We start from the raw sequence: 144179 nt of genomic DNA, 5'->3' as shown, positions 1-144179 counted from the left end.
AGAATCTTGTGTGGCCAACAGCTGCATTAAGTACTGCAGTGCATCTCCTCCTCATGGAATGCACCAGATTTGCCAGTTCTTACTGTGAGATGTTACCCCACTCTTCCACCAAAGCACATTTCTGGGGGGAATGGCCCTAACCCTCACCCTCCGATCCAAAAGGTCCCAGACAAGCTCAATGGGATTGATATTGGGGCTCTTCGCTGGCCATGGCAGGACACTGACATTCCTGTCTTGCTGGAAATCCCGCACAGAATAAGCAGCATGGCTGGTGGCATTGTCATGCTGGAGGGTCATGTCAGGATGAGCCTGCAGGAAGGGTACCACATGAGGGCAGAGGATGTCTTCCCTGTAACGCACAGCATTGAGCCTGCCTGCAATGACAACAAGCTCAGTCCAATGATGCTATGACACACCGCCCCAGACCATGATGGACCCTCCACCTCCAAATCGATCCCGCTCCAGAGTACAGGCCTCGGCGTAACGCTCATTCCTTCGACGATAAACGCGAATCCGACCATCACCCCTGGTGAGACAAAACCGCGACTCGTCAGTGAAGAGCACTTTTTGTCAGTCCTATCTGGTCCAGCTATGGTGGGTTTGTGCCCATAGGCGACGTTGTTGCCGGTGATGTCTGGTGAGGACCTACAAGCCCTCAGTCCAGCCTCTCTCAGCCTATTGCGGACAGTCTGAGCACTGATGGAGGGATTGTGCGTTCCTGGTATAACTCGGGCAGTTGTTGTTGCCATCACAGCACCGATCCTGTGCAGGTGTCTGCCACTGCGAGGACGATCAGCTGTCCGTCCTGTCTCCCTGTAGCGCTGTCTTAGGCGTCTCACAGTACGGACATTGCATTTTATTGCCCTGGACATCTTTCTTTTGGTGTTTTTCAGAGTCAGTAGAAAGGCCTCTTTAGTGTCCTAAGTTTTCATAACTGTGACCTTAATTGCCTACCCTCTGTAAGCTGTTATTTTACTAGGCAAGTCAGTTAAGAACAAATTCCGGAACCTTCCGGTTACTTGTCCAACACTCTAACCACTAGGCTACCCTGCCACATGAGTGGAAGAAATAAGACATTATTTAGTAGGCCTACATTCTGATATGTTTTTTTCTGGAAATGACCACAAAAGCATATACAGTACATGAATTGTATTGTTTCATCATTTCCTGAATTGGTTTCTCGCCTGGCATAAATGTTGAAGCCTATGACAATGAAGGATCTACCACACTGCATTATGTTTTTATTGCAGTCTCAAGCCATATGTACTGTAAAAAATATGCACAGACAAGTACAACATTTTCCCTTAGAAATCATACTATGCTTACAGTAGCCTACATAGTGTTGATCCACTCATTTATGCAAGCCCTTACAATTACTGTAATAAGTGCAATAAATGCAACACAGCTCTATTAACTACTTCCTGACAGTTAAACTGTTTCAGACAGGTGAGGTAACTAATGTAGTTCTCACTCCATTCAAAGCCACTCTCCCATTTATTAACTGTCTCTGAACACCCTCAGTATCCATGACCATTAAAACGTTGTGGAAGTTTAGTTTTCCTCAACAACATAACCCAGTCTCTCCTTGGCGAAGTCATGGCGTCGACTCGAGACGTTCTCATCCAGATAGACCTACGCAGGCTGCCTCTGTCACCAAGTCATAATGACGCACCTAGAGTCGTATAGTAGACATTGCTCCTTGTGTGGGTGTAATGTGCTGTGTGTGTGTGTGTTTGTCTGCACGTGCGTACGTGCATGTGTGTGTTGCGTGCGGGTGTGCATGTGCATGTGCATGAAAGAAAGTGGGAAAGAGGGAGCAAAAGACAGAGAAAGAAATAATCTCCATCCTAGAAACACTCTGTGATGAACCACAGTATGCCATGACAGCAGGAAGGATAGCCACAGGAAACCCAGATGATCAGAGGAAACCCAGTATGAAAAAAGTATGAAAATGTATGCACTCGCTCTGGATAATCATCTGCTAAATTAATAAAATGTAAATGTAAAATGTAATGACCGACGTTTCACTTATATATGTGCTCCTGTCGTGGATGTGGATTAAGGCAGCCCCCCGCACCTCTCCAATTCGGAGGGGTTGGGTTAAATGCGGAAGACACATTTCAGTTAAAGGCATTCAGTTGTACAACTGACTAGGTATCCCCCTTTCCCGTTCCCTTCACCCACACAGAGCAGAGCAGAGGGGACTTGTAGACACCACATGGGCCAATATTAATATTTACAGGGATGCTTTGTTAACTAGCCAAACCCAAATACCCTGAAACAAAAGGTGAAGGGAGAGTGGAAGAAGGAAAAGCAGATCTGTTGAATCTGAAAATTAATCTTGATGGTTGTACAGTCATCTTAAATAAAACTGTGAGGTACCTCGGCGTTACTCCGGACCCTGATCTCTCTTTTGACAAACAATCAAGACTGTTTCAAGGACAGCTTTTTCCATCTACGTAACATTACAAAAATCAGAAGCTTTCTGTCCAAAAATGATGCAGAAAATGTATCCATGCTTTTGTTACTTCTAGGTTAGACTACTGCAATGCTCTACTTTCCGGCTACCCGGATAAAGCACTAAATAAACTTCAGTTGCTAAATACGGCTGCTAGAATCCCGACTAGAACCAAAAAATCTGATCATATTACTCCCTACACTGGCTTCCTGTTAAAGCAAGGGCTGATTTCAAGGTTTTACTGCTAACCTACAAAGCATTACATGGCCTTACTCCTACCTATCTTTCCGATTTGGTCCTGCCATACATACCTACACGTACGCTACGGTCACAAGACGCAGGCCTCCTAATTGTCCCTAGAATTTCTAAGCAAACAGCTGGAGGCAGGGCTTTCTCCGATAGAACTCCATTTTTATGGAATGGTCTACCTACCAATGTGAGAGACGCAGACTCGCTCTCAACCTTTAAGTCTTTACTGAAGACTCATCTCTTCAGTGGGTCATATGATTGAGTGTAGTCTGGCCCAGGAGTGTGAAGGTGAACGGAAAGGCTCTGGAGCAACGAACCGCCCTTGCTGTCTCTGCCTGGCCGGTTCCCCTCTTTCCACTGGGATTCTCTGCCTCTAACCCTATTACAAGGGCTGAGTCACTGGCTTACTGGTGCTCTTCCATGCCGTCCCTGGGAGGGGTGCGGCACTTGAGTGGGTTGAGTCACTGACGTGATCTTCCTGTCTGGGTTGGCGCCACCCCTTGGGTTGTGCCGTGGCGGAGATCTTTGTGGGCTATATTCGGCCTTGTCTCAGGATGGTAAGTTGGTGGTTGAAGATATCCCTCAAGTGATGTGGGGGCTGTGCTTTGGCAAAGTGGGTGGGGTTATATCCTTCCTGTTTGGCACTGTCCAGGGGTATCATCGGATGGGGCCACAGTGTCTCCTGACCCCTCCTGTCTCAGCCTCCAGTATTTATGCTGCAGCAGTTTATGTGTCGGGGGGCTAGGGTAAGTGTATTATATCTGGAGTACTTCTCCTGTCTTGTCCGGTGTCCTGTGTGAATTTAAGTTTGCTCTCTCTAATTCTCTCTTTCTCTCTTTCTTTCTCTCTCTCGGAGGACCTGAGGCCTAGGACCATGCCTCAGGACTACCTGGCATGATGACTCCTTGCTGTCCCCAGTCCACCTGGCCGTGCTGCTGCTCCAGTTTCAACTGTTCTGCCTGCGACTATGGAACCCTGACCTGTTCACCGGGCGTGCTACCTGTCCCAGACCTGCTGTTTTCAACTCTCTAGAGACAGCAGGAGCGGTAGAGATACTCTTAATGATCGGCTATGAAAAGCCAACTGACATTTACTCCTGAGGTGCTGACTCGACAACTACTGTGATGATTATTATTTGACCATGCTGGTCATTTATGAACATTTGAACATCTTGGCCATGTTCTGTTATAACCTCCACCCGGCACAGCCAGAAGAGGACTGGCCACCCCTCATAGCCTGATTCCGCTCAAGGTTTTTTCCTAGGTATTGGCCTTTCTAGGGAGTTTTTCCTAGCCACCGTGCTTCTACACCTGCATTGCTTGCTGTTTGGGGTTTTAGGCTGGGTTTCTGTACAGCACTTTGAGATATCAGCTGATGTAAGAAGGTCTATATAAATACATTTGATTTGATTTGATCAGTGGCTGTAATGAAAAGAGAAAAAAACAAATTGTCAGAATGCCTCAACACATTTTTTTGTAGAGTTCACAGGTGTGAAGTAGTCTATAAATACAGACTGTAGAGATGTTGGGTTGTCACTAAGGTATTACAGTAACTGCAAGTGGATGTGCTCCCAAGTTCTCTTCATATGCACCATCCCATCTGTCTAAGGTGAAGAGTTAGTTGAAGACTTTTCGAAACAAAACATTTTAATAATTGAACATCCAGTTTTTATCAGTGGATGTTTATGTTGCGTCTAGGGAGTGTGGTCACCCCATCATGGTCATGCTCATTGCTGTGGACCGCGTGCCTGTCTCTCATCCTCCTATGGAGCTGTGGTCTGTCCCAGGCCTCCATGTAATTACTCCAGAGGTATAACCTGCTCTCACACTCTCCCGACAGCTGCTGCTAATTCTGATAACCACAGTAATACCGAATGTTTAATGGAATGGGATCTGATAAAAACGTGGTATTTTGAAAGTGGATTTTTTTGGTGTGTTTTCTTTTGTAGCTTAGTGCTGTTCTGCTTACAGTGTACCACTGCCACCCGTAAGTTAAAAAAATCATGGAATCAGACAAATAAAAAGGTAACACAGCCTACCACTGTTGTCCCAGTGGGTTGGCAGAGGAGCCCTGCCTGCCCGGGGCTAATGTATGTCTAACACTTTCACAGTGACTGGTGCTGCAGGCGATGATGGGACGACTTGCCCATCTTCTCTACTTCTGAGGGTGTTTGTGTTTATCTGACCTAAAGGGCTCTTCATGCTAGATCTGCTTCTCTCAAGGTGAAACATGTGTTCCATGAGGCTTTTTGGTCCCAGCCTATACCCTGTAGGGACAAGAGGAACTCAACCATGAAGTAAGTGTGATCTCAACACTGGAGGGTAAATACAGGATCAAGCCGAAATGTTTTAAACACATCTGTCCTGTCTGGCATATGAGAACAGTCACTTACCCTTTTTATCTGCAGGTTGACATGTATTGTCATGAATCTTTACCTGGAGGCAGAATTGAGCTTGCAGGGCCAGCTGCAAAGTCAACATGGTCTATATTGTAAAAATGAAAACAAAAATGAGGTTTTTGGTCTTCATTTAAGGTTCAGGTTAGGAATTAGGGTTAGCGCTGTGGTTAAGGTAAGGGTTAAGGTTAGGGTTACGTTTACGTTTAAAATCGGATTTTATGGCTTTGTGGATGTGCCAGTTATAGGGACAGCTCTGCGGAGCTGCCTCCAGAACAAGATTCATGACAATAAATGCCAACCTGCTTTTTATCTCCATTTCATGTCAACAGGTACAGTGGGGCAAAAAAGTATTTAGTCAGCCACCAATTGTGCAAGTTCTCCCACTTAAAAAGATGAGAGAGGCCTGTAATTTTCATCATAGGTACACTTCAACTATGACAGACAAAATGAGAAAAAACAATTCAGAAAATCACATTGTAATTTATTTGCAAATTATGGTGGAAAATAAGTATTTGGAAAAAAACAAAAGTTTATCTCAATACTTTGTTGTATACCCGTTGTTGGCAATGACAGAGGTCAAACGTTTTCTGTAAGTCTTCACAAGGTTTTCACACACTGTTGCTGGTATTTTGGCCCATTCCTCCATGCAGATCTCCTCTAGAGCAGTGATGTTTTGGGGCTGTTGCTGGGCAACATGGACTTTCAACTCCCTCCAAAGATTTTCTATGGGGTTGAGATCTGTAGACTGGCTAGGCCACTCCAGGACCTTGAAATGCTTCTTACGAAGCCACTCCTTCGTTGCCCGTGTGTTTGGGATCATTGTCATGCTGAAAGACCCAGCCACGTTTCATCTTCAATGCCCTTGCTGATGGAAGGAGGTTTTCACTCAAAATCTCACAATACACGGCCCCATTCATTCTTTCCTTTACAAGGATCAGTCGTCCTGGTCCCCAAAGCATGATGTTTCCACCCCCATGCTTCACAGTAGGTATGGTGTTCTTTGGATGCAACTCAGCATTCTTTGTCCTCCAAACATGACGAGTTGAGTTTTTACCAAAAAGTTATATTTTGGTTTCATCTGACCATATGACATTCTCCCAATCTTCTTCTGGATCATCCAAATGCTCTCTAGCAGACTTCAGACGGGCCTGGACATGTACTGGCTTAAGCAGAGGGACACGTCTGGCACTGCAGGATTTGAGTCCCTGGCGGCGTAGTGTGTTACTGATGGTAGGCTTTGTTACTTTGGTCCCAGCTTTCTGCAGGTCATTCACTAGGTGTGGTTCTGGGATTGCTGCTCACCGTTCTTGTGATCATTTTGACCCCACGGGGTGAGATCTTGCGTGGAGCCCCAGATCGAGGGAGATTATCAGTGGTCTTGTATGTCTTCCATTTCCTAATAATTGCTCCCACACAGTTGATTTCTTCAAACCAAGCTGCTTACCTATTGCAGATTCAGTTTTCCCAGCCTGGTGCAGGTCTACAATTTTGGTTCTGGTGTCCTTTGACAGCTCTTTGGTCTTGGCCATAGTGGAGTTTGTAGTGTGACTGTTTGAGGTTGTGGACAGGTGTCTTTTATACTGATAACAAGTTCAAACAGGTGCCATTAATACAGGTAATGAGTGGAGGACAGAGGAGCCTCTTAAAGAAGAAGTTACAGGTCTGTGAGAGCCAGAAATCTTGCTTGTTTGTAGGTGACCAAATACTTATTTTCCACCATAATTTGCAAATAAATTCATAAAAAATCCTACAATGTGATTTTCTGGATTTTTTTTCTCATTTTGTCTGTCATAGTTGAAGTGTACCGATGATGAAAATGACAGGCCTCTCTCATCTTTTTAAGTGGGAGAACTTGCACAATTGGTGGCTGACTAAATACTTTTTTTGCCCCACTGTAAATGCACGTACAAAGACATGCTCTTCAAGGTGGGAGCGTCATTCCAAAGGAGGCGGTGACAAGTGCGTTGGTCACGAGTTTGGCTTCTTCTGCTTTTCGTGAGTTAAACTGTGCCAAATCATGAAAATGTTGTGACAATTGTACATTTCAAGAAATCAATCATCCTGAACAATGGTTTATCACATCCGGCACATGTTAATGTTGCATAAAAACCCATGGCTTGTGTATGTTCTGTAGGCCAAATAATCAAACTTTGTGGCCTAGTAATGTCAGCGGCTGTTGACAGAGTGTGGCTACAGGGTCGTCTACAAGCTCAGCCCAGAGCTGGAGTGTTGGGCCTATAGCTGGAGTGGTTGATTATCCAGCCTTCTATGCCTCTGTCTGCAGAATATATAGAGAGCAAGAACTGTCAATATTACCTTCATAGATGGTAAGTCTACTGTACAGCTTCACATTGATACAAAATCTTTCCCTAATGAAATAAGTCTAATATAGTTTTTCTTCCGGGACCTAATTGCTGTACTTGCATACAGTTCCAGTGTATTGGGTTCAATCTAAGTTCATTCAGAGAGTGATCTTATCTGTTCTGATGTTCAATTGTTAATGCTCGCTCAAGAATGAGATTGCTCATAAATGGTTGGTTGTTGCATCTTTTTGTCTTAAAGACATTTTTATATTTCATATGTATATGCTTGTAAAATAAATGTTATTATTATTTTTCCATTAAAGAGCTCCCTCTTACATAGCCCTGATGTTCTTCTTCCATACACAACATTGTCTTCCAACATAACCGCTAGAATGACATGACCTACTTCTATTGAAAATCAGACAAAAACAAACCTTTGTCTTAACAGATGGAAAACCATACCTTATAAATAATAATATCAATTTAAATGTACATTTAGTTGAAAGGTACATTACATTTAGTTTGGATCAAATTGTATTTAATGTGCTCTACCATCACTGATTTTTCTGATAAGTTCTTTATTGAGGAAAATGTACTACAACTGTGATATGTGATTGTCTCACCTAGCTATCTTAAGACAACTGTAAGTCGCTCTGGATAAGAGTGTCTGCTAAATGACTACAATGTAATGTAAATGTGATTCAGTATGAGCCAGTGAAGCTTGATCATTATTCTGTTAGCATAGAACAGATCTAGTGAAACAAATTCGACATCTGGCAAACAAGCACATTACATTTACTCTAGCCCTGATCAGAATAATCAACTAACCTAAATCAAATCAAATCAAATCTTATTAGTCACACACACATGGTTAGCAGTAGTTAATGTGAGTGTAGTGAAATGCTTGTGCTTCTAGTTCCGACAGCGCAGTAATATCTAACAAGTAATCTAACAATTTCCAACAACTACCTAATACAAACAAATCTAAATGGGTGAATGAGAATATAAATATATGGATGAGCGATGGCCGAGCGGCATAGGCAAGGTGCAATAGATGGTATAAAATACAGTATATACTGTACATATGATATGAGTAATGTAAGATATGTAAACATTATTAAAGTGGAATTATTTAAAGTGGCAATGTTTAAAGTGACTAGTGATCCATTTATTAAAGTGGCCAGTGATTGGGTCTCAATGTAGGCAGCAGCCTCTCTGAGTTAGTGATTGCTGTTTAGCAGTCTGATGGCCTTGAGATAGAAGCTGTTTTTCAGTCTCTCGGTCCCAGCTTTGATGCACCTGTACTGACCTCGCCTTCTGGATGATAGTGGTGTGAACAGGCAGTGGCTTGGGTGGTTGTTGTCCTTGATGATCTTTTTGGCCTTTCTGTGACATCCGGTGCTATAGGTGTCATGGAGGGCAAGTAGTTTGGCCCCGGGGAAGCGTTGTGCAGACCGCACCACCCTCTGGAGAGCCTTGCAGTTGAGGGCAGTGCAGTTGCCATACCAGGCTGTGATACAGCCCGACAGGATGCTCTCAATTGTGCATCTGTAAAAGTTTGTCAAGGTTTTGGGTGACAAGCCATATTCCTTCAGCCTCCTGAGGTTGAAGAGGTGCTGCTGTGCCTTCTTCACCACACTGTCTGTGTGGGTGGACCATTTCAGTTTGTCTCTGATGTGTACGCCGAAGAACTTAAAACTTTCCACCTTCTCCACTGCTGTCCCTTCGATGTAGATAGGGAGGTGCTCCCTCTGCTGTTTCCTGAAGTCCATAATCATCTGCTTTGTTTTGTTGGTGTTGAGTGAGAGGTTGTTTTCCTGACACTACACTCTGAATGCCCTCACCACCCCCCTGTAGGATGTCTTGTCGTTGTTGGTAATCAAGTGCACTACTGTTGGGTCGTCTGCAAACTTGATGACTGAGTTGGAGGTGTGCATGGCCATGCAGTCCTGAGTGAACAGGACGTACAGGAGGGGGCTGAGCAAGCACCCTTGTGGGGCCCAAGTGTTGAGGGTCAGTGAACTTGAGATGTTGTTTCCTACCTTCACCATCTGGGCGCGGCCCGTCAGAAAGTCCAAGACCCAATTTCCCAGGGCCTCCAGCTTGATGATGAGCTAGGAGGGAACTATAATGTTGAATGCTGAGCTGTAGTCAATGAACAGCATTCTTACATAGGTATCCCTCTTGTCCAGATGGGATAGGGCAGAGTGCAGTGTGATGGCGATTGCATCATCGGTAGACCTGTTGGGGTGGAATGCAAACTGAAGTGGTTTCGGTAAGGTGGCCGGTAAGGTGGGGGTGATATGAATCTTGACTAGTCTCTCAAAGCACTTCATGATGAAAGAAGGAAGTGCTATGGAGCGGTAGTCATTTAGTTCAGTTATCTTTACCTTCTTGGGTACAGAAACAATGGTGGCCATCTTGTAGCATGTGGGGACAGCAGACTGGGATAGGGAGTGATTGAATATGTCCGTAAACACACCAGCCAGCTGGTCTGCACATGCTCCGAGGACTAGGGATGTCGTCTGGGCCCGCAGCCTTGCGAGGGTTAACACGTTTAAATGTTTTACTCATGTTGGACACAGAGAAGGAGAGGGGGGGGGGGGGTGCAGTCCTTGTTAGCGAGCCGCGACTGTGTCTTATCCTCAAAGCGGGCAAAGAAGGTTTTTCGTTTGTCTAGAAGCGTGACGTCTGTGTCTGTGACGTAGTGGGTTTTCTTTTTGTAGTCCGTGATTTCCTGTAGACCCTGCCACATACGTCTTGTGTCTGAGCCGTTGAATTGGGACTTCACTTTATCCCTGTACTGACATTTCGCTTGTTTGATTGCATTTTGGAGGGAATTAACTACACTGTTTATATTCAGCCATATTCCCAGACCTCTTTCCATGGTTAAATGTGGTGGTTTACGCTTTCAGTTTTGCGTGAATGCCGCCATCCATCCATGGTTTCTGGTTAGGGTAGGCTTTAATAGTCACAGTGGGTACAACATTTCTTCTTTATAAACTCACTCACCGAGTCAGTGTATAAATCGAAGTTGTTATCAATCTCTTGGGAGATAATATGGCCGACATTTGATTGTAAGGAATTCTAGGTCGAGTGAGCAGAAGGACTTGAGTTCCTGTATGTTGTTATGATTACACCATGAGTCGTTAATCATGAAGCATACACCCCTAGAGTTTATCTCTGTCAGCGCGATGCATGGAGAAGCCCGGTGGCTGAACAGATTCTGACAACATATCCCAAGAGAGCCATGTTTCCGTGAAACAGAGAATGTTTCAATCTCTGATGTCTCTCTTGAAGGCAACCCTTGCTCGAATTTCATCTACCTTGTTGTCAAGAGACTGGATATTGGCGAGTAGTATACTCGGGAGTGGTGGGCGATGTGCACGTCTATGGAGCTTGACCACGAGGCCGCTCGGTCTGCCCCTTCTGCAGTGCCGTTGTTTTGGGTCGGCTTCTGGGATTAGGTCCATTGTCCTGGGTGGTGGTCCAAACAGAGGATCCGCTTTGGGATCGTAATGTTGGTAAATTGAAGTCACTATTATATCCAATAGTTCTTCCCGGCTGTATGTAATAAGACTTAAGATTTCCTGTGGTACCAATGTAATACATAAAAAAACAAATACTGCATAGTTTCCTAAGGACTCGAAGCGAGGCGACCATCTTTGCCGACGCCATCTTGCACTAAGTACCTACCACCATCTTGGGGAAACTACAAGTAGACGAAAAAGAGAAGGCATGCAGATGTGAGCCCAAAAGAGACAATGGAAACAATATATTTCTAGCAAAACATGATTTATTGTATGCTGTAAAAAAGAACTACAAATATACAGTAGTACAATTGGTGCAGTGCACTGTGCAGCACAGCTGTGGAAAGTCTTGAGCACAAGTACTACATTTCAGTAAATCACACAACACTTATATAAGTTTGTACTTCATACATTCATTACACTACAGATAATCAAATGCCCCATACATTTATCAGAAGAGACAAATCTAGTCTTACTTAATGAATGAACATAAAATAGTACATTTCACCCGGAACATTGGCATCGAGCCAATTGGCAAAATGTATACTGTATATCTTTCCCGTAGTCTTAGTGACTCAGCACCACTGTGTTTGTCTCTGCATAACACTTTTATATAACACATTTATCTACTAGCTTGGTATCAAGTTGGCTCCAGGGCCAGGGTTCAGGAGCTAAGCCACGGGTGCAGGAGACACTGGGCAGCACTGGCCCTCCTCTCCGGCTGGAAGTCCAACATATGCAACAGGAAGTCAGAGAACAGAGAGGCCTCCTTCAGCATGAAGTGGTACTTCTCCACCAACACCTCATATAGACCCCAGGGTCGCATCACTCCGATATGACGCATGTCACCTGGGAGAACACATAATAGAAAGGGGGAAAGACAGTGGAGGTAAGTACAAGAGAGCTTTGTGACTTGGAAAGAAAATGTATTCTTTGTAGGTTTGACTTCACAAAAAAAGTACACTATGATTTGTCAAAATGAGATTCTGCAAGGGGGCCTCCCGAGTGGCGCAGCGGTCTAAGGCACTGCATCGCAGTGCTTGAGGCGTCACTACAGATCCTGGTTCGATCCTAGGCTGTGTCACAGGAGACCCATGAGGCGGCACACAATTGGCCCAGCGTCGTCCGGGTTAGGGGAGGGTTTGGCCAGCCAGGTTTTCCTTGACCCATTGCACTCTCAAGGTGACCCATAGCGACTCAAGGTGTCAGGCCGGGCACCTGCAAGCTGACTTTGGTTGCCAGCTGGACGGTGTTTCCTCCGACACATTGGTGCGGCTGTGCTCTTTGACTTGGCATCTTTCCCAGGGTATGGACAGCAGTGTGGCTTGGCAGGGTTGTGTTTCCTCTGAAACGCATATCTCTCGACCTTCATCTCTCCCGAGTCCTTAGGGGAGTTGCGGTGATGGGACAAGACTGTAGTTACCAATTGGTTATCACGAAATTGGGGAGAAAATTGGGTAAAAGTACCACAACAAAATAAAAAAATATAAAATAATGAGAATCTGCAACATTTACATCAAAAAGTCCTTTCTCTACGTTGAAACAATTGATGATTTTCAAAGCAAATCCTTCACTCACCTTTGCTATTGAAGTACTCCATGGAATTCTTGCCAGACAAGGCTACTGCTGCAGGGACTTTACCAAGGAGCTCTATTATGTGAGCGATGTGGTCTGGAGGGAACAGAACCAAAACCTCACTGGATAAACAATTATGCAAAAGTCACAAAGTGGACTCCAATGTTATCTCCATTGAATCCTATGTCAATATTTGTCATGCCTAATATCGACATACCTTCCTCTAAAGAAAAGGTCTTCCCAGCTTTGGGCTCAAATAATGAATCCCCAGTGACCAACTCAAAAGCCTAGAATAAAAAGAAGAAGAATTGAATTGCCTGGAACTATTCTGTAGTGGCATCTATCTTATAAGCTTAGTGCTAAAGGAGTGGGTGAATTTGTCTTGCTGGTAGACTGGAAGGGTAACTGAACGGCACAAGAGTAAAGTGATGCAAGTGAATCAGAGGAGGACGGAGATAACATGGTTTTACTTCAGTGAAGCTGTAAACTGATGCAGACTATAAGTGTTGTTGCGGGTGTGTTGGTGGTATGGTGGTTGTCTCTCTTACCATGCAGGCTACACTCCAGATGTCTGCTGGTGGGCCATAGTCAGAGCCCAATAGAACCTCTAGTGAGCGGTACTGACGGGTCTGAATCTCCTCACAGAAATGTTTGTACTGGAATGTCACACAGAGCAAAGGCAGCGTGTGAAATAAAGTCCTGACCCCAGGGCAGTATCCCACATTAGTTACTCTTATTTTGTAACCAACTACTGAATACGAATGGCAACGGTTCATAAAGATGTCGGAATTCCGATATGATGTCAATGTTTTAGCGCTTTCCACTGAGTTTTTATAAACTATGGCGTGCAACATGGTTCCACGCACCAATAAATCAGCACAATCTACTTTTGCGGGTTTTGAAATTGGCTGCTTCTTGGAGCTAAAATTGGGTCATGTTTACTGTGCTAATGACTACACAAAAAAAGAGTAACAGAGAGCAATGTACAACATGAAATTAGTAAATGAGGCATTTGTAGTAATTGCATGGGCGACGCTATTTCACAATCGCTGACTGACTGATCATACCCACCACCCAACAGGAGCTTCCCAGGTCAGCAATCTTTACTGTGATTTTCTTCAGACTGATGGGAGTGACCAGGTCCTTCTCTGAATAGACAGTAAGAGATAAACAACATACAGTACAGGGAGGGTTATGATCTGATTTAAACACTTCAACAGCATACTGGACACAGACAATCTGAAGTGACATAGAAACAGAATACTAGCCTTGATGTACAGTAAACAGATTCATTTTCTGGTCCATTCAGTCATGTGACTTTACAGAGTTCTATAACACCTGTAGCTGGACAGTGAACACTACCTGCTGTGCTCCTTGACTTGGCATCTTTCCCAGGGTATGGACAGGCACTGCCCCCTGCTGTCTGTTTTGGGTTCTGTTCCTCCAAACATAACAGTATATTCTCAGGCTTGATGTCTGTGTGGATGATTTTACATTGAGTGTGCAGGTAGTCCAATGCCTGAAGAACCTACAGGGAAAGAGTGATGGCACTGTGAACTCCAACTACTCCTGCATCAAACTAAAGATGCATCCATTAGTGTAGTGATTCGATAATGACAGCCCAAATGTTTCTACTCATCTCGTACTATGAACTCTGTCACTCTTTTACCTGAGCAATGACCTGTTTGACCCAAGACAGCGATAGCCCTGGGTTTCCAAAACAGACTTGCCAACAGCGGAGGTCTGGTCCCAGCAGCTCCAGCACTAGGCATACATCTTCACACAGGAGGTCAAGGAACCAAACACGCTCCCTACGGTGTCAAATGTTGCTGCAGGTTTGTGTGTGTGTGTGTGTGTATGTCATGACTATGCAGTCTGAGAAAGGATACGAACCCCGTTGACCCCAGCTATCTTAAACTCATCCAGCAATTGGACAATCCTCCGGCTTTGGAGGTGACGAACAGTGGGACCACTGGCCTGAGGGGGAGAGGGGCAGAGGCGGGTGAGAGAGGTTAAAGTCAGGGTCCGGACTATACTGGTCGAGTACTTGTTTAAATAGAGAGAGCTGGGTCTGTATGAGACAAGGGAGACAAATAATGAACCATGAAAGCCTGGGTGGATGTGAATAAGTGGTAGTGACAGATAAATAACAAAAAGTGTAATTCATGTACAGTGCCTTGCGAAAGTATTCGGCCCTCTTGAACTTTGCGACCTTTTGCCACATTTCAGGCTTCAAACATAAAGATATAAAACTGTATTTTTTTGTGAAGAATCAACAACAAGTGGGACACAATCATGAAGTGGAACGACATTTATTGGATATTTCAAACTTTTTTAACAAATCAAAAACTGAAAAATTGGGCGTGCAAAATTATTCAGCCCCTTTACTTTCAGTGCAGCAAACTCTCTCCAGAAGTTCAGTGATGATCTCTGAATGATCCAATGTTGACCTAAATGACTAATGATGATAAATACAATCCACCTGTGTGTAATCAAGTCTCCGTATAAATGCACCTGCACTGTGATAGTCTCAGAGGTCCGTTAAAAGCGCAGAGAGCATCATGAAGAACAAGGAACACACCAGGCAGGTCCGAGATACTGTTGTGAAGAAGTTTAAAGCCGGATTTGGATACAAAAAGATTTCCCAAGCTTTAAACATCCCAAGGAGCACTGTGCAAGCGATAATATTGAAATGGAAGGAGTATCAGACCACTGCAAATCTACCAAGACCTGGCCGTCCCTCTAAACTTTCAGCTCATACAAGGAGAAGACTGATCAGAGATGCAGCCAAGAGGCCCATGATCACTCTGGATGAACTGCAGAGATCTACAGCTGAGGTGGGAAACTCTGTCCATAGGACAACAATCAGTCGTATATTGCACAAATCTGGCCTTTATGGAAGAGTGGCAAGAAGAAAGCCATTTCTTAAAGATATCCATAAAAAGTGTCGTTTAAAGTTTGCTACAAGCCACCTGGGAGACACACCAAACATGTGGAAGAAGGTGCTCTGGTCAGATGAAACCAAAATTGAACTTTTTGGCAACAATGCAAAACGATATGTTTGGCGTAAAAGCAACACAGCTGAACACACCATCCCCACTGTCAAATATGGTGGTGGCAGCATCATGGTTTGGGCCTGCTTTTCTTCAGCAGGGACAGGGAAGATGGTTAAAATTGATGGGAAGATGGATGGAGCCAAATACAGGACCATTCTGGAAGAAAACCTGATGGAGTCTGCAAAAGACCTGAGACTGGGACGGAGATTTGTCTTCCAACAAGACAATGATCCAAAACATAAAGCAAAATCTACAATGGAATGGTTCAAAAATAAACATATCCAGGTGTTAGAATGGCCAAGTCAAAGTCCAGACCTGAATCCAATCGAGAATCTGTGGAAAGAACTGAAAACTTCTGTTCACAAATGCTGTCCATCCAACCTCACTGAGCTCGAGCTGTTTTGCAAGGAGGAATGGGAAAAAATGTCAGTCTTTCGATGTGCAAAACTGATAGAGACATACCCCAAACGACTTACAGCTGTAATCGCAGCAAAAGGTGGCGCTACAAAGTATTAACTTAAGGGGGCTGAATAATTTTGCACGCCCAATTTTTCAGTTTTTGATTTGTTAAAAAAGTTTTAAATATCCAATAAATGTCGTTCCACTTCATGGTTGTGTCCCACTTGTTGTTGATTCTTCACAAAAAAATACAGTTTTATATCTTTATGTTTGAAGCCTGAAATGTGGCAAAAGGTCGCAAAGTTCAAGGGGGCCGAATACTTTCGCAAGGCACTGTATGCCCTATTGCCCTTAGAGAAGAGTTAGTGGTGAGGATGAGAAAGTGATAGAGGAAGCAGAGAAAGAGAAATGAAGAGAGACAAGAAGGGAGACTCACACAGCGTAGCAGAGTCAATTCGTCTTGCCCAGCCTGTGTGAATCCTTCTCCACTCTTCAAAACCTTCACGGCCACTCGCCTGCCCAATCTGCACATACAGAGACTGTTTTAATCACACTAGAGCTTTTCCTATATGACAAGAAGAAGATATTTGAGTAAATCCTCACACAGCAACATAGTGAATGAACCTGAGGTCCAAGCAGAGCCATACAGTGGAGAAGTATCCCCAGCCCAACTTAGACAGAACCTGGTATCTCCTGTTGAAGGTGTCTCCAATGTGAACAGGGTGGTACCCCCCTATTGAAACATACAGGATGATAGCAAATAGTTATTACTCCAACTTTTTATTTTTTTTACATTTTATTTAACCGTTACTTAACCAGGTAGGCCAGTTGAGAACAAGTTCTCATTTCCAACTGCGACCTGGCCAAGATAAAGCAAAGCAGTGCGACAAAAACAACAACACAGAGTTACACATAAACAAACGTACAGTCAATAACACAATAGAAAAATCTATGAAAGGTGTGTGCAAATGTAGAAGAATAGGGAGGTAAGGCAGTAAAAAGTAGAGATACTGGGGTGCAAAAGAGCAAGAGAATAAATAACAATATGGGGATGAGGTAGATGGGTGTGGTATTTACAGATTGGCTGTGTACAGGTACAGTGATTGGAAAGCTGCTCTGACAGCTGATGCTTAAAGTTAGAGAGGGAGATATTTGATTTTTGCAATTCGTTCCAGTCATTGGCAGCAGAGAACTGGAAGGAAAAAAGTAAGCGGCCAAAGTCGCCAAAGGCGGCCAAAGTAAGTGTTGGCTTTGGGGATGACCAGTGAAATATACCTGCTGGAGCGTGTGCTACAGGTGGGTGTTGCTGGTGACCAGTGTGCTGAGATAAGACGGGGCTTTACCTAGCAAAGACTTATAGATGACCTGGAGCCAGTGGGCTTGGCGACGAATATGTAGTGAGGGCCAGCCAACGAGAGCATACAGGTCGCAGTGGTGCTTTATTTTGTAAATGACATCGCCGAAGTCAAGGATCGGTAGGATAGTCAGTTTTACAAGGGTATGTTTGGCAGCATGAGTGAAGGAGGCTTTGTTGCAAAAAAGGAAGCCAAATCTAGATTTAATTTTGGATTGGCGATGCTTAATGTGAGTCTGGAAGGAGAGTTTACAGTCTAACCAGACACCTAGGTATTTGTAGTTGTCCACATATTCTAAGTCAGAACTGTCCAGAGTAGTGATGCTAGTCGGGCGGGCGGGTGCGGGCAGCAATCGGTTGAAGAGCATGCATTTCGTTTTACTAGCATTTAAAACCAGGCCACGGAAGGCCTCCAACTACTGTATTTACTGTGTAAACACAGTACTCAACACAAACAGACTATGTGTATGCTGGAAAGGAGTGAATAGGACAACAAGATATGTAAGGAGAAAGACAGATTGAGTAGACCCATATCAGACCATGGCAGTATTCTCGGGGGTCCTCTCTGTCCAGTGACTCCTCTGGCTCTAGCTGTTCCAAACGATTCAGCTTATCAAGTCCATTGGATGTCCCAGGTTTACTGCGCAAACAAACACACACATGCTAATACACTTACACAAAGACACACACTGTCTACATACTGTGCACACACTGTCAACCTATCTGATCCCACACAGGGCAGAGATGTGACCCCTCTGTGGCTAAGTCAGTGTTGGGTTGCTGGGAGCAGACAGGGTGAGACTACTTTTAGACACTTCCTTGGGTGTTCACATGGATACCCAGCTGACAGGACTCAGAATGGGTCTCAGACATTTAATAGACATGCCACTATAGTCTACAGCCAGATGGACTACATGCGGTGGCAACCCGTCATTCAAGGCAGGTGGGGTAGAGCCCCACCTGTTTTGAGCGGCACATTTAAAAAAAAAAATCTAAATAAAGTTGACAATCTACTGGCAAATCCTTTTTAATCCATGTCGTATGAAGAGAAATAACGAAGAGAAATTATAGAAAAAATGTTTCGGTGCTCATCGGCCATTGGACATAAACATTACACAACAGGGTAGAAATCGCAAATTGAACAATGAGTGGTTTGGAAAGAATCAGTGACAATGGCTAACTGCAAGCATAGCAAATAAATCACTAGCCTGCTATTCAGTGCAGTGGCCCTGTGTCCCAACTCTGGGATTAAGTGTCTATTTTCCAAGTTTAAAATGATAAACATTCAACATTGGCCATGCTGTCAATGGAGCATGATTTGGGCCGCACTCAAAACAACTGTTAACTCAGAACTGCAAAAACTTGACTTCAGTGAGTTCAAGACAACTGGGAATTCCGGAAAAAAAACTAGCTCCGACTGGGAAATACATTTTCAGCATTTACATTTTGAACCGTCATTGTAAGTCAGGAACTTGGGCATCTTTCTAGAGCTACGACCTAAAGATCAATGATGTCATCATGATTCAACCCAGTTGTCTTGAAAGCACCATAAATCCAGAGAAAGCCAGACTTTGATGACAAAATTTGCCCATGAAGGACTGCCATGCCACCTTCCTGTTCAAGTGAGCACAGCACAACAAGGTGAGTCCAAAAACGTCTTGTATGCTGCTGCAAAAATTACATAATATGCCAGGGAGATATGTATACTGTAGCTAAGAAAGTAATACTAAGTGTATGTTGTGTAGTAAGCTGTTAGTAGCCCATGTGCCTCACCCTGGCAATAAATGAGGCTGAATGAACTGTTTCGCTGCCAGACAAGGCTCCACTGATAGCCAGGTGTAGCAGTGGTAAGATGTTGGGACAGCTTTTTGTAGGATCTAACAGTTTGTGGGCACCGTTTGTCACCGTTATAGTGCCATTAATGTATTGTTTAGTATTGTGTTGTGTAGTGGCTTTGCTGGCAAGCATCCCACGTATTATTATTTTTTTGCCCCACCAAGATTTACATGCTAAAATCAGCAATGACTACATGTACCTCACTGTGACCCTCTGTAAAAGAGGCAAAGGTCAAATTCATTAGGATATGCTGTATCAGGTTAGTGTACTATAAATATTGTCTTGTCTGTCAATTATTGCTCCTTTTCTGAATAATTTATTTATAGTCAAATATCCTCTCCAGGACAGTCTCTCAGAATGTTGTGGCTCCAGTTCAGAGCGTGGATATTGGCCCAGGTCCTTGACACTATGACAGACCCAGTGAAACTCTAAACTGACATTCACCTCCAGAGGCACTAAAATAATGCACACATTCTCATTGTGTGCCAGGCGAGCTATACATGGAGCCGCTGTCTCTTTGGCCGTGGAAAAAAAGGTTAGGGTCAAGCTATAAATTGGTTTCCATTTACTGAGGCAAACATCTAGTCTGGGTACAAGTCTTTTTTAGCTAACATTCCACTTCTTGCCTCTCCATGTCATTGCCACAGAGACTGGCATTGAGGCAATGTCAATGTTCAATATGCAGCTGGGTTTATGGCAGAATTGCTCATTGGTCGATGGAAATAATAACATTCCTATTTTCCATGAAAACATGTGGAACCTCGAAAATAGAATTAGAATTATAACAAAGTCAAAAACAAACATTTAGCTGTTAACTAGGCAAGTTATTGTATTTTGAGGCTTACAATCAAACCAGCCAGGTTTTGTGATTGGAATTGCAGTATGTATTTAGTTTGAGAAGTTAGACTTCACAGCTAGCAATTTTTGACACAAAAAAAATGTTTGCTTAGCAACCAGGTACCAACATGTTCTGTGGTGAAAAATAGTTATCCAGTACCAATTAAGTGATGATGCCCTCGAAGCCAGTGTTTGGAGGATATATTGTTGCCAATATATCCTCCAAACACTGGCTTCGAGGGCATTATCACTTTTATACAACGGGTTACCAACATATTAAAATAATGATTGACATATTTTAATTAAAAACATTTTATGAATTTATTCATACTATTTCATCCTTCCACAAGATATAGTCCTGAAGATATAGTCCCGTCACAAATCTAGGGCTGGTCGTTCATTCTATCGGTTCAGTTGCTAGATACGCAACCAAGTCGTTCAGTCTTTTTGTTCTGTATCTATGGACGCGACCCAGTCGTTCGTTCGAGATGTTCCATTGCCATACAGGCTGGCAACGTTCTTATCTCTTGATTGCTAGATAGCCAACTACGGCTAATTTACAGTCGCGTCAAAAAGCCAGAATAACAGCAAAGTAGCTTAATTTGCTTTGTTTAAGCTGTTTTCTATAGACATTTGGATACATCCCTAACAATGAGTTGATGAGGTGTGATTTTGTCTGGCATAAAACATGTGCTCACTCGTCCCGATTCCAGACTCGTTCATTACTATGGTACAAGTGGAGATCGAATTTGAATATTGAAATAATGTTGCAAATGTTGGAGAGACAGACAGCAAAGTTTATACAAATATGTTGAAAACTAAATGTTCGTCTAAAATAAACGTGAGATAATGTTTAGATGATTTTTATAGTGGAGATCATGTTTATAAATAGCTGATTAGACAGTGGATTGCACAGTCAGATGGAACAGAGTAAATAGACATTTTAGCGTCATAGATTTAGCCGGTGGTAACTTGTGGAATAGACACCGGCTGGAATGCGGTTTTAATCAATCAGCATTCAGGATTAGGCCCACCCATTGTAAAACATTTGGATAATCGTTGTGATTGGAGGATAGCTGTGAGGGTTATCGAATCAGGATCAGCTCCTCTGTTCTCCTCAATCTCAGTAATGATAGAATGTTCATATTTGAAGATGACAGAAAGGCTGGTCTCCTTGTCAATGACAAGGAGTGGAATGTTAGCTAAAGAGACTGGCACCAGGCTAGCTAACAACCACACACAGGGTTAAAGTCCTCTGGTTAAGACCTGCTCCTCAAAAATATTTCTTAATTAAAAAGATACCAAACTTCCACTCATTGACTTTGTGACTTGCTATGGGTAACAGGTGAGTCTCACTGACAATTTAGTGGGCAGCCAGGTTACTGGTTGAGAGGTGCACCTTTCAATTAGTAATAATCAAGTCAGTGTACTGTTCTAGATCTGGCATACTTAAAGTGAGAACAGATGATACTTACGTTTTTTGAGCCAACTGTACAGAAGTCTGAGCTGAGCACATATTCCTCTCCATGACTGAGTATACAGAGCCTGTATACAGTAGGACTCTGACTGCCTGTGACCAGTCAGCAGTGTTTATGTATGAGGAGCCGGACAGGTCTAAACATGGAAATCCCCAACCCCCCAACTCTCTCTCTGTCCTCTTCTTTTGCTCTTTCTTCCCTTCACCCCCACTCTGTATATCTCTCCACAGCTGTGAAAGGGTAGAGGGAAGAGGAAATGACAGCTGTGTGGGGTTACTAGGGAGTTTAACGACCCCAGTCCAACAGTTCATGATCTCACAGGAACGCCAGGGCACCCCTTTTCCCACCATGTGCAAATACCTGTACAGTATGATATATCAAAACAAGGAATAATAATAATACCTTTTCAATGCAAGTAACAAAATGCTTCACCTCATAAAAAATATAATTAGATAAAAGTACTAACAAAGAAACAAAGACAGTAGGAAGGAGAATGAAAAACATAAATTGAAATCATAAATTGAAAATCATGAATTGAAATCATACATGAAAAGCATCTTTATAAAAGTGTGTTTTCAGCAGAGATTTAAAAATAGGCACAAGCCTGATCTCCTCTGGTAGACAATTGCAAAGTCTAGGGGCCCTAATGCAAATGCCCAGTCTCCTGTCATTTTCAACCTAGACTTTGGAATGGTCAACAGTGCCCTGTCAGAGGATCTCAGGTTGTGTACTGGCTCACAGGGAGATAAAATATCTGAGATATAGGATGGGGCTAAACCAAGCCTTGAACATGATTACTAAAATGTTAACATCTATTCTAAAAGTGACGGGTGGCCAGTGTATGGAAATTTAAATAGTTGTGTTTAAATACACACACACACACACATCATATGCTGCTGCTACTCTGTTCTTTATTTCACTCTTATTATTAATCTCCTGATGCCTAGTCACTTTTCCCTGCCTTCATGTACATATCTACCTCAAATACCTCATACCCTGCACATTTACCTGGTACTGGTACTCCCTGTATATAGCTCCATTCTTGTGTATTTTGTTTTTTAATTATTATTAATTTTAAACTATACATAGTTGGGAAGGGCTCGTCAGCAAGCATTTCACAGTTAAGTATACACCCGTTCTATTCGGCGCGCATGTGACAAATACAATTTAATTTGTTTTCATATAGTTACATTTTCTGGTGCCTGTTAAAAACCAAGCTGCAGAATTTTGAACTAAGAGTTACAGTAATCTCGGCATGAGGAAGTAAAACCACGTAGCACAAGAGTATTGCACTGGACACGTGCTGTACACTGCATTAGATTTTTCCTTCTATGGTGCAGTCATAATGAGCTTTATCTAATTATATAATAAGCTATATCTGATTTGATCTAATTAGGAACAGTAAAAGTAGATATATGGGCTATAACAAACGAGTCTTGTGTCATTGAGTTCACTTCTGTCAGTTGCTTGATGGCTACCGTGGGAAGTGAAATTCGTACACTTTCATCAGTATGTTTCCACCCCACTCATGGAATTGGAGAGAGGGTAAAAATATCCACGGCCACGATACAGGGGAGAGCAGGGTGAGGTCTCAGGCATGGCTCTGCTCTTTGTGATTAATACTGGGCTGTTAACACTCTGCTCCAACACGCCACCCGAAGACACTTCAGAAACCGCAAGGCGCACAGCGATAAACTGAATGAAAGTTGATGGATCGGAGAGAAAGAGGCCCCCTGCTCGGTTTCAATAGCCTACACGACTGGGTTGACTGTTTAATTGGTCCAAGGTGACTTATGACCTTACTTATTGGTACATTTCAAATCAAGTTGTATTTGTCAAATGCGCCGAAAGCAACGGGTAGACCTTACCGTGAAATGCGTATTTACAAGCCCTTAATCCTTCATTTATGTGTCTTTAGGCTGTAGACCTAAATCAGGTCGAGAGAAATTTAAAAAATAATACAGTGCCTAGATATTATAGGCACGGGAAGTGAGATGATTCATAGGTGCAGGATTTATTGATGAAGCTGCAGAGAGTAATCCATGTGCGTAAACACTTTTATTTATTTTTTTACATGAAAAGGCACAGTGTCATAACAATATAAATATAATATATGTGATCAAAGGCAGGAACATTTTCAACAACAACGTGAGCTACAGTGGATATGGCTGGTTTCTGCCGGAGCGTTATGAAACGCTTTTGTAAAGTCAATGCGACAATATCGGCAAGAAACGTTTCAAAACACTTAACATGTTTCAGTAAGGGGCATGAGGACCCGGGAGTAACTCCTGTGAATAACACCCCACTAACCGTCCAGATCCACGATCGAGCGATGAAACAACGGAATACCCATTTGTTTTCAATAGAGATAAGTGAAGTGGGCGGGGGCATTGAGCGACGCATGTATGGGCGAGGAAGTATGAACAAGGCGGGACCTAAATTGCAGAAAGCAAATACTCTGCTATATCGCAGAGCGATGGACCAATCAAAGTTCAACATAGCAGTTGATCCCTAACCTGCTTGCTTGCAAGCGCCCACATGAGGGCAAAGCTAGTGTGGCTGTCCAAATTATCAAGGTTAGTGGATCATGGTCGTAAGGGCTGTTCTTAGGCCCGACATAAAGCAGAATCCGGGCAAAAGCCAGTCATTAGTTATGAGATTCTGAAGTTGCTAGCCAAACAGGCTGGTCGTCCGTTCTATTGGCATGGTTGCCAGCCAAGCGGACTGGTCGTCCATTCCAAGCAAATAATGTTGCTATGCTGGTTAGCTCCTACTTTGCTATCTAGCCAACTAAATATAGCACACAAGCAGCTGAAATGACAGCAAACTATGTGCAGTTTTGTTAGTTTCACATTTCTTTAGATAGATCCATTATAATTATCCTGAAAAATGAATTTGCCTGGCTCAGAGAAGCTGTCAGTCTCACCCAGACAAGTTCATTCTCGATGGCACAGTGGGGATTGCAAAAAAAAAATGCAACATTGTTGGAGAGGCAGGCAGCAAGGTTTGGACAAACACCAACTGTTGCAATCCAATATATAGGCTAAATTTATGGGGAATACTGTATTTTGTCAAGGTGAGGTGAAGTTTATGAATTGCCTGGCATGGCTGTGGGAGAGTGGAACGATAATTCAAATGGCCTGTTAATATTACCTGGGGATTGTGGTGAGTAACCCCCTGATATCAATCAATCAGCATCCAGGATCCAAACAATCTGTTTTATATAAAACAACCACTCCTGTCTTTTGTTTAAATGAATAATTTAATAGCAGAGTATTTTAATGTTATTTGGGGAGTAGCTGGTTTAATGTAGCCCCATATAAGGTTATGTGGCAGCCTACATCTGGCCCACTTCTGGACCGGGGTCCTATAGACAGGAACTCAGCCATACCTTTGTGCCAGACTGGTACCACACCTTTTTATTTTACAATCGTTTTGCACAATATGGCCCAGATGTGGGCCACATTGTTTAGAATGAATAATTTTACACTGTGGGCCAGAGCTGGGCCACGCATTTGTAGTTTATCAGTGTGTGGGCCAGATCTGTGCCTCTCCTTTTTAATCTAACGGTGTTAATCTAACGGTGATACAGTATGTGCACCAGACTTGGGCTGGGGACCCAGGCTTATACTGGGCCAGAAAAACACAAAGTATGTGGCCTACAGTTGCCCAGGAATAATTTTGCTAACTGGGCAAACATCTTTCTAGCACTAGACAGATTTGTTTGAGAGGTCATCATAACCTCTTTGTTTCATTCTGTTACACTGGGTGCATTTTCTTTAGGCTGAATATTCTTGTTCTACTGCAAACATAAGTCACCTCCTATTTATGGCCTGATTGAATTACGGCCTAATCTTGGCACAGCATAAACTGTAAAGCCTCAGTTAGCCATTAGGGCTGCTGTTCCAATGTGTGGTAACAAGTAGCAGACCCACAAGGGCTCAGCTGTAGCTTTTCTTTGACTGAGACGCAAACATGATGAGGAGAGTTTGAAAACTGGGTCAGAAGGGGGTGCATATAAAACACAAGTTGGATATCATAGGTATCGCATAAACCTTTTAACCATGTTAAAGGATGAACTGAAACGGAGATAAATGTTAAGCTCCCATAAAGACAGGGGATTGATCCTCAGTACTTGGTAGGAATTCAAATGTTCCCTGTAAACCTTGGGAGGCTACACTATAGCTACGGTCTAAAACTTAATAAGTGCAATAAACATATGGTTAATGTTTAATATATCTCACCTTTCTGTACGCCTATTGCAAAAGCACGTTTTTTTTTAATGATCACTTATCTTTAGATGTGCTGCCACAGCTACTGTAACTGTACTACAAATGCTACTGGACTAAAACCAAACATGGTACGGCAACTAGAGAGAAACTTGGTTACTTCTCGTAGACACGAGCAGGGAGTACAACAGGCCAGGCCCCACTGACTTATTTCACCCACCAACCTTCCCCTCTAAACCCCAAGGTCTTCATTAGCACAACCTCACTGACTTGCATTCATTTGACGTGACACTGTTTCCACTTTTGAACACTCACAACCTCCTGGTCCTTGTTAGAGGGGAGTGAAGCACATGGCACTGAGGACATTCTGCCAAGGCTATCTGGTTTTCATGAGCTCCTCTTAAACCTCTTCATCACACCAGTCACCAGACAGGCATACTGTAAATATCTCACAGCAGAATGATTGGCTGGAAGTACAGCATAACAAATAGGGCAATCTGAAAATTATTGGAAAAACACCATTTACTGTAAACCATCTGCCTACATGAAGCAACACAATTCACATTTTGAGTAGTGTGCTGCAGTACCCTGTGGTTCCCTTCATTAAAAAGTCACTTTCCCAGATTTAGATTATGCCAGCTCCTGGACTAATATGCATGTTCAATGGTAAATCTGTTTCAGACAAATTGGACCTTAATGATGTGAAGATGCTTTTAATGATACAGTTTACTCTTCATACGTCAGCACTTCTACAGGGCCGGATCCAGGCATAAGCGACATAAGTGGTCTCTTCGGGCCCCCGACCAAATAATAATAGAAAAGGTAGGATCTTTTTGTGTCTGTAAAATGAATTATGCGAGAAATGGCGGTGGAAACTTGTTTATGTGCAAAAATGTATATAATAACCATCATATCGAAGTAAGCTTGGAGTCATATGTTGCGTGGTCCTCCCACTACAACTCGGGAAAGCATGCAGTTAATTTTGTTTGTCATTCTTACTCAGGATATCATAACATGGCATAAGTCAATACAAAATGTGTAGAATTGCAGGAATTTGGCTATCAAACAGCAACAAAAATGATTTCCAACCCATGGCAAAATGTGTAGAATTGAAGAAAATTGTACAATTTTAAAGCAAGTTCTCTATGCGCCATGGCAAAAAAAAATGTAAGTGCAGGAAGTGAACTTTAATTTCTCTCCACCGTCAAGAAGGGGGCCTCTAAAATGTTTTGTTGCGAGGTGGGGGGCCCCCAAAAGTACATGCAGTCCTGTTTCACTGCATGTACAAGTGGGTAACCTGTATGATTGTAAGCTGTGAAATGGAAATATATTTTCTGCATATCCTGAGACACCCTCGGAGAGTGGGGTCACGGCCAGGGATCAGCCATTATTGACGGCAACCCTGGGAGCAATTAGGGTTACGTGTCTTGCTCAACTGCAGATCGACAGATTTTTCGGCTTGGGGATTTTAACAAGCAAACTTTCGGTTACTGGCCCAACGCTCTAACCACTAGGCACATATAGGGCCACTAGCTCCATATAGGGTAGGCTTAACTCCAGCTTGAAGGGTCTTGCTGTAGTGCAGTTGATGGCCGGCATAACAGAGGTACTCTCAAAGCCCTAAACTGGCAGCAAATTTCTATAATGATCACTTTAAATACAAAACCACAAATTACATCGACATTTTGACTATTTTATTGCATGACATTAAGTTACATTTCACCTATCAAACAGTTAGAGAAAGCTAATGGTAGGCTTACTTACAAATCGTTAAAGTATTTACAAGGAAATCCAAATTGTGTTTGAATTTAGCAAGGAAAACAAACAAGGATTGCTTTTGCTATGTCCATGGCAAGAGATGACAAAAATGTACTTTACAAATCGGCAACATAACTTGCTCTACATTACTAACAAACAGATATTCCCTTATTATAGCTTGACAATCTAAAAATGTATGTAAAAACTGACATGTCAAAAAGCAGTAGTCCCAGAATGTAATGCGAGTCGTAATTTTGATACTTAGATTTTTTTGTAAAGTATACCCTTACCCAACCCACAAACACACAGTAATGAAAATCAAAAAAGGGTCAAAAGTCAAAACATGACCAGTATATGCCTACATAAAGCTTCTACTGCATTTATTTAAAAAATATAAAAAAAAAGAACAGTGTAATTCATTCATTGTGGACTATGTCATCAGTACCAAAGAAGAATATGACAGGCGTTTGCATGAAATCGGATCTCACTTTCAAACAATGGATTTCATTGTAATTCCATTGATTATTTGGTCTTCGTAAATAGATAACGAACCAGCAGCCAACCAGACAGGAAAATAAATAAATAAATACAATTTTAAAACCTAAAAATATATTTTAACCCTCAAGCTACCAAAATATTTTCATACATCGATTACCATCTGGGTTCATTGTTACCCCAAGAATAAACTATATTTGAAAAAGCAACAGTCATAGCAAAATAGCAACATATTTATTTTTAAAAACATTAGACATGTAATTAATGTAATCTGAAAAAAAAAGAGACCAAAACACTTATTTTAGCTAAATTAGAGTTAATTTGCATATTCTGTAAAAACTCAAATATGTTTCCTTCATTCAATTTGCAGCCTTTTCTCCCAAATTCTATCCACATTACTACAGAAAAATCTTATTTACCATTATTTTACTATAGCATCATTTCGTTTTCAGAATGTTGAAAATATAAATGGTCATATTTTGTGGTAGAAAGTACTGCCGTTTAAAGGAACGGTACACCATTTTAAATATTCTACATTTTATTGAAAAGTAATGATTAAATTCACTTCAAAAAGTGATCCTGAAAGAAATGTACCAAATTTATGGCTTAGTTTACTTTATTTACTAAGCCCACAGACAGCATTACCATCACTGTTAGTAAAACAATGGGAGTGTTAGAGGCTATGGCAGGATGCTTCAAAAGCATGCCCAAAGTCACCTCAAAACAAATGGTAAAGCATCCAAAATATCACAAGTTGCTTGCACCTATAGAATATAGGAATTTATGTAACATTTACCGTAGAGAATACACAATGTGTTCATTTTAGAGGGTAGTGGGTTTCCGTATTACAGTTTTACCAAGTATTAATATGACCGACAGACTGTTCTGAGCGGTTTTGACTGCAAATTGGCATATATCGAAGGTAAATTTAGATTTTGTACATGGTCGTACCTAGTTATAGCCATCCAGGACCTCTATACCAGGCGGTGTCACAGGAAGGCCCAAACAATTGTCAAAGACTCCAGCAACCCAAGCCACAGACGGTTGGTTCTCTTTGCTACAGCACGGCAAGCAGTAACAATGCACCAAGTCTGGAACCAAAAGTACCCTGAACATCTTATACCCCCAAGTCATAAGACTTTTAAACAAGACTGCTACATACCTAATTAAAATGGCTACCTGGACTTCCCTTTATTTTTACCCCCCCCCACCCCCACACACACACACACACACTGCAGCTACCAGCTACCACTACTCTTTATTTTTACTGAGTTATTCACTGTGTATTTATTCCTCATGTCTATTTAAAAACAATCTTTAATTGCATTGTTGGAAAATGACCCGTAAGTGAGCATTTCACTGTTAGTCTACGCCTGTTGCCTATAAAGCATGTGACAAATAAAATGTGATTGATTTGATTTATAACCATAGGCGAGTACATAAGCTGCTCCATCTCTGCAGGTGATCGGTCTATTTGGTCAAAATCACTCATACAGGTCCCCCTCCACCCTCTGATGATTACGTATAACTTAATATTTTGTCTCCAGAGAAACCTGGATTCAAATAAATACTTTTTGGGAGATTTGCCCTAGAATAACAACTTTCCAGAGAATACAGACCAATACAGCTCTCTATGTAGCTGGAGTCTATTGCAGCTCTATCAAGTATTTATACCACTGGCAAACATTGTACACGTTTTACATGCACAAAAATAAGGTCATTTTGGTTTTGTAGTACAGTCATACGATACATGGCAAAGAAATTTACAATGTTAGGCAAGTAAGTTACATGGGGAGCTGTATCTCTGCAGAGGATCTGTATTGGATCAAAATCACTGATACAGGTCCCCCTCCACCTAATGGATAACTTGTATTTGTCTAGAGAAACCTAGATTCAAATAAAAAGTCATTTTTTAAATCAAATTACTATAGACAAAATTAAGTGTTTTTGACTAGTGTCAAAACTATCCCAAAAGGAATTGAATTTCTGAATAGTCCATGGGTTGTTCCACAAAATTTGTATCTTTTGCGTCCTTTTGACATTTTAAGGCAAATTTTTGCGCCAATATTGAATTTTAAAAGCCTGTTATGTTCAATGAAGTGCCCTTATAATATAGATCACATGCACAATTCAATAAAGCATATATATTTTTTTATATAAAGACTTGCTAATGTGCCAAAATTCAGCATTTTGACATGTCCCTCCGTGCATCATCTGTGACTTCCCAAAAAGTTCTCACATGATTGTGTAGCCCTGGTTATTTTGTTGCTTTGACAAAGTAATTTCTGAAAAGTATTTAATTTATTTATTTATTTAGTGATTAATTTTAAGGTAAAAAAAAAACAGTCCCTCATTTTAAGGTGAACACTTTGAACATCTGATAATGAAATGAGTGTAAAAACAGGTGAGATGGTTCTACTCTTTTTGGCCATTTTCTGGTAGGAAACTGAATGGGTCGAGCATAACATGTCAACCCTGTTACCTATAGATAAAACATTTCTAGCCTGTTTATTTTTTTAAATGTTGAAGCTTGCACTCAAATTGCCCCTCCCTGTTGCACACAACAAGCTTCCATTCCCCCCCATCACAAGGAGATTTATGGCTGATTTAAGGTTAAATTGTCAACCAGGTTACTTTATTTGGCACTTACTATAGTAATTATTTAACCTATTGAGATGGGAAAACACGGTTTTTATTAAGTTGAACATGTACTTTTTATGACAGAATGTTAAAATGAGGTGAAATCACCAACAAAAAAATCCCACCAAATTACACATCCCAAAAGGCATCGAATTGGAGGAATGACCCCCACATTGATACAGAAACACTAAAAACATGGATTTAGATTTGTTATTACAAATTTGAAGATTTTAATATACCACCGTTAGGCTATGATAAATATACCTATGGGCGTCAAAATGACTCCAGTCAGTAGCTTGAGGGTTAAAATGTTGTATTAGTGAAAATCAAACAATAGGGCTACCGTTTAATTTCAGTCATAAAAAAGGTCAGTCATGAGGCCTTGGGCTAAAGGATTCATTGTTGAGACTAAAAACATGTCATGCTGCAAGTTTTATGAGATAAACAATATTATATTGCCAATCTCATACTCCTTTCGCTCAACCTTTACAACTATACTAATCTCGGATACCCAGAACTAAAATCTTACGGAATTGTGTCAGATACTCTTTCAAGTTCTGGGGGGGGGATATGTATGAGAAAAGATACTAGAATGAGGAGCGGAAACCGAATGTTAGCTTCACCCCCCCTTTCTCTGCAAGTTTCTTTTAAGTCAGAAGGACAAATGTCATCTCCTCCCTTCCGAAATTCAGATGATACACACCCTGCTATACTCGTGATTTGTTCAAATAATCAAGTGTCGGAAAAACCTGCAAACAGGAACAACTGTTGCTTGTTAGTCGTCGCATCCCACAGTGTTGGCAGAAAATGTCATATTGGTCACATAACCAGCCATTTTCTAAAACAAACTGTTTGATCGCATTCAGTTCTGTGAATTGTTGTGTTTGATTACTAGCCCCTGCTGCTCACAAAATACACCTTTTTGAGAACACCTTCTAGTCTGCCATTGACAGATAATGTGTAGTGAAGTCTGGCACCCTGCTAAGAGAAGGAAACATTCTGCAGGTTGAACATTAACTAGCTGAGATTTCTCTGGAGGTCTAAGCTAGAGATGTCTATCATTATCTCAGCATTAGAACGGAAAACATCAGCTTGGCTACTGCAATTATAGGGAACCGTAGAATTACCATCAGAAATGCACAAAAAATGATTTGTACATCATACCGATTTTGGAAAGGAACATTCCAATCATAGAGAATGTCAAAGCTGGGTGACGACAAAAGCCAGCACATGGAGTACCTAACATTTTCACAATGTATTGAAAGCAGTCTGTTCTTTAGTGTCCAACTACATGAAGCAGAACAACTTTGTGGATCGACAAAAACATTGATGGGGAGTGAAGACCATACTACCTCACACGTTGTCTGCAAAGGATAGTTATACCAGAAAAGTAAGACTTTGAAAATGTGATTCAGGGAAACAGAAGGCATTAGCAAGTGAATGACAATAGCATAATTGAATAAGTGCTATTCAATTAATTTTAGTCCTGTAAGCTTTATCCATCCATTTCATCCCAGTAAGACATTGTTTGTGTTGCAGAAACTCTGCAGCAGTCCAGAGAGTTCAACAGGGCTTTGCTAATTTACTCAGGATAATGTCTATGTATGTACACACTGAGTAGCAGCGGGTAAATGTAGTCAGGTTGCTATGGAAATCTCCTGTGCAGCTTGTCAGGAGAATCTACGCACAGTAACTCTACACAGATATGGCAAAAAGAGAAGGGCACCACTTTGAGTGCCGCTCAACCTTCTTTACTTCCTTCAGTCTGCCAAAAAGAGAGGGAAATCACATCCCTGTATGCATAAGGTCTTTTTCCTTTTCACACATTATTTTCCTTTCGGACTACTCCTCACAGCGGGTGTCTTTTCCTCAGGGTTTCGGCCTGTCCCGTCTCAGGGCCACTCTTATCATAGGTCAGTGACTTTATTTTCCACGGCAGCCGCAATCTGCTGGAGCCTGTAGCCCAGCTGCATCTTCTGAGCTGTAGGGTCCTCCTCTAGAGCAGTGATGATCTGGGAGGAGACAATACCAATAACAGGTTAAGTTCATCAACTAGCTTAACATCAAATAGAAATTACAAGTATGGGCCTCAAAAACCAATGGATAAAAATGTTGGACTCACCTGATCATAGTACTTGTTGATGTACTTGTACAGCTCATGCAGGGCTACAAGGTAGTTCACCTCACCAGCATAATTCTGTAAAGAAAGGTGGAAATACTTAAACTTTGGTTCATAACTTCTAAGTGCTCTATGCAAAAACAATCAAAGATTAAACGGAAAAGGCCTACAGCAGAAAATTTATGTCAAAACATGCACCAGTGTTTATTTTTAATTTTTATGTAACATACTCGAGACAGTTCTGCAAGAGCAGAATTCATTTCCTGGTCACTGGCAGAAATAGTCTGCCTGATGTCAGCATAGTATCTGAAAAGAGAGAAAGAAAGAGAGATGGAATGGAAATCTGAGATTAGTGCACCCTTCATAAAATCCATATGCTATACACACACACCACTCATTCATAAAGAGAAGCTGGTTCAGAAGGGAAACCCAGGTGTATGCATCAGCTAAGATTGGCAAGTTGATATTAATCCCAATAAACCTTGTCCTGGAGGCAGATCTGAGCAATTTACGCTAGATGGAGCCAGCTATATTGTATAAATGAATGAAAACAAAAATGTGCTTAATTTAAGTTTAGGCATTAGGGTTAGCAGTGGGGTTATATTTAAAATCTGATTGTATGACTTTGTGGCTGTGTCAGCTAAATGACCACTGCAGAGTTGCCTCCAGAACAAGATTCATGACGAAAAATGCTAACCTGTCTGAGATTGGTGCAGATCAGATGCTAACACTTCATACTTAATATGGCGGTCTATTTAAACTGACCAGGTTCTGCTCACACATCCTCTGCCACTTTCTGCTACTGCTAGTATGAGTGTGCTTGTTCTTGCTACCCACCACCACTCCAGCCTCCACCTGTTTGGTTCCATTTTCCTTCCTGAAGGGGGAGATGTATAGAATACTGTGCTCACTGCCTGTAGTTATTTTATTATACAGTCAGGTCCATAAATATTTTGACATTGACCAAGTTATCATTTTGTCTCTGTACGCCACCACAACGGACTTGAAGGGAGACAATGAGCTGAAAGTGCAGACTTTCAGCTTTAATATGAGGGTATTTATTTCCAAAATCGGTTGAACAGTGTAGGAATTACAGCACTTTTTATGTGGTCCCCCCAATTTTAGGAGCTCAAAACTAATTGGACAAACTAACAATAACAAATTAAATTGTGAGTTTTAATCTTTCAGTCAATGACTGCCTGAAGTTTTGAACCCATAGACATCACCAGATGCTGGGTTTCTTCCCTGGTGATGCTCTGTCAGGCCTTTACTGCAGCTGTCTTCACTTCCTGCTTGTTCTTGGGGCGTTTTGCCTTCAGCAAGTGAAATGCATGCTCAATTGGATTCTGGTCACGTGATTGACTTGGCCATTGCAGAACATTCCACTTCTTGGACTATATAAAAGTATTGGGTTGCTTTCGCAGTATGGTTCGGATCATTGTCCATCTGCACTGTGATGCGCCGTCCAATGAGTTTTGAAGCATTTGGCTGAATCTGAGCAGATAATATAGCCCCAAACACTTCATTAATCCTGCTGCTTTTGTCAGCAGTCACATCATCAATTAATATAAGGGAAGCAGTTCCATTGGCAGCCATACATGCCTACGCCATAACACTACCCCCACCATGATTCACAGATGAGGTGGTACGTTTCGGATCATGAGCATTTCCTTCGCTTCTCCATGCTCTTCTCATCATTCTGGTACAAGTTGATCTTTGTCTCATCTGTCCATAAGATGTTGTTCCAGAACTGTACAGGCTTTTTTAGATGTTGTTTGGCAAACTCTAATCTGGTCTTCCTGTTTGAGGCTTACCAATGGTTTACATCTTGTGGTAAACCGTCTGTATTTACTCTGCTGAAGTCTTCTCTTGAATGTTGACTTTGACACAGATATGCTTACCTCCTGGAGGGTGTTCTTGATCTGGCCAACTGTTGTGAAGAGGTTTTTCTTCACCAGGGAACAAATTCTTCTGTCATCCACCACAGTTGTTTTCCATGGATTTCTGGGCCTTTTGTTGTTTCTGAGCCCACCAGTGTGTTCATTCTTTTTAAGAATGTACCAAATAGTTGATTTGGCCACACCTAATGTTTTTGCTCTCTGATGGGTTTGTTTTGATTTTTCAGCTTAATGATGGCTTGCTTCACTGGCAGTGACAGCTCTATGGACTTCATATTGAGGGTTAACAGCAACAGATTCCAAATGCAAATGCCACACTTGAAATCAACTCTAGACCTTTTATCTGCTTACTTGTAAATTAACTAATGAGGGAATAACACACACGGCCATGGAATCAGCCAATTGTCCAATTACTTTTGGTCCCTTAAAAACGGGGGGACCATATATAAAAAGTTCTGTAATTCCTATACCGGTCACCCAATTTGGAGGTAAATACCCTCAAATTAAAGCTCAAAGTCTGCACTTTCAGCTCATATTCATTATTTAATTTCAACTCCAATATGCTGTGACAGCTAAAATAATAATAACAACTTGGTCATTGTCCAAATATTTATGGACCTGACTGTATATTGAAGCTTTGCTCTGGCATTGAGCTACCCTGAAGGGGCAGAGACAATCCCCAATACCTAATGTATTGTTAATCTTTTCTAATAAATGAATACATGGCATTTCCTTTCTGAAATCCATTTTTCACAAAATGCAATTTTCACAAAGTCTGCTGCCTCAGTTTGTATGATGGCAATTTGTATATATTCCAGAATGTTATGAAGAGTGATCAGATGAATTGCAATTAATTGCAAAGTCCCTCTTTGCCCTGCAAATTAACTGAATCCCCCAAAAACACTCACACCTCTGTTAACGAGATAATCACTGACATGATATCCGCTGGTCCTTTTGTGGCAGGGCTGAAATGCAGTGGAAATGTTTTGGGGGGATTCAGTTAATTTGCAGGGCAAAGAGGGACTTTGCAATTAATTGCAATTCATCTGATCACTCTTCATAACATTCTGGAATATATACAAATTGCCATCATACAAACTGAGGCAGCAGACTTTGTGAAAATTGGATTTTGTCATTACTGTCATGCCAACAGTAAAGCATCCTGAGATCATTCATGTGTGGGGGTTGCTTCTCAGCCAAGGGAGTGGGCTCACTCACAAGTTTGCCTAAGAACACAGCCATGAATAAAGAATGGTACCAACATATCCTCTGAGAGCAACTTCTCCCAACCATCCAGGAACAGTTTGGTGACGAACAATGCCTTTTCCAGCATGATGGAGCACCATGCCATAAGGCAAAAGTGTTAACTTAGTGGCTCGGGGAACAAAACATCGATATTTTGGGTCCATGGCCAGGAAACTCCCCAGACCTTAATCCCATTGATAATTTGTGGTCAATCCTCAAGAGGCGGGTGGACAAACAAAATAAAACACAAATTCTGACAAACTCCAAGCATTGATTATGCAAGAATGGGCTGCCATCAGTCAGGATGTGGCCCAGAAATGAATTGACAGCATGCCAGGGTGGATTGCAGAGGTCTTGAAAAAGAAGGGTCAACACTGCAAATATTTACTCTTTGCATCAACTTCATGTAATTGTCAATAAAAGCCTTTGACACTTATTACATGCTTGTAATTATTCTTCAGTATTCCATAGTAACATCTGACAAAAATATCAAACTTTGTGGAAATTAATATTTGTGTCATTCTCAAAACTTTTGGCCAAGACTGTACAGTAGAATTCGTATGACTGAGTTTCCTCAAGCATAGTGTATAGCTACAGCAATGGTGTGTGCAGCGTGCTGCCAGACAGACTCTCCATAGAAGAAGCCCTGCAGGCTCTGTGTGGCTGCGGCAATGCACTGATACAGTGGCGATGCCCTCTCTGCTCTGCCAATCAGGAGGGCAAGAGCCTGGTGTTTTCTCACCTCTCTACCATCTGCTTGTACCGTGGGATATCTCTGGCATACAGCAACTTGTTGATAGGAGAGTCCTAGCGGGGAGAAAACATTTACATGTTATATTCGAAACACAGTATGGTTACATGAATGTTGAGAACCTGCATGCTCTCATTATCTAGTATTCTTTCTTTCAAAACCCTTGGCATCTCTACTCTCCCTTAATTTCTGCTATATCTGCCGTTCCCCCTTAGCATCCTCGGTAAGGTATCCTCTCCCTGTGTGTGGCTCACCCTGCCCAGCTTGTGCTCTGCGATGGTACATGAGTCCATGAAGGTCTGGGCTATGACAGACAGCACAGCATCCACATGGTCTGATGCCTGAACATCAAAGATGAACTGGGGGTTCTTCAGGATGTTGATCCAGAACCTCAGGGGTAAACTGGTGGGAAAACAAAACAAGTCGCACCATATAAAATGCAGAAATAACTTAAGTCTATTCAATGACCAAGCCATGGGCCCAGATTCCCAAAACACTACACAAAAAATGTAAAACATTTAAAAAATATATAATAAAACAGCTACATTGGATTTATTTAAAAAAAAAAATCCTGGTTGAACATTTTACCCCTTTTTCTCCCCAATTTCGTGATATCCAAATTGGTAGTTACAGTCTTGTCCCATCTCTGCAACTCCAGTACGAATTCGGGAGGGGCGAAGATCGAGAGCCATGCGTCCTCCGAAACATGACCCTGCAAAGCCGCACTGCTTCTTGACACGGCTAGCTTAACCCGGAGGCCAACCGCACCAATGGGTCGGAGGAAACAAAGTACAACTGGCAACCGAAGTCAGCATGCATGCACCCGGCCCACCAATAGGAGAGTCGCTAGAGCGCGATGGGAAAAGGACATCCCGGCTGTCCAAATCCTCGCCTAACCCGGATGATCCTGGGCCAATTGGGTCTGTAGTGACGCCTCTAGCACTGCAATGCCATGCCTCAGACCACTGCGCCAACTCTCAATATCAAATCATTTCTGGGTAACTATTAAGTACCTTACTGTGATTTTTCAAGCAAGAACTTTGCTAGTACTGTCTGGGAATGGTCTGAGTGGAGAGGGGTAAAACTGAAAACTAGCTGTTATTGGCAAAGAGGTTTGAAACTCTTTCTTATTGGTCTATTAGCTAATTTACCGTAGACTAAAAGAGCATTATCATAATTTGCACAATTTTACAGTATTATTCCAACCTTAGTGTTGACTGCACTGGGCCTTTGAGAAAAAATAAGTTCACAAGATAGTTTGTACGTACATTCCTCAACAATTGACCCTTCGCTAAGCTCCGCCTCGGCCAGTAACCGAAAGGTTGCTAGATCGAATCCCCGATCTGTTGTTCTGCCCCTGACCAAGGCAGTTAACCCATTGTTCCTAGGCCGTCATTGTAAATAAGAATTTGTTCTTAACTGACTTGCCTAGTTAAATAAAGGTTAACTAAAATATTCCAACTGCCTCTTGCTCTCCCTCGCTGGCTTGCCTGTTGTTTCTCTTCGCTATGAAATATGCCAGTGTCTGTTGCGTGTAGAAGAGCCTACTTACTAATTGATTGCCCCTACTTTCATGAACTTTGGAGACTTTGCATGCCAAGAATTTGAGAGATACAACTTTTGATTACTGATGCTATGCATGATTTTGACTGTCTGCCTGGTGGCTGACCTTGCCTACCTATGCCCCTCCCCTGGCTCTACCATGAATACCATGAATGATATAAGAGTTTGTGTTCTTGGAAGTAGCTTATGGCAACTACTCAGACTCGGTTGCAAAAAAACGGAATCTTAGGATTCGAGGAAAATGGGAGCCAACAGGAAAGGAGTTCGAGGAAGCAATTACTTTGGAGTCGACTCTCCACCACTATCCCTTCATTCTTCTTACAATATCATATCCAGATCAGAAGGTTTAAGATGGTACACTACTAGATCGTGTGTTGTGGTTTTTTGCTATGAGCTAAAGGGCTTTAAGAGGGTACACTAGGCCTAAGCTTTGCCACTGCAGAGCGAGAAGTCAAATGTTGCATTATGTGAGTACCACAAATTACTACATTTTTGGTCACTTTACCTGAAAAATGGTGGGACACAGACCATCATGATAATACATTTTAAACAACTACCATACTTTCATGGTTCACATACTGCTAGTACAAAAACATGGCTTTTTTCGTTGTACTACCACAGTACATTTTTGTTCCATGGTAGTACAATGAAAAACAATACTTTGGTACCATCATGTTTTTTTGTTCACTACCATGGCAGGAAAATACCATGGTCCTGGTGATAATACCATTGTAATTTCCTGCCATGGAGTTGACCAGAAAACAATGATAGAACCATGGATTTTTTTTATTGCACTACCATGGTACATTTTGGTAAGGGCCAGACATTCCTAGCAAAATTCTTGCTTGAGAAATAGTTTTGTTAAAAAGCTATTTTTGCCCATTTCAATGGAAATCAATTACAGTAAGGTACTTAATTGTTACCCAGAAATGATTTGATATTGATATGAAAACGAGCCCAGGTTTGTATTGGTTACTGTAATTACAAAGGACAGGAAACACTTGCGTTTAAAAGCAAATGAGCCAGTAGTAGTAGTAGTAGTACCGAGTTACCTGTTAGTCTTCCAGATGTGGATGGTCTCAGGGTCTGTAATGTTGTGCTGCAGAGCCTGCTCATCCAGCAGGTCAAAGAAGTACTTGACAGCCATGGGAACTGGCTGGTTAGTGCTCAGGATCACTGTGAACAAGTCATCCACAAACTTCTGCAGTGTGCCCTGGGAGAGAAAGTAGGACGATATGGGGATAAATATATGCACAAGTGTAAATATTACACATACCGTTTGTGTGTGTGTGTGTGTGTGTGTGTGTGTGTGTGTGTGTGTGTGTGACTGCTTGTTTGTTGCATTGTGTTGTGCATGTGCATTCTGGCACCTTCATGGAGAGTAGGCGTGTGAGGTAGATCTCGGGGATGGCCTTGGCCCTCTCTCTCTCCCTCTCTCTCAGACTGCCACGCCTGTGTTTGGGCAGGTCTGGCTCCTCATTGGCTTTCACCAGGTGCCAGAGCTTCACACCTCCCTCGTCCCCATCGTCCAACATGGGCGTCTCTGATAGAGGGACACACACGGTCAGACATCTCTGATATAACGTATACACTGTACCTAGACTACATCTTTATGTTTTAAATGCAGAATCCCCCAAATGTGTGCATTGTCCAAATTTGCTGAACAATATCCTATGACCATGCTGCACGTATGTGCAAATAGATTAGTTGAGACTCAACTCTCTCCAGGAAAGTAGTCATGGTTGTCATTGTGTATGTGCTTGGAGTTCCGGGGTACCAGTGCAACAGTGGCTCCATCCGGAACCTGCAGACCATTTGTAAAATCATTCAATCAAATGAACAAAGTAAACAAAACAAATACTTCACAGTCATGTAATCATTCTAGTTAAAGGGGATAGGGATGGATGGGATGTGTGGCCTGCCATTTCTGACCTTGTAGTGCTGCAGGGTGTTGAGGCGTTTCCAGGAGCCCTGCACCACCGACGTCAAGTCCTCGTCTGACAGGATCAGGTGACCTGCCATGCCCGCACGCCACTCTGATCAAGGACACAATACAAAAGATTAGCTATCAAAATAGTTGATTAGAACTGGTGACCAAGGAAGGATTCTGTTGGCTTTGTCAATTCTAGGGTGTTTCAGGTTTATAGTACGCCCATTAACTTGGATAAATGTTCTTTGGCTTCATTTCTACCTGGCATGCCAGAATGGACAAAGATGTCACCTTTTCAGATTGAACAGTGAATGACAGAGAGCTGTAGTGGAGGCTCACCCAGGTGGAGAGAGTCTGTGTGGGGCCTCTGGGAGAAGGACATGCCCTTCCATGCCTGTTCCAGGACCTTCTCCTTCACCTGGGTTATGGTGTCACAGTCCAGCACCTTGGCAGGAGCGGTCTGGGGCACACCACCGTTGCCTGTCGCTGGCATGAGGACATTCAGCGTCTGGAAGGTTAATGGTAGTTAATTAAATCACTACACAAAAAAAAACATGACTACTTCACCATGTTGCACAGCTCCTTTATTCCAGCCCCTGCTTTATAATGATAAACAAAACCTGAATGTAGATGTGTATTTATGGTAAAGGGACATCAGGGTTTGTGTGTGCTGTGCTCTCACCAAGGTTTTGTACTCTATGTCCTCGCGGAGCAGCCTGTTGTCGTTGAGTGTATACTTGGCCTTTCCTGTCACGGCGTCCACCGGTCCCTTGTCCACCTGGTGTTTAATGGCTCTAAACAGCATGTAGAAGGACTCCCCTGCAGTGTCCTAATAACACAGCACAGATGGGACATGTTTCTTTAAATGCCTCTTTAGTGAGGAGACACAGGCGGGGTGAATGGGGAAAGAGCAGGCTGAGCTACTCACCCTCAGGAAGGTGAACAGACAAATGGACATCCAGTTGGTCAGGAGCTTCTCGACCACCGATTCAGTTCTGAAACAGAACATGTTCCACATGAATGTGTCCAACACGGATAGGAAAACCACAAGAGACTTTAAAAAAAAGACACAGGAAGAAGCCTGCCATTACCCAAGACTGATGAGAACATATACTGATCAGCCCCCCTCACCTTCGGAGCATGAGTTTGGGGTTCTTGGCCACATACTGCACCACCAGGTCGTTTAGCAGAGTCTTGAGGATGTCAGTGAAGTACTCCAGCTTCCCATGCAGGGCCACGGTGAGCAGGGAGGCCACGTAGGCCCGGTCCCGAGGGGAGAAGGTCCGCTGCACCTCCAGGGTGTGGATGAACTGGGAGAGAGTGGCACAAAGGGGTCAAAACAGTGACACAGTGAACGTGAAGCATAACGTGCATGCGTTACATATTACCGCTGACGTTTTATAGTCTGAATGGTATTGAGAGGTACGGTAGGTCAAGTTCACTTCTTCAGAGTTGGTTAAGGTTACCTTGGTGAGGAATAGTTTGCTGTTGAGGAGGTTGGACAGTTGAACCAGTCCCTGCTCCACCGTCTGTCTACGGCACTCCGGCACGTCCAAATCTCGCCTCAGTGGCGACTCCCGGTGGCCAGGAAAGAAAATGCGCTCTGCATACGCCTTGTAGTCCAGGAAGGGAATACCAGAACCCACCAGGTCACTTGAACAGTCCATCATCTCAGTCATTAGGTCTACACAGAGGAGGGAGGAAAATAGACCACATTGAGATCGTGAGAATCCTTTCAGCAAAATCATATATAACCTACACCTGAAAAACCTTACTTATTTGAAGCCACTAGGTTTTTGTGGTATAAGATGCGGTTTTGTGAACTTATGTTGAAGCTTATGGCACTTTCTCTCACCTGTGAACTCTTTCTTGCAGCGGTCCCTCACACTGGTCTCCAGATTCTCCAGCTGAATCTGGACCTTCTTGTAGTCCCTCACGGCCTGTTTGCTTTTCCTCCTGACAGAGATGCATACAGACAGACAGAAAAGCTCACATCCAGTATACTGTACCAAGCATTACTTTGAACAGATGAAATGGTGTATACTTGGCAAAGTAGAGTGACTGTTGGCACCCACCTATATATGAGCACTATGATGACAACGATGAGGGCTACGATGGAAGCCCCCACCCCTACGCCCACCTGGGCCTCCAGGGGGAAGGTGGACTGGCCTTGGGTGTCATACTGCACTCTACCCAGGGAGAAGTTCAGGTTCCCCATCTGGACCTGGGACAAGACAGCAATTGATTTTAGAATGGAAGGATTAGATTCAACGTTGAAGTGTTTTACACTTGTCATCCCTACAACCACCACAACTAAATAATATTCAGAATTACACAGATTTGACCAAACTTATTCACAAAAGACATGTGCCCTCTTTGATTTCCAATTCCAATAGTGGTGACGCAAGGAGTGACGACGTACAGTGAACTCGGGGAGAGAATCCATGCCCTCCTGCTTCTTGCTGGCCATCACAGAGGGCTGCTGGGATGGAGGCTCACAGTAGAGGTGGTTATGGGTCAAGGTTTTCACAGAGCATACCCCTTCCCCAATCAGAGCCACCACCTCCTCCTTAAAGATGGCCAGGTCCAGGTTCTCCCCCTAGATCATAACAATAACAATATTGGAGAAAGCCAACTGGACAGAAAACAGACAACACTCGCAGGTTCTGAAAAACTGTTGGAGAAACTGTTATGGTAGCAGAAATGGGATGTAACAGAGACCTCCACAGAGATGATGCTGCCAGGTTTGTGGTGGTAGGGTTTGCTGGGGTCATTCTGGTTCAGTGGGTACAGTCTGGGGTTGAGCTCGTAGCTGAAAGCTCCACTGCCCACAGAGTTGAAGTCAAAGTGCAGGTTATCCAGTAGGAAGTCCACCTTGACCCGAGCATGGTGGGCCTCCATCCCCACGGCAGGCGTAGGGCACAGCATCAGAGAGGAGCTGCTCACAGCACAACTCGTCTCAAACTGGAGAGCAAGAGATGAGAGGCGTATTTATAGATATTTATGGAAAGCAATAGCAATGATTGATTCTCAACTTTACCTTTAAAAGGGTGATACATCACACTACGTGATCAAAGAAAAGAGAGCCTATCCCCCAAACTAAGCCAGTAGACATCTGAACACCATGTTTAGAGGACTCAACATACATTTCAGTTGAATAGAATAATAATAAATAAGCCATTTAGCAGAATGCTTTTATCCAAAGCAACTTAGTCATGTTTTACGTAAGGGTGGTCCCGGGAATCGAACCCACTATCCTGGCATTGCAAGCACCATGCTCTACCAACAGAGGACCACCAGTTTACCTTTTTTACCACACAGAGTGCGTCTTCAAGACAGTCTGGCTCAGGAACTATCCGTCTTTGCCTCTTGAGTGGGATTTCTGTGCGTCTCACTCTACTCTCTCCATCTCTGCTGCTCCTCCTCGTCCTCCTCTTCTTCCTCGGAGAAAGGGACTCCAGAGGACTAAGGGTCACCCGGATTCGGGGCTCCTGCACTACATCTAGGTTTTGCCCAGACACACGGATCATTCTTCCACCACTGGACACACAGAGAGAAGAAGAATTTATTACATGAATTGAAAAATATGGCAATTCATTGCGAGTGACATTGTGACACCCACCTGAGGAAGCTTTTTGAGGGTGCAGCCATGGTTATGTTAGGATCTGAGGTGTAATGATAGATGGCTCCCTGTAGATGGCGTTCTGCTCTACCAAACCGGACCGTGATTCCATGCTCTCCAGTTCTGTTGCTGCCCCCTGTCATACATGTAATCTGGTCATCCACGACCTCAGAGGAGCTAAAAAATAATTAATTTAAAAGATATCACAACTACTGCTACAGCAAGTTACAGGACTTTTTTAAAGACTTTCACAAATGATGTATGAATTATCATATGCAGTGCTGACTCCACTTGCTTTACAGTGGTTGATCTGGTGACTTTCAATGTAAGAGATGTGTAAGAGACTTACATGAGGCATGAGACTCCTCCAATAAGCACGCTGACCTCACTGGGGTGTCCAGTCTTCAGGCTCTGGCCCATTATGGTCAATTCTGAGCCCCCGGCCTTGGGCCCCTTCTGAGGGGCTATCCCCATCAAAGCCGGGTCCTGAGGGCAAGAGGAAGGGCATTAAGAATACATTATCAGACTGAGGGCAAGTGTCCATTTGGCTAGAGCAAGATTTTAGTAGAGTATAATAATGTATGTTATAGATACCTGGAAGCTGAACCTTTGACTGGAGAGTCCAAGCCCTCCTCCTCTCACCTCGACTGAGGCCTGACCACTCTTCTCTCCCCCACTGGCTGTGGTCTCACACACAATCCTAGAGGGGAAATGGAGAATTACCGCAGGTTCTCATTCTGAATGCAGATACAACTAGAGCTGCAGAAGATGGAAATAAACGTTGTTGCACGAGAAGAACATTACCTTGAGGAGATCTCATATCTGCTGTTGATGACCGTGCAGGGGACACCAGCTATAGTGACAGAGTTCTGGATGTCTTCAGCTTTCTGTCCAAGATTGGAGCCTGAGATGGTCACCACAGTACCACCCTCTACTGGTCCAGAGATGGGCTCCATCTGCAACACACAGTCACAGAGAAGTTAAAAAAACGAGTCCATGTCACTGTCTGAAGACACGTCAACCATTAAACGACAATGACACAAATCAAGCCTCACTAAGTGGATGACAGGTGCTGGGCAGGACTGCTTGATTTCGCCAGCGCAGGAGTCCCGGTAACTGCATTTGGAGCGAGCTCCCCCGCACCACGCACAGCCGTACTTCTGATCAGCTGTACGACACCGGCTGCAGTCTGACCGGCCCACAGAGCAGTTAAACAACGTCACTGGAACAGAGAGGATACCGGGAGTCAACAACACCGCATAATCTGAAGAAGAGATCATCTCAATGAGATCTACATCAGTAGCTCTCTTGTATAACCTACCATGAAGGTCATCCGCACTATCAATCTGAAAGGTGTTTCTCCTCCTCACATTGATCACGGCATTGTACTCCTCCACAAAGGCAGTATAGGCGTACTGCAACATGACAGAAATAAGGTAGTCTTAGCAGTGACCACAATCACAGATGCCCACATACAGCGCCGTGAAAAAAAGGTACTTGTCCTCTTTCTGATTTTCTCAATTTGAGATACTGAACGTTATCCGATCTACAACCAAAACCTAATATTAGGTAAAGGGAAACTGAATTTACCAACAAAAAAAAAAATCATAATTGGACTCAAGTTTGCCAAAAAGCACCTGGACGATCAAAACTCTTGGAAGAATTTTCTAAAGACAGGGGAGTCAGAAGTATAACTTTTTAGACAACATGGGTCCCCTCATGCCTGGCGGAAACAAAACACTGCATTCTACAGTAAGAACCTTATACCACCGGTCAAGCATGGGGGTGGTAGTGTGATGTTTTGGGGATGCTTTGCTGCCTCAGGACCTAGACGACTTGCCTTAATAGAAGGAATTTTGTATTCTGTACGGTATCAGAGAATTTTACAGGAGAATGTCAGGCCAGCCTTCTGTGAGCTGAAGCACAGCTGGGTCAGGCAGCAAGACAATGATCCAAAACACAATCAAGTCTACATGAAAATGGCTAAAAAGCAACACATTTTAAGTTTTGGAATGGCCTAGACAAAGTCCTGACCTAATCCCGAGAGTGGGCCAAAATTCCTCCACCGTGACTGATTAACAACTACAGGAAGCGTTTGGTTGGAGTCATTTCAGCTAAAGGTGGCACACCCAGTTATTGAGTGTAAGAGGGCAATTACTTTTTTCACAAAAAGGTATTGGCGTTGCATAACTGTTTTTAAAATATGTATGCAATTGTAATTTGTTCACTCAGGTTCCCTTTATATAATATTAGGTTTTGGTTGAAGATGATAACATTCAGTATAAAAAGTTGAGAAGATTTTAAAGCGGGCAAATACTTTTCCACAGCACTATAGTTGAAATATCACTTCAAAAAAACATGAAACACCATGCAGACAAACGCTGTTCAAATTAACAGCACTGTTGCAATACCACATAGGCTGATGTTGTATGAAGACTGACCTGGTGTAGCTGGCAGGTGATGAAGTAGAGAGAGGGCTGGGTGTCGTCTGGCTCCACGTACGCGTCGACCACCACTGACCGCCCTTCGATGGTCAGCACACACTCATAGTCCAGATCCTCATCCTGAACACACACACACACACACACACACGCCACGTTTTACACACCACGCATCTTGGGTAAAGTAAACCATCAGCCATTTGGGTTTTGCAAGCATTTCTCACACACCTGGAAGAGGTGAAGGTGGCGTCCCACCAGAGTGATCTTCCGCGCCACATTAACAGGAACAAGAGAGGAGCCCTGGACCTTCTCCACACACGGGCAGTCCTGATCATATTATAAGACATACGTTACAGGACACACACACACATGGGACATATGACATCAAACAATACACCAGCTTACATTTTCAGGTGAGGTCTCACCAATTTCAAATCATTAAACTAGACTTGACTGTGTGAACAATTCAGCAAATCCCACACCAAAATGTAGCTCTGCCGTCTAAAAGTTTATTATATGCGACTGAAGTGAAGAACAAAAACACTGACAAAGCGTAAAACAAAAACAGCAGGTTTAGTTCAAACTGAAGACAGCCATTTTTGATGGTTTGATCTCCAAAGTATTGACAGTTGACCACTTCAATGACACTCAAACATAAAACGTAATGGCGATGCAATGTTTGCACACATCAGACATAAGAGGGTAGGAATTTCGGATCAAATTAAGAGTAACCTATTTTACACGATGCCAATGCAACTGCACTTATCCGATTCAGTGCATGTGTTGTACTGGGTGCATCAGCTAGACTGCCACTGAAAGACCCCACTCACCGGCAGATCAATTTCAGAGGAGTCAGACTGGTAGTCTGCTGAAGAGTCAGGGTCAGGTGTGAGGGTAAAGGATTGAGAGGGCTGGTTTGGGTCATCATCTCCAGAGGGCACTGTGGCAGAGGATGTTGGAGGGTCCATCTCTGACTCTCCCTCTCCCTTCTCCCATTCCTTTGTCCAGGCAGGCGAGTCTGTACCTTCAGAGGGGGCCAGGTGGACTTCATCCCCATCAGAGCCAGTGGGCAGGTCCATTAACAGGGGGACTTCATCCCCATCAGAGCCAGTGGGCAGGTCCATTAACAGGGGGACTTCATCCCCGTCAGAGACAGTGGGCAGGTCCATTAACAGGGGGACTTCATCCCCGTCAGAGACAGTGGGCAGGTCCATTAACAGGGGGACTTCATCCCCGTCAGAGACAGTGGGCAGGTCCATTAACAGGGGGACACCACTAGCAGTGGTTGATGGGGTGTCAGAGGGCGGCTCCGGCACAGTGTGGTCAGTGTCGGGGAGTCCATTTGTACTACTAGGAGCCTCAGTTTCTGGAGACTCGGGCCAGTCTAGCAGCTCAACCCTAGTGACTGTTGTCTGCTCCGTCTCCCCTGTTCCAGCAGTAGTCCTGGTGAGGCTCCCGTCTCCATCCACTGAGGTCTCTCCAGCGGTGGTCTGTGTCCCTGCCTGCAGACTGGTTGTCACCTCTAGTGTTGCAGTGGTAGCCTGAGTGGCCAGTGTGGTTGAGGGTGTGGTGGTGGCAATGGTTGGTGAGTGGGTGGTGGGGACTGCGGTTGGCTCGGGGGTGGTGGTGGTGGGTGTGGTGGATGGGGGCACAGGTGTGCTGGCCAGGACTGGGGGAGTGGTCCTAATAGATGTCCCTGTGGGTGGGAGTGTTGGAGCAGCCAGGAGAGTTGGAGTTAGAGTGTCAGATTGTTTGGTTGCTGGGGGAGTGAATGTTGGTTTGAACTTGAGATGGTAACACAAATGAGCAGAAAGGGGGAGAGGAGGGAGACGATGGTAAAACAAGAGGAATAGCAAGAAATATGCAAATAAATACATAAAGACTGAAATCACAAAAAAAACTAACTGTTTACTAAAAAAAAGTACAAATTTAAAACAAAGACAATGGAACACGACAAAACATAAATAGACAGGACACGTACAAACTAACAGTTACCTAGGGGCCAGATACCAGTTTCACTACAAAGCAAACCTGAATACACTGGTTAGTATATATAGTTTGTACCAGCTAGCAGTCCTATAACTGCACTGCCTGATAACCTGCAGGTAGACTTACGTGTTTGTTGTAAATTGTGACTCCCTCATCACAGATTTTATTGGTGCACATGTGCTGGTGAATACACCAGTTACAGCCCCAGCGACTGCTCACACACCCTCTGCACCTGAAAACAGAGAGAAGACCGAGACAGAGAGGTTAACAGAGGGAGATATACAATTGCATTGTGTCTAGAAATGTCAGCCTTTTAACTCACGGCATGAGTCCAGAGAGCTGTTGGACCACACCACAGTCAAAGAAGGTGAACTCCCGAGCAGCCACAGTCACATTGCGGAAGCGAAGGGACAGGGGGATGGTGACTGAGTCTGAGCAGGAGAGAAATCAGAACATCCCTAAATTACAGTACCCTCCAAAAGGATAGTTAGCTTTGGTGATCATTAAGAAAGAGAAAGGAATCATTCTGCTTTGTAGTGTCAAATTGGACTCACACGGATGTCACTCACCTTCTCCCTGGCCAATGGGAGGCAGCCTGCTGGCGTCGGGAGTAGAGCAGATCACACCAGTGTCTGTGACAGTAGCCAGACGTTCCACATCCTGGTAGAAACAGCTGTATGCTTCGCCTTGCACTAGACTGGGCAACCCCTTCACTGACACAGCAATCTTCGAGAGAGAAGAGAGAGAAGGACAAAAATACATACAGGGTGTCCATTTCTTCTTTCTTTCAAGCTCGAAACAAGTACTGCATCTCCCCCTCCTCTCATGTCTTACGTCCGTCTCCTCTCCACGGCTGATGTTATACAGGCTCAGGGATTGGATACCGAGACACTGCTGCTGCTGGTGGTCAAAGCTCCACAGCCACTGGCCCTGCAGAGCCCCCCGACTGCACTGTGAACGCTGGACACACCTGCCATCACAGGGGGAAGTGGGGTTGAGCACAGGAGAGGAACAAGTGAGAAATGGGGAAGGTGATCATTCATTAATGTTGACATTTGCCTTTGCTCTTCCTATATTTTTGAGCTCTTAACTTAAATTTTCTTTGGTATAGGATAGTCCGTTGGTGCTTCCTCACCTGCCCTCCAGAACACACCAGCCACAGTAAGGGTCTCGGGCTGAAAGACAGGACTGACAGTCCAAGTGATCTCCACACTCTGCCACTGGTCGCTTCTCCACCTGAAAGGTTACCCACATATTTTTCTTAAAAACAGCTGTACTATACAATGAAACCGTAGAGGTGCTATAATTGTGTTCGATCAATTATATATTTTTTCATAGCCCTTGCCCTGAACTACTACCAGTGAACTGCATGGTCAAAAATGCAAAACACACCTGTACAGTACCTACTCTTGATCCTCTTCACTGCATTCCTGCACCAGCTGAAGACCCTAGACTGTATTAGGGGAGTCAAGTATCTAGCTAGCGATGATGTGTTTGAGCGGTGTTGTTCACTCAGACTAACCATTGCGCCGGTCATGACGTAGATGTGCGTCTCCGTCTGGTCCAGCAGGAGGTCACTGCTGATGGGCGAGTTGGGCTGGATGAGCATGGAGGAGTACATCTCCACCCGGCCTCCAGAGCCTAGGAACACCTGGAGAGAAGCAGATGGTTATGGTCAGAAACCATCAACCATTTCCAAGTGTGAAAGTTATAAAACTCAGCACATACAGTACATATGAAAACGGAAAAAGAGAATTGAAAAGGCTAAAGAAGTCTTGGCTAGAATGTGTCTAAAAGCAATTTGAAGGTGCATTTGTACTGTCTGCAGGATCATATTGTGAAGAGAACAGTTAATTTGATTGGCAGTCAGTAAATCTAATCTGGAGGATACCAAGACACCTTTGCCTAAGTGATTCATGAGCCCTCGAACTCTCAAGTTACCTGAGTTTAATGAGATTAGCATAGATTTTTATGTCAGACTCCATAAGCCTGTGCAGTGATCTCAGTGCTGTAAGCAGGAATCAAATTGCTTGTCAAGTGCAGTTTCTGTCAGCACATCTTAGCGAGCTGACAAAATAAGACACTCGATTTAGAAACCTGCAAGTTGTATCCACACTCTGTGTGTGTGTGTGTGTGTTCACGCATGCATGTGCATGTGTGTGTCTGAATGGTGGTTGTGGAATTTGGTGTGCAGTGATGAGATAATCCCTTTATAATGGGTAACTTCAGTCAGCTGCATACTAAGGGAGCTTTGATCAGGCACCTCAAAGCCCTCTGTTCTCTTCTGTCTGAGAAGGTCTCTCCCACCGGCTCGGACCACAGCTTTAACAAGGCTACCAGACGATATCCAGAGCAGAAGTACGTCTGAAACACTATCTTGATCTAGATCTCAAGTATTAACAAATAAAATGCATCATGACCTACTGTAACTTGGCATACCTTGTGCAAATTCCCTTTAGAGTCTCCTAAAAAGGCAATGGTGTGCCCAGCCCTCATACCAACAGCCACAGCAGTGAGACGGGCAGATGGGATGTCCAATACTGCCTCAGCTTCCATGGGTACCCTGCTGGCCATTGGACTGGGGGTGTGGTCAGAGCCACAGGGATAAGCCTTTAGGGTGTTCTGGAAGACAGAGAACAAACAAAAACACATCTCTCAGAGAACGTTCCATTCACATTATCACAGGAACATGGTTATTAATTTTAAGTCCAACAGTATAACTTTCATTCAGCAATATTTAATGTACAGGTCTTTCACAGTCCAACCAATCCTCTTAGATTTTATAAGAGGATTAAATATTATACTAGATGGGAAGCATACTAAGAATGCAATCTTGTGCTTTTGCGTAACCCCTTAAAGCCTACAAATAAGTCTTCAGCCCAACTCCAGTAAATTGGAAAGTCTTTTGTTACAGGGCTTGTTTACTTCAAAGCAAATTGTTTACCAAATTAACTGTGTGTTCCAATCCATCTGTCAGTCTCGTTGGACTTCAAAGGGCTCTTACCCATCCGTGTCAGCCTTCATTTACCAGTCTGATAGCTGAGTCGGGACAGTTAGTTTTATTGATCCTAACGATCCCATTAAACTGCTCGTGGCTGCAGGGCAGGCAGGCCTGACAAGCTCCGGGGCTCCAGGCAGGAGGTCACCCCGGGGTCGTAGGCCTGCAGGGCTACTTCCCTCCCCGGCTTCAGGGATCTCTTGGCTCTTTGGCACAGTGCTCATTAAGGCCTTTCATGAATTACAGGCCTTCCTCTCTCTACGGCTGCTCTGAGCGGAGGCTGGATCTACTCCTCTTCCAGACTGCTGAAGCCAATACAGCAGTGAAGGCAGAGAATAAGTAGGATTTAACTAGATAAGGCATTCCATTGGTAGTAGTCTGATGTTAGGAAAAAAATAGGGCAAATGCTTGGCATTGAGCAGAGGAAACCTACATTGAAATGTGTTTAATTCCGATGAAGCAGAGGACTTGTGTGAAAGGTGCATGTATTGTTACAACAGCTGCTCCTCCGAACACCTTACCGTAGGTAAGTTGGCACAGCTGGACTTGACCTCATACTCTATGTAGGCCACCTCGCCTCCTCCCATCACCCGGCCATCCAGTGTGTAGCACAGGTCTCGTGTGGAGTCGATGAGTCTGTCCAGCTCGTCCAGAGGGTACACACACAGAGCGGAGTCCTCGGAGGGCCCGTTGGAAGAGCTGACCCGGGTGGAGAAGACCCCCAGCAGGGTCTCCCCCTCTCTGCCACCCCCCTGACCCACCTGGGCTGCCTGGAGGAGGTTGTAGTTCCTCTCTGGGGAGGAGGTAGAGGAGTGACACACCAGGGGTACCTCTACATAGGAATAGTAGGAGGTGTCATCCAGACACACGCGGGCAGCATACGTACGGTACTCCCGCGACACAGCCTTAATGTCACGGCGATAGAACAAGAAGTACACATGCCCACGGCGAGCGAAAGCGGCTACAAAATGGTGGTCGTACTCCGAGAGTCTTCCCGCCACGGCCAGCTTGGCTGTCTCCTCGTAAGAGAACACAGGCTCGTGGGCCAGATGGCGTGTGGAGATGGGCGGATGGCTGCTTGTGTAACCACGCCCCACATAGAGCACGGCCCGCTCCCCCCCTCGTGGCCCCACCACCAGCCCCACTGTGGACACCTCCGGGTCGTTGGCCGCCACATACTGGGTATCCACCGGCCTCTCTGTGGAGAACAAGACCTCCTTCACAGAGGTCAGGCTGCGCTTCTGGCAGGTGCCCTGGTGGACGTTACCACAGGTGATGAGCTCCATGGCTGAGGGGTCCACTAGGAGCAGCTTGTTGTGGTTGGAGGTGTGCCGGGCCTGGGGGCAGTTGGCCTCGGTGACAGGGGGAAGACACTCCTTACTATCAGTCACAGGGCCGGTCCTCTCCTCATGCTCCAGACGCAGGCCGTCTAGCCCGTCCAGTTGGAAGAGGTGGTCCCTGGCCCCCACGTAAACCGTGCCCACAGAGGGGTCCGGGTGCAGGACCAGGTGCTCAAAAGAAGTGTCATTTCTGGAGAAGCGTGGATAAGTGCGGACAGCGAGGGTGTATGAGGTGGTGATCAGTAGGAGGATGAGCAGGGCTGAGAACAGAGCCATCCCAAGTGGCATGGCAAATATTCTGCAAACACAAGAATAGTACAAATAAATAAATACATTTAAAAAAAGCTCAACATCAAGTTTGCTATACAAAATGCTTACAGTATTAATAGATATCTATTCAATGTCTAACCATGTGTCCGACGATAAGCTCAAGACGCCAGTCTCCTCTTGATCATCCGCAAACATAACCCATTATTGTTCACTACACCTGTAGAGAAAATAAAATATGGAAATATTATTGCAAATGTAATGTTAGCCAATAATCCATCAGGAGTTACAACATTGGTTGGATCATGTTCTAGAATCTGCCACCCTGCCACTTATCTACATCACATGAGCCGATGTTGCGCATTCTGAAATTTTGGACACTTGTCACTCGTCACCTCACTACCCCAGCAAATCAATTGGCCAGTGGGAGTCCTCTATTACAGCTGCAACCCCTTCAATAATTGAGCAGCTCTTCCCCATCCTCACCCTCCACCCTGGTGAGAGGTCAAGAATGGCTAAGTGCAGTAGTCCTACAGTACGTGACTGTAGCCAGTGACAAGAGGATGGGTAAAGAGAGCCCTAGTTGGTGGTCCTGGAGCAGGTGCGTCTGGTGTGCTGCTCTGATACAGTAAGTGTCTCAGTCAGACCCCTCTTTACTTATTGATGGAGGGATAAGAGGTCTGTCACTTCTTGGACGGTAACTTCCAGGCCCACTGCCACAGGGTAGTCCATGAAAAATACATGCATAATTCCATGTGCATCATGTTTTATTGAGACAAACCTATGTCCAGAATAGGGGTGCTTTGAGAGATAAGAATAGTATGGGGGAATAAAACACTTTCTAGAGCCATTAGTACTATCCACAACATGTCTATTTGTGGGCCTCTATTCCTGTCACTGTTGTCCTTGATGCTCAGTCTCAGTCTAGACCGATTAGCCTATGATACACAGCTGCACTGTGAGGCCTGGAAACAATGGAGAACACAGCCATGCTACTGGTCTGCAGTCCTCACCAGCTCTTTGAACGGCTGACATCCCATTGTCAATATTTATAGTGCATGGGGACCAATCGTCATGGGAACTTCCTCTTAGTAACTGGAGCAGCAGTATAGGACTGGGAAACCGATAGTCATTCCTTTTATACAAAAAAATAATAAAGTAGCCTCATTTTTTTATTATTTATTTTACATCCATCACGTTTCCTCTTCCTGATCATGGCTGTAGTGACTTTTCACAAGATTATTCAACCGAATGTAAGTACTTCTGGAAAAGTAGAGTCTGCCAAATGCCCATATTGTAATTAGTAATGTAGCACTTTGTTACTACTGCTGCTACTACTGTAAAGTGTAGTGGTTGTAATGATAAAACAATAACTTGGGAGGAGGGGGCTCTGTAACAGGGGCATGCAGAGCCAACAATCTCCAGAGTTCATTGGCCGTGTCTGGAATGCATGGCTCTGCCCTGGTGCAGTCCAAGGAACCTATAAATAACTACTGCTAGGCTATTAGCCTGTCAGCATCACTGGGGGTCTGATCGGGGCTTTACAATTCCACTACAGCCAAGTCCGCCGAGCTCCACAGCTCGACGAGACTCCCCTCTATGTTTATCAATCATTGAAAGTGGTTGCTGTGCACGTTTAACGTTCAACTCTTAATGATCTGTGACAGGGGTCTGAACGCTAAGACCCCATAAAAATGTGAGGTCAGCAGCGAATCCCTCCAAAAAGACAAGGGTGCGATTCTTCATGCGGCGTCTGAATGAGAGACGGCCTCAGGCTCGGAGGCCTGACATTGTTCTGCTGCTCCTGGCATCTCCCCTCTGGAACACAGCCAAATGGTACTGTACCCGTCGGCTTGAGTTATGACAGGCTCCGGGGAACACACAGCCACCATAGTTCATCATTTTATGACTACGAGGCAGAATCCAACTACAGTACAGTTAATCTTAGACATAGATTTTCTGTTTTACAACACATAAAACGTCACAGCATAGGGTGTGATCGTCAGACTTTGAGGGTATTTTTGTAGTGAATAAAAACAGTCACGGCCAGTCACAGATGTGATTTCTACAGTATAGAATAGAAAATGTTTGTCGACAAAGAAAATGTTAACAAGCGAATATCAAAGGAGGATGCACACACACACAGAGACACACACGTCGGCCCTCTGCCAGTTCCGTCTACTTCTTTAGGTCTATAGCAAACCACTCTAACAAACGCACAGAGGGTCTCTCTTCCCCTCTTTTTAAAAATGCCCCCGGTGTTGAAAAGGGAGTCTGTGTGTAGCCGTTGGTGGGAATAGTGTCCCTTTCAGTCCTCTCTGACCAAGTGGCTTCTCTGACCGGGTGGAGAATAAAGCCACTTCCTTGTAAAAAAAAAAGAGCTTCACACAGTCTGGCTTATAACGGGACCCTTCATGTAGGCCTAGACCTTTCTGAAGGTGTTTTGTCAGCGGGAAGCAAGGTGCAGAAGAACTTAGTACAGTTGACAGTAGAGTCTGAAATCAACCCAAACAAGATCGATACAGCACGGAAGTCTGTTGTATGCACAGTAAAAAGACAGCATTCCGCAAGAATGACGGATGGAAGCAGCTGAAATGCTTTCCAAGGGTTTCTGGAGGGGTTGACGATTCTGTATTCATAGGCTATATCATACATATACCTATATATAGTAGTGTGTAAAACTTAAGTATATGGAGATTGGATCAAATAACACATTTCAAACCCACACTACTGTAAAATAAGGACCCTTCAAAAGAATGGTAGTGAACGATGGGAGGAAGAGAGACCAGTAAGTGTCTGGTGGTCAGATCCTGCTGACTGCTGTGGGTACAGGACCAGGGCAGAATCCAACTGCTCCAACTAAATTACAGACAAAACTACTGGACTGGAGATTCCTCTGGGATTGATGTGAGCAAAATCTGAACACAGGAAGAGCGTGTGAATGCAGAAAATCTCAAATCTCTTCCTCTATTTTTCTAGCTATGCTTTCTTTTTACACTCTTTCCCCGTTTCTGTGCCACAAACGTTTGCCAAGTGAGTTATAAAATGGCATTTAGCGGTTGGGTTCTGTCGAGCAGAAGGAGCTACAACAGAAACGTGCGATTAAGGATTGTTGTGATTGCGTCAATGTGTTTTATTCCGACCATATGGTTATTTTAGCGTCACGTCAATAGGATATATTGATAATGCATGTCTTTGTGTTGGCATCACAGGAGGCTGAAGCGGTGGCGAAACATGCTTATTCATGTGTTTGTGCCCTGGCTGCATACATTACCACCCACTGCATGTGCTATCACATCTCCATCACACAAAACAGCCTCTCTTTCATATCGCTGAATAGACTGAGAAAGCCCTTTGTCATTTGTGGTTGTCTTGACGACGTCTCGTGGTTGGATGAAAAGGAGAGCTGAAGTCTAGCGTCAACTCATAGGCATTTGAATTAGTAGAAACTGTACAACCACTCAAGCTCCCTGACAAAATAATTCATGGTTAGGTGCTTGGTATTATCATTTAAGGAATAGAAGTCGTGATAAGAAACGCTCCCTAATGCTGCACTGAATTATTCCCCTGACTTGACAAGAAAATATTATAAATCGAAACCAAGAAGGTACACCAGTTGGAATTATTTCCAACGTGCCGTGCAGGCAAAAGCTATGTTTCTACCGACCCTTTGTAATCTCAGAATCTAGAGATGGACGGAAAATAACAAGCCTCATCTTTAAAATGATTCGAAAAGCTATAACAAGAGCAGAGCTATTTTGTTTCATTTGAAAAAGAGTAGAACATTTTTTTCTCTCGAAAAAGCAGAGTATTTTTGCTGATCCCAACTAGGCTTTGACCACCTAACAGCAAATAGAGGAGTGAGGAAACTAAATGAACCAGAAGCTCTTAGCACTTCATAAGAACACATAGGCAACAGCAGAGCCCCCCCCCCCCAATGTAAGCCTATTAGAACATAGATACACTGCACTACTCACTCTCCTCTTCTTTCAGGGACTGGTATCACAGTCACCTATCAGAATGCCAAGCATTTTCTGAATGCTTGGCAGGGAGGGCTTCTCCCAAGCTCTGGCCTAGAGCAGTGTGGAGGAGCGTATACCCTAACAAAACACTCAACTACCGGGGAATGGAAAATTGAGAAGTTTTAGCTTATCTGGGCAATATAGGCCTCCATGACTGATGTGGTATTGTAATAATCATATTTATTAAGCACTTATAATAGGCCCTTAAGTAGTCTGAGTAGACATACGCCAGTCAGCCCAAAGGCCATTCGGCTCGGCGCATTTCTATTTTCATGTAGAAACATGCACATCTCTGCTTAGTATCATGCCAGGTTGGGCTTGTACAACTTTACTGTCCAACTAGACATACAGTCTAGGTCTACATTAGCCGATTTCCAAGGAATTGTGCTTTGGATAGAGTGATGTTCATCACTGTAGACAGTTTCACAGGGTCAATTTGGTGAAGCTGTCATTAGTACACATTTCATCATCATCGCAGAGTAGATCGAGTCAGAAAAACAGTGAAGCCTTTCCATGACTGCATTTTGAAATCTGAAGAAATGGGAGTTTATTTTCCCTCCCTTATTTATTTATGCCTGCTTTTTCCCCCTGAGCATCACCCAGCAAGAGCTGGGATTGGTCCTCTTAAATGCTGTGCAGACTGAACTGGTGTTCCCCCTGGCAGTCTCATAGAGGGGCTCTTGTGAGGCCAGCGCCGTTACACACAGTGTGTCGTTTCTGTCCTCCTCCATTAACAAATACATGCTGTTGGTCAGGGAAATTAAATATTAGTGTGGTAGTCTGCAACCTTTGATATTTTAGCTGTGTGTGTGTACGCACATGTACCTTCACTCATTACAGGTGTTCAAATCAGTCATCTCTGTCAAACCACAATACATCTGAATAATTACCAGCCTCAGTTACCTTCAGTATGGGTTTCAATGTTCTTTACTGGTCTGACATTTTATCCAGGACACATGTAAAACCAGTCATTCTACTTGGATTGCCAAGGTTAACCAGAGCAACGTATTTAAGGCAGTGTAATTAAAGCTTCTGTTTGAATCACATACCGTACCGAAGCAATAACTTATGCTGATGGATCTAAAGTCAAATCTCTTTAGTAGTCTGTAACTAAGCCAAGAGAGAGAACTTGGCAAGATTACCACATTGGCATGATTTTTCAGGACAAGTGTATGCAAAGACTGTTATTTTCATCACAAATGTGTTTCATCGGTTGCCAGAGACGTCATGCAGAAATAATCACTCTGAATGGTTAAAAAGGTACTGTGAGAAGCGTTCCAAATTAACTTTTGCCTTTGGACCAGAGAAAGACCGCAATCAGTCCTATTCATAAAGGGTTGCTTTCCTTTCCCAGAGTGACAATCAGATGTACCAGATATTTTGGTCAAACTATAAAAACATGCATCTAAATTGATGATCATGAAGCTCTGCAATGCATTGTAATCCTGTTTTCAGGAGAAAAATACTAACCATAGGGTTAACTACATACTCTCCTCACACACACACACGATGGAACGACGACCCTTCACAAGGTGGCAATAATTCAATAACACTGTTGAGAACAATGCCACACTGAGGAGTGACTGAAAGTTAAGGGGTAGTTTTGATATGGGAAAGACGCCGTACAAGGCCAGATTTTATGAAATACAGTGGATATGGAAAGTATTCAGACCCCTTGACTTTTTCCACATTGTTACATTACAGCCTTATTCTTAAATTGATTTAGTTTTTTTCTCCCCTCATCAATCTACACACAATACACCATAATGACAAAGCAAAAACGGGTTTAGACATTTTTGCTAAGGTTTTAAAACTGAAATATCACATTCATTCTGACCCTTTACGCAGTACTTTCTTGAAGCAGCTTTGGTAGCGATTACAGCCTTGAATCTTCTTGGTTATGACGCTACAAGCTTGACACACCTGTATTTGGGGGAGTTTCTCACATTCTTCTCTGCAGATCCTCTTAAGCTCTGTCAGGTTGGATTGAGAGCGTCGCTTCACAGCTATTTTCAGGTCCCTTCAGAGATGTTCGATTGGATTCAAGTCTGGGCTCTGGCTGGGTCACTCAAGGACATTCAGAGACTTGTCCCAAAGCCACTCCTGCGTTGTCTTGGCTGTGTGCGCTTAGAGTCGTTGTCCTGTTGGAAGGTGAACCTTCACCCCAGTCGGAGGTCCTGAGCGCTCTGGAGCAGGTTATCATCAAGGATCTCTGAACATTGCTCTGTTCATCTTTCCCTCGATTCTGACTAGTCTCCCAGTCCCTGCCGCTGAAAAAAATCCCCAGAGCATGATGCTGCCACCACCACCACCATGCTTCACAGTAGGGAAGGTACCAAGTTTCTACCAGGTGTGAAGCTTGGCATTCAGGCCAAAGAGTTCAATCTTGGTTTGATCAGACCAGAGAATCTTGTTTCCTATAGTCTGAGAGTCTTAAGGTGCATTTTGCAAACTCCAAGCGGCCTGTCATGTGCCTTTTACTGAGGAGTGGTTTCCGTCTGGCCACTTTACCATAAAGGCCTGATTGGTGGAGTGCTGTAGAGATGGGAGAACCTTCCAGAAGGACAACCATCACCACAGAGGAACTCTGGAGCCCTGTCAGAGCGACCATCGGGTTCTTGGTCATCTACCTGACCAAGGCCCTTCTCCCCTGATTGCTCAGTTTGGCCAGGTGGCCAGCTCTAGGAAGAGTCTTGGTGGTTCCAAACTTCTTCAATTTAAGAATGATGAGGCCACTGTATTCTTGGGGACCTTCAATGCTGCAGACATTTCCCTTCCCCAGATCTGTATCTCGACACAATCCTGTCTGTCTCGGAGCTCTACGGACAATTCATTCGACCTCATGGCTTGGTTTTTGCTCTGACATGCATTGTCAACTGTGGGACCTTACATATACATACAGGTGTGTGACTTTCCAAATCATGTCCAATGAATTGAATTTACCACAGGTGGACTCCAATCAAGTTGTAGAAACATCAAGGATGATCAATGGAAACAGGATACACCTGAGCTCAATTTTGAGTCGGAATACTTATGTAAATAAGGTATTGGTTTCGAAAATTTTTGAACATTTGCTAAAATGTATAAAAACCTGTTTTCGCTTTATCAATATGGGGTATTGTGTTTAGAATAAGGCTGTAACATTACAAAATGTGGATAAAAGTCAAGGGGTCTGAATACTTTCCGAATGCACTGTACATGTGTTGTTTTTGGCTGTCTAAATTATATTTAAAAAATAAATAAATAAATAAATCACTACAAAACAATGCCTTTCCAAAAAAGGGTTTTGGGCAGAGCCCGGCAGGTGGGAGCTATAGTGGCCTTCTGTTCGTGTGCTGAATGACAGACAGCTTCATTTAAAAGATAATGGGAGAGGGAGAGAATCAGAGCAGGTCTCTACGAGTGGGAGGTCTTCAATTGTCAAATGGTTAATAGAGTGTACTCTTTCTCTCTTAAGCAGAAGTGCATGCATGTGACACACACAACCCCTTTCTCTAAACCCTGACAGAAAATCATTAATGATGGATGTGCAGAGCTTGCTGTGTCGAAAGCAAAGGTGTTTAATTATGACCTGAGGACAATAGGGTGGTGAAATCTAGGATGGAACCTGCAGGAGGAGGCAGTGAAAAGATCTTAACTGAAATCCATGACATCTTTCACAAACAAAGACTTTCTTATGCAATTTCGATACAAGATTAGTAAATTGTGACTAGATGGGGTTCTAAATCAGACTGAGCAGAATAATTATGGATGAGCCGCACCACAGAGCATTAGAAAGTCTTTGTTTAAGAGAGCCACAGTCATGGACCCAACACTAATATGGATAATGGCTTAGGGTACCCCGCCGCGCCTTTAATTGAGGCAATCTTTCTGATGCTTGGAGATCGAGCGAGACAGAGAGCGAGAGAGACAGCAAGCGAGCGAGAGAGACCACGAGCGACATACAGCGAGAGATGGACAGCGAGCGAGAGAGAGACAGCCTTGGGAAACATAGCATGGGGGTTGGGAGGAGTCAGACCAGGAGCTCACTCCCCTGAGGTCCTGAGACAGTCTGCTAACAGGACTGACACCTGGGGACTGCATTAATCATTGATCAGGCCAGTATGAGGGAGTGGATGGGCTTCAATGGGTTTCAGCCAGACTGACTGAGGGTTTAACTCAGCGTTGGTGTATTAACCATCAAGTCAGTGAGTTAAGTTCACCCAAACAAAAGGCCAAGCAAAACGTACATGGTCAGTTCCAGTCAGCGACAGAAAAGCCCTGCATACTGTAGATACTAACATCAAAGGATCGCCGTAAATACTGGTATGCTGCAGTGGCCGGCTGTGTGTTAGGTTTTGGCTGTGCCCAGATCAGTGAAAGATAAACAGAGCATTAAAGTGTTCCACAGGGACTGAAACGTGATGGTTAGTTAGGTACACTCCTCTTCCACACCACTACTCCCTCTTCCCCACTGCCCCGGCCGGCTCTCTCCAAAGTATCACCTACTATTAAGCAACATTTTTGCTCAGCAAGACACTTTCTTTTATGCCTTTACTGCCCTGAGAATCTATAGCCTACTGTATGACGCACTGCAGAAAATATGTAGATAAACACAGAAATAAAAAAACTGACATAAGCCTGTGTTCATTCAGCTTTATTTTTCAGTGCAACTAGTCATGCAACCTGGCATTCCGGGGAAAGCCCAGCAGTAGATACCAGTGTTTGGACTTATTAGCAGAGAGGGAGCTGACGGAGAGTTTTTGCCACGGCTATTACAATACAATAGAGGGAGGTCTGTGCTGGCATCACTGCTGAATCTCTGAATAATTATCCAAATCCCCAAACTGTGCCGTGACCCAGACCGAAAGCTTCATTAAAAGAGGATGTTCAGACTGCTGACTGAGATTAATTAGCTTAGTAAGCAGAGCCACAATCCCTCCTCCACAGGACACTCAGTGCTAATCCACACAGATCTTTACTGGCAATCCATAAGCATTGTTCCTGAATAGAACAGCCTTCAGGGAATACCTTTCCCTTGATGTAGTCGAATAGGCTAATGTTTTGATGAGGGACCTGTGCCTTCAAATGTGCCTGCGTTGTTAGTTAACAGACATTTGCTAGCTAGCTACCTAAACTTAGCCGAGTACCAATGCTAGGTTCACATTAATCTTGCTAAGCTAGCTAACTTTCGCTAACTAGCTAACACTAGCTAGCCGTTTTGGCCATGCCCTCCCAGTGGAACTGACGGATTAACCAAAATTGGCAGAGGTTGTTTGAATTATTTAAAACCACGTGTCTTGAACTAGATGGTGACATTGAATTTCACAATATATATATATATCTCTCTCCAGAGGGATTGAGGATTCACTTTATGGGCAATTCCATGGAAACAGAATTATGCAAACAGAATTTCATCATGGGTCCCTGATCTGTTACTACACAGAAATGCATAATTATAGACATGAATATAATTCGCTTCATGATGATTTATCCTAAATACTGTTGGTAAAAAAATAATAATAAAAGTATAAATATGCAATTATCCTCCTTTTCATATTTGTCTATTATTTAAATGAGCACCCCCCCCCCCCCAAACAAGACCAAATTTGGTTGGTCCCAGACTAAATCTGAACCAGTCAATCATAGATGTCTGTTTCACAAGTTTGCACAACAAAGTACAGCATAGTATAGCTCAGTAGAGTGCAGTAAAGCACAGAACAGTAGAGCTCTGTACATTACAGAACAATAGTGTACTCAACTCGTGTGCTCTACTGTGTACTGTACTCTACTTTGTGCTCTACTGTACTATGCTAAAAAAATAAATAAAATAAAAACGACTGTACAGTGCTTTCCAAATGTCTACGACTGCTTCAGATGTGGTCCGGTTCGAACCAATCATGGACGTCTGTGTTTCGGCCAAATCAAGTCCGGTCCAAAAATCAACATCTGTGGACGTTGAAATTAAAGCTGGTTCGGACCGTACCAAAAAATGACGTCTGTTGACATTGAGATGAAGGGAAGGATGGACTGACCAAATTGTAACTACTTTCAATGTCCATGGAAGTCTGGTGTCGGTGGTTGCTTAGTGGGTAAGGATGCTGGTTTCAGTAAATGCAATGACAGGGCTCATGGGTAGGGCTGTGGTGGTCATGAAATTTTGTCAGCCAGTAATTCCCATGCAAATGACTGTCGGTGTATTGGTAATTTACCATTAATTAACAAACACATTAAGCATCTCCCGACCTCTACGCATACATGCCATGTGCCTCTGGAACATCTACATTAAAACAATTCTAAATCCTTTTAATATACACCATCAGAATAAATCCATTACTTTAGACAGGTCTAAACAAACATTATATTTTGAAGAAAATGTATTTCAGAAGAACAGAATATGAGTGGGCCTACTGCATGTTATCTGGCTATACGCCATGCCATATAGGTTGTAGGCTAGTTCATTTAGCAGATGATATGCTTGTAAGTCCTGTGCCATTATTTTCTAATATATGATTTTATAGTAAGAAGAATATAATTGAATTTAGCTGAATAAAACTGCATATTTTTCTAATTCCGGAGCGAGTGCGCATATGAAGATGGGCGGCAGATAGCCTTGTGGTTAGAGCATTGGGCCACTAACCGTAAGGTTGATGGAACGAATCCCGGAGCTGACAAGGTAAAAATGTGTCATTCTGCCCGAGCAAGGCAGTTAACCCACTGTTCCCCAGGCACCGTGGATGTTGATTAAGGCATGACTCGGTATACCCCTTTCCCTTTGTTGAGCGTAAAAGTGATCATTTGAAACAGGTCCTATATGACAGTTAATTGGCAAATTTAGTTGTGAATGATACACACCCTATAATGTCTTAGAAATCCAAACATTATTGGGCTGCATGATGCGACTGTAGACTATTGAGGAGTTGAAAAAGTAGCAAAAAAAGCTTGCACTCTGTTCTTTGCCGTACAAGCTGTTCTCTCATCACGTGAGCATATTTTCATCCATCAGACTATTCTCAATTTAATCTAGTCTTTACTAATATATAATGTTTATTTCAATTTAGAAAAGGTCCATTATCAAATGGGAAGAAACAGAGGCAGGGGGGGAAGACATCATCCATGCGCTCTCATAGCGAATGGAGGCCAGAGGTTCGTTTTTAAATCATTCCGGGTTGGCTACTCTGGTTTTATAGCTGAGCAATGCTTAATATTTTAGCTGAGAAATAAATATCAGTAGTAGAAGGTTGGGAACTTCCTATTTTTAGTGGCAACCATCAGAGCTCTGCTTTCACACAGGATTGCATATAGAAATGCCTAATTGCATATAAAACACACTAATTTCACTCCACGCATCAACCACTGTTTGAGAAGCATGCAGCCTCTCGCTGGGCGACAGTTGATAGTACACCCAAACTCTGTATGCCATGGGCTCTCCAACACTGTTCCTGCAGCTACCCCATGCTTAATTTGGAGAAAAAAAATGAAATCTGCTCGGGAACATCGATACAACATCACAACAAAACATATTTTAAATTAAACTGTTGACAGCCCCCCTCTAAGCTCTCGAGAAAAGAATGAAGGAGAGAGAGGTGGAAACGCACAGTGGTGAGAATCGGTAGCTAAATAATGTAATGTGTCAGGCTATTAATTTTGGAAATATATTTTTTTAAATGCAAATTCACTATAAAACTGTAGGCTAACTCTGTGCACAATCTATGAACAGCAAAAGGGTTTTCTAATGATCAATTAGCCTTTTAAAAATGATAAACTTGGATTAGCTAACAATGTGCCATTGGAACACAGGACTGATGGTTGATGATAATGGGCCTCTGTACGCCTATGTAGATATTCCATTAAAATCAGCCGTTTCCAACTACAGTAGTAATTTACAACATTAACAATGCCTACACTGTATTTCTGATCAATTTTATGTTATTCAAAAACAAGACCCCAAAGTTTTGAAAGGTAATATGCACGCATGCACATGCACACACAGTTGAAGTAGGAAGTTTACATACACTTAGGTTGGAGTCATTAAAACTTGCTTTCAACCACTCCAAACTTCTTAAACTATAGTTTTGTCAAGTCGGTTAGGATATCTACTTTGTGCATTACACAAGTAATTGATCCAACAATTGTTTACAGACAGATTATTTCACTGTATCACAATTCCAGTGGGTCAGAAGTTTACATACACTAAGTTGACTGTGCCTTTAAACAGCTTGGAAAATTCCAGAAAATGATGTCATGGCTTTAGAAGCTAATGATAGGCTAATTGACATCATTTGGGACCACGCTGCCGTCATACCGCTCAGGAAGGAGACGCGTTCTGTCTCCTAGAGAAGAACGTACTTTGTTGCGAAAAGTGCAAATCAATCCCAGAACAACAGCAAAAGGACCTTGTGAAGATGCTGGTGGAAACAGGTACAAAAAGTATCTATATCCACAGTAAAACGAGTCCTATGTCGACATAAACTGAAAGGCCGCTCAGCAAGGAAGAAGCCACTGCTCCAAAACCGCCATAAAAAAGCAAGACTACAGTTTGCAACTGCACATGGGGACAAAGATCGTACTTTTTGGTCTGATGACCAAAAAGGGTCTGGTGAAACAAAAATAGAACTGTTTGGCCATAATGACCATCATTATGTTCGGAGAAAAAAGGGGGAGGTTTGCAAGCCGAAGAACACCATCCCAACCGTGAAGCACAGGGGTGGCAGCATCATGTTGTGGTGGTGCTTTGCTGCAGGAGGGGCTGGTGCACTTCACAAAATAGATGGCAGCATGAAGCAGGAAAATTCTGTGGATATATTGAAGCAACATCTCAAGACATCAGTCAGGAAGTTAAAGCTTGGTCACAAATGGGTCTTCCAAATGGACAATGAACCCACGCATACTTCGAAAGTTGTGGCAAAAAGGCTTAAGGACAACAAAGTCAAGGTATTGGAGTGGCCATCACAAAGCCCTGACCTCAATACTATAGAACATTTGTGGGCAGAACTGAAATAGCATGTGTGTGCAAGGAGGCCTACAAACCTGACTCAATTACGCTAGCTCTGTCAGGAGGAATGGGCCAAAATTCACCCAACGTATTGTGGGAAGCTTGTGGAAGGCTACCCAAAACGTTTTACCCAAGTTAAACAATTTCAAGGCAATGCTCCCAAATACTAATTGAGTGTATGTAAACTTCTGACCCACTGGGAATGTGATGAAATAAATAAAAGCTGAAATAAATAAATTCTCTACTATTATTCTGACATTTCACATTCTTAAAATAAAGTGGTGATCCTAACTGACCTAAGACAGGGCATTTTTACTGGGATTAATTGTCAGGAATTGTGAAAAACTGAGTTTAAATGTATTTGGCTAAGGTGTATGTAAACTTCCGACTTCAACTGTCTGTCTGTACGTACACACAGTCAAAAGTTGACACACCTACACATTCCAGGGTTCTTTATTTTTACAATTTTCAACATTGTAGAATAATAGTGAAGACATCAAACTATGAAATAACACATGGAATCATGTAGTGATCAAAAAAAAAAAAAGTGCACACTGACATCGCCTGACTCTGCGAGTTTTATTCTCTGAAATAAAATGAACATATTCCCTCTGTTCACAGGTCAGCAACATTCAGGCTCCAAACAAATTATTCTAGCCACTTTTTGAGATTGAGTTGGAGACATTTTAGAAATAGGTTAGGCCTACTGTTTTATGTCCCCAAACCAAAAAGTCCAAATCAAAACAACAATGCTGCATATTAGCCTATAGCCCCTCCATTCATGCATAAACTGAAATGTTGAATTCAATTAGTGAGCTGAGACATCTGACACTGGACCCTGAGAGCCATATTGATTGGTTCAGCCTTTAGAGGCACATGTGTCAAGGGCAACCAGGGTCAAACTGCACACCCCGGAAAAGGAAAGATACAAAGAGAGAGAGGAGGAGAGGAGAAGGACCGAGGGAGACAGATAGACATGGCCTTTGGACATGCCACTGAGTGAAGGGGGAAAACGTAACCCATTTTTGTCATGACAAAGGCCAATTGGAAAACTCTCAGCAAGTGTGTGTGCACGTGAATGCGTGTGTGCGTGCACATATATTTAAAAAGAGAATAAAGGAGGGGGGGATGGGGGGGGGGGGGGGTAATCCAGCAGCTGGACAAACAGACCTGGTTAGACTGCAGCACGTCTCAGAACAGAAGAGAGAGGAGAGGCCACTGAATGCCCTGGAGCGCCCAATTAAAACACAGCCACCATGTGGGCCCTGCTCCTTCTCAAATTGCCATTACACATGGAGCTGAAAGCAAGATATTAAAACAATATGTTGCCAGGGCTGCTTGTAGGGAGAGATGCGGGGAGGCTCATCTGTATAAACAGAGAGGAGAACACACCTCCTGGTTAGCAGACTGTTGCCACAATGGATGGATTGTATGGAGCTACTGTGTGGTCACAATGCATGTAGGCTACAGCATCGGCATGTACTACGGCAAATCAGATTTCTTTGGGGCGTCTGGCAACATATCCTCTTGCTGGAGGTGGGATTTCACGTCGCCAGCTATGCTTGTCCAATAGGCTCCACTTTGCCATGTTTGCTAATGTCAGACATCTCCAAAATGTAATTCAATGTCTAAAAATTGTGATATGCAGCAAGCTGTGGAAAAGTTCAGCGTTAAATCTGTTACCATGTGTGAAATGAATGCTGCCTCAAAGTGATATGGGGTCTCTTAGCTCGGGTTAAATGTTGTAGAATCAGACCTGGGTTCAAACACAGGTATTTGAGTATCTAGGATTTAAAATATTTTCTGTATATTTGAGTATTCTTGTAAATTTTTGTTTCCGTGTATTTAGATTAAGTTGAATTGCTGATTCAATTGAAATTTTAATAACAGTTGCAATCAATTATAAGTATAATTACAGAGGTATATGAAGATGAGCAGATGCAGTATACCACTTAATTATGTTCTTGGATCACATTTCCAACTTCATAGGCCCTGAAGCATTCAGACAACATGACTGTACATCAAGACAGGCCAAGACAGACTTAAAAATGCCTGCTCCAGTCTTTAGTAGTGTTGTGGTAGTAAGCCTATATAATTATTGTGCTAAGAAAAAACAGTAAAAGCTCCAAATGCTGTCATCTTAAACCCAAATTGATGGTTTGAGGCTAGCCTCTTTCTTAACAGCAGCAATTAGAAAGGTAAATAACACACACAAATCCCTGAGCTAACACTGCAAGTCTCAAAAAGAGAACACATAGGACATTGTCTTTTCATTGACATGGATGTTTTCTAACTAATTACTTTTTGTTATTGCAAACAACTCAGTTGACTCATATCACATCCTCACAGAAAACACAATGTTGCAGATGAGAGCTGGCAGGGTTAAGGTCCCTTGGGGTATGTTGCTAGATCACCAGAGAGAGTTGTAGCAATGCCAAGCTCTACACTAAACAAAAATATAAATGCAACTATTTTAAAGATTTTACTGATTTATATAAATAAATTAGGCCCTCACAGATACCTTTAAAAAAAATAAAAAGTGGGGTCGGGGATCAGAAAACCAGTCAGTATCTGGTGTGGCCACCATTTGCCTCATGTAGCTCGACACATCTCCTTCACATAGAGTTGATCAGGCTGTTGATTGTGGCCTGTGGAAGGTTGTCCCACTCCTCTTTAATGGCTGTGCGAAGTTGCTGGATATTGGCGGGAACTGGAATCCAGAGCATCCCGAACAGGCTCAATTGGGTGACATGTCTGGTGAGTATACTGGCCATGGAATCAACTTGTGTACAGATCCTTGCGATGTGGGGCCGTGTATTTATCATGCCGAAACATGAGGTGATGGTGGAGGATGAATGGCATGACAATGGGCCACAGGATCGCAGAAATTCTTTGGTTGTGCAAACCCACAGTTTCATTAGCTGTCCGAGTGGCTGGCCTCAGACAATCCTGGGCTGGCATGGTTACACGTGGTCCGCGGTTGTGCGGGCGGTTGGACATACTGCCAAATTGTGGCTTATGGTAGGTGGCTTATGGTAGAGAAATTAATATTCAACAAAACTGCACATTTTAGAGTGGCCTTTTATTGTCCCCCAGCACAACATGGACATGTGTAAGTATCATGCCGTTTAATCAGCTTCTTGATATGCCACACCTGTCAGGTGGATGGATTATCTTGGCAAAGGAGAAATGCTCACTAGGGATGTGCACAATTCAAGATAAATAACCTTTTTGTGCATACGGAACATTTCAGGGATCTTTTATTTCAGCTCATGAAACATGGGATCAACACATATTTTTGTTCAGTATACATGGAAAAGCAAGCAGCAAAGCTTTGACTGAACAATGACAGAGAGAGGGGAGAGAGGCTCAAAGTATTAGACTGAGCTTGAGGATCTGTTTGTTTTGTTTGTCTCACTTTCCCCACAGAAAGACTGTGTGGTCTACTCTAATACTGTAGGTTCTTAGGAAAATTTGTTTTTCTAGACCTAGCTACCGAATTAGGAAAATACAATCTCCTTCGTTTCTTTACCCCACTACCACAACTTGACTTCTGCTCAAGAGTCCCCAAGAAGTCTTTACAATAAAGGTTAGACTGATGAATGAAGGTGCTGTGACTGAGTAGATCCCTGGACAGAGGCATACATAGACAAGACTCTCAGGAATCAAATGACAGGCAATGCATACGGAACACAATGCAAATGTATGCGCACAGAAATAGAATACGTGTTTGTGTTACCGAGATTTGATGGAATAGGCTGTAGGCCTACAGAGTCGCCTGCAGTGGTCAAAACAACGCTGCATGTTTTACTCTCTGCTGACTATAGAACTGGAACAAACAGCACGGTCTTCTTGGCCAAGATCCTCTACTAAATTACAAAGTTCAACAGACAGAAATTCCAATACTTGCCATTTGATAGAACACTAAGCAGTCAGTCTCAGAGACCACTAAGTAGGGAGGCTTGGCAGAAGGCATCTTCCATTGGTCTGAGACGTAGCTAGGTTTCAACCAGAGATTGAAGTAATTTAAAGCCACTCCTCAGGTTCAATACAACCATCCGGATAAATCTGTCTGCAAAGAAAAAGGACTCTGCATCTGCTTATTCACCACGGTCTGAGTGAAACTAACCTTTAACACAATTTGAAGAAGAGGCTAAATATAATGCAGAATGTTACTTCTATGGAATAGTTTTGTCTAAGGCCTACTAGCAATATTAGAAACTTTAGTTGAATAATCAATTGAATGACATCTGGTAAACATTAAACAAGCATCTTGAATTTTGAGATCAAGATACTGTGAGCTTCTTGGAATTAAGATTTAATTCTTCGATTTGAGGGTATTTACTGTCAATGTAAGTACAAGCATCTCGTGCCATCCGCTCTACTCTGCTCCTACCATAATGGCTCTGGTTTGGTCTCTGAATGTGTTCTCTGAATACACGCCATTACTGCACATTCATGTGCACTACATAGATAGATATCAGCATTATCGTCCCTGGTCTGTTTAACTATGTGGACATTTCAGAACAACCATGTCATTCATTATTTTGAGATCAAAAGGGAATGTTTTGTGAAGCCAATTACTTGCCTTTGACTGAGACCTAAGGTCAACATCGTTCAAAGCATGCAAAGATTAAAAATAAAAAGGTTGACTTCAAATAACCAAAATATTTATTTTGCATTCCTTGTTGCTGAGTTTTCCCTTCTAAATGTCTAAACAAACTGGCACGCTAATACTCAAAAAAAAGGATAGTTATTGGTGACCCAAATGTCCTAGAGACGGTAACCAGTTTGGGACATACACGCTATGCAAAATGACACAGCAAGTAGCCTTTCGGTTTTTGAACTTTTGTAGGCTTTTTAAAAAAGGGTCTTCAGTGCCAAAACTTAGTGAAAGGCATCTGGCAGAAGTAAATTCATAAACAAACAAGAACATAATTGTTCTGAAATTTATGAGATCATCATCAAGCCCATTCAAAAAGACAAGGGACATGAACACGGAAGTTTGATTTAGGAACGCGTTCACTTGCACAGCGTATTGGGCAGAGCATCAAGACTGGGAGGCCAGCCCTGTGGTCTAATCTTTAAAGTCAAGGCTTGAGTTCAACTTTAATGAATTACTTTTCTTTAGCATTTTCCTTCAAATCAAGGGACAAGGGGCAAGGGACAAGAAAACTCTTGATAATCTAAATAGCAATGACGATACTGAAACAACCCTCCAAAACAACTTAGGAGAAGCAAGGTAGAAAGTAACATTTTGAATATTAGCATTTCATTCTGATATCGAGTCACAGGTCACATAATTGAGGAGGATCTAACAAAACCGTCAATGTGTTTCAGGAAGTTAGATATTGGAAGTTAAAAAAAAAGATGGCGCAAAGAAACATGACCATAGTCCTTAACCTTTGTTGACTGTGAATATTTCCTCTTCCTCAATCTCATTGTCTGAGGTAAAGGGGATTAAAGCGAACCCATATCTAGGATCTACCCAGACTCTCTCCAAATCCCCTTCACTGCTAATAAAGATGAGAAACAGAGAAAACTGTGAGAAGCCAAGCTGACTTTGCAATACACCCCTCTGTTCAAGTACAGTAATCCCATATGCATTAACTCGATTGACAGAGGGATAAGATGCTTGGAGGTTTGTTTAATCAATTAACTGGTTTTAGGTTGATTTTAGTCATTACTTGTGCAATAATGTATAATTTAATATCTGAACATTTGATGCCATACTGCATAAACACCATTTGTCAGTCATGCCAGGCTCCAGTTGGGACCACAAGGTTCTACTGGCATGTCGTTTAGCAAGGGAATGCTAACAACTGTGATTGAAATAACTTGCATAGCTGAGCTGGGCTCACAGGCAAGTGTTCAGAGGGAGGGAGGGAGGTTGCCATGTTACGGCACAATAACCACACCCTCCATATCTGGGGCTTCCCATGGGACTGCAAAGAGCTATGATAAAGGGGGAATTTTCAGCAGACTGACACTTAAAATTAGATTACGTTTATTTTTTTATACATTTCAAGTGTTAAGGTGGATCGTAGGGACATTATCAATTGACATTCCCTATAGAACTTGAACAGCCTTTAAGGCCTTGATGGAAAACCGCATACAATGTAATGACACCAAAATAGAGTGGAAAAACAGCCCATGGGAATATGTTTTTGCAAAACAATGTTCTGTTAACCTATCTTACAGCAGTTGGTGTTTGCTGTGACCATCCTTGTTTCCTCAGGCTCTAAAATCACCTGTTTCCAAAGGCCAGGGAAATAACAAAAAAAAGGCAGTAACTTGGTATCCAGACAGTGCTCATCTTCAACCCAGTCCACCAGTCCCTATTGAGGGTAATGACCATCAGCACTGTCCCTAGCTTAGTCAGGAAATGGAAAAGCTTATCATTAGTAAGCACAACACAGAAGCTGCTTACCACTAATGAAAAGGGGTATTTATTAGGAAGCCAAATCAAATGGGCACAGCCTCAGAGCAGGATCAGCAGCCGGCGTGTGTTCCAACTTCCACAGTGACTTGCAAGAAAGAGAGGGGAGACATGAAAGCAGATAAGGACATAAAGAGAGAGACAGTTTTACCTAAAAAATAAGGAAAACTATGCAGGGCTTTCACACGTGTTAGCATTAGCTAATGAATATTCTATCCTGGGTGGGCTTAGTGATGTAATGCAGAGCAGTCAGGGAGTTGGCAGCTTCTGAGATCTGCATACGGCAACTGTACAGTACACTCAACCTGTGCAGTGCATCAAGCTACAGGTCTGGCTGAAAGATGTAATTACCAAAACAGCAGGATGTACAGTATGTTCGTCATAGTTACCTATGGTAGTCACATTGCTATGATAGTCACATAACTTTTGCCAGTTAAAATACTTTATATACTTTCACCATGTAAATCCTTTGTAATATTCCTTCATTTTCTCACAGTGATGTTCTGCGCAGTATGTCCAGAGTGGTGCCCCATGGTTGGTGCCCCCTTGTCAACCTCCCACACCCCGGCAGATCATAAAACCCCACCCCGCAGCACAAGGACGCATCATAAGGGCAGCGCAGCTGCTGCTAGAGTGACTGATGGGGTGGACGCCCCAAATACCTCCTAACAATCCTTGACCTCTCAGATCTTCCAACCACCCCCCCCCCCCCACCCCCAACCTCAAGATCTTCTCCCCAAACACTCAAAAATATATTTTTAAAGGAGATTACTATAAGATGTCCTTCTGTCTAGATATGCTTGGAGTTATTTGACCCACTCTCTCCCTATTGTCAAGTCTCTGTCATCTAGGCTTGTTCCACTGTGAGAATAATTACTTTAAGTATATCTACTGTTGCTTCAGAGGAAGACAAGTGTCAATCCCCTTTGCCATGCTGAACTGAGACTGTGTCTTGAGATCTCCACCAATCCAATAGTCAATAGTCTATGTCTCTGGGGCCTAGAATACAAGTCTACACGACCAGTCGGAGTAGGATGAGGAAAAATGGCTAGACCAGCTGGCCAGAGCTAAAAAAAAAATCCCTAAGTTCCATTAATGCTCATGTTACATGTGAGGAGTTACTTTTTATTATCTCAGAACATACTGGTTTGCAACTGTCACTCTGGGAAACCCCCTACTCATACAGTGAGCATCCTGTTTCAAAAGTGCCAACAAATCACCCCTCGGTCAGCTTGTTCTCATGTTGAGAAAAGCAAAAGGGTTAGCCTACATCATTAAAGGGATACTACCCAGAGTCAGATTAACTTGTGTTTACCATTTGTCTCTGTGTTCAGTATGAAGGAAGTTAGAGGTAGTTTCGCAAACGTTCGCACAATAGTTAGCAATTGCGCTAGCACTAGTTAGCAACAGGCTTCATTAGAAAATGCATCGGCGACGTTGTACCCATGGTGAGGGTTCGCTTCTTCCCCAATCAAATTCCCTGGATTAACACAGAGGTTGGCGCTAAACTAAAGAGCAGGGCTACTGAACACAGAGCTATCACAGACAACCCTGATGCTATGGACGAAGACAGAAATAAGTACAAGAAGGCCTGCTATGACCTCCGCAGAGTCATCAAACGAGCAAAAGGAAAATATAGGAATATGGGGGCATCATATTACACAGGCTCCGACGCCCACCACATGTGGCAGGGTTCTACAGTCTATTACGGATTACAAAGGAAGACCCAACCATGATCTGCCCAATGATGCCTCTCTACAAGACAAACTCAATGCATTTTATGCACGCTTTGACAACATCGAGCCACCCTAGATCCACTCCAATTTGCATACCGCCCCAACAGATCAATCGATGACGCAATCTTAATTGCTCTCCACACTGCCCTCACCCACCTAAATAAGAGGAATACCTGTGAGAATGCTGTTCTTTGACTACATCTCAGCGTTAAACACCATTATCCCCTCCAAGCTCGTCAACAAGCTTAGGACTCTGGGTCTGAACACCTCCCTCTGCAACTGGATCCTGGACTTTCTAACGTGCTGACCCCAGGTGGTGAGGGTAGGCAACATCACCTCCACCACGCTGACCCTTATCACAGGGGCCCCACAGGGGTGTGTGCTTAGTCCCCTCCTGTACTTCTTGTTCACTTATGACCATGTGGCCACGCACGACTAATCCCATTATCAAGTTCGCTGACAACACGAGTGGTAGGCCTGATCACCGGCGACGATGAGTCATCCTACAAGGAGGAGGACAGTGTCCTGACAGTGTGGTGCCGGAGCAACAAACCCTCCCTCAACATCAGCAAGACCAAGGAGCTGATTGTGGACTACAGGGAGGGGGGGGGGGGGGCATGCCTCCATACACATTGACAGGTCGGCAGTGGAGCAGGTAGACAGCTTCCTCTGTGTCCAAATCACTAAAGACTTAAAATGGTTTAAACGCACATTCATGAAGAAGGTGCGAAAGTGCCTCTTCCCCCTCAGGAGGCTGAAAAAGAGAGGTACCGGTGCATCAAGTCTGACACCAATAGGCTCTTGAACAGCTTCGATCCCCAAGCAATACGACTGTTAAATAGCTAACAAAATAGCTACACGGACCGAGTTTGACCTTTTATTTCAGTATTTGCACTGTCTCTATGCACACTCACAGAGCCCTACACACTCACACGCCAAAATGCACACAAACGCTCACTCCATCATTTGCTCACTCACAGATAATATGCACGTACATTTTTACTGACTCTACACACCTACACATGCAAGCTGCTGCTACTCTGTTTATCTTATATCCTGTTGCCTAGTCACCTTACCCTTATACATATCTACCTCCATCACTCCAGTATCCCTGCACATGTAAATATGGTATTGGAACTGACTTTAAATATTTCCTGTATATGGTATGCTTACTTACTCGTGTTTTTTTGTTTTCTAGCAATACATCGTTATTGATTATTGCATTGTTGGGCTTTGTGTCTCCAAGAAAGACCTTTCACTGTACTTGTGCATGTGACATTGAAACTTAAAACTTGAACTTTCGTGGTATCCACGAGTTCATTGGAGGCTGTGGAACTAGATAAAAGGGCTCACTGACAAAATCCCAAAGTATCCCTTTAACATTTCACTTATCAATCAAGTATATATATATATATATATCGTAGATGACAGCCTCCCTTCTCTTGCTTGTAAAAAATGTAGTCACAAAGCAAGATTGAACGGCAGCTGCTGATGAAGTTTTTTTTATTTTGTCCATCTGAGAGGTCCTAGTGCCTTCAACGTTTGATCTTTTCAAATCAAAATTGCATTTGTCTCGTACACATATTTTGCAGATGTTATCACAGGTGCAGCGAAATGCTTATGTTTCTAGCTCCCACAGTGCAGTATTACCTAACAGTATAAAACAACACACAAATCCCAAAAATATCAGAACGAGCAATGTCAGAGTCTAGAATATAAATATAAAATACATTTATATAATGGTATGAATGGACAGTATATGAATATAAAGGTGTGTACAGCAGTAGTTATATAGGATGAGCCTTGACTAGAATACAGTATATACATATGAAGTGGGTAGAACAATATGTAAACATTATTAAAGTGACTACGCACATAGGGCAGCAGTCTCTAAGGTGCAGAGTAGAGTACCGGGTGGTAGCCGGTTACTAATAGTGACTAAGGTTCAGGGCAGGGTACCGGAAGGAGGCCGGCTAGTGGTGACTGGAGGCCGGCATGTTCATTCCTGTTACCTGAAAACTTGAAATAGGCCTCTGGGCCAAATAGTCAGACAGTTTTAAGACATGAGCGAAAGCACACAGCAATCCAAATCTGAGAGTTATCCCCGGTGGTGTCTTTGCCAGCCAAGGAAAGTGAGCCCACAAGTCTCAACCAATCTGATGGCAGGGTTTTTAGCGGAAGCAAAGATGGTGTTGGTGGTAGCCACCCACACAAATGTAAAGGCCTTACCAGACATTGTGTTGAAGACATACTACTGGGAATGAGACTGTATTCCCCCTTGCCAACAAATCACATCCCCCACTCTATTGCAAAGTGATCTGAGGGTAATGTGATATTGTGCTCATGGAAAAAGCACTTGGACTAGCAGATGGCCTGCTATTCAAGAATGTCCGTCTGGGTTTTGAACAGCAAAACAAGTGAAAGAGTAAGAGCTCGAAGGTCATGCCCATGGCCATTTTACTACAAAGTCTTCCTGTACTGATGTTACTGGGCTAGGGTAAGATGCTGGATAATCAAAACCCTAATCCAACGTAATCAAATTACATCTGATCAGCCAATACACCTAGAAAAAGGTTGTCCTTTGGTATACAAAAATATATATAAATCTGGTTTTGTTTATTGCACTTCTGGATTACCTACACAAGGTAAGAAAGTGAAAATCGACTGGGGTGGGAAAAAAATGAAAGCAGCATCTCAATAGGGTTTATTGGGTGCAAAACAGGATTTTGGGGGATTTTAAACAAAGCCTCTAGCCTTCTAGCCTGATCACAGCTGAAAATGTGATCCTTTATAAACGTTGGCCACTGTATGAATAAAGTTTGAATATTACACAATAATTTCCTGCAGTAGAAAGAAAAAGCAAGGGAGTGGCTATGTAAAAAAATATACACTTCCACTGTTAGGCTATAATTGTAGCCCCTGTTAAAAGATAAGACCAAACCTTTTCAGAATCACACCTAGGCAAACATACAGATATGTACAAATTCAACTGATTTTGCCAATGGCAAGTTGTAAGCTAATTTCAAAGGGGGAACAGCTTTAGACAGTTAGGAAGAGGATGTGTCTGTCTGTATCCAAAAGATTATGACAGCAGCTGAAAATGGCATTTGAAAAATCACACAACACATCCAGTTGCAGTATTCAGGTGACAGTGGAGCCCAACTGTGTCAGCTGGATCATCCTCTCATCAATCCCTACATATGGGAGAAGGAGAATGGCATGCTGGCAGCTTTACTTGCATTAATGTCCAAAAGTGATGGTGGTACATCAATAGTTTGTCTGATAATTGCCAAATGATAGTCAGACAATACACAAACAAAATATTTGTTTTGATGGTCTATGCCTAGACAATTTGAACAACGACCCCAAGTGGAATAATCACACTAGACACTGTCTCCACGGAGCAATTCAATACAATACACTCATACGCAAAACCAGTTTTTATTTCAAAGGATACCTTCATTCGGTGCAGGGGTTAGTGTTAAAAACGTTTTAACAAAAGGCTCATGGACAAATGGATGTATTGAGTGATATTACATTCGACTTGGACTTGTTTTTTGACAACATAGGAACTTTTAAAGTATTGCAACAACGTAATACATTATTGCACCTTCCCATCTTAAAAATCTATGGAATGAGGTTACATTTGAAACTCTAGCCCGTAATGTGTTTCATTCAACGTAGTCCGAATTGTCGCATTTGTTTCTCCTCTAGGTTATAATGTTTATTAGGCACTAAAAACAACTTGAAGTAAATTTTAGTTTTAAAGGGACTCAAATCAAACTGTATTCTTACCTTAAAAATTACGATGTCACGGAGTCTCGATGTGAGCTCCCCGGCGTTATTAGCGAGAGAAAAGTGTCTGTTCTCCAGCTAATCCAAATGCAAATTGTTTGACAAATTATTCTAAAAACGTGCGTTTACTTTACTGCCACTTCCTATCTTTACCGAGCAGCACTGTGTCAGTTGTCGTATGGTACATTCGTTGTCTTTGAGGATCCCCACAGCTGACAAGCCGCTTGGTTTGCGCACGGGTAGTTCAGAGGAACAGTTACTACAACGAACAAGCTCAAACTGAGTGGCAGACTTCTTTTTAGGCATATCTGGGAGTGGGCAACTTATTTTGTGGGAGCGCAATTGCTTCGTCCCGCAGTGAGCCATTGTTTACAGACAAGCAAGAAGCGCAATAAATGAATGACATCGTGGAACTTTCACAAAAACAAGTTAAATACTTGAAATAATGGATAATTTTTTCCTCATTTGAATTATATTCGTTATATAATGATTTAGCAAATTCCCATACGTAGGCCTATCCCCTGCCCAAAACATAAGTGTTACCACCACAAACATTAGTTAGTTAGTTATAAACAACAAAGAACGGTATAAATTCACAGTTCCAGGTGGTAATACAGGAAGAAATTCAATGATTAGCATCGCCTCAAAATCTGTATGTAGACCTATGTGATTTGAGCCTCCTCTGGTGGTTGCCAGTGGGACTGAAAGCACAGTTACACAAAAAATAACCTAACGTACCAGGCGAGGAAAAAAATAAAATAACAGATTTGATTACCGCTCATAATTGTATAGCATGTCTTTCATTCTTTACTTGTGTAGGAACCATTTTTGCCTCCTACTTATGTGTTTTTTTGTGTTGCGATGTCATTGTATATTACACTTAATTTGTTGCCTAAAGACTCAAACTGATTTCTTCCGCTGCTCTATGTTTTGATACGTGCTTCAGTGTGACTGCCATCATCTAAGTCAAATTTTGTATAACACCACTCATGTCAAAATGATTGGATCATTTCTAACCAATCAGAGTATCAAAGCCAATGACGCATTTTCAAAACACTGCTTTAACCATGTGTGTTCTTGCTCTGGCTCAAGCCATCAACTTCTGGGACCAATCAGAATGGTTAGAATGTGTTCATGGTCTAGATATCATCTCTGGAGGTACTGTGGGTTTCTTTGCGGAGAAGAAACTGAGGGATTTAGATTAATCTGGGCACACTTCGACCCTTCATTGCCCATCCAACTAGCTTGTGATGCTAGTCCCTATGATGTGGGAGCAGTCAAATCAAATCAAATCAAATCAAATTTTATTTGTCACATACACATGGTTAGCAGATGTTAATGCGAGTGTGGCGAAATGCTTGTGCTTCTAGTTCCGACAATGCAGTAATAACCAACAAGTAATCTAACTAACAATTCCAAAACTACTGTCTTGTACACAGTGTAAGGGGATAAAGAATATGTACATAAGGATATATGAATGAGTGATAGTACAGAGCAGCATAGGCAAGATACAGTAGATGGTATCGAGTACAGTATATACATATGAGATGAGTATGTAAACAAAGTGGCATAGTTAAAGTGGCTAGTGATACATGTATTACATAAGGATACAGTCGATGATATAGAGTACAGTATATACGTATGCCTATGAGATGAATAATGTAGGGTAAGTAACATTATATAAGGTAGCATTGTTTAAAGTGGCTAGTGATATATTTACATCATTTCCCATCAATTCCCATTATTAAAGTGGCTGGAGTTGAGTCAGTGTCAGTGTGTTGGCAGCAGCCACTCAATGTTAGTGGTGGCTGTTTAACAGTCTGATGGCCTTGAGATAGAAGCTGTTTTTCAGTCTCTCGGTCCCAGCTTTGATGCACCTGTACTGACCTCGCATTCTGGATGATAGCGGGGTGAACAGGCAGTGGCTCGGGTGGTTGATGTCCTTGATGATCTTTATGGCCTTCCTGTGACATCGGGTGGTGTAGGTGTCCTGGAGGGCAGGTAGTTTGCCCCCGGTGATGCGTTGTGCAGACCTCACTACCCTCTGGAGAGCCTTACGGTTGAGGGCGGAGCAGTTGCCGTACCAGGCGGTGATACAGCCCGCCAGGATGCTCTCGATTGTGCATCTGTAGAAGTTTGTGAGTGCTTTTGGTGACAAGCCGAATTTCTTCAGCCTCCTGAGGTTGAAGAGGCGCTGCTGCGCTTTCTTCACAATGCTGTCTGTGTGAGTGGAGCAATTCAGTTTGTCTGTGATGTGTATGCCGAGGAACTTAAAACTTGCTACCCTCTCCACTACTGTTCCATCGATGTGGATAGGGGGGTGTTCCCTCTGCTGTTTCCTGAAGTCCACAATCATCTCCTTAGTTTTGTTGATGTTGAGTGTGAGGTTATTTTCCTGACACCACACTCCGAGGGCCCTCACCTCCTCCCTGTAGGCCGTCTCGTCGTTGTTGGTAATCAAGCCTACCACTGTTGTGTCGTCCGCAAACTTGATGATTGAGTTGGAGGCGTGCGTGGCCACGCAGTCGTGGGTGAACAGGGAGTACAGGAGAGGGCTCAGAACGCACCCTTGTGGGGCCCCAGTGTTGAGGATCAGCGGGGAGGAGATGTTGTTGTCCTATATCAGTCATGTCCTATATCATGCTTTCCGGTGAAGAGAAGCCAATTGCTTTTGCATCAAGGACATTGTAGAAAGCAGAAAGTAACAACGCAATAGAAGGGAAGCCCTAGGAATAGTTTTTGGAGTGCGTAAATTTCACCACTATTTGTACAGGAGAAAGTTCACCCTTCTTACTGATCATCCTACAGATCATTGTCCACTGACTAGCATCTTTGGACCGCATACTGCAAGCAAGCAATGCAAAGGTGGGCTTTGTTGTTGTCAGCACCTACGACATCAAGTGCCACAAGTCAGAACTGTAATGCTAAGCAGATGGACTTTCCAGGTTACCACTACCTGTGGTCAAGACTGAGTCATGCCAAGTTGACATCTTCATCACAAGTGCGGAGAAACAACAGAAACGACCAGGTGTTTTCTGAAGTGATGTACATCATCATCCAAGGTAAAGCCGCAGGAAATGCTCCGGAACTGAAACCTTACCTTTCCAGTTGTCTGCTGTGGGGGAGGAAAGTTATCATTCCGCCTTTGCTGAGGAAACCAGCGAAGGCAGAATGAAATGTGAATCAAATGGTTTGCATGAAGGAAATCACACAAAGCTACTTTTGGTCTGGATTGGATGGAGGCATTGAGGAGAAAGCAAAAACATGTTCCCCATGCTAAAAGGTTAACAACGTACCTCAACTTGCAGCTCTTCATCCATGGGATTGGATGGAGGAGGCATGGAAATGCATGCATGTCAACTTCACAGGTTCAGTCGAAGTTTGTTTCTCGTGGTCGTGGATGCTCATAGAAAGTGGCCAGTGGTTGCCATCCTGAGATCTACTGCTGAGAAGACCATTGAGAAGCTTGTGGAAGTGTTTAGTCGGTTTGGATCGCTACTCCAACTCGTTAACAACAACGGACCACAGAAATGTCCAAAGAAATGGCCTCGTTCCTACAGGTGAATGCCGTACAGCACATCAGGTCTGCACCGTATCATCCATCAACCAACGGGCTGGTGGAGAGGTTTGTGCAGACCATGAAACATGACTTGAAAGCATCTCAGGGTCAAGGGAAATGGCACCAATGCTTGAACAGCTTCCTGCTATCCTACAGGAACATGCCACATACAACCACCAAGGCTTTTTCTGTATCACTACTCATGAAGAGAGAGCTACGCACAAGTTTCAACCTACTCAAACCTTTGAACTCAAAGGAGGCATTGTGACAACATGAACTGAGCGGGCTCCCGAGTGGTGCAGCGGTCTAAGGCACTGCATCTCAGTGCTAGAGGCATCACTACAGACCCTGGTTCAATCCTGGGCTGTTATCACATTTGGCCATGATTGGTGGTCCCATAGGGCGGTGCACAATTGCCCCAGCATTGTTAGGGTTTGGATGGGGTAGGCTGTCATTGTTAATAAGAATGTGTTCTTAACTGACATGCCTAGTTACATTAAAAAAATGTTTTAAAGGACAGAGCTTCCAATCCTGAAGAAACTATCTAGGTACTGCCTCAACAGACCAAAGTGGGTTCCTGCTACAGTCATTGCTCAGACTGGTCCTGTGTCCCACACTGTCCAGACTTCAGAGGACTTCATCTGGAAAAGACACACTGATAAGTTACTGTTGAGTACTGTGAGTGGACCAGAACTGTTACAGTCGTCACCTAGGGGCTCACAGTCACTTTTTCAGGACTGTTGTTCATAATGGGGGCAATTTAATAAGGAATGGAGGAGATTTTGTATATTGGAGTTATGCTGCAGAGCATCATGGGAGTTGTGGTATGTTGAGATGATCACGTTCGAGATAAAAGGTTGAACTGAATTCTTGTATCATTATTATTGAATTGTTATAAAGACGTGGTTATGAAACCCACAACACATAACATGTTGCCTGACTATAACATTTTATCCTGATACATTAATAAATATGTACTGTGTTAATTATGGCATGTTTAACTGCCTGAAATATCCACTGTAGTTTGCATAGATCACAGGCGAACTGATGAAGAATTGGTAGCTAGCTAGCTTACCCATCAAGGCTGATAATTATGAAATTACAAGCTAGCTATTCATTTATGTAGTTATCTGGTTTTGTCTGTATTGGTCAAAGGTAATGCATTAGCACTGAGTGTGCAGCGCTTCAAAAGTAATTTTTGATGAGTTCTCCACACTCTCGTCTTCACAAGACTGTACTAAATAGAATGTCCTTGGAGTGAGGAGCACGAACACCCAGTGGCACATGTCATTACATGCAGCATACAATCTACAGGCATGTCGGGGGGGTGGCATCGTCTCACATCAGAAAGAGTAACTGCCGTCTGCGCTGGCTTCTGGCAAGTGCATGTAGCATTAGATTGAAGCCATCTGACATGAGACAATGGGGGAGGGTTCTAGAAATGTAACGTCCAGTAAAATGTAGGCGTGGCTTACAGCGCCTAGATTTTATTGGCTGTTATTTTTTATTTTTTTATGTTATTATTTCACCTTTATTTAACCAGTTAGAGCAGTTGAGAACAAGTTCTCATTTACAACTGCGACCCGGCAGATAAAGCAAAGCAGTGAGACACAAACAACAACACGTACAGTCAATAACACAATAGAAAAAAATCTGTATACAGTATGTGAAAATGAGGTAAGATTAGGGAGGTAAGGCAATAAATAAACAGGCCATAGTGGCGAAGTAGTTACAATTTAGCAATTAAACACTGGAGTGATAGATGTGCAGAAGATGAATGTGCAAGTACAGATACTGGGGTGCAAAGGAGCAAAAAAATAAAAATAATAACAATATGGGGGTGAGGTAGTTGGATAGGCTATTTACAGATGGGCTATGTACAGGTGCAGTGATCTGTGAGCTGCTCTGACAGCTGATGCTTAAAGTTAGTGAGGGAGATATGAGTCTCTAGCTTCAGTGATTTTTGCAATTCGTTCCCAGTGAAATATACCTGCTGGAGCACGTGCTATGGGTGGGTGCTGCTATGGTGACCAGTGAGATGAGATAAGGCGGAGCTTTAACCAGCAAAGACTTATAGATGACCTGGAGCCAGTGGGTTTGGTGACGAATATGAAGGGAGGGCCAGCCAACGAGAGCATACAGGTCGCAGTGGTGGGTAGTATATGGGGATTTGGTGACTAAAACGGATGGCACTGTGATAGACTGCATACAATTTGCTGAGTAGAGTGTTGGAGGCTATTTTATAAATGACATCGCCAAAGTCAAGGATCGGCAGGATAGTCAGTTTTACGAGGGTATGTTTGGCAGCATGAGTGAATGCTGCTTTGTTGAGAAACAGGAAGCTGATTTTAGATTTAATTTTGGATTGGGGATGCTTAATGTGAGTCTGGAAGGAGAGTTTACAGTCTAACCAGACACCTAGGTATGTTTAATTGTCCACATATTCTAAGTCAGAACCATCCAGAGTGGTGATGCTGGACGGGCGGGCAGGTGCGGGTAGCGATCCGTTGAAGAGCATGCATTTAATTTTTGTCTGAGAAGTAATTAGTGAACCAAGCAAGGCAGTCATTGAGAAACCAAGACTGTTGAGTCTGCCGATAAGAACGTGGTGACTGACAGAGTCGAAAGCCTTGGCCAGGTCGATGAATACGGCTGCACAGTATTGTCTTTTATCGATGACGGTTATGATATTGTTTAGGACCTTGAGCGTGGCTGAGGTGCACCCATGACCAGTTCTGATGCCAGATTGCATAGCGGAGAAGGAACAGTGGGATTCAAAATGGTCGGTGATCTGTTTGTTAACTTGGCTTTCGAAGACCTTAGAAAGGCAGGGTAGGATAGACATAGGTCTTTAACACTTTGGGTCTAGAGTGTCTCCCACTTTGAAGAGGGGGATGACCGCGGCAGCTTTCCAATATTTGGGGATCTCAGACGATACGAAAGAGAGGTTGAACAGGCTAGTAATAGGGGTTGCAACAATTGCGGCTGATCATTTTAGAAAGAGAGGGTCCAGATGGTCTAGCCCAGCTGATTTGTAGGGGTCCAGATTTTGCAACTCTTTCAGAACATCAGCTATCTGGATTTGGGTGAAGGAGAAATAGGGGATATTTGGCAAGTTGCTGTGGGGGTGCAGGGTTGTTGAACGGGGTTGGGTTAATCTAGCCGTTTCAGCTAATATAAACTTCTGCAGACTTCCAAAGGAGCAATAATGTGATTTGGAGGTAAGGTAATGCAATACTACCTCAGGAAGATAACTGAAATTACAATTACAATGGTTTTCAATGAGGAACATTTGGAATTTAAATAAGAATTTGGTTTGCTTTCTGAATTGACTGGAATTTAAATGGAATTGACCCCAACCCTGGGGTGCATTCAGTTCGGATCAACATTTCCTACCGTAAGTTTGTACCGAACTACACGTTTTCCCAAAATGGTGCACACTGTTCTTTTGAGGTATATTTACTCCCGTTTGGTGGGTGTGGCCTGATCAATATGGGTGTGACCATTTGAAATCGCAAAACTCATGCAGCACACCTCCTTACACAATCACCCTCTGGGCCACATCGTTTGCCAACTGTTTTTTTAGTACAGTACCGTTTCCGTTTAATTAAACGATGAACACCACTCTGTCATATTGAATGCACCTCAGGTATGCCCAGGTATGGAGAGCATGTAGTCAAAGAGAGTAAACGACCCACTCCCAAATAGACCCCTAAGCCCTACACACTAATCTGAGAGGATTTTACAGGTGTAAGCAATATCCCACTGGGCACACACTGGTAGAATCAACGTTGTTTCCATGTCATTTCAATGAAATGTACAGCTGCTTCCTGCAGTTATGGAATGATTTCTCAGGAGAATAATTAATTTGCTGAGCCTTCCTGATGACCTGGATGGAATTATGTGATCCCTCCTTAACCCATAGGAAGTCCCACCAAGTTGACAAAAATAGCTTTGGGGCACTAGAGCTGTCTATCTCTGTCTATGGTATACATACAGGTTTAAAATCTTGGTGATACAGTTATCACAGTGCTCACTGTAACACCTTGGAAAAATAATAATAATAATTGAATAATTGAAATAACTGATTGGATGTATAAAGTGCCTTTCCACCTACAGTCAATGCTCAAAGTTCAATAAAATGTGCCTACTGCCTTTATGGAATTAGCCTATTGGTATGTTTTTATCTTAGCTGCTAATAAACGGACAAAACAAAAGACCCAACCAAAGGTGGACATTTGAAAAATGGTTGTTTTGCATGTATGAACACATTTTGCAATCTCACATGTCTCACAAAACTACTTTTCAGATAATCACACATTACATTGAAAAAAAATTATACTCAATGGAATCCAGCTTTATCTTTATCTATTCAGCTTTTTCCCATTTTACAGTGACCTGGACTCATTAAGGACCTCTTAAGGATTAGCCCCTTTTTTCAATTTTTGCCTAAAATGACATACCCAAATCTAACTGCCTGTAGCTCAGGCCCTGAAGCGCGGATATGCATATTCTTGGTAACATTTGAAAGCAAACACTTGGAAGTTTATGGAAATGTGAAATGAATGTAGTATAACACAATAGATCTGGTAAAAGATAATACAAAGAAAAAACCAACCGTTATTTTGTATTTTGTTGTACCATCATCTTTGAAATGCAAGAGAAAGGACATAATGTATTATTCCAGCCCAGGTGCAATTTAGTGTACGTGCAAAGATTTAGACTGATCCAATGAACCATTGTATTTCTCTTCAACATTTTGTATCAAGACTGCCCAAATGTGCCCAATTTGTTTATTAATAACTTTTCATGTTCAATATTGTGCACGCTCCTCAAACAATAGCATGGTATTATTTCACTGTAATATCTACTGTAAATTGGACAGTGCAGTTAGATTAGCAAAAATGTAAGCTTTCTGCCAATATCAGAGATGTATGTCTATGTCCTGGGAAATGTTCTTGTTACTTACAACCTCGTGCTAATCGCATTAGCCTACATTAGCTCAGCCGTCCCGTGGAAGGGACACCGATCCCGAATAAGTTTTTTAATAATGTAGTGGACTCAGAATTTTCTGCACTTTTTTTCATCCCACTTGACTAGAGGAATGTAATGTAGGCCTATTTGACAGTGTCACATCTGCTCCCGCTCCCTCTCTCAGGTGCTCGAGGTCACCAGTTCACTCATCATTACGCACGCCTGCCACCATCGTTACGCACACCTGCCACCATCGTTACGCACACCTGCGCTTAATTATGGGACTCACCTGCACTCCATCATGTCATTTACCTCCCCTATATCTGTCACTTCCTCAGTTTCATTTCCGAGTCAGCATTGATGTTATGTTTCTCCTGTCCAGACGCTGTTCTTGTTATGTTTCATGTTTATTTATTATTAAATGCACGCCCTGTACTTGCTTCTCGTCTCCAAGCATCTGTCGCTGCAGAACCAATACAGACGGAGTGCCCTGCAGTATGCTTGCTTTATGCCCAATACATCTGTCCCTCACTCTGGCTGCTGGTCATTCAATCTGAGCATTCAAATGAGAAAATTTGAGCTAGCTTTGAACCATAAACTTGTTGTATTGACCAAAATTTTTGCCAGGATGGTCTAGGATGCCCATGTTCCACTAATGGTAAGAACAAGATAGATATCCCTTAGTAAATAATTTAATGGGGTCAGACAAAGGTGGAGGGTCTTATAACGTATCTATGGTTTTTACAGTAGCCTTCAAGTTATAATACACAGCAGATACTAGTTACAGTTTTTGATTGGTCCATGGTTGGTGGTACAGAAAACTTAGATTAATACCATACTGTAAATGTAATCTGTGTGACTGCTTTACTCTCTCGGCAATCTGTGCATGACTTTGACCTCTACAGAGACGTTTAGCAGGAACAAGAAGCACTATTAATACCAGATCTCACAAACCAACTCAATCCTGTTTTTTACACATCTGATCGAACAGAAGAGTAAGAGGAATTTGGCAGCTTTTTGCAGTATTTGGAATGGTGCTACAAAAAGAGCAGTAATATTTTAGGCTACTATACTAGTAGGCCTATGTATGAGTTTTATACAGAGCCTTCGACAGGTGAGTGTGTACACAGTGCAGTGAGAATGCCATTTACATCACGTGAGGTGGGGTGGGGTATCACAGTTGTAGGCTACCTCTGCTTACCTGTCATATCGAAACCTCAAGGCTATGAAAAATCACCAATAGGTACCACACTGGTTTGAACTAGATCGACACATTTTATTGACAAAATGGAATCGCCTGTGAAGACAGGTTTCCATAGACTGGAGATAAAGAAAACAACATGGGATGTTCCAGAGCAATATATCGCGCTGAAAGCAGTTGGCTCGGGCGCTTACGGGACAGTATGGTGAGTGAAGGGGCTTTGTGAAGGGGCAATTATTGGTAGCTTTCCTGGAATAACTTCTCGCCAAACCAGCATGCATTTTATATACTTTAAAATATAGAACACAAACAGAATAAGGGAACAACTTTACCTAAGCCTATAATTGTTTATTCATTTCTTATTAGTTACATACGCAAAATTATACAATATTGGATATTGTGTAATATCAGCTTGTTGTTCCATTTTTTTCCCATAACAAAAGACTCAGGACATTGCTAACAGAGGCACTATTGCCTCAATGAAATTAGCCAATTGAAGCAGGTCTCAAGATGAGACTAATTTTGCACTCCCAACCTGGAGCGAGCCCCATATTAACACATCTTGAAACCCAGTTTTACCTCTGCCAGATATCGGTAATATAGAATGAACACACCAGCGTCTGAAATGTTATTTGTAGTACTACTTATAATCATTCGTCAAACTGACATGAAAGCTACTCAAAGATTCTGTACGCTTTGATCTATACTGACTTGAAGTATTACTATTGGCATTGAGAGTAACCATTCTATATCCCCCTTGCCTACATTCTGTGACAGAATTCTTCCATCCAACACTAATGTTATTTGACTTTGAACTTGTTTTATTCATTAGTTCTGCTATTGACCAGCAGACTAAGGAGAAGGTGGCCATAAAGAAGCTCTATCGTCCCTTTCAGTCCCTAATCCACGCTCAACGGGCCTACCGTGAACTAAGACTGTTACGCCATATCCAGCACGACAATGTAAGTCTTTATTACCTACTATAATAGTGGACATCTGAGATACACTCCCCTGGACAGAGATTCCAGACACTCAAACATGAAAATCCATCACAATGCAGTAATTGTCATTCATTCCACTTCACATCAGGATAATTTGTAGTTTTAAACTAATCTGTATGTTGAATATCAGTCACCCAAAGACGTCCAGTTTTATTCCTTTGCCTCCTTCCTATGTGTATTTATGTTTGGTGGAGAGGAATAGCCCCTCTTATGGGCGAGTGTTTTCACTCAACATATTCACAGAGCACTTGTACTTCCTCAGGCCTACTTGTACTACTGGCAATGAATTAGTATTACTGCAATGTATATGTTTGTGTGGTCACTTTTTGTGGGAATAAGCTCTTCATTACTTTCCTTCTTCCTGTTGTTTTCCTTAAGGTGATCAGCCTCCTCAATGTCTTCACACCTGATTTCTCCCTGGAGAAATTCCAGACGTTGTAAGTGGGGAGCTGTGAACCACATTCCTCTGCCAGTTGTCACAGCTTGTTGAGACAGGCTGCTGAGAGTGTATCATGAAGTTTGAATTTGATCGTGCATGTGTGTGTACTTGTTTTCCTACATTATTAGGACCCCAATGTCCTAAAATTTCAACCGAATGTTCTGAATTTGTTCAAATGCTATTTTAAATTTAAGTATTAGGTTTTGGGATTAAGGTCAGGTTCAGGGTTTTTCAGGTTAAGTTTAGGGTTAGGTTAGGGTTAGATTTAGATTCAGGGTTAGGGGTTAGGGAAAATACGATTTTTAATTGTCGAACATTTTTACACTCCAAAAACAAAGCGGTGTGTGTGCAGGTTTATTCATGTTTGTTTGTGCTTACTTCGCCTTCGCTCCTTTGTATGTGCTTGTGTATGTGATATAATCTGTTAGCTGAGTTGAAACATATATTTTATGTCTGTGTATGATATTACCAGCATTTTTTGTTATGTAATCATTTTATACATTTATAATGCTTAGTTTGAGGAGAAAGCTTTAGTACATGACGTATTGTATCATTCCCTTTCCCTACTTTATTTCTCTGTCACAGTTACATGGTAACACTGTTTGCATCTGACTTCCCATCTCTCTTCTCCATGTTACAGTTACACGGTAACACTGTTTGTATCTGACTTCCCATCTCTCTCCTCCATGTCACAGTTACATGGTAACACTGTTTGTATCTGACTTCTCATCTCTCTCCTCCATGTTACAGTTACATGGTAACACTGTTTGTATCTGACTTCCCATCTCTCTCCTCCATGTTACAGTTACATGGTAACACTGTTTGTATCTGACTTCCCATCTCTCTCCTCCATGTTACAGTTACATGGTAACACTGTTTGTATCTGACTTCCCATCTCTCTCCTCCATGTTACAGTTACATGGTAATGCCCTTTGTGGCTCAGGACCTCGGTCGCATCATGAAGAGCAGGAGACTGACCGATCGCATCATCGTTTACCTCTTCTACCAGCTGCTACGTGGCCTGAAGGTGTTCACCACTACTAAGAAATCATTGTATTATATGGGGTGGCAGGTAGCCTAGCCGTCAGAGAGGGGTGCCAGCAAATGGATGGTTGCCATTTTGAATCCCCGATCTGTGAGGAAAAGGTTATCCATCTGGAAATGAGTTGGCAACCGAAGGTTTGCTGGTATCAAATCCTAGATGCCTTTGCCTGCCGTTGTGCCCTTGAGCAATGCACTTAAACCACCCCAAAACAACTGCTCCATAGGCGCCCAGTGTGGCAGACCCCTGCTCTGACCTCTCAACCTGTATATGCGTGTATCTTTCAGAAGGGATGGGATAAAGCGGAAGTCAAATTTTGGTTGGACCTTGATCTTAATCTTAAATCGTAATCTTATATTCACCTGAAGATAATGTTTCTTTACATTTTTCTATCCCTTAGTATATCCATTCTGCAGGGATCATCCATCGGGTTTGTATTAGGTTCTTATGAATATACTTGAAATACATTTCTAAGTACATTTGAGTGGCCAGATCATATAAGATCCTATGTTTGTTTTTTAAAATGTATTCTTCAGGACCTAAAACCTGGTAACCTTGCTGTGAATGAGAACTGTGAATTAAAGGTAAGTAAGAATTTGGCAACATTCTTTAATTATTAATTGTTTAATTATACTGAACCTTTTATTGTAAAACCTTCAGACAGTAAGATAAACATAATGTACTTGATTTAGGAAGATAACACACTGGTGTTTAATGACTACACATTATTGTTTGATTGTTGTGGTTACGTATTAGCCTCTCTTTTTATAAGCTTCAATTGACTTTTCTTTCACATTCCCTCGCTTTCTCTTTCTATCTCAGATCCTGGACTTTGGTCTAGCAAGACATGCAGAGAGTGAGATGACAGGATATGTGGTGACACGCTGGTACAGGTCACCAGAGGTCATCTTCAACTGGATGCACTATAGCCAATCAGGTGACCTATCACCAACACACAATGACTACCTTTTAATTTATTTGGGCTTCACATTCCATGCACTGCACTTCTGGGGTGATCTTACTTTTGTACTATTGGTTCAGCTGTAGCTCATGTGTTATTTATTCTGTGTGTGTCTGTCCCACTCTCAGTGGACTTGTGGTCTGCCGGCTGCATCCTGGCTGAGATGATGACAGGCCAGGTTCTTTTCCCAGGCAGTGACAGTATCCTTTCAAGTTTCCTCTTAACACCTGTATAACTCACTAAGTTTACATCAACACAAAAAACATATACTCTGTACCCCATTTCTTTGTATATTACTGATGTACGTATCATGTAGTTATCTCATGAATTAGTTATCATTCTGCAATTGCACAAGGGACAACACCAATCATGTAGCAGACTGTTCACTGATCAGTGCTCTAAGTATTTTGCTTGTAGTGGTTTCTACTGTCTGCCTTGTGTTTCCCTACACACTCCTTGACAATCCTGTTCAGGCATTGACCAGCTGAAGAAGATCCTCAACGTTACAGGAACACCACCATCCTCCCTGGTGCAGAAGATGCAGAGCAAAGATGTAGGCCTACTGTCATCTCAATCTAATGGCAACTGTTCAGCTCGCAACTTAACTATTCAATGTAGCTTGGTGTTGAAATCACAAGTATGCTCACTATGGTGGTAACTTGTAAGAAAAAGGAGATAATGTTGAAAAAATACAGTTGACAGTTGAACATTGTTGGTATTGTCTTGCAGGCTCGCTCATATGTACAGAGTCTCCCTATCCAAAAGAAGAAAAACTTCAAGGAGGTCTTTCCCTCCTTGCATGTAAACGGTGAGTTGGTCTATTATCACTGTGCTAATGTTACGTCCTGCATGGTGGTTATGAATATCTCAGTTTTCCTACTTTGTATCGAGAACAGTTGAGGGCTTGCTTGACTCTGTATTCCCTGCACCACTTCCTAATGCCTTCCTTTCACTGTGTAATACTTACTGTATCTCTCTCTCTCTCTCTCTCTCTCTCTCTCTCTCTCTCTCTCTCTCTCTCTCTCTCTCTCTCTCTGTGTTCTGTGTGTTCCTCTGTCCAGCTGTGAATCTGCTGGAGAACGTGCTGCTGCTGGACCCAGAGACCAGGATGACGGCTAAAGAGGGCCTCTCACACCCCTACCTGGCTGAGTTCCATGACCCAGAATCTGAACCCGACTCCCCGACGTACGACGACTCCTTTGAAAGCCTGAAGATTGACGTGGGAGAGTGGAGTAGTGAGTATATCTTCTTCTATGACTGATTACCTGGTTGCACATGTTGATGGCATTTATCCTGAATTTCTCACGGTTCTTGGAGACTTACAGTTAAAGTTCTGCAAAGTTTCCCTTTCAGGATATGAAATTCTGAAATACTATATGGTGTGATTCCTGTGATACAATTCTAAAATGCTTTGATTTTTCCTGTTAAGGTCTGATCCACATGGAGATTATGGCTTTCGACCCCAGTAACCCCAGTGCAACTGCATTGTAGTGGACAGACGCCACAGAGCACTGGCTCCCCCCAGTTTTTGAACCATGGAGTTTAGCATATGAACTGCATGACAAACGAGAATAACATATGTTATATAAAGTTTGCGTATCACATTTCACAACATGGTATATGACTTTATGAAATGTCATACTGTATGTCAGAATTTTTATGGATTCCTCATATTTAAAGGGAAGGTCATACACTCTTTAAAAAAGGTGCTATCTAGAACCTAAAAGGGTTCTTCGGCTGTCCCCATAGGAGAACCCTTTGAAGAAACCTTTTTGGTACAACAATTTCTGATAGAGGCCTCTAGTGGCTAAAAGGCTGTATTAGCATGGTCAGCGCCATTGAGTGCTTCCACCATTTTAATGTAGTCAACTGGGTGGGACTTTCAACATAATTGGCTGATCCCTCTTGGTGACCCGGTTGAAGCCATGTCCAACCGGGTCATCAGGAGGGATCAGCGAAGAAAATTTACTACATTCTGTCACAGACGCTATAATGGCACAGATACAAAAGTGAATCCTCTATCGGTCTCCTATGGTCGAACCCTATTGGGTTCCATGTAGTGCAGGCTTGTGCTCTTGGACGCCTGGAGTTGGAAGACAGAGAACAATGCAAAATGACTAGTCAGCCCTTCCCCCACTGAGGGCCCAAAATGTTTCTCTCTGTTACAGTATTCAGAGGACAGACTATTGGATGTGATATAATAATACTATAGTATCCATGTCCAGTATCTATCCGAAACGTGTTCACTGAGGATAACTGATGCTATATATATACACGTGTTTATGTATGTATGATCTCTGTGGTTACTTGTATCTGTATAGGGTAAACTCTAAATTACGCTCAGCGGTGCTATCGTCCTCTCAGGAATTATGTCTCATTTACAGTGGTCCAATCCGCTACACAAGCATTTAGATGTTGTGACATCCTGTGTAGATTGAGCCTTTGTGGTCAGGTTACACTGTAAACCTGGTATCGTTTGATTGGTCAATGGTGGTTGGTCTTGGGTTGAAAGGTTACACCTTCAGATGTTATAAATGGAATTACATGGCTTTGTTCTCTCTCTTATCCTGTTTCCAGCCATGGAGGACGGTTGTATGATCAATTCTAATTTCCTAGGCTTCTATTCTACTCTGGCCTAGTAAGCATCTCTTTGTACATGCTTTGTCTCGCAAGTTAACCTTAGGATCTATATGCCTAGAATTATGCTTTGTTAATGTCAGTATTGCCTTGTTTTTTTTTTACAAAGTTATTAAATAATACTTGCTTTGATATTCGCTTCTCATGACCATTCATTGATCTTAGTCTGCTAAATGGATAATACTTGACTGCACATGGTTCAACTGTTGTCTCTTGCATATTGCTAATCATCTTAACGGAGTCGGATAAACATGTGAGGTATTTATAATATGTGACCGACCAGCTCAAATGGGTCTTATAAAAGGATTCGCCCCAATTTTTGCCTAAAATGACATTCCCAAATCTAACTGTAGCCTGTAGCTGGCCATTAGATCTAATATGTTATATTCTCCTACATTCTCCTACATTCATTTCACATTTCCACAAACTTCAAAGTTTTTCCTTTCAAATGGTTTCAAGAATATGCATATCCTAGCTTCAGGTCCTGAGCTCAGGCAGTTAGATTGGGGTATGTCATTTTAGGCAAAAATTGAAAAAGAGGGGTGGATCCTTAAGAGGTTTTAAGAACAAATTCTTATTTACAAATACGGCCTACCCCGGCCAAACCCGAAAGACGCTGGGCCAATTGTGCGCCACCCTATGGGACTCCCAATCACAGCCAAATGTGAAACAGCCTGGAAGCCAGGGACTGTAGTGACGCCTCTTGCATTGAGATGCAGTGCCTTGGACCACTGCGCCACTCGGGAGCCCTGTAATGACAAACCTGTCCCTTACCGAGTCTGTAAAATCAACATGTTTCAAGCAGACCACCATACTCCCTGTGCCCCAAGAACGCCAAGGTAACCTTCGTAAATGACTACCGACCTGTAGCACTCAAGTCTGTCGTCATGAAGTGCTTTGAAAGGCTGGTCATGGCTCACATCAATACCATTATCCCAGAAACCCTAGACCCACACGAATTTGCATAGCACCCCAACAGACCCACAGACTCCAACACCATCACTAAGTTTGCCGTGGTAGGCCTGATCACCGACAACGATGAGACAGCCTATAGGGAGGAGGTCAAGAGACCTAGCAGTGTGGTGCCAGGACAACAACCTCTCCCTCAACATGATCAAGACAAAGGAGATGATTATGAACAGAATAAGGAGGACCGAACACGCCCCCATTCTCATCGAAAGGGCTGTAGATGAGCAGGTTGAGAGCTTCAAGTTCCTTGGTGTCCACATCACCAACAAACTATCATGGTCCAAACACACCAAGACAGTCTGGAAGAAGGCACGACAACGCCTATTCCCCCTCAGGAGACGGAAAAGACTTGTCATTGGTCCTCAGATACTCAAAAAGTTATACAGCTGCACCATCAAGAGCATCCTGACTGGTTGCATCACTGCCTGGTATGGCAACTGCTTGGCCTCCGACCGCAAGACACTACAGAAGCTAATGCGTATGCGTACGGCCCAGTACATCACTGGGGCCAAGCTTCCTGCCATGGTACCGGAGCGCAAAGTCTTTGTCCAAAAAGCTCCTTAATAGCTTTTACCCCCAAGCCATAAGACTCCTGAACAGCTAATCAAATGGCTACCCAGACTTATTTCACCCCCCCTTTTACGCTGCTGCTACTCTCTGGTTATTATCTATGCATAGTCACTTCAATAGCTCTACCTACATGTACATATTACCTGAATTACTCAACTAACCTGTGCCCCCGCACATTGACTCTGTACTGGTACCCCCTCTATTTAGCCACTGTTATTTTACTGCTGCTCTTTAATTATCTGTTGCTTAACACGTATTTGTAAGCTAGCATTTCACTATAAGGTTGTATTCGACGCATGTGACAAATACAATTGGATTTGATTTGTACTGTTCTATAGTAAACTCTAGTATTCTATAGTAAAATATATTATTTTTTCATGTGGGTAAAATGAAAGATTATGTTAGATACCAGAAAACAGAATCTGAAAGAATAATTACACATACTGTACAGTAGACGACACTGTTCAGTATAATATTATTACTGTATGCTGCACTCTATTCTCACTAGAGGGCAGCATAAGCCGAGGGATGTGTTTTTTTGAATGGGTTAGATAGGTCAAGTTTTCACTTCACTTGTGGTACGGTAGACATATGCATATCTTACATCAGTTAAAGTTGTCTGCCTGTAGCCTACCTGTCGAAATTTGAAGCAGATATAAGTATTTATATTATATATTGGTATTGTTACCCTGTAAGCAGTTTATGGACAAGGTATGACAGCATGAAGCACGGAAATGCTAATACAGGTACCATTGACTTGCATTGGATTTCTGACACAAATGCTAAAAAGGCAGCATTTGAAACAACTCCCAGGTAAACAAAACCAAATTATAGCATACCTTGTCCATAGACTGCTTACAGGGTAAGGGAAACAAATGTAATTTTGTAATTTGGGTGAACTATCCCTTTAATAACTTGGCGTTTCTCTATAGTTTATAGTGATGCTAGATCCCTTTACGTTGTGTCAGAGGCCTTAACGGTTATATATTATCTGGGTATGCACCGTGTAACAGCTTTTATCCATGGGCATTAAATAAATACAAGGTGTTGAGTCATAAGGATTACGTTTTTACGTTTACTTGCCAAAGTGGATTAAACTGTCAAGAAGGCATTTTACAGTGTTTGAGTTCATTCAAATTAAGTTAACTCTTTAAGAACATTTATACTGTTGTTGCTTTAAGTCATCCTATAAGCCCTGTCAGTAAAGTCATTGTTTCTCCTTCTTCTGATGGATACTCAACTGACAATTTGAATACTGTTGTTGCTTTAAGTAATCCTATCAGCCCTGTCAATAACGTCATTGTGTCTCATTCTTCTGAATGATACTCATCTGACCCCAAATCTAGAGCCATTTTCTACCCAATTGTCTGACCGTCTATGTAAATAGAACATATATATATATATATATATATATATGTTTTATTTATTTATTAACTAGGCAAGTCAGTTAAGAACAAATTCTTATTTACAAGGACAACCTACCGGGAAACAGTGGACCTACCGGGAAACAACAGATTTTACCATGTCAGCTCGGGGATTCAATCCAGCAGCCTTTTGGTTACTGGCCCAAAACTCTAACCACTAGGCTACCTGCCACCCCTATATACAGTCAGAAGAAAAATTTTCAACACAAGTATTTTATAAAACTCAGATTTATTCAGGATGTTTTGTTGATGACACATGATCAATTACATTCAATAAATCTGGGTGTACCAGTCATCCCTTTTTGATCAGAATGAAAAGAAAAACAGAACCAAACACTGTTTGCAAACCTCAGTGGAGAACCCATTGTCCCTAGGAAAGGGAGAATTAAGAGTTAATGCTAGATTGTTTACCCCAGAGAAAGGGGGTGCCACTTTAGTATAGCTGCTAAAGTTGATCTGGCATTCACCATAATGCACAGCAATATGGGGGCAGTGGAACACAGGGGGGAGTGGCATGTTGTACTGTCAGTTGTCTCAACATTTAGTGAACAACATGGCACCTGCCTGCCAGGCTCATTTGGAGACTGCCGCTATGTTGTGTGCGATGAGAAACTAGTGTTGCCTTATGAAGATGCACTGTCACAGCACCGCCAACCAATGTTGTGTCACCATGACAGGCACCATCCAGCAAGTTAAAGACAGGCTGACTGAAGAGGGAGTAGACGTAATTCTCTGCTTCCGGTTCTTACTATCACTGCCTCTATCTTTAAGGGCTATGTTCTGAATCTGTGAGGGACAGGATGCTGAAGAGGTAGCAGGAATAAAACACTGGAAACATTGGGATAAAAAAGATCTGTCAGCATTCAAAGTGCATCCTCTGATGTCATCCACTATTTCCTACCAGCCAGTAGCTATGGGGAATATGCAGCTAAGGAGGGGTCAGATTTAACAGCCCATCCTGAGTTATAGTGTAGATCAGTGGACGCTCTGTGCCTGCATGTGACAGGGGGAGTTTGTAGCTTGTTTTGGTTGTGGAGTGAGAGGAGAGGGGGAGGTGGGTACAGACATACAGACTCCTGTGTTTAGAAGCGTCTGGATGTGGAGGTCATGGAGGAGCGGGACATGGACACGCCGCCACCACCGCCGCTGCTCATGCCGAAGCCGCCACCACCACCGCTGCTCATGCCAAAGCCACCGCCGCCACCGCCGCCAAAGCCACCGCCGCCACCACCGCCGCTCATGCCAAAGCCACCGCCGCCACCACCGCTTCTCATGGACGTGCCACTGCCGCCGCCATATCCGAAGCCACCGCCACCTCCGCCGCCTCCGCTCATGCCGAATCCACCACCTCCACCTGGGAGAGAAAGATGGTAGGAGAAAAGTCAATACTTGGACTGATGATGGTGATGATCAGACATACAAGTATTATTTTATTTTTCTTGTCCAACTGAATTTAAATGCATATGTATGAAGTTCTTACCGCCACCACCACTGCTGCCGGAGGTTATGTGGATGGTTGCTGTTCCCCCTCCAGAGGTAATTCTTTGTAAAGATGTATAGATTAGTTGACATAATCTCTAAGCATGTACTATAGTGAAAGAGCTGACTGCATCTAGAAGATTTTCCATTTCTTGTGCCTTTACATTTCCTAGCCATGCATTTGTCTCTTGTTGTTTCACAATGTCTATATTTGATCCTGTGCTCACCTGTCCTCCTCTCCTTCCAGCAGTTTCCTGTAGGTTGCGATCTCAATGTCCAGGGCCAGCTTGACGTTCATCAGCTCCTGGTATTCACGCACTTGCCGGGCCATGTCCTGCTTGGCTCTCTGTAGGGCATCCTCTAGGTCTCTGATGCGGAGCTTGGCGTCCTTCACTGCCATCTCCCCGCGCTCCTCAGCCTCGGCGATCTGGCCTTCAAGGGTAGAACGCTACCAGGTAAAGAAAAGACAAGATCAGAAGTAAGATTGATGTTTTCACTTAATTGAATGTTAGTGTTGTGCCAGACCTGATGATATTTTGAATTGACCATCATTTGCCAGCATACTGTACATACCTGTCCTTTGACGTTTTCGATCTCGTTTTGGAGACGGCTGATCATGCGGTTCAGCTCGGCAATCTCTGACTTGGTGTTGCGCAGATCATCCCCATGTTGTCCTGCAGAGGACTGCATCTCCTCAAACTGAAGGATGAGAGGATTGGCACAGTCATTAGTCAGTCTGAAGCCTATGTATTATATTTTACTGCACCTCTCATTTATAGGAAATCCATAGAAATATACTTAAGTCTCCTCATACCTTCTGCTTGTACCATGACTCGGCCTCGGCTCTGCTGCGGTTGGCGATGTCCTCATACTGGGCGCGCACTTCAGCCACAATGGAGTCCATGTCCAGGTTACGGCTGTTGTCCATCTCCACCACCACTGAGGTGTCCTTAATCTGTCCCTGCAGTTCACTCAGCTCCTGGAGAGAGATGAGAGAGAAGGACGTCAGGAAAGCCATAATGTCGATGATTTTTTGTTCATATCACAGCGCTTCGAAAACTAAGCTGTTTGTGGTTTGACATGGCCCTCACCGCTTCATAGATGGCCCTGAGGAAGTTGATCTCATCCTGAAGGGCGTCGACCTTGGCCTCCAACTCAACCTTGTTCATGTAGGCACCATCAACATCCTTCTTGAGGAGGACAAACTCGTTCTCCACTGCAGCACGCTTGTTGATTTCATCTTCATATCTGGAAAAACAGATTACCAATGGTTACATGGGCCAGCATGTAGGACAGTTAGAACATCCATACAATGTCTTGTGTAAAACTTACTTGTTCTTGAAGTCCTCCACCAGACCCTGCATGTTTGTCAGCTCTCCTTCCATCTTGACCTTCTCTCCTCCCAGGCCGTCGAGCTGTCTGCGCAGGTTGGCAATGTAGGCCTCAAACATGGCATCAATGTTGGAGCGGGTGGTGGTCTGGTCCTGCAGGAGGCTCCACTTAGTCTCCAGCATCTTGTTCTGCTGTTCCAGGAAGCGTACCTGTGTGTAGAGAGAGAAATATAATAGTTACAACCAGGTGTCATATGTACTGCTAGAACCAGGTTGGCACACATCTTCCATTACGTTGAGAATTTAAATCGGGTTATGTCATTTTATGTCATATCCAGTTGTATCATGTGATGTTGCCTTGGCAACAGCTCCCTGGCAAGGTTTACTTGTGGATTTATGTAGTGGTTCAAGATTAGACTTACATTCACTGAGGTAATGAAAACGGTCTGCTTGAAGTTTTTATTGGGACTTTCTCAGACAGAGCTGGCATTCTCCCACACCTCTGTAAAAAAGTAGTGACTTGCACACACAGCCCTCCATAGCCTATTGTACTGAGCTGAGTCATTCCCTAAGGGCTGGGGCAGACATGAAGAGATCTATCCACTTAAAATAAAAGGTCAAATAAAATCAAATATATCTCGCTCTCAGAAGATACCTTCCATGTGAGGTACATGGGCGAGGCTGCACATCCCTGAGGCGGGAGGGAGATGTCTAAGCCTGCCACGCCTTAGCCCCCCTTATTCTAAGTAATAGCAAGTCCCAGCAGATATGGCTGGGTTTCCCTGTCTTAGCCTGAGGTGGAATCGCCTCTTAGTGAATGAACTTACCTGCTGCCATGCACTGTTATTATAAGGCATTCTGCAGAATTTGAGAATGACCTGCATTTAATGATTTGTGACTGTAACAGCAGCAAAATTAAGGGTTAATTGTTGTATTTTACCTTGCACAAGGTAAATACAATTTGTTTGCAGAAGAAGGCAAATGAGGTAATTGAATTGAATCTGTCCATTCATCCAAAATAAAAGCAGGTGTGGTTAGAGTCTATGTAAAGCTGACTGTGCAGTTTCACCAACAGTTTCTAACTCTCCCTTGAGAAAATGTTCACTATTGTCTATCGTGCTGTTGTCTGAAAGATGAAAGTGTTTAGGAAGAACCTTTAATTTAACACAACTTTCAGAAATATGGATAAAGTATATTATTAGCCATATCAGCTTCAACTTTGTGCAGGTGTGTGTCTGTGTCTCTGCAGGTTGTGAGGGAGAGATGGGAGAGAGGATAAACTCTCAGGTGCACCATCAGAGACATAGCATTCTATTGAAAGCCAGTCCCTTCCTGCTGCCATGGGAATGGGGCTATTATAACCCGATCCCTTCCCTCATGGTCATAAGATCCGCTTGGGCTATGGTTTCTCACTCCCACTCCCATACTCACAGAGCCAGGGCAATTACGGCCAAAGAAAACTACTCAACTGTCAGTTCCGATGCAACTCGCTGCACATTGGGACTTTGACCACCTGTGATAAGGTGATATGCCCCTGTTAATACATTCAGGTGGAGGATGCAGTCACTATATCATTCTGTGTTTTTTTTTCAGAGCCAGTTCTAACTGGATCCTATACGGTCCGGTTTTCCGGGGGCTGCGTTATCAGTGGCTGTGAAATATTTCATGAGCCCTACAGTAGCACACAAGAGACACAGCCTTGCAACTATTCAAGTGTGCTATTTGCAGCCAGTACCATAAAACAACATCCCAGCCATAAACTGCTATTGCAAAGTGTCCTTTTCCAGATACTTTGCAGTATCCCTTTGCAGTATCCCCTTTGCAGCATATCTGTACCCTGTTTATGCTGGCATATGGAAGATGAGGAGCAATGCAATATATTTTAATTTACTTGGACAGGCCCATAGTCATGGCATACTTGATATGTTTAACATCCTCTTAAATTGAAGGGCTTTAAGAGAATAAAGGTGTACTGACCTTGTCGATGAAGGAGGCAAAGCGGTTGTTGAGGCCCTTGATCTGATCTTTTTCATTGGTGCGGACGGTCTGTATGTTGGGGTCGATCTCCAGGTTGAGGGGGGCAAGCAGGCTTGAGTTGACTGTGACAGCTGTGATGGGGGGGAAGCCACCTCCGCCGCCACCACCTCCCATGCCGAAGCCTGCACCTCCACCGAAGCCTCCACCACCGCCACCCAGGCCAAAGCCTCCACCGCCGCCACCAAGGCCGAAGCCTCCACCGCCGCCACCCATACCAAAGCCTCCACCGCCGCCGCCGCCGCCGCCGCCCATGCCTCCACCGCTGCTCATATAGCTGAAGCTGGAGCCTCCTCCACTTCCACCACCGCCCATGCCGAAGCCGCCCCCACCACCGCCTCCGGAGCGTCTAACTGATGAGCTGCTCATACGGCTGGAGCCCATAGGGGCTGCTGAGGAGGAGAAGCTTGAGAAGCTCTTCCTCACAGTGCCGCCACCACCGCCACCGGAGCTGAATCCTCCGCCAGAGCTGAAGCCTCCGCTCATGCTGCCACTGCTTCTGTAACTCATGGTTGCAGCTTTTCTGATCCTCTGATGGGAGTAAAAGAAAAGGAGAGAGAGAGAGACAGAGAGGATTGGTGAAGCAGGTGCGCTTACTAAGAGGAAGGTCAAGCCCCTCTGAGTGACTCCTCTCTGGTGGCAGATGGCTTATATCTACCTGTCTGGTACAGGGCTCCTCCCCAGCATCGGCCTGCCTCCTAGCTGTCGCACCTGGAGACTGAAGGGTTGGAGTGATCGAGCTCGTCAGACAGGTATCCGTGCCAGACCCCGTAAACTGATCAGGCTCCGGCACACCCAGGTGCAAACACAGAGGAATGGCAGAAGGACCCCAGGGTAGAGGCGGGGAAAGCAAAACTGACAAACCCATTCAGTTAGTGCTGGGGAGAGAGCGGACGAGGTTGCTCAGAGTCATTACTGTCTCATGTGTACTGAAGACTAAATGTTCATCACATAGTTTAATCTGGATTTTTAGCACAGGAGGTTGGTAGCACAGACTAATATCTGCATGGCACAGGAGGTTGGTAGCACCTTAATTGGGCAGAAAAGTCTTGTGGTAATGGTTGGAGCGGAATTGGTGGAATGGTAACAACTACACTACTGTTCAAAAGTTTGGGGTCACTTAAAAATGTATTTGTTTTTGAAAGAAAAGCATTTTTTTTGTCCATTAAAATAACATCAAGTTGATCAGAAATACAGTGTAGACATTGTTAATGTTGTAAATGACTATTGTAGCTGGAAACGGATGATTTTTTAATGGAATATCTACATAGGCGTACAGAGGCCCATTATCAGCAACCATCACTCCTGTGTTCTAATGGCACATTGTGTTAGCTAATCCAAGTTTCTAATTTTAAAAGGATAATTGATCATTAGAAAACCCTTTTGAAATTCTGTTAGCACAGCTGAAAACTGTTGTTCTGATTAAAGAAGCAATTAAACTGGCCTTCTTTAGATTTGTTGAGTATCTGAAGCGTCGACATTTGTGGGTTCGATTACAGGCTCAAAATGGCCAGAAACAAAGACCTTTCTTCTGAAACTCGCCAGTCTATTCTTGTTCTGAGAAATGAAGGCTAATCCATGTGAGAAATTGCCAAGAAACGGAAGATCTCGTACAACGCTGTGTACTACTCCCTTCACAGAACAGGGCAAACTGGCTCTAACCAGAATAGACAGAGGAGTGGGAAGCCCCGGTGCACAACTGAGCAAGAGGATAAGTACATTAGAGTGTCTAGTTTGAGAAACAGATGCCTCACAAGTCCTCAACTGGCAGCTTCATTAAATAGTACCTGCAAAACACCATTCTCAACGTCAACAATGAAAATGCGACTCCGGGATGCTGGTCTTCTAGGCAGAGTTGCAAAGAAATAGACATCTCAGACTGGCCAATAAAAAGAAAAGATTAAGATGGGCAAAAGAACACAGACACTGGACAGAGGAACTCTGCCTAGAAGGCCAGCATCCCGGAGTCGCCTCTTCACTGTTGACGTTGAGACTGGTGTTTGCGTGTACTATTTTATGAAGCTGCAAGTTGAGGACTTGTGAGGCGTCTGCTGTACACAGCGCTGTACGAGATCTTCAGTTTCTTGGCAGTATCTCGCATGGAATAGCCTTTATTTCTCAGATCAAGACTGACGAATTTCAGAAGAAAGGTCTTTGTTTCTGCCATTTTGAACCTGTAATTGAACACACAAATGCTGATGCTCCAGAAACTTAACTTGTCTAAAGAAGGCCAATTTAATTGCTTCTTTAATCAGAACAACAGTTTTCAGCTGTGCTAACATAAAGGGTTTTCTATTGATCAGTTAGCATTTAAAAGTTATGAACTTGGATTAGCTAACACAACGTGCCATTGGAACACAGGAGTGATGGTTGCTGATAATGGGCCTCTGTACGCCTGTGTAGATATTCCATAAAAAAATCAGTTTCCAGCTACAATAGTCATTTACAACATTAACAATGTCTACACTGTATTTCTGATCAATTTGATGTTATTTTAATGGACAAAAAAATGTGCTTTTCTTTCAAAAACAAAGACATTTCTAAGTGACCCCAAACTTTTGAATGGTAGTGACATTCAAACACATGGTTTCCACATGGCTCCGTTCCGAAATTGTTATCAGCCATCCTCCCCTCAGCAGCCTCCAATGCTACATGGACGGTATAGTATAGCATAGCGTACTGGTTGCTGGAAATGTTGAGTGAGTAACATTTTCTGAAGACTGTACCACGCCTAACCTCTCACCAGAAGAGGCTATCATCTTTCTCATCTCAGCAGAGACTAGGGCTGTCTGGAAAAACAAACACATCTCTGTTCTCTGCTCAATGTTTCACTCATGGACACAGACTGGACTGAGTCATCCTGGAGACTGGATTGGCCATCTTTTTGCCTGAGAATAGTTTGATGTTTTGTTGACATTTATTGGTGTTGGTTAGGGTCTAAGACACTTTTATTACATATATACAGATTGATACATCCACAATTATCACGTGGGTTATATTTCTGCAGCACTATCCTTAGGGTTCTTCCTACCTCATAGTGGCGTGACAGAGATACGTTGACACTACATTCTGATCAACACGTTCTGTAGGTGGCGTTGCAGCACAGGGGGTAATGCTGCCTCTGTCTCAACCTCTCTCCTGTATGTTTTCTGTCTTGTGGTTGCGGAGAGTTGATCTAGGGCTACTCTTGATCTTGGTTGAGGGGACGACGAAAGGTTGAAAAAGAGCTAGACTGTGGAATGGCAGTGGAGATACGCAGGGGATGCAGAAAAGCCATAGAAGAAGTTATACATCTAGGATTGATTGTAGGCCTTGTGTTGCTATAGTTACCCTGTCAAGTCAAAACATGGTGAGCTCAGGGCTGTCGGTACACACACTGTAAGTGATCTCATCCACAGAGAGAACCAGCACAGGGAGATAAAGCACAGAGAAAGATATTTACTATGGGTTGAGTTGTTGGTGCTTTGAAAGGACGCTGCTTTTGGCACCGTCTACTGCAAATTTGACAGTGTTATAATAACAGAAATATCAAGGCTATGATTCATTTTTGTCCCGACAAGTAGCATCATGTATGAATCTGGTTTGCTAATTGGCTCATCATCTCTTGGTGAAAGGCATAGGAGAGAAGCTGAGGTGGGGACAGGTGGTAGTAAGCCCTAATCCTTTCAGTCATAATCTATGGCATTGGCTGTGTTATGTGTGTTGGCCTGTTACTGCATGGGCTGCCAGGGGGAAGCATACCACTTACCGCTTTGATGCTAAAAGATGCCAACATCCTGAAAAGTGTTTTTGCGATCACACTGTATCCAACATTCAGTGGTTTATTATTTTACTGTAAATGGTCCTATACCTTAAAGGCTATTTCAAGTTTATTATTCAAAAACGGAACTATTTCATTGACAGTTTAGAAGAAAAGACAGCGGTAGTAAAAATTAGAAAAAAAGTACCTGTTAAGACTTATTCAAATAACCACCAAATACTTGTTCAGACTTGGCACAGGCAGATACATCCCTCTCTCCGTAGTACACCTAAAATGTCTGCAGGGTGCAGGTGTATTTCACCCAAATGGAAGGTACACACTCAACACGCCATCACACACACAAACACACACACATAGGGCTTCTAAGAACATTTTATTCCCAAACATGGTAATGTCAGAAAAAGGAAACCTGATATCGGAGACATTGTCAATGCCATATCAATTTAAAGGTCTGCATGGTCTTTACAGTATGGTTGTAAGCAAATGTACCTCATGCAAATACAGTACTGTATATGAATGCTCATACACAAGAGCTAACACTCAATATGATCTGCTGGTTCAGTAATCTAAACCTAGAGAGCAAGAACAGGCTGGGTAATATTGTGAAACTAGGTAGCAGGATCATTGGTATGAATTTACTCACCTGTATCAGACACCTGTCATACGTAAGGTGCAATCCATTTAGCAGGATCCTAGCATCCCCTGTTTGATGAATTTTCGTTGGTTCCCTGAGTGCAGATACAGGTCTAAACTCTAGTTCAGGGATCACCAATTAGATTCAGCCACAGGCCAATTCTTTCTTCAGCGGATGGGGGGGGGGGGGGGCAGGAACATAATTGCTAATAATTTGTGTTTCTGCAAATTGACTGCAAAAAGATCAAACAAATATAACATTTGACTAAAACTTAATAATTTAAAAACCTTGCTTACATTTGTTGTGTATGATCACATGCACTGTGTGTACAAAACATTAGGACCACCTGCTCTTTCCATGACCTACTGTACATACAGTACATGGCGTGACACCCATGGGGATAATAAAGAGACTACGACTCTTGTGTGACTATGGACTGACCAGGTAAATCCAGGTGAAAGCTATGATCCCTTATTGATGTCACTTGTTAAATCCACTTCAGTCAGTGTAGATGAAGGGGAGCAGACAGGTTAAAGGATTTTTAAGCCTTGAGACAATTGAGACATTTATTGTGTATGTGCGCCATTCAGAGAATGAATGGGCAAGACCGAGATTTAAGTGCCTTTGAACGGGGTATGGTAGTGAGTTCTAGGCGCACCGGTTTAAGTGTGTATTAAGAATGGTCCACCACCCAAAGGATATCCAGCCAACGTGACACAACTATGGCAAGTATGGGCCATTCCATAATGTGGAATGCTTTCGCTACCTTGAAAGAGTCCATGCCCCGAAGAATTGAAGCTGTTCTGACGGAAAAAGTGGGTGCAACTGAATATTAGAGATTCCTAATCCTAATGTTTTGTACACTCAATGACTATCTCTCTATTATGCGTGAGAACACCTTGGAATAGATTTCCAAAATGTAAATCGCTTGGAATTGATTTGCTGGTATGTTTATCTTTTATGTCCAACAACAAAACATTTATTAAATTTGAAGGCACAGTCATGCCGAAACGTTGGTGATTTACCCAATAAATTACTGGTGGTTTATTTATTGTGTGTGACTCTTAATCTTTTAGAGCTTATAGTTTATTTGCCGTTAGTCAGCACCTCTATATAAAATAATTGTCTCTGTGTGTGCGCCAGAAAACTTGGGGGGCCAGTTGGGGAATCCTGCTCTACTTCATCCCAGCTGCTATCAGCTTTCTCAATAAGCTGTAGTACTGTACTGTTAAGGTACAGACTAACTCTCTTTTCATGTCTAGTTTAGATGTCTACTTTCTGTGTACGTATCGTTGTATATATTGTTTTGTTTTTGTGTCTATTGTTTTTACTATGTCCGGCAAAATTAATTACCCCATTGTCACGGTTGTTAGAATGGACCGACCAAGGCACAGCGTGATTTGAGTTCCACATCTTTATTAAAAGTGAAACTTCTCAACAAACACACACACACACACACACACACACACACACACACACACACACACACACACACACACACACACACACACACACACACACACACACACACACACACACACACACACACACACACACACACACACACACACACACACACACACACACACACACACAACGTAGTTCAACAAGCACATACACAAACAATATCCCACAAAGCAGGTGGGAGAAAGGGCTTCCTAAATATGATCCCCAATTAGAGGCAACGATTACCAGCTGCCTCTAATTGGGAACCATACAAATCACCAACATAGAAAATAAAGGACTAGAACACCCCCTAGTCACGCTCTGACCTAGAGGGCCCTCTATGGTCAGGGCGTGACGCCCATGGGGATAATAAAGAGACTATGACTCTTGTGTGACTTTACTGTTGACTTGAGTTGCATTGCTGAGAAGATGCAATGTTGTACAGCTACTAGATGATCTTATCTGATCTTCTCAGATATGACATGTGACATTTCAGCTTGCCTGTTGGTACAGGCTGCATGCGGTATGCTCTTGTGAGTGTTTCAGTGACAGCCCAGCTCAAATCCAGTTTATCTGCACTTGGCAGCAGATTTGATGAGAAAAGCTAGAGTGATTATGTGAGTAAAATGAGCCTCTGGCAGAAGACGCACTATTGATGTTAAGGGACTGTTTTGTTATACTTTCAATGAATCATTGCATGTCACATCTCTGGCAGTGTTTGGGAGTTCTTCATTTAACTCAGTTGAACATTATAAAGTGCAGGCCTACTGTACATACATGGTGTGTTATACGTAACACTGCTGGTATAGCTTATAAAAACACTTAAAATAAAAATAAAATAAAATAAAATTATCCTCTGTAGCTGTTGTAAGAGCATGGAGGTTGTAACGCCCGGATAGTCGGTTCGATTCCTGGGACCTCCCATATGTAAAAAATGTATGCATGCATTACTAAGTCACTTTGGATTCAAGTCTCTGCTAAATGGCAGATAATTATTCTACATTTTATATTCAAAATACTTCAAGGGTATACTTGAAATACCCTGCATTAGGTCTACCTATACCTGCACTTTCCTGAACAAGAGTAACCAAGGATTAGCTCTACATTGTCTTCGGGTTTAGAACCACAATTATAACTCTAGCGTACCATTCTGTTCAGATTGACTTCATTTCACTTGTAACTGTGGGTGGGCGTTAGGAACGTTCTCTTTCCAGTCATTACAGTGACTTATTGCTGTGGTAAAAGTGGCTTTTCAATCTCACCATGCACGAAATCCAACAAATGTGAACCCGCTCCCCAAAGAAGTGATGAGAACACATTTTTAAAGGTTGATTTTAATGATCATACTATGGCATGTGCTTTCACCCTGGGAGTTTAGGCCTTAAAGAACATTCTTCTCAGTTTAAAGTTCAGGGGTGTGAGAATGACAATGACGCTGAGAATGCAAAGAGTTTTAAAAGTAATAGTAGTGAATGTAAGAATGGTGAAATTCCTGCTTTAGCTAAAGAAAATTAAAGTAGGTGCAGCCCTTGTTAAATGTGATGAGTGAGACATTGAGTATGACAGAAAAGAGAGAAGTAGCGGAGCAGTACAGGAAAGAATATCTGCTTCACGCAGCTAATGTCTCATTGATGATGCTGCATTGCTTCTAACTTTTTTCCTTAATGCACCAACAGTTGACTTTTGGCTGCCGGTAATCATTTCTTTATGGTGTGTCCCTTTCGGGAAATTTGTCTTGCATCTCATCTCAAACTCAACAGCACAGCATCACCACGTATAGTGCATAAATACATACATTTCCCTACATACAGCAATGTAAATCACAAGCAAAATTGTAACAACAAAAACAACACATGATAATAGTTCATATGGTAAGCAACATTTCATACAGGTCAGATTCATGGCGGGGGGGGGGGGGGGATATGATTTCAGCGTTTTGGCAGTTTTGTGTACAGTTGACTTTTGTATTGACGACCTGATGGTGTAGGTGGTTGGTTTTTGTTTGAGATGAATAGTTGAGTGTACCAGGCTTGGAAACAGAACGTGAGAACTCTCTGAACAAAGGACGCGCAGATGTTAAGACAGGCACTACAGGTCAAATGGAACCGTTGAAGACCGCACCCTCCTGAGCAGTTACTTAACTTTAAAAAATATAAGACCTCTTCTTAAGGGAGTATGGTTAAACAACAGAGAATCCTCTTTGACAATACAATACTATTTTTATAGGTAGAATGTGAGACTGTCAGCCTGAGGGTGGCCTTGCAGTTAAGGCCGCCGCCCATGGCACATATGTGTATCTCCTGCCTGCGTGTGTACAAATCCCAGCACCTACTGGCCCTACTTTAAGGGGTGGAAGGGGTAGGAAAGAATGTAAGACTGTCACTGAGATTACTGATGATAATTTATGTCCTCCCTGAGGTGAATGAGTACATCATTGTCTTAATAAGAAGCTAAATCACAGAAGCTCTGAAGTTTCCAAGCCATTACATAACTCGCACTAGGTCAGGGATATTCAAACCAGAGCCTCAAGGTCTGTAGTAGCGCTGGTTCTTCTCTTCCTCCGGTAGTTTTTGATAGGCCAGAGAGTCCGCTGACCTGGGGGTCTCCCAAGCTTTGTCTGTTGTTAGTTTACCACAACAAACTGCATAAAGAAAGCAAATGCTGACAGACCACCTTCACTGTAAAATAAAAGTTAATTCAACATACAATTGTAAACTGAAATAGAATTGTGAATATGCTCAACAAAATAGCATTAGATTGAGTGACCATACAATTCAACTTGAGAATTAATTCAACCTTGTTTGCATATTTCTCAGTGTAAAATGATATTTTTATGAAAATACGTTACATATAGTAATATCCTCCATGTAGCCTAACTCTTACACACTCACATGGACACATGCACACACACACACACACACACACACACACACAGTTAAACAAAACAAATATTATAATTCGATGATTGAAGATCAATTCATTTATACATTTCTAATTAGTAGGTTTTAACAAACCTTTTTTATTTTTGTACTTACAGTATGTATTATATACACGTCTATATATTTTTTTTGTGCTTCCAACCACACCTGCAAACTGCTATCTATGACTTGTTTTCTTTGGTGTAAATGAATAAATACATATATACAGTACCTGTCACGTTCTGACCTTTATTTCCGTTGTTTTGTATTTATTTAGTATGGTCAGGGCGTGAGTTGGGTGGGCAGTCTATGTTTGTTTTTCTATGTTTTGGGGCATTTCTATGTTTTCGGCCTAGTATGGTTCTCAATCAGAGGCAGGTGTCATTAGTTGTCTCTGATTGAGAATCATACTTAGGTAGCCTGGGTTGCACTGTTTGTTTGTGGGTGATTGTCTATGTTAGTGGCTTGTTTCAGCACAGGTCTCATTTTGTAGCTTCACGGTCGAATTTGGTTTATTGGTTTTGTTACTCGTTTGTATAGTGTTCAGTCTTTCTTGATTAAAGATTTACCATGGACACTTACCACGCTGCGTATTGGTCCTCAGATCCATCTCGCCTCTCCTCTTCAGATGAAGAGGAGGACGGCCGTGACAGTACCAGTCAAACGTTTGGACACACCCTACTCATTCAAGGGTTTTTCTTTATTTGTACTATTTTCTACATTGTAAAATAATAGTGAAGACATCAAAACTATGAAATAACACATATGGAATCATGTAGTAACCAAAGAAGCGTTAAAAAATCGAAATATATTTTAGATGTTCTAAGTAGCCACCCTTTTCCTTGATGACAGCTTTGCACACTCTTGGCATTCTCTCATCTAGTTTCATGAGGAATGCTTTTCCAACAGTCTTGAAGGAGTTCCCACATATGCTGAGCATTTGTTGGCTGCTTTTCCTTCACTGCAGTCCAACTCATCCCAAACCATCTCAATTGGGTTGAGGTCGGGTGATTGTGGAGGCTAGGTCATCTGATGCAGCACCATCTCATTCTTGGTCAAATAGCCCTTACAAAGCCTGGAGGTGTGTTAGATCATTGTCCTGTTGAAAAACAAATGATAGTCCCACTAAGCACAAACCAGATGGGATGGAGTATCGCTGCAGAATGCTGTGGTAGTCATGCTGGTTAAGTGTGCCTTGAATTCTAAACAAATCACAGAGAGCGTCACCAGTAAAAAAAACACACACCATAACACCTCCTCCTCCATGCTTCACAGTGGGAACTACACATGCAGAGATCATCTGTGCACTTACTCTGCGTCTCACAAAGACACGGTGGTTGGAACCCAAAATGTCTAATTTGGACGCATCAGACGAAAGGACAGATTTCCACCGGTCTAATGTCCATTGCCTGTGTTTGTTGTACTTTAGTAGTGGTTTCTTTGCGGCAATTTCCCCATGAAGGCCTGATTCACGCTGTCTCCCCTGAACAGTTGATGTTGAGATGTGTCTGTTACTTGAACTCTGTGAAGCATTTATTTGGGCTGCAATTTCTGAGGCTGGTAACTCTCATGAACTTATCCTCTGCAGCAGAGGTAACTCTGGGACCTTTCCTGTGGTGGTCCTCATGAGAGCCAGTTTCATCATAGCGCTTGATGGTTTTTGCGACTGCACTTGAAGAAACTTTCAAAGTTCTTGAAATGTTCCTCATTGACTGACCTTCATGTCTTAAAGTAATGACGGGGTGTCATTTCTCTTTGCTTATTTGAGCTGTTCTTGCCATAATATGGACTTGGTCTTTTCCAAAATAGGGCTTTCTTCTGTATAGAAAAAATTAAGAAAAACCCTTGAATGAGTAGGTGTGTCCACATTTTTGACTGGTACTGCTGTGTAATTCCTATTGGAATCCAGCCAGAATGAGGATATCCAACAATTGGAACTTTTAATAACCTGCATTGAAAATGACTGCCAGTCTAGGGAATATTGACTCTTCTTCTATGGTATTATGGTGGTTCGCAAACATTCATTAGAGGTGCATGCCACCACCTACTGTGTGGGCTGTATCCACCTACTTTTTCTGAAGTGAGAATTCCTTACACTGTGACACAAAACGGGAAGGAAAAGGGAAGATAAATTGTCCTACCAACTAACCCGTCACTGTAAATAAGAATTTGTTCTTACCTGACTTGGCTAATTAAATAAAGGTTATAAATAATTTAAATAATTTAAAAAAAAACTACATCCTTTAAAACCTCAACACTATTCCACTACTTGGCCCTATCTGATCCTACACCAGGCCAGCAGCCTGGGAGGACGGGACACCCAGTACTGCCACCACAACATCTTTTTTTCTGTGATTTACATTCTATTTCTACAGTACAGTTTATAACCATGGCTATGAACGCTAAGAAGCCAACTTTACTGAAGCACATGTTATTTCTACATTTACATTTGAACATTTTAGTCATTTAGCAGACGCTCTTATCCAGAGCGACTTACAGTTAGTGCATTCATCTTAAGATAGCTAGGTGGGACAACCACATTTCACAGTCATAGTAAGTACATTTTTCCTCAATAAGCAGCTATCAACAAGGTCAGAGCTAGTAAGGGGGGGGAAGGTCAAGTGAGTGTTAGTTTACACATTTTTATTTTAAAATTATATAATCTATTGGCCTCGGCCTACTTACAGAGAGCCTCTCTCCACTGCCTCAGCATACGACACCTTCTGTACTACTCTGACCCTGGCAACCTCAACCTGCCTTTCTCTCACCGGACACTTCTGATCTCCAGTAACATGGTTACCCCTACAGTTAACAGACACAGCTTTTTCCACCGATACAACACATTTATTTGTCTCATGCCCCCCTGCACATTTCTCACATCTAGGAATCTCCCTCCTACACACTGCTGCAACATGATCATAAGCTTGGCGTCTTGACTGGCTGCATCACCACTTGGTATGGCAACTTTTTGGCGTCCGACCACAAGGCGCTACAGAGGGTAGTGGATATGTCACCTGGAATACATTTCATTTAGCAGGTGTGCCTTGTTAAAAGTTTATTTGTGTAATTTCTTTCCTTCTTAATGTGTTTGAGCCAATCAGTTGTGTTGTGACAAGGTAGGGGTGGTATACAGAAAAAGTAGGCTGATACAGCCCACACAGTAGGTGGCAGAATGCACCTCTAACGAATGTTTGCGGACCACCATAATACCATAGAAGAAGAGTCAATATTCCCTAGACTGGCAGTCATTTTCAATGCAGGTTATGGGTGACTAAAAGTTCCAATTGTTGGATATCCTCAATCTGGCTGGATTCCAATAGGAATTACACAGCAGTACCAGTCAAACATTTGGAAACACCTACTCATTCAATGGTTTTTCAATTTTTTTTCTATACAGAAGAAAGCCCTATTTGGGAAAAGACCAATCCATATTATAACAAGAACAGCTCAAATAAGCAAAGAGAAAGGACATTCCATCATTAGTTCTTATTGTCACGTGCACAAGTACAGTGAAATGCCTTTCTTGCAAGCTCATTACCAGAAATGCATTAATCAATGCCAGTAGTAATATAAAACATGTAAAGAAGGACAAAAACACACAAGAACATACTATCATGGTCCAAACACAACAAGACAGTCGTGAAGAGGGCACGACAAAGCCTATTCCCCCTCAGGAAACCAAAAAGATTTGGCATGGGTCCTCAGATCATCAAAAGGTTCTACAGCTGCAACATTGAGAGCATTCTGACTGGTTGCATCACTGCCTGGTACGGCAATTGCTCGGCCTCCGACCGCAAGGCACTACAGAGGATAGTACGTACGGCCCAGTACATCACTGGGGCTAAACTGCCTGCCATCCAGGACCTCTACACCAGGCAGTGTCAGAGGAAAGCCCTAAAAATTGTCAAAGACCCCTGCCACACCAGTCATAGACTGTTCTCTCTAGAACAAAAAAGCTTCTCAACAGTTTTTACCCCCAAGCCATAAGACTCCTGAACAGGTAATCAAATGGCTAACAGGACTATTTGCATTGTGTGCCTCCCCAACCCCTCTTTTATGCTGCTGCTACTCTCTGTTTATCATATATGCATAGTCACTTTAACTATACATTCATGTACATACTACCTCATTTAGCCCGACCAACTCGACCAACCAGCATATTGGCTAACCAAGCCATCTGCATTGTGTCCCGCCACCCACCACCCGCCAACCCCTCCTTCATGCTACTGCTACTCTCTGTTTATCAAACAGGGGGCAGGAGGCAGAGCCTGTGCGATATGATTCCCCCTTATTCCTATATTGTCCTTTTTCTCATTTGATGATTCTGCAGAAGTCATAGTGGGACTTCTGGTACTTGTTTTAATTCACTTTGAGTTACTTTCATTGATTCAATAGTCCCCAACCTCTTCTCCACCCAACCTGACATCACATATGGTTCAGCCAGAAGCCAAGGATGCAGTTTCTCAAAAGATCTCACTCCCAGTTGGCCAGAATCATCTTTGTCATCATCGGGCGCCATTGTCCTCGCTAATGATGTGCAGTTCGCAAATGATACGTTCTTTTATAACAACTCTTTTAACGGACTCAAGAGTCATGATTCGTTTTTCTGAGCGACTCGTTCATTTTAGTCACTCACTGACCTCATAGTGCTGGCCACAATGAGTCCTACAGCAGAATGAATACACGCTCATCCTGCTCAGCAGCTCCAGAGACATGCTCTGATCACCAACTGTCCTATGTGCACAGGGAAATACTGATGATTGTGAGCACAGAGAAGAAAAATACATTTAGAACTGATGATTGATTGCATGGTGCGCAAATGACATTGTGCTTCTCATCCTCATGAGAGTCAAGCAATGCATTCCGCCAAGAGTAATTCACAATTTAGTCCGGTTGTGGCCACAACTAGGTCTCGTTTCAAATGTATCAAGAAATAATCATATCTGTATGCCTAGCAATCAACAAATGTACGTTGTTTAAAGCACACTTTTACAAGTCTCACTCACAAATGACAGCTCCAATCAGCCTCCTTTGGTGAATGACATGTGAACAAAAGGCTTGTAGAGTCGTGACTCTTTCGAGTTTTCAGTTAGTTGTTCGTCGATAGGTGATCCTGCCTGGCCCCTATGGTGAACAAGAGGCTTGTAGAACCATGACCCTCACTGGCACAACTGGCCGAATCAACATCGTTTCCAAATCATTTCAAACCAACATGGAATAGACATTGAATTGACGTCTGTGCCAAATTTGGACTCTTCTTAATTTTCAGTTCATTGTTCGCTGGTCCTGCGTGCTCTGGGCACTACTGACTCAAATTCATGAAATTAGTGGAAAGATTTGTTGTTTTGACTGAACAAGTCAAAAAGTTCTGAATCAGTAAAAAAGTGCTACCCGTTCCATCACTAGTCAGTCCGCCCATGAGGCCAAAGAGGATGCTTTTGGTCATTGACTGCAGGAAAGGGATTATCTCAAAGACCTCAAGATACAAACCAACTTCTGGAAAAACGACAATACTGTGTAGTTAACTTATATGTGTCATTGCTACATTTCTACATGTTTTATTGATTTCAATGTGCTGGCATAGCCTACCTGATGACCGAAAAACAACAACCGTGTTAACACTTCGATTTATTGAACTGATGAGTAACCCTTTGAACTTTCTGCAACGATCAGTAGTCTCCATATCTGATTATGTCTGTGTACGTTGTATATTCCATAGTATACTTTACAGTTTTCTATTTCTTGTTCCGTCTTTTACGGCCTCTCCCTTATTTTGTTTAATACAGAACAATACTCAGTCACTCTCACTTTCTGCTCCACACCCCTTCGCTGACAGGCTCCCCTGGGGTCATACTCTGTGCTGCAAGTACCTGCAGAAGCCTAAATAGCCTGTCGGCTATAGAGCCACACCTAAAGTCCTTACACATAGTATTTGTGACAGGTATTCAGTTAGTCTTGGAGGCCAAATTTAAGTAATTCTTTCTATAAAAATTAATTGAATAGTAGGACTAATTTGGCTTACCTGGTGACTTACTGAATTTGTGCCTTCACACACAGAACAGATGTATGAAATTGGGTCAGTGAAGAACATGACAATGAATCATGAACCATGACAGCTCATTAGGTTTAAATATACATGATGATGAATTCCACAAATATTCTCAACCTGCTGCAGATCCTCTGTGCAGTCTAGCATTGCCAGGCTCATGGAGATGTTGTTGGTACATGCCCAAGAGACAGTGTCATACCGTTGGTTGGCTGTAGTATAGTAGAGATGCCAGCACCTACATAAATAGGTGTGGACTAGATGAGTGCGCCCGATCGCACCACTGTCACATGACTTGACAATTAAGCCATGAGCCAGATGATCTAGTTGGCTGCAGCTTGGCATCACTGTGTGGTCTGGATGGGAGACTGCTTGGCCAATGGTGCTGCTTACCCAGGTCTCATTGGCTGGATGACTGACGTCTGGGGGTCTCGGTCAGCCTGACCTCAGGGTATCACCCGGAGAGTAATGGGCAGGTGGAGAGAGTGAACCAGGAGGTGGGTAGGTTTCTGCGGTCGTGGTCGTATTGCCAGGACCGGCCAGGGGAATGGGCGAGATACATCCCCTGGGCAGAAATGGCCCAGAACTCACTAAGCCACTCCTCTACCAACATGTCACTATTTGGGTGTGTGTTGGGGTACCAGCCGGTCCTGGCACCATGGCATCAGAACCAGACTGAGGCTCCTGCGGTGGAGGAGTGGGTGCAGCGCTCTAAGGAGACCTGGAGGGCTGTCCAGGAATCATTACGCCAAGCGAGTGGACGGCAGAAGAAGAGTGCTGACCGTCACCGCAGTGAAGCCCCCGTGTTTGCACCGGGGGACAGAGTCTGGCTCTCGACCTGAAACCTGCCCCTCCGCTTGCCCTGCCGGAAGCTGGGTCCGCAGTGTGTAGGGCCATTTAAAGTCCTGAGGAGAATAAACGAGGTTTATTATCGATTATTACTTCCTTCGTATTATCGTATTATGTGTCTCTTCTCATGCCGGTGGTAGCTGGTCCCATGCAGGAAGGTGAGGTTCCGGAGGTCCCTCCGCCCCCTCTGGACATCGAGGGGTCCCCGGCGTACACGATACGAGCTATTCTGGACTCGAGACGCCGGGTGAGGGGCTTGCAGTACCTCGTTGACTGGGAGGGGTACGGTCCGGAGGAGAGGTGCTGGGTCCCGGTGGGGTATATTCTGGATCCATCTATGTTGAGAGAGTTCCATCGCCTCCATCCGGATCGCCCAGCGCCTCGGCCCCTGGGTTGTCCCCGAGGCCGGCGTCGGCGCGCTGCGGGAGCTGCGCGTCGGGGGGGGGGGGGGGGGGGGGGGGGGGGGGTACTGTCACGAATATTACCGAAGGTGACTCCCCTTCTTGTTCGGGTGGCGCTCGGCGGTCGTCGTCGCCGGTCTACTAGCTGCCACCGATCCTTTGTTCTGTGTTCGTTTGGTTTTGTCTAATTGGTTTGGGGGGGGGGGTGGGGGGGGGGTACTGTCACGAATATTACCGAAGGTGACTCCCCTTCTTGTTCGGGTGGCGCTCGGCGGTCGTCGTCGCCGGTCTACTAGCTGCCACCGATCCTTTGTTCTGTGTTCGTTTGGTTTTGTCTAATTGGTTTCACCTGTTTCTTGTTTGGTTATTAGGGTGGGTTTATATAAGTTCGTTCAGCCCGCTTCTGTTTGTGCGGGCTTGTTCGTATGTATGTGCTAGAGTGGTTTGTGTTTGCATTTCGGGTTTCTCGCTGTCCTTTATTTTTTCACATAATTGTTTTCTATTTTGTTCCTGTGATTTATTCTGGACATTAAAGCGTGTTTTTCCCGCATCCTTTTGCTCTCTGCGCCTGACTCCACACCTATACACTCTTTGAGCGTTACAATGACAAGGTGTGTTACTCCATCAATCTGTCTGTACTGGACCAATCATAACTAGTGCCATTGTTTTGACAGAGCTTATGTATATAAAAATATATAAATATATATGCACTGAAGTCTCTTGAGAGGAAACAATCCCTAAACCTCCTATGGGGAGTTTGTGGAGTCAATATTGGACAAAATCGATGAGGATAAATACCAAAATTACTGTAACACAAGATTAGGATGGTATTTGTTAGATCCCCATTAGCTGTGAACTGGTGGTGTAAGTGTGTGTCAGAGCTGTTTTGGAGCTGTTTCAACACACTGTTTCTTATAAAAATAAGAAGTGATGCAGTCAGTCTCTCCTCAACTCTTAGCCAAGAGAGACTGGCATGCATAGTATTTATATCAGCCCTCTGATTACAATGAAGAGCATGATGTGCCATTCTGTTCTGGGCCAGCTGCAGCTTAACTAGGTATTTCCTTGCAGCACTGGACCACACAACTGGACAATAATCAAGATTAGACAAAACTGGTGCCTGCAGAACTTGCTTTTGGAGTGTGGTGTCAAAAAAGCAGAGCATCTCTTTATTATGGACAGATCTCTCCCCATCTTTACAACCATTGAATCTATATGTTTTGACAATGACAGTTTACAATCTAAGGTAACGCCAAGAAATGTAGTCTCCTCAACTTGTTCAACAGCCACACCATTCATTACCAGATTCAGCTGAGGTCTAGAACTGAGGTAATGATTTATACCAAATACAATACTCTTAGTTTTAGAGATGTTCAGGACCAGTTTATTACTGGCCACCCATTCCAAAACAGACTGCAACTCTTTGTTAAGGGTTTCAGTAACTTCATTAGCTGTAGTTGCTGAAGTGTATAAGGTTGAATCATCAGCATACATGGACATACATGCTTTGTTTAATGCCAGTGGCATGTCATTGGTAAAAATAGAAAAGAGTAGAGGGCCTAGAGAGATGCCCTGCAGTACACCACACTTTGCATGTTTGACATTAAGATAATCTTCCATTAAAGAAAAGCCTTTGAGTTCTATTAGATAGATACCTCTGAATCCACAATATGGCAAAGGTTAACAAGCCATAACACATATATTTTTTCAACAACAGGTTATGGTCAATAATATCAAAGGCTGCACTGAAATCTAATAGCACAGCTCCCAAAATGTTCCTATTATCATTTGTGTCAGTGCAGTACCTGTTGAGTGCCCTTCTCTATAAGGATGCTGAAAGTCTGTTGTTAGAAATAGCATTGTATTTGGTCAAACACAATTTTTCCCAACAGTTTGCTAAGAGCTGGCAGCAAGCTTATAGGTCTGCTGTTAAAACAAGTAATTGCCGCTTTACCACTCTTGGGTAGCGGAATTACTTTGGTTTCCCGCCAAGGCCTGAGGACAAAGACTTTCCTCTAGGCTCAGATTAAATATATGACAGATAGGAGTGGCTATAGTCAGCTACCATCCTCAGTAGCTTTCCATCTAAGTTGTCAATGCCAGGAGGTTTGTTATTATTGATCAATAACAATCATTTTCCCACCTAACTTCGCCCACACTAACTTTATAGAATTCAAACTTGCAATGCTTTTCTTTCATAAATTATTTTTATGCATGAATACTATGGCTCACTGTTCGTTGTTGACATTTCCTGCCTAAGTTTGCCCACTTTGCCAATGAAGTAATTGTCACGCCCTGACCTTAGAGCGCTTTTTATGTCTCTATTTTGGTTTGGTCAGGGTGTGATTTGGGTGGGCATTCTACGTTCTATTTTCTATGTTTTTGTATTTCTTTGTTTTGGCCGGGTATGGTTCTCAATCAGGGACAGCTGTCTATCGTTGTCTTTGATTAGGAATCATACTTAGGTAGCCTTTTTCCCTTTTGTGTTTGTGGGAAGATGTCTTTGTTTGTGGCACTATAGCCCTTAAGCTTCACGGTCGTTTTGCATGGTTTATTGTTTTGTTGGCGTCATTTTAAATAAAGGAAAAATGTACGCTCACCACGCTGCGCTTTGGTCCAGATCTTTCGATGGCCGTGACAGAACTTCCCACCACTAAATGACCAAGCAGCGTGCTAAAGAGGACTCCTGGACATGGGAAGAGATCCTTGACAGAAAGGGACCCTGGACGCAGGCCGTGTAGTATCGCCGTCTGAGGGAGGAGATGGAGGCAGCTAATGCGGAGCAGCGGCAATATGAGGAGGCAAGTCAGCGAAGCAGGCACGAGAGGCAGCCACCCAAAACATTTGATTGGCGGAGTCAGGTTATAGACCTGAGCCAACTCCCCGTGCTTACTGTGGGGAGAGAGTGACTAGTCAGGCACCAGGTTATGCCGCTCTGCGCCGTGTGTCTCCAGTGCGCTCTCATAGCCCGGTGCGCTCTCTGCAAGCTCACTGCAGTTGCCGTGCTAGAGTTGGCATTCAGCCAGGAGGGATTGTGCCGGCCCAGCGCTCCTGGTCTCCAGTGCGTCTCTTCGGCCCAGGTTACCTGCGCCAGCTCTACGCACGGTATCCTCAGTTCACCAGGAGAACCCAGTGCGGCCTGTTCCAGCTCCCCGCATGTGCCGGGCTAAAGTGGGCATGCAGCCAAAAGGAGAGGTGCACGTGGTAAGCACCAGATCTCCAGTGCTCCCCCACAGCTCGGTTCGACCTGCGCCTGCGCTCTGGAAGTGCCGGGATAGAGTTGGCATTCAGCCTGGAAGAGTGGTGCCAAGGCTACGCACTAGATCTCCAGTGCTCCCCCACAGCCCGGTTCATCCTGTGCCTCCTCCAAGGACCAGGCCTCCAGTAGGTCTCCCCAGCCTGGTTCATCCTGTGCCTCCTCCATGGACTAGGCCTCCAGTAGATCTCCCCAGCCTGGGTAGTCCGAGGCCGGCTCCACGGTGCCAGTCCGGGGCCCGCAACGAGGGTGCCAGTCCCGGGGCCCGCAGCGAGGGTGCCCAGTCCCAGGGCCCGCAACGAGGGTACCCAGTCCGGGGCCCGCAACGAGTGTGCCCAGTCCGGGGTCCGCAACGAGTGTGCCCAGTCCGGGGCCCGCAACGAGTGTGCCCAGTCCGGGTCCTGCAACGAGTGTGCCCAGTCCGGGTCCCACTACGAGGGTCCCCAGTCTGGGGCCTGCGGTGAGGGTCCCCAGTCCGGGGTCGGCGACGGGGGTCCCTGCACCAGAGGCGCTACCAAAGTGGGGTGAGCCAGAGGTGGAGCGGGGTCTACGTCCCGCACCAGAGCCGCCACCGCGGATAGATGCCCACCTAGACCCTCCCCTATAGGTTCAGGTTTTGCGGCCGGAGTCCGCACCTTTGGCCCTTATGCTTCACAGTCATTTTGTATGGTTTATTGTTTTGTTGGCGTCATTTTAAATAAAGGAAAAATTTACGCTCACCACGCTGCGCTTTGGTCCAGTTCTTTCGACGGCCGTAACAGTAATCAGTAAAATAATTGGCAACATTAAATGGTTTCGTGATGAATAAGCCATCTGATTCGAGTTGATTTTGTGTTTCTGCCCATAATTTAATTTAAAGTACTCCAAAGTTTTTTATTGTTCTTTATATCATTGATTTTGGCTTCATAATACAGTTTCTTCTTCTTTTTGTTGAGTCTAGTCACATAATTTCTCAATTTGCAGTAAGTCAGCCAGTCAGATGTGCAGCCAGACTTATAGGCCACTCCCTTTGCCCTGTCTCTTTCAACCATACAGTTTTTCAACTCCTCATCAATCCATGGATCCTTAACAGTTCTAACAGTCAGTATCTGAACAAGTTCATTTTTATCAATAATTGGAAGAAGCAATTTCATAAATTCATCAAGTGTAGCGTCTGGATGCTCCTCATTAATCACATCAGACCAACAAATATTTTTTACATCATCCACATGTATGATCTCTTATATATTATTTTAGGCCCAGCTGTTGGAACTTTGGCTTTCCTGGATATAGCCACTATATTGTGATCACTTCATCAAATAGGTACGGATAGAGCTTTAGGACAAAGTTCTACAGTATTAGTAAAAATGTGGTTGATTCATGTGGATAATCTTGCTCCTGTAGTGTTTGTTAATGTAACGGATGTGAAACGCTAGCTTAGTTAGCGGTGGTGCGCGCTAAATAGTGTTTCAATCGGTGACGTCACTTGCTCTGAGACCTTGAAGTAGTAGTTCCCCTTGCTCTGCAAGGGCCGCGGCTTTTGTGGAGCGATGGGTAACGATGCTTTGTGGGTGACTGTTGTTGATGTGTGCAGAGGGTCCCTGGTTCACGCCCGGGTATGGGCGAGGGGACGGTCTAAAGTTATACTGTTACATTGATGCTGTTGACCCGGATCACTGGTTGCTGCGGAAAAGGAGGAGGTCAAAAGGGGGGTGAGTGTAACGGATGTGAAACGCTAGCTTAGTTAGCGGTGGTGCGCGCTAAATAGTGTTTCAATTGGTGACGTCACTTGCTCTGAGACCTTGAAATAGTAGTTCCCCTTGCTCTGCAAGGGCCGCGGCTTTTGTGGAGCGATGGGTAACGATGCTTCGTGGGTGAATGTTGTTGATGTGTGCAGAGGGTCCCTGGTTCGCACCCGGGTATGGGCGAGGGGACGGTCTAAAGTTATACTGTTACATTAACACCCTGGTAAATGAATAACCTGAACCAGATTACAGGCACTGGTTACAGTAAGAAGCTTCCTCTTGAAGGGAAAGGAAGATTGAGAATTTTACATGAATCAGACTGACATTGTACCTGACCTTTTTCCATGACCTCATTCCATAACACAAGGTTGAGCTGTTACATATGAACAGTATACCCTTACTGTATAGTAAAGTATTGTCCACTCAGAAGCAACAAGATGCTTTTGGCTTCTCCCACAACATACTGTACTGTATATCCACAATATTGTGAAACCTGCATGAACAAATCAAATCAAATGTTATTGGTCACATACAAATGTTTAGCAGATGTTATTGTGGGTGTAGCGAAATGCTTGTGTTTCTAGCTCAAACCTAAAAGTAAAATAATGGAATTAAGGAATATATAAGTATTAGGATGAGTAATGTCATAGTGGCATAGACTAAAATTACGTAGAATAGAAAACAGTACATACATACAGTATGAGATGAGTAAAGCAAAAAATATGTAAACATTATTAAAGTGACTAGTGTTCCATTATTAAAGTGGCCAGTGTCATGACGTTGGCCTGGGGGTTAGGTTTATGACAGTCATAAATACCTCTTCCCCCCTTTTTCCTCTCTCTACCCTACTGATGTTACATGTGCAAACCCCTTGGTTAACATAGAGATTCTGGGAACATCAGAAGGTGGGGGGAAATTAACTATATTTTGGTAATCCGACCAATTGAACATATGCGGTGGTACTTAATGAATATGATGTCAGTTCGGTTGTCATCTGAGACATTCTCATCAATGATAAGATGACATAAACTCTACAGTGGAAAGTCTACACATCAGAGTTATCGGATTCACATGGAATTGTTGTTCAATTTAAATGTTTGAATATGAAATTATTCGTGATTGGATGAAATGTGATTTTAGCTTCTGAAATGTGAGAATTGGGTTTTCATGAGTGAATTAGGCCCGACTCAGTGGCCCACCCACGTGAAGAGACATAGGTTGTAAACTATGAAAAACACGCCCTCCTCTCCCTTCCTATATAAAGCCTTGACGACAATATAACCTCCTGTTCCGAGGATATGATGACGACGGTCCGATGTCAGAATGGTTCAGATAATAACTACAAATGTTGCAAATGGTATGAACTTTGAAAACTTATTCACTACAGACTTGATACCTCCTAGCCGTTGAGTTATCAACAGCAGCTGCAAACGCAGGTCAGGAAGGAACAGACAGAGTATCCCGTCTACCACACAACAACATTACTACAACGTAGCCAATTTACCAGCAGAGACATTCTTCAAAGGACAAAGGACTCGGTTGGGCAACACGGCCTTCCATCTACCACCAACCTACCGAAGCGCAGCTCAGAGTAAATATTTATTGCATTTTCTTTTTCCAAATGAGCGGTAATTTAGAATGCATAAGATACTGTATTTAATATAGCACAGCTTCTCCCTTTGTCCCTCAGTCTTCTCTTTCACTCAAATCCAGACCCTTTTCTTTTGTGTAACCAGCTGTCATATCTGTTCCGCCCGCTAGGGACGTTTTCCTTTATGACGTAATTTGTAATCAATTTATGATTAATTATGTGTATGTGTAATTCTGTGTGATTAGTTATTTAGTAAATAAATAATTAAACCCAATTTTGTATTACTGATTCAACTTGTTAGCCAGGGTTCGTGCAGATAACCAAGAATTTACAACTTTCAGATGAGACTGAATTCAGGTGTGGATTAATATTGACTGCTATTGATGTAAAATATTACTAGGTCTTTAAGAGTTTATTCAGAAGATAACTGCTCTATAAATATTATTTTGTGGTGCCCCGACTCTCTAGTTAATTACATTTACACGATTAGCTCAATCAGGTAATATTAATTACGGAGAAATGATTTTATAGAATAGCATGTCATATCACTTAATCCGGCATAGCCAAAGACACGACACCAGTGATTTCAAGTCTATGTATACAGGGCAGCAGCCTCTAACGTGCAGGATTACTTAACCGGGTGGAATCTGCCTAGTAATGGCTATGTAACAGTCTGATGGCCTTGAGATAGAAGCTGTTTTTAAGTCTCTCGGTCCCAGCTTTGATGCACCTGTACTGACCTCGCCTCCTGGATGATAGCAGGAGCAGTGGCTCGGGTGGTTGTTGTCCTTGATGATATTTTTGGCCTTCCTGTGACATCGGGTGCGGTAAGTGTCCTGGAGGGCAGGTAGTTTGCCCCCGGTGATGTGTTGGGCAGACCGCACCACCCGCTGGAGAGCCCTGCGGTTGCGGGTGGTGCAGTTGTTGTACCAGGCGATGATACAGCCCGACAGGATGCTCTCAATTGTGCATCTGTAAAAGTTTGTGAGGGTTTATTCAGCCTCCTGAGGTTGAAGAGGCACTGTTGCACCTTCTTCACCACACTCTGTGTAGCTGGACTATTGTCAGAGACGTGTCCACTGCGGCCCCTTCGATGTGGATAGGGGTGTGCTCCCTCTGCTTTTTCCACACTCAGCTCCTTTGTTTTGTTGACATTGAGTGAGAGGTTATTTTCCTGGCACCACACTCCCAGGGCCCTCACCTCCTCCATTTAGGCTGTCTCATCATTGTTGGTAATCAGGCCTACTACTGTTGTGTCGTCTGCAAACTTGATGATTGAGTTGGAGGCGTGCGTGGCCATGCAGTCATGGGTGAACAGGGAGTATAGGAGGGGGCTGAGCACGCACCCTTGTGGGGCCCCTGTGTTGAGGATCAGTGAAGTGGAGGTGTTTCCCACCTTCACCACCTGGGGGCTGCCTGTCAGGAAGTCCAGGACTCAGTTGCACAGGGTGGGGTTCAGACCCAGGGCCCTGAGCTTAATGATGAGCTTGGAGGGTACTATGGTGTTGAATGCTGAGCTATAGTCAATGAACAGTATTCTTACATAGGTATTCCTCTTATCCAGATGGGATAGGGCAGTGTGCAGTGCGATGTCGATTGCATAATCTGTGGATCTATTGGGGCGGTAAACAAATTGAAGTGGGTCTAGGGTGTCAGGTGAGGTAGAGGTGATATGATCCTTAACTAGCCTCTCAAAGCACTTCATTCATGATGACAGAAGTGAGTGCTACAGGGCAATAGTAATTTATTTCAGTTACCTTTGCTTTCTTGGGTACAGGAACAATGGCAGACATCTTGAAGCAAGCAGACTGGGATAGGGAGAGATTGAATATGTCCGTAAACACTCCAGCCAGCTGATTAACTGCTTTCAAATACGCCCCTCTGTCAAAGAGTAAACAATACTTCATTGCGGTGAATCTGTTGCCTTGTGATGTGGGGAGGCTGAATGTCACGCACTCCCTGGTCACAGATAGATTTAGGACTTAGTTTCAACACTGTGTGTGAAATATAGGGCCTCTCTCATTGATACGCCCCCTTCATTGATAGGCCTACACCTCCATCACATATTTTTCCAGGATGGCAAGCTCTGACAAGCGGCGAAGCCCATCCTAGAACCCTTTGAAGTGAAATGTGAGGTTTTTAAAGGTTGAAGGAGATTAGTTTGCCTTGTCTCAGCCTGCATTGTGCTAGGGGTATCAACTGTACATTATTTGTATGGAGCCAGTCTATCTGCTCTTATATTTTAAGTTGACAGCCAGAACAAAGCACTGGGCACACACTGGTTGAATAAACTTTGTCTCCACATGATTCTCAATGTGAAATGACATTCAACCAATGTGGAATAGACACTGAATTGACCAGTTCTAACACACATTTCTTATGTAATTTACCTCAATGTGGACTTTAATATTCAACTTGTCTAACAATCTGCTGATGTCTGCACTAAATCAAATCCATAGTTTTTTGTCACATGCGCCGAATACAACATGTGTAGACTTAACAGTGAAATGCTCACTAACAAGCCCATAACCAACAATAGCTATATGCAGGGGGTACCGGTACAGAGTCAATGTGTGGAGGCACCGGTTAGTCGAAGTAATTGAGGTAATATGTACATTTAGGTAGAGTCAAAGTGACTATGCACAGATAATAAACAGAGAGTAGCAGCATTGTAAAAGGGGGGGGGGGTAGCCATTTGATTAGCTGTTCAGGAGTCTTATGGCTTGGGGTTAAAAGCTGTTAAGAAGCCTTTTGGACCTAGACTTGGCACTCTGGTACTGCTTGCCGTGCGGTAGCAGAGAGAACAGTCTATGAAGGGTGGCTGAAGTCTTTGACCATTTTTAGGGCCTTCCACTGACACCGCCTGGTATTAAGGTCCTGGATTATTGTATTTAACCTTTATTTAAATGGGGAGTCACATTTAGATAACAAAAAAAAATCAATTTTACTAGAGAACCCTGTACACATTACAATAAAAACGGAATATTAAAACAACATACACTACCGTTCAAAAGTTTGGGGTCACTTAGATATGTCCTTGTTTTCCATGAAGACACAGAGTGCCTTGCGAAAGTATTCGACCCCCTTGAACTTTGCGACCTTTTGCCACATTTCAGGCTTCAAACATAAAGATATAAAACTGTATTTTTTTGTGAAGAATCAACAACAAGTGGGACACAATCATGAAGTGGAACAACATTTATTGGATATTTCAAACTTTTTTAACAAATCAAAAACTGAAAATTGGGCGTGCAAAATTATTCAGCCCCTTTACTTTCAGTGCAGCAAACTTTCTCCAGAAGTTCAGTGAGGATCTCTGAATGATCCAATGTTGACCTAAATGACTAATGATGATAAATACAATCCACCTGTGTGTAATCAAGTCTCTGTATAAATGCACCTGCACTGTGATAGTCTCAGAGGTCCGTCAAAAGCGCAGAGAGCATCATGAAGAACAAGGAACACACCAGGCAGGTCCGAGATACTGTTGTGAAGAAGTTTAAAGCCGGATTTGGATACAAAAAGATTTCCCAAGCTTTAAACATCCCAAGGAGCACTGTGCAAGCGATAATATTGAAATGGAAGGAGTATCAGACCACTGCAAATCTACCAAGACCTGGCCGTCCCTCTAAACTTTCAGCTCATACAAGGAGAAGACTGATCAGAGATGCAGCCAAGAGGCCCATGATCACTCTGTATGAACTGCAGAGATCTACAGCTGAGGTGGGAGACTCTGTCCATAGGACAACAATCAGTCGTATATTGCACAAATCTGGCCTTTATGGAAGAGTGGCAAGAAGAAAGCCATTTCTTAAAGATATCCATAAAAAGTGTAGTTTAAAGTTTGCCACAAGCCACCTGGGAGACACACCAAACATGTGGAAGAAGGTGCTCTGGTCAGATGAAACCAAAATTGAACTTTTTGGCAACAATGCAAAACGTTATGTTTGGCGTAAAAGCAACACAGCTGAACACACCATCCCCACTGTCAAACATGGTGGTGGCAGCATCATGGTTTGGGCCTGCTTTTCTTCAGCAGGGACAGGGAAGATGGTTAAAATTGATGGGAAGATGGATGGAGCCAAATACAGGACCATTCTGGAAGAAAACCTGATGGAGTCTGCAAAAGACCTGAGACTGGGACGGAGATTTGTCTTCCAACAAGACAATGATCCAAAACATAAAGCAAAATCTACAATGGAATGGTTCAAAAATAAACATATCCAGGTGTTAGAATGGCCAAGTCAAAGTCCAGACCTGAATCCAATCGAGAATCTGTGGAAAGAACTGAAAACTGCTGTTCACAAATGCTCTCCATCCAACCTCACTGAGCTCGAGCTGTTTTGCAAGGAGGAATGGGAAAAGATTTCAGTCTCTCGATGTGCAAAACTGATAGAGACATACCCCAAGCGACTTACAGCTGTAATCACAGCAAAAGGTGGCGCTACAAAGTATTAACTTAAGGGGGCTGAATAATTTTGCACGCCCAATTTTTCAGTTTTTGATTTGTTAAAAAAGTTAGAAATATCCAATAAATGTCGTTCCACTTCATGATTGTGTCCCACTTGTTGTTGATTCTTCTTATATCTTTATGTTTGAAGCCTGAAATGTGGCAAAAGGTCGCAAAGTTCAAGGGGGCCGAATACTTTCGCAAGGCACTGTACATGAAATGAGTTGCAAATTGAATAGGAAATATAGTCAAGACTTCATAAATTATGATTTGTAATTGTGTCTTTCAAAAACATCCGGTGACTGTGCTGGCCACTCCATTATAGACAGAATACCAACTGACTGCAGTGTGCCCTGTTCTGTGAAGGGAGTAGTACACAGCGTTGTACGAGATCTTCAGTTTCATGGCAATTTCTCACATGGAATAGTCTTCATTTCTCAGAACAAGAATAGACTGACGAGTTTCAGAAGAAAGTACTTTGTTTCTGGTCATTTTGAGCCTGTAATCGAACACACAAATGTTGATGCTCCAGATACTCAACTAGCCTGAAGAAGGCCAGTTTTTAGCTGTGCTAACTAGTTGCAAAAGGGTTTTCTAATGATCAATTAGCATTTTAAAATAACAAACTTGGATTAGCTAACACAACGTGCCATTGGAAAACAGGAGCGATGGTTGTTGATAATGGGCCTCTGTATGCCTATGTAGATATTCCATGCAAATACAGCTGTTTTCAGCTACAATAGTCATTTACAACATTAACAATATCCACACTGTATTTCTAATACATTTTATGTTATTTTAATTGTGTCACGTCTGCTCCCTCTCCGGCTGCTTGTTAGGGCACACACCTTTCACCAGCGTTACACGCATAATGACACTCACCTGGACTCCATCACTGAACTTGCTTCCCGACTCTCAGCGTACATCGTTATAAATGGACAATAATGTGCTTTTCTTTCAAAAACAAGGACATTTCTAAGTGACTCCAAACTTTTGAATGGTAGTGTATGTGTATAAAACAATATAATTCAGCACAATAAACTAAAATAAGCATATGTATTGAAAGCAATCACATTCAACTACATAGAGGTCCTCAATCAATCATTTAAACTGCCTGAGTGGCACCAGCACATCTAGAATTCTGCATATTGTTCCACAAATTATGTGCAAAACAACAAAATGCAGATTTTCCCAAATCTGTGGAGACTGAAGGGATCTCTAGTGTTATCCATTCCTGTGAACGGGTTTGGTAACTTATGATTCTTATCTTAATTAATGATGTTACATACAGAGGGAGATTGTAAGAGGGAGATCTGTAAGATTGCTTTGTAAATAAATAAAAGAGAATACAGCTCTCTTCTTACAGACAGAGAGGTCCATCCACATTTTTATAAAATAATGGACCCAAAATCGATCCCTGAGGAACACCCTTTTGAATTTCAGGAAATTCAGATTTAACCCCATCTATCAAGATGGCCTGAGTTCTGTCGCTAAGATAATTCTGAAACCATAAACAGGCTGTATATCCCAGGCCTACTCTATCCCAGGCCTAATTTCTTCAGCAAAACAGAATGATCAACAGTGTCAAAAGCCTTTGACAGCTCAATAAACAAGGCAGCAGAGCTCTTTTTAGCATCCAAGGCATTGACAAGATCATTAACAACTAGCGTGGTTGCTGTGGTTGTACTATGCCCAGACCTAAACCCCGATTGGTTTATATTAAGAATACAATTATCAGATAAAAAGGAACAAAGTTGTACATTAATGTCACGCCATGATATGTTTCACCTGTCTTTTTGATTGTCTTCAACCCCCTCCAGGTTTCGCCCATCTTCCCCATTATCCCCTGTGTATTTAAACCGGTGATCTCTGTTTGTCTGTTGCCAGTTCGTCTTGTTTGTCAAGTCAACCAGCATTTTTGTATCAGCTCCTGCTTTTTCCCAGTCTCTCTTTTCTTGTCCTGGTTTAACCCTTGGCTGTCCTGACTGTGAGCCCACACGCTACCACTCTGCCTGAGCGTTCCTGCCATCCTGTACATTTGCCCCGTCTCTGGATTTACCGACCTCTGCCTGTCCTGACCCTGAGCATGCATGCCTGCCTGTCTTCCTGCTGTAATTAACATTGCTACTTCGGCACGGTCTCCATCTGGGTCTTACCTTATCCTGATAATGTGAATTGGCCATGACTGACCCAGCAGACCCGAGTCAGCTGCGCTACGCCATCTCCTCCTGTGGAGCCACCATCGGGAGGCACGAGGAACTGCTTCGTAGCCTTATGGAGGGGATCCAAACGTTGGCTGAACGCCATGACCGGACATTGAACAGTTTGCTGGAGAAATTCCACGGGTTGTCTGGGAAGCAGCCTACCACGGTGGTAACCCCACAGCCCCTCGGTAACCCAGCTGATAGCAGCGCCGTCACATCGGCCACTCCATCTTCTCTAGAACCCCATAGTTTCCCCCCCACACCTATGGTGTTTCTAGCTCAGTGTGCCCTCCTTTTCGAGCTTCATCCCTCCTCCTTCCCCTCGGATCGCTCCAAGGTAGCCTATCTCATCACGCTGATGTCCAGCAGGGCTCTCACCTGGGCTAATGATGTATGGGAACAGCAGCTGGCTATATGCATTAGTCTGGAGGGGTTTGTGGGAGAGGTGAATAAGGTTCTTTACACCCCGTTCTCTGGGAGAGAAGCTGCCCGGGAGCTAATCCAGCTTCGGCAGGACTCCTACAGTGTGGCTGACTACAGTATACGCTGGATTTCCGCACGTTGGCAGCGGAGAGTGCTTAGAACCAGGAAGCACTGTTCGATATGTTCCTGCACGGCATCTTGGAGGAGGTCAAGGACGAACTTGCTGCTCGGGAGTTACCTACGGATATCAATTCCCTCATCGCTTTGACCATCCAAATCAATGGGCGATAACAGGAATAACGGAGGGAGAAGAAATTCGACTTTGCTCGCACGTCCAACGATTCCACCTTGCCTCCGAGTTATCCCAGAAGTCCCAGACGATCCCATTGCCGAGAGAACCCGAGGCCTCCCGACCTTCCTTGAGAGTCGCCGGAGACGGCTGAGTCACCGCTTTCTGAGCCTACGCAACTAGGTAGAGCTGGGCTATCGCCAGTGGAACGGCAATACATGATCAACACGAAGAGTTGTCTGTATTGCGGGACTCTTCGTCATTTTGTGTCCTCTTGTCCTTTTTAAGAGATCAGGCTCACTGGTAGGAGCGAGTGGGCCATATGGAGAACTTTCCTGCTTCCCTTGCACACAACCCTGTTCATGCCATTCTGCTGTGGGGTAGCCAGTCTAAATCTCTCCGGGTCCTCATTGACTCCAATGAGAGTTTTTTGGACGCTACCCTGGCTTCTGAGCTGAACATCCCCACTCAGCCTCTCTCCACTCCCATGGATGTTAGAGCACTGGATGGGCACTCTATAGGCCGGGTCACTCATATTACCACTCCCATCAACCTATGGGTGTCAGGCAATTACAGCGATACTATTCAAATCCTACTCATCAAGTCTCCTCAGATTCCCGTGGTATTGGGATTCTCCTTGCTCCAGCGACACAATCCCCTCATCATGGGCTGGAGTCCGTTCTGCCACGCCCAGTGTCTGATGTCAGCGCAACCTGCCCGAGACGTCTTCCTGGGGGCTCGGACGGTGCCCAGGACCTCTTCGCCATTCCCGCGGAGTACCAGAACCTACAGGAGGTGTTCTACAAGGCTTGAGCCACTTTGCTTCCACTGTTCCGACCATATGACTGCGGGATTGACCTTCTCCCTAGCACCACTCCCGCCCTGGGGATGACTGTACTCGCTGTCGGGACCGGAGACCAAGGCTTTGGACACCTACATTGGGAACTCCCTAGCTGCAGGATTTATACGTCCTTCGTTCTCCCTGGATGTGTTCTCCATGACATGTTAAACCGGTTCGTCTTCGTCTATATTGATGACATCCTCGTCTTCTCCCGCTCCCCCCAAGAACATGTGGTCCACGTCCGACAGGTTCTTCAACGCCTCCTGGAGAACCAGCTGTTTGTCAAGGCAGAAAAGTGTGAGTTCCATCACTCCACCATCCCCTTTCTTGGGTACATCATCTCCGCTGGGAGTGTCCAGATGGATCCCGGGAAGGTGAGAGCAGTGGTGGATTGGCCCCAGCCTTTGTCCAGGGTGCAGCTGCAACGTTTCCTGGGGTTCGCCAACTTCTATCGCCGTTTCATCTGGGGTTACAGCACCCTGGCTTCCCCCCTGTCAGCACTCACTTCTCCCAAGGTTCCGTTCACGTGGTCCCCTGCTGGTGACCGGGCTTCCGGGACCACAAACATCGCTTGACCACTGCTCCCATCCTGACCCTTCCTGTCAGTTCGTGGTGGAGGCCGATGTGTCGGATGTAGGAGTGGGGGTGGTCCTGTCCCAGCATTCTGCCCTGAACCTGTCTTCTGTTTCCAGGCCCACCCCTCCGCCCAGTGTCATTGATGGCCATCTGGTGTGCACGGTGAGATGCCTCCTGAGTGCTCGACCACTGAGCAGGGGTTTCCAGTACCTGGTTGACTGGGAGGGTTATGGCCTGGAGGAGAGGTGCTGCGTCCCCGCTAGAGACATCCTGGACCCAGCCCTCATCACCGACATCCACCGCCGGCACCCTGAACCAGGTATGCACCCAAGTAGGATGCCAGGTGACACACCTGGGGGGAAACTGTCACACCCTGATCTGTTTCACCTGTCTTTGTGCTTGTCTCTACCCTCTCCAGGTGTCGCCCATCTTCCCCATTATCCCCTGTGTACTTATACCTGTGTTTTCTGTTTGTCTGTTGCCAGTTGTCTTGTTTGTCAAGCTTACCAGCGTTTGTCCTGTCAGCTCCTGTCTTTTCCCAGCCTATCTTTTTCTGGCGCTCCTGGTTTTTGACCCTTGCCTGTCCTGACCCTGAACCCGCCCGCCTGACCCCTCTGCCTGACCCTGAGCCTGCCTGCCATTCTGTACCTTTGCCCCGTCTCTGGATTACCAACCTCTACCGGATCTGAGCATGCCTGCCGTCCTGTACCTTTGACCCTGTTGCTGTAATAAACATTGTTACTTCGACACGGTCTGCATCTGGGTCTTACCTTATCCTGATAATTAACTAAGGATTCAAGAGTCTAAGCTAAACAAGTTCATCTTGAAATGGGGCGAGAGTTGTCAAGATCATTTGTATCCCCACCCTTATGGAGTGGCAGAACATGCTTATGGAATAGTTCCTAAAAACAATGATAAATTAAAAATGTGGACTACTGAGCCAGCAATAAGGGGTGCACTTAAGCAGACCAGGTTCCAAATGATTCTTGATTTTTTTTGGTCTAATGTTAACAAAGCATCCAGGACTTCTTTATCAGTGAATTTCTGAAAGGAAAACTCTGACCAGCATTTTCAGTATCATTCAATAGATTTTCCCCATCTACATCCAAACTACTCTTTTCAAGAGCTGGCTTTGAAATACATTCAAATATAAAGCGTGCAGAGATACAATGGTGATTAAATGCATTAATGATATCACTTTTTTTCAGTAATAGGGCCAGAATCTAAATTAATTTATTGGGGAAGAGAAGAGGAGACACAAACCTTCAGTGATTTAACAGCGTTCCTAAATGTAGCTGGGTTCCCTGTACATTCAGTGTATTAACATAGTAATCTGATTTTGCTTTTTGAACTAGTTTTACACACAGATTTCTCAATCGTATGAAAGACTGCAAGTCTGGGCCCGAGTCTGTGAATCTAGCTTTGGCCCAGGCAGCATCTCTGTTGTGTATGACTTCAGATAGCTCTGGACTGAACCAAGGGCAAGACTGAGTTTTAAATCTATTTTTTTTTTAAAGGGAGCATGTCTATCTACAATACAATTGAAAACATTTGAGAAGTGGTTCAGAGCCAACTCTGGGTCAGGTATAGATGCAATACAATCAAAGTCACCAAAATAAAGGTCACAAAAAAGGCCTGTTCATTGAAATGTTTAAAATTCCTCTTGTTCATAAAACAATAAACGATAATAAACTACTACCTACTAACAACTACCTTTTCTGCTTTTAAAATCATCCTGAGTTTCAATACAAGTCAGATTACTTTGAGATTTCAGAACAACAGGATTACATCATACCTATTAGGAAAAGGAAACAAAGTAGGAATAGCAATTACATTTCTCCAGTTAGCACCATTTGGCATGTCACCACTTTCAGATACAACATGTGGAACTCTCACATTGACGAAAGAGGAGATGGCAGGAAGCTTGGCCCCAGTGATGTACTGGGCCGTACGCATTACCCTCTGTAGTGCCTTGCGGTCGGAGGCCGAGCAGTTGCCATACCAGGCAGTGATGCAACCAGTCAGGATGCTCTCCATGGTGCAGCTGTAGAACTTTTTGAGTATCTGAGGACCCATGTCAAATCTTTTCTGTCTCCTGAGGGGAATAGGCTTTGTCGTGCCCTCTTCACGACTGTCTTGGTGTGTTTGGACCATGATAGTTTGTTGGTGATGTGGACACCTGCTCCAGGTGTGGACACCTGCTCCACTACAACCCTATCAATGAGAATGGAGGTGTGCTCGGGCCTCCTTTTCCTATAGTCCACAATTATCTCCTTTGTCTTGATCACATTGATGGAGAGGTTGTCGTCTCCGACTTCCTCCCTATAGGCTTTCTCATCGTTCGGTAATCAGGCAGCACTGTCATGCCATCGGCAAATTTAATGTTGGTGTTAGAGTCGAGACATAATCCTACAGTTATTTGTCAGACAGAATTAGCAAATTAATTATATTTATTTCTCACCAATTGACTGTCCATTACCAAGACAGTATGTGCCACTTTTTACATATGGCAACAAGGGAATTAGTCAGAGCACAGGAATATATCAGGGCAGATGAATGATCAATGTTTCTCCTACAACTGAGATCAGGTGGCCATGATCTGGATATTGTAGTAGTAATGTTTTCTTGTGTGTATAATGCTGAATAGCCTGGAGGGTGAGAACTGGGATGGGCCTTGAGTCAAAGTGCATGTATTGTCGAATATAAATTCCATGACACACACTGAGTGTACAAAACATTAGGAACATTTGCTCTTTCCATGACATTCAGTGGGGCAAAAAAGTATTTAGTCAGCCACCAATTGTGCAAGTTCTCCCACTTAAAAAGATGAGAGAGGCCGGTAATTTTCATCATAGGTACACTTCAACTATGACAGACAAAATGAGAAAAGAAATCGAGAAAATCACATTGTAGGACTTTTAATGAATTTATTTGCAAATTATGGTGGAAAATAAGTATTTGGTCAATAACAAAAGTTTATCTCAATACTTTGTTATATACCCTTTGTTGGCATTGACAGAGGTTAAACGTTTTCTGTAAGTCTTCACAAGGTTTTCACACACTGTTGCTGGTATTTTGGCCCATTCCTCCATGCAGATCTCCTCTAGAGCAGTGATGTCTTGGGGCTGTTGCTGGGCAACATGGACTTTCAACTCCCCTGGGGTTGAGATCTGGAGACTGGCTAGGCCTTTCCAGGACCTTGAAATGCTTCTTATGAAGCCACTCCTTCGTTGCCCGGGCGGTGTGTTTGGGATCATTGTCATGCAGAAAGACCCAACCACGTTTCATCTTCAATGCCCTTGCTGATGGAAGGAGGTTTTCACTCAAAATCTCACGATACATGGCCCCATTCATTCTTTCCTTTACACGGATCAGTCGTCCTGGTCCCTTTGCAGAAAAACAGCCCCAAAGCATGATGTTTCCACCCCCATGCTTCACAGTAGTTATTGTGTTCTTTGGATGCAACTCAGCATTCTTTGTCCTCCAAACACGACGAGTTGAGTTTTTACCAAAAAGTTATATTTTGGTTTCATCTGACCATATGACATTCTCCAATCTTCTTCTGGATCATCCAAATGCTCTCTAGCAAACTTCAGACGGGCCTGGACATGTACTGGCTTAAGCAGGGGGACACGTCTGGCACTGCAGGATTTGAGTCCCTGGTGGCTTAGTGTGTTACTGATGGTAGGCTTTGTTACTTTGGTCCCAGCTCTCTGCAGGTCATTCACTAGGTCCCCCCGTGTGGTTCTGGGATTTTTGCTCACCGTTCTTGTGATCATTTTGACCCCACGGGGTGAGATCTTGCGTGGAGCCCCAGATCGAGGGAGATTATCAGTGGTCTTGTATGTCTTCCATTTCCTAATATTTGCTCCCACAGTTGATTTCTTCAAACCAAGCTGCTTACCTATTGCAGATTCAGTCTTCCCAGCCTGGTGCAGGTCTACAATTTTGTTTCTGGTGTCCTTTGACAGCTCTTTGGTCTTGGCCATAGTGGAGTTTGGAGTGTACCCCACTGTACACTAACCAGGTGAATCCTTATTGCGTGTAGATAAGGAGAGGAGAAAGGTTAAAGACAGATTTTTAAGCCTTGAAAATTGAGACATGCATTGTGTACGTGTGCAATTCAAATCAAATTAAATTGATTTGTCGAATGCTTCGTAAACAACCGGTGTAGACTAAGAGTGAAATGCTTACTTAAGTGCCCTTCCCAACAATGCAGAGAGAAAAAAATAGAGTAGTTAAAAGTAAATCATAATAATGAAAAAATAATAACACAGGGAATAAATACACATTGGGTAATGATAACTTGGCTATATACACATCTAGGTAGGGGTACAGTGACTAGGCAACGGGATAGATAATAAACAGTAACAGCAGGGTACTGCATGTGATGAGTCAAAAGAGATTTGTGCAAAAAGGGTCTACTAACTATTTAGCAGTCTTATAGCTTGGGGATAGAAACTGTTCAGGGTGCCTATTGGTTCCAGACTTGGTGCATCAGTACCGCTTGCCATGTGGTAGCAGAGAGAACAGTCTATGACTTGGGTGGCTGAAGTCTTTGACCATTTTTAGGGCCTTCCTCTGACACACCGCCTGGTATAGAGGTCCTGGATGGCAGGGAGCTCGGCCCGAGTGATGTACTGTGCCGCACACACTACCCTGTGTAGCACCTTGCGGTCGGATACCAAACAGTTTCTAAATAGTGTAGCTGTAGAACCTTTAAGGATCCGAGGGCCAAAACAAAATATTTTCAGCCTCCTGAGGCGGAAGAAGCGTTGTTGTGCCCTCTTCACGACCATGTTGATGTGTGTGGACCGTGATTAGTTGCTTAGCGATGTGGACACAGAGGAACTTGAAGTTCTCAATCTGTTTCACAACAGCCCCGTTGAGGGAGAAGTTGTTGTCTCTGACCTCCTCCCTATAGGCTGTCTCATAGTTGTCAGTGTTCAGGCCTACCACCGTTGTGTAGTCTACAAACTTAATGACGGCGTTGGAGTCATGAGCAGTTGTGAGTGAACAGGGAGTACAGGAGTAGACTAAACACGATCAAATCAAATCAAATGTATTTATATAGTCCTTCTTACATCAGCTGATATCTCAAAGTGCTGTACAGAAAGCACACACCCCTGAGGGGGCCACAGTGTTGAGAGCAAGTGGGGAAGATGTGTTGTTGCCGACACTCTCCACCATCAGGAAGTCCAGGATCCAGTAGCAGAGAGAGTTGTTTAAACCCAGGGTCCTTAGCTTAGTGATGAGCTTGGAAGGCACAATGGTGTTGAATGCTGAGCTGTAGTCAATGAACAGCATTCTCACGTAGTGTGGAGTGCAATAGAGGTTGCGTCATCTGTGGATCTGTTGGGGTGGTATGTGAATTGGAGTGGGACCAGGGTGTCTGGGATGATGGTGTTGATTTGAGCCATGGCCAGCCTTTCAAAGCATTTCATGGCTACAGATGTGAGTGCTACGGGGCGATAGTCATTTAGACAGGTTACCTTGGTGTTATTGGGCACAGATACTATGGTGGTCTGCTTGAAACATGTAGGTATTACAAACTGGGTCAGGGAGAGGTTGAAAATGTCAGTGAAGACACTTGCCAGCTGGTCCGTGCATGCTCTGAGTACGCGTCCTGATAATTTGTCCAGCCCTGCGGCGTTGTGAATGTTAACTTGTTTAAAGGTCGCACTCATGCACAGTTAAGTGTTTCTAGCCTCGAAAGAACACATATAAGGTATTTAGCTCGTCTGGTAAGCTTGCGTCAATGGACAGCATGCGGCTGGGTTTCCCTTTGTAATCCATTATAGTTTACAGGCCCTGCCACATCCAACGAGCATCAGAGCCGGTGTAGTAGGATTCGATCTTGGTTCTGTATTGACACTTTGCCTGTTTGACGGTTCATCAGAGGGCATAGTGGGATTTCTTATAAGTGTCCAGATTAGTGTCCCACTCATTGAAAGTAGCAGCTCTAGCCTTTAGCTCACTGTGTATTTTTCATGTTTCCTGGCTTCTGGTTGTGATATGAATGTACAGTCAATGTGGGGACAACGTCATTGATGCACTTATTAATGAAGCCGGTGACTGATGTGGTAAATTCCTCAATGCCATCGGATGAAACCCAGAACATATTCCAGTCTGTGCCAGAGAAAGAGTCCTGTAGCTTAGCATCCGCTTCATCGGACGTATTGAACGCACTGTTACTTCCTGTTAGAGTTTTTGCTTGTAAGCAGGAATCAGGAGGATAATGTTGTGGTCAAATTTGGTAAATGGAGGACAAGGGAGAGCTTTGTATACATCTCTGTGTGTGGAGTAAAGGAGATCTATAGTTTTTACGCCTCTAGTTGCACAGGTGACATGCTGGTAGAAATGAGGAAAAATAGATTTCAGTTTTCCTGTATTAAAATCACTGGCCATTAGGAGCGGCAACTCTGGGTGAGCATTTTCTTGTTTGCTTATGGCACCATACATGGCTCTTTGAATGTGCTCTTAGTGCCAGCATCGATTTCTGGTGGTAATTAGACAGCTACGAAAAATATAGATGAAATCTATTTTGGTAAATAGTGTGGTCTACAACTTATCATGATGTATTCTAACTCAGGCGAGCAGAACCTCGAGAAACTTCCTTAATATTAGAGATCGCGTACCGGTGGTTTTTAACAAAAAAATACACACCCCCTCTTCTGAGCTTTCCCAAAGCAGCCGTTCTGTCCTGCCGATGTATAGCAAAACAGCTAGATTTATATTTACCATGTCCTTGTTCAGCCATGACTCTGAGAAACATAGGATATTTAAATTCTTCAGATCACATTGATAGGATAGTCTTGGATGGAGATCATCCATTTTTTTCTCCAGTGATTGCATGTTCGCCAATAGAATGGAGGGTAGAGGGGATTTATCCCTTCTCCGTTGTAGTCTCGTCAGGTATCCCACACACCGGCCACTATAGCGCCATAGCCTCCTTCTTCGAGTGTCTGGAATTTGGGCCTGGTCCACGATAATTTGTCTTTTGCCTTCGACACATTGAAGTAGAAGTCCAAATGGAGATTAGTGATAGCTGTTCTGATGTCCTGAAGCTCTTTTTGGGTACCTCTTGGCGGAAACATTATGTACAACATTTTTTAGGACAGCGCAAAAAAAATACACAATGCAGCACAATTGGTCAGGAGCCTGTAAAACGGCCGTCATTCCCTCGTGTCATTATCATGGATAATTCAGAAGGTGAATGGGCAAGACCAAAGATTTAAGTGCCTTTGAATGGGGTATGGTAGTAGGTGCCAGGCGCACTGGTTTGAGTGTGTCAAGAACTGCAACGCTGCTGGGTTTTTCATGCTCAACAGTTTCCCGTGTATATCAAGAATGGTCCACCACCCAAAGGACATCCAGGCAACTTGACATAACTATGGGAAGCTTTGGAGTCTGCATGGCTAGCATCCCCGTTAAATGCTTTTGACACCTTATGGAGTCCATGACCTGCCGAATTGAGGCTGTTCTGAGGGCAAAAGGGGGTGCAACTCAATATTAGGAAGATGTTCCTAATATTTTGCACACTTAGTGTAGAGTGAATGCTGCCACAGGGTATTCCTTAATTTCCTGTCAGAATGTTCCTTTACATACACTCAATTAGTATTTGGTAGCGTTGCCTTTAAATTGTTTCACTTGAGTCAGATGTTTTGGGTAGCCTTCTACAAGCTTCCCACAAAAAGTTGGGTGAATTTTGGCCCATTCCTCCTGGCAGACCTGGTGTAACTGAATCAGGTTTGTAGGCCTCCTTGCTCGCACATGTTTTTTCAGTTCTGCCCACAAATGTTCTATGGGGTAGAGGTCAGGGCTTTGTGATGGCCAATCCAATACCTTGACTTTGTTGTCCTTAAGCCATTTTGCCACAACTTTGGAAGTGTGCTTGGGGGTCATTGTCCATTTGGAAAACCCATTTGCGACCAGGCTTTAACTTCCTGACTGATGTCTTGAGATGTTGCTTCAATATATCCACATAATTTTCCTTCCACATGATGCCATCTATTTTGTGAAGTGCACCAGTCCCTCCTGCAGCAAAGCACCCCCACAACATGATGCTGCCACGGTTGGGATGGTGTTCCTCAGCTTGCAAGCCTCCCCCTTTTTCCTCCAAACATAACGATGGTCATTATGGCCAAACAGTTCTATTTTTGTTTCATCAGACCAGAGGACATTTCTCCAAAAAGTACGATCTTTCTCCCCATGTCCAGTTGCAAACCGTAGTCTGGCTTTTTTTATGGCGGTTTTGGAGCAGTGGCGTCTTCCTTGCTCGAATCAAATCAAGTTTTATTTGTCACATACACATGGTTAGCAGATGTTAATGAGAGTGTAGTGAAATGCTTGTGCTTCTAATTCCGATAATGCAGTAATAACCAACGAGTAATCTAACCTAACAATTTCACAACAACTACCTTGTACACACAAGTGTAAAGGGATGAGGAATATGTACATAAAGATATATGCTGAGCGGCCTTTCAGGTTATTTCGATATAGGACTCGTTTTACTGTGGATATAGGTACAATTGTACCTGTTTCCTCCAACATCTTCACAAGGTCCTTTGCTGTTGTTCTGGAATTGATTTGCACTTTTTGCACCAAAGTACGTTCATATCTAAGAGACAGAACGCATCTCCTTCCTGAACGGTATGACGGCCGCGTGATCCCATGGTGTTAATACTTGCGTACTATTGTTTGTACAGATGAACGTGGTACCTTCAGGGGTTTGGAAATTGCTCCCACGGATGAATCAGACTTGTGGAGGTCTACAATTTTTTTCTGAGGTCTTGGCTGATTTCTTTTGATTTTTCCCTTGATGTCAAGCAGAGAGGCACTGAGTTTGAAGGTAGGCCTTGAACTATATTCACAGGTACACAGGCCTATCAGAAGCTTCTAAAGCCATGACATAATTTTCTGGAATTTTCCAAGCTGTTTAAAGGCACAGTCAACTTAGTTTATGTAAACTTCTGACCCACTGGAATTGTGATACAGTGAATTATAAGTGAAATAATCAGTCTGTAAACAATTGTTGGAAAAATGACTTGTCATGCACAAAGTAGATGTCCTTACTGCTTTGCCAAATCTATAGTTTTTAACAAGAAATTTGTGGAGTGGTTGAAAAACAAGTTTTAATGACTCCAACCTAAGTGTATGTAAACTTCCGATTTCAACTGTATATGCTGTTAACCAACGTATTTTTCAGTGGGCATTGCATATACTCAGTTCTTCATCCCACGATGGATATCAAAGTAGTGTAGTGGAGGTATATACACCATATCAATTAATAAGGTTTATGGAACAGATCAGAATGTTTAGCTTAAAATGTTGATAAACTATTATTTCTTCACATTTTAGGCTCAGCAATGTGCACACAGGCGTTAGGCCTACGCATGAATGCTCCAAAATGCAATTAGCAGGAAAACACCATTTTAAAATGAGCAGTTTCATGGACAGAGATTAAAATATCCATTAGAAATTTAGAAAGAGGGGAGATCTAAAAAGATGCAACACTATCATGGCTTGCTAATATGACAAGGATAATGCCTTTGGCTCTTAGACAATGAAAGAACGTTGAACGAAAACCAATAGAACAGCAGAATGCATAGAAGGAAGTCTTTATAAAATAATTGCCTCCGTGTTTCTATAGTGGGATTTTGGCCATAGGCTACGTTGAAGCAAGTTAAGACATGCCTCATAATATGAGGTAAAACGTCCAGGTTTCAAATAATGAAGGGACAGTAAAAATGTACAGATGCTAATGATAGGCTTAAATTATAATGGTAGATGGAAAGGCTTTCCTGAAAACCTTTCTCAGTTAAATGCTAACTAGCTACAAAGTATCCTATGCTGGCAGAATGATATCATGATTATTTGCATTTATCCAGTGGCCGTTAGTTTAGCTAACTCCATCTCATGTGCAACAGAACAACCTAACCAAACAACAGTGCTAGGTGCCTGTGCACTTGAATGAAATATATATATATTTTTTTTTTTTCCCAACCTCAAAAGTGGTCTACTGATGTGGTTTAGCATGGTTGTGCACTTAGAACATCCAATTTTGTATTTTTTTTTCTATTCAAAAAGTGGGACTGAAACCTAAAAGAAAGAGGAAACTTGTGAATTTCTGACTCAGTTGACAGCTTTCAGTGATCTGTTTCAAAAGTAGGCCTACTATTAGCCTATTTACACAGTACAGCTTGGGTTGGCCTGACTGTGAAAGACCAATATGGGAATTATTATTTTAGGTCATTCAGATTGTGTATGTCGCTGTTTCTCATATAATTTGTCACACAGGGTGCCTTTCCTTAGTTTTGGATACAAATATATATAATTTGGAGAACACCCACTTCTCCAGGCACCTGTACACTACTGGGTGACTGCTATGTTATTGTTTGAACTGCAGGTTGCAAACCGCAGGGGGAAAAAGCACATCTCTTTATTCCATCACTTACCAAAATGTACTGTAAGTATACTGACTGCAGCAGCACTCGTACTCCCCCTACTATAATGACAAATCCGATTAGTGCACTTAGAAGGTGGCACCGTGGTAGTATCTTGTCTTGTTATCCGGTTTATCTGCTTGTAATCAAATCTATACTTGGCCGTAAAGAGCATGGAATCCACAGCTGTCTCAAGTGACGATGCCTCAAAAGAGGCCCCAAAGGAGACATGCAGGATTTTGATTTTAGAGCTTTATGAGTCGATGCGACATGGAGGCAAATTCAAGATACAACCCAGCTAGCACATAACATTCTGAGAACCATATGTTTCTCAGAGCTTGGTGAGAGCGTGGTTGTCCTATGGTTATTCTGCACACAACCTTCCTACAACTTTCTGGGAATTGTTGCTTTACTTTGGAACATTCTCAGCACAATTAAGGAACTTCACAAAAAAAAAGTTATTTTCTTGGTATTTTATTACTTTAACAGAACTTTCCTAAAAGTTCAAACATGGTTACATTTAATTTACATTTTGGTAATGTTTTAGGAACTTTCTCCAACTGGTTCACCATTGGAAATGTTCCCAAATAGGTCAGTGAATGTTAAGAAACTACGTTCTACTGTGGGAATTCCAGTACTACAGTATAACATTTTCTACAGGTTCCGTCATGGTTCTATTTAAAGTCAAGTTCTCAGAATGTTCAGAGAGCGTTAAGAAACAACGTTGTTCTTTGGGAATTTCAATACTTCCGCATAATGTTTTCTGCAGTGATGTTCTCAGAACATTAAAAAAACTTTCCATGAAAACCACATGAAGACATTAGAGCATTCAAAGAATGCTCTAAGAATTGTATTTTAAAACATATACATTTGGTTCTCATCATCAACAAAACTCTCTCTATCCTCTGTCTTGTTAAGTGTGTTCAAGTGTGTTGGCTGCGCACACAGATTGGCCACACCTTATCTTGTTTCCTTTAAAAT

At 43.2% G+C, this 144179-nt stretch overlaps 4 protein-coding genes across 10 annotated transcripts; 1 reads left to right on the top strand and 3 right to left on the bottom strand.

Moving 5' to 3' along the window:
• Positions 1-11186: 11186 nt before the first annotated feature.
• On the bottom strand, positions 11187-21731 carry si:ch211-220i18.4 (SRSF protein kinase 3). Of its 5 annotated transcripts, none has more exons than XM_090202644.1 (12): positions 21471-21731; positions 17862-17962; positions 16593-16701; positions 16405-16492; positions 14403-14490; positions 14183-14289; positions 13876-14041; positions 13585-13661; positions 13062-13169; positions 12731-12800; positions 12517-12609; positions 11187-11787 (listed from the first exon to the last, which is right to left on the bottom strand). In XM_090202644.1, exons 1-12 carry the CDS (start codon positions 21521-21523, stop codon positions 11603-11605), a joined length of 1245 nt encoding a protein of 414 aa, XP_090058770.1. In that variant the 5' UTR covers positions 21524-21731; the 3' UTR covers positions 11187-11602. The 5 variants fall into 5 exon arrangements, with proteins under 5 accessions (XP_090058770.1, XP_090058769.1, XP_090058771.1 ...); XM_090202643.1 differs by having other exon boundaries at positions 11187-12322; positions 16572-16701; positions 21471-21708; XM_090202645.1 differs by having other exon boundaries at positions 11187-12322; positions 21471-21706.
• Positions 21732-27383: 5652 nt separating this feature from the next.
• plxnb1a (plexin b1a) lies at positions 27384-78040 on the bottom strand. 2 transcript variants are annotated; one of them, XM_021565733.3, is made up of 38 exons: positions 77725-78040; positions 52901-52978; positions 51673-52789; positions 50593-50775; positions 49676-49804; positions 49289-49389; positions 48988-49123; positions 48723-48879; positions 48476-48584; positions 48280-48385; positions 46995-47948; positions 46393-46491; positions 46165-46287; positions 45045-45138; positions 44779-44945; positions 44528-44679; positions 44318-44423; positions 44073-44209; positions 43724-43900; positions 43407-43641; positions 42823-43065; positions 42524-42700; positions 42177-42325; positions 41957-42057; positions 41568-41785; positions 41233-41411; positions 41030-41096; positions 40784-40930; positions 40441-40609; positions 40104-40207; positions 39891-39975; positions 39542-39714; positions 39224-39384; positions 36863-37010; positions 36600-36664; positions 32945-33020; positions 32718-32792; positions 27384-32607 (listed from the first exon to the last, which is right to left on the bottom strand). In XM_021565733.3, the coding sequence occupies exons 3-38, from the start codon at positions 52777-52779 to the stop codon at positions 32503-32505; spliced, it is 6714 nt and encodes a 2237-aa protein (XP_021421408.3). In that variant the 5' UTR covers positions 52780-52789; positions 52901-52978; positions 77725-78040; the 3' UTR covers positions 27384-32502. The 2 variants fall into 2 exon arrangements, with proteins under 2 accessions (XP_021421408.3, XP_021421409.3); XM_021565734.3 differs by lacking the exon at positions 46995-47948.
• A 9133-nt stretch (positions 78041-87173) lies between these two features.
• On the top strand, positions 87174-93670 carry LOC110491903 (mitogen-activated protein kinase 14A). 2 transcript variants are annotated; one of them, XM_021565732.3, is made up of 12 exons: positions 87174-87663; positions 88291-88420; positions 88838-88896; positions 89814-89925; positions 90341-90370; positions 90477-90524; positions 90763-90877; positions 91030-91101; positions 91375-91454; positions 91631-91709; positions 91963-92136; positions 92331-93670. In XM_021565732.3, exons 1-12 carry the CDS (start codon positions 87545-87547, stop codon positions 92390-92392), a joined length of 1080 nt encoding a protein of 359 aa, XP_021421407.2. In that variant the 5' UTR covers positions 87174-87544; the 3' UTR covers positions 92393-93670. The 2 variants fall into 2 exon arrangements, with proteins under 2 accessions (XP_021421407.2, XP_090058768.1); XM_090202642.1 differs by having other exon boundaries at positions 87407-87663; positions 88310-88420.
• Positions 93671-96713: 3043 nt separating this feature from the next.
• On the bottom strand, positions 96714-101946 carry krt5 (keratin 5). The gene is given in 8 exon segments (NM_001124352.1): positions 96714-97855; positions 97982-98043; positions 98208-98428; positions 98554-98679; positions 98795-98959; positions 99072-99228; positions 99313-99521; positions 101289-101946. Coding segments are annotated over 8 exon segments (1779 nt in total). The 5' UTR covers positions 101856-101946; the 3' UTR covers positions 96714-97583.
• Positions 101947-144179: the final 42233 nt, after the last annotated feature.

This window comes from Oncorhynchus mykiss, chromosome 16, assembly GCF_057628025.1.
Source record: "Oncorhynchus mykiss isolate SJ-2025 chromosome 16, ASM5762802v1, whole genome shotgun sequence".
Taxonomy (NCBI): Eukaryota; Metazoa; Chordata; class Actinopteri; order Salmoniformes; family Salmonidae; genus Oncorhynchus; species Oncorhynchus mykiss.
This window is presented reverse-complemented; position numbering and strand designations above follow the sequence as displayed.

What these genes read in the sequence shown, in the direction of transcription:
- si:ch211-220i18.4 (XM_021565735.3), bottom strand. Translation starts at nt 21,523, where the DNA reads ATGGAGAGGAATATGTGCTCAGCTCAGACTTCTGTACAGTTGGCTCAA. An exon ending in TTCATTCACTATGTTGCTGT is followed by an intron (nt 16,493 to 16,571) that starts GTGAGGATTTAC and finishes CTGTATGTGCAG; the next exon opens with ATTGGGCAGGCGAGTGGCCG. An exon ending in GACCTTTTCTTTAGAGGAAG is followed by an intron (nt 12,610 to 12,730) that starts GTATGTCGATAT and finishes TGTTCCCTCCAG; the next exon opens with ACCACATCGCTCACATAATA.
- LOC110491903 (XM_021565732.3), top strand. Translation starts at nt 87,545, where the DNA reads ATGGAATCGCCTGTGAAGACAGGTTTCCATAGACTGGAGATAAAGAAA. An exon ending in GCCATATCCAGCACGACAAT is followed by an intron (nt 88,421 to 88,837) that starts GTAAGTCTTTAT and finishes GTTTTCCTTAAG; the next exon opens with GTGATCAGCCTCCTCAATGT. An exon ending in GATGCACTATAGCCAATCAG is followed by an intron (nt 90,878 to 91,029) that starts GTGACCTATCAC and finishes TCCCACTCTCAG; the next exon opens with TGGACTTGTGGTCTGCCGGC.
- plxnb1a (XM_021565733.3), bottom strand. Translation starts at nt 52,779, where the DNA reads ATGCCACTTGGGATGGCTCTGTTCTCAGCCCTGCTCATCCTCCTACTG. An exon ending in ACGTCATGACCGGCGCAATG is followed by an intron (nt 49,390 to 49,675) that starts GTTAGTCTGAGT and finishes GTAACCTTTCAG; the next exon opens with GTGGAGAAGCGACCAGTGGC. An exon ending in CCCAAACTCATGCTCCGAAG is followed by an intron (nt 41,097 to 41,232) that starts GTGAGGGGGGCT and finishes GTTCTGTTTCAG; the next exon opens with AACTGAATCGGTGGTCGAGA.